Source organism: Salvelinus fontinalis, chromosome 18 (assembly GCF_029448725.1).
Source record: "Salvelinus fontinalis isolate EN_2023a chromosome 18, ASM2944872v1, whole genome shotgun sequence".
Taxonomy (NCBI): Eukaryota; Metazoa; Chordata; class Actinopteri; order Salmoniformes; family Salmonidae; genus Salvelinus; species Salvelinus fontinalis.
Window position 1 is genome coordinate 12,934,942 of NC_074682.1, and position 144,179 is coordinate 13,079,120.

At 41.6% G+C, this 144,179-nt stretch overlaps 1 protein-coding gene across 2 annotated transcripts; it reads right to left on the reverse strand.

The window, feature by feature from the left end:
* Window positions 1-1,239: 1,239 nt before the first annotated feature.
* LOC129815004 (contactin-4-like) lies at window positions 1,240-101,174 on the reverse strand. Of its 2 annotated transcripts, none has more exons than XM_055868239.1 (23): window positions 100,994-101,174; window positions 33,806-33,949; window positions 31,822-31,948; window positions 31,501-31,670; window positions 30,222-30,317; window positions 27,741-27,944; window positions 26,957-27,059; window positions 25,343-25,527; window positions 24,542-24,684; window positions 23,985-24,114; window positions 23,472-23,622; window positions 13,596-13,723; window positions 12,814-12,986; window positions 10,637-10,754; window positions 10,040-10,198; window positions 9,509-9,658; window positions 8,608-8,678; window positions 7,802-8,036; window positions 7,572-7,687; window positions 6,842-7,022; window positions 3,654-3,766; window positions 2,538-2,706; window positions 1,240-2,380 (listed from the first exon to the last, which is right to left on the reverse strand). In XM_055868239.1, the coding sequence occupies exons 2-23, from the start codon at window positions 33,864-33,866 to the stop codon at window positions 2,295-2,297; spliced, it is 3,069 nt and encodes a 1,022-aa protein (XP_055724214.1). In that variant the 5' UTR covers window positions 33,867-33,949; window positions 100,994-101,174; the 3' UTR covers window positions 1,240-2,294. The 2 variants fall into 2 exon arrangements, with proteins under 2 accessions (XP_055724214.1, XP_055724215.1); XM_055868240.1 differs by lacking the exon at window positions 100,994-101,174 and adding an exon at window positions 38,184-38,407.
* Between the last annotated feature and the right edge of the window lie 43,005 nt (window positions 101,175-144,179).

The following is a 144,179-nucleotide window of genomic DNA, read 5'->3' on the forward strand; positions in this document are numbered from 1 at the left end:
GTACATCCCATGCTGATCAATTTGTCTCTTGTCACGTTGACGTGCAATATATCCTCAATAAATAAATACAATATCAGATATCAGCATTCCAATATCATGCATTCAACATGACATTGTTTGTCAGGAGGAAACAACAATTAGACAAATATTTAACTGGATTTAAAAACGGTTCCGTGGATTTCCTTTGCCACCCGCTATTCCGATTACGGAATGTTTACCTCTGAATTTACCATTCTAATTGCTTGTTGCAAGTCAATTTGTTTTCTGAGAAAGTTGTTCTAATTGGATAAAATGATGAGAGCCTTCAATCATATGGTAGCAGTGTACAGTGTTCAACAGAGTTCATACAGGGGACATGACCTCTGAAAACAACATTTTGAAGGTTGATTTCCCTGTATCTGAAAAATAATCAATTGTATTCATGAGAGGTTAATCTTGAGTTATTGATAATTAACGATCACTATGCACAAGACTTTGAATGGATTGTCTCCAGGCAACCATATAGATTGGAAGCAGGATATTTGTTTCATGGGGAAGGTACATCCACACAATACTCATACGTTCAGCAGTATTGAGCTGCTTACAAATACCACCCTGGGTTAGCATGAAGGGAAACATTATTTTCTCTTGACACTTCTCAATGTTTTGATATCAGTGCATCTGATAATAGGGCAATATCAGCAAGAGCATGAAGGTAGCTATTCCCAGGCAATATGTTCTGGTCTAACCCAAGTAAGGTACAGTGATATTCTCGATAGACATAGCACAGTTAACCCTAATCCCAATGTCCTCTAAACCATTATGTAATCATGACGTGTTATGCTCTGGAAAGCACTGGACAACGTTTGTGGGTGCAACTGCCACTTTCATTAGTAGGGTCAGTGTCCACCTCAGGTTGCAGTGCATCAAATCAAAATCAGGTAATTCAATTCTGATTAAAACAATCTAAATTGCATGCATGAACTGACACTACAGGATTTGAATTTGTATAGGTTATGCTAGGCAAGGACCAAGGTATTCAGTTAAATGTTGATTGTGTTCAAAAATAAAACCTTGGCAAGGGAAAGCACAGTAGCCATGCTGTCTGTCAGTGTTGTGAGCTACCTGTTCATGGTAACTGAATGGTAACCATTAATGCAGAAGGGTGTCACACTGACTCCTGTGAATGATGTCTGTCATTCTCCCTGGCACTTTCAAAAGGGCACACACACCTGAAATGAAACCCATTTAAAATAGACATTTCAATTTGAAACATTTTATTCATTTTCAATTACATCTCACAGAGATACGTTTTGTTTGTTAATACAATAGTATTAAAACAGTTATGCAACACCTATCAAGCACAACTCAGCCACAACTTGAAATATCTTGATTACGAACCATGGAGAAAGAGTTGAGTTAATCGAAAATGTTTGAGAAAATCTTCCCCAGGTACTGTATCAATGCACATTAACATGTTTTCTGTGTATTTCTGCATATTGATCCAAGATGTCTGTGATGGTCATATTTTTATTGAAACTTTATTTAACTAGTCAAGTCAGTTAAGAACAAATTCTTATTTACAATGACGGCCAACCCCGGCCAAACCCTCCCCTGACCCGGGCGACGCTGGGCCAATTGTGCGCCGCCCTTTGACACTGTTAAATGTTGACGATAGCACGTGAATTTTCTTTCACTGCTGAATGTTGATGGCCACCAGACATATCATACTGTCACTGTGCTTCATTGAGGAATTAAAGGACAACCTCGGAGTGAACCATGGTCATTTCCACAGTTCTTACAGAACATTTACAAGAACAAACAAACAGGTCACAACAAAACACAGGGATTAGGCACACATAGGCAAGGTACTGTATCTCTACCATTAGAAAAGGACATAATGTCATTCTAAACAGAAGCTTGACACGGCCCTGGGGAACTAAACATTTTGATTTGTAATTACCGAGGGACGTAACAAACATCATTAAGGGGTACGTTTGCGCCTTCGTTTCATTACTTCCATATTTCCGCCATATAAATATCTCATGTAGATTGTTCTAAGGATTGACAATCTTCTCAGATGTAAAAGCCTATCCTTTCGGCATAAAATCTAGACATAAAACACTCAAAAGCTTGGTTGTCAAATTAATTAAAAAAATGCATACAATAAGGCAATGCAGCTGCGTTGAATACTCTAAATAGTTAGCTGTTGATTTCACATTCTTGAGAAGTGAATAGTACACGTAAAACACATCCTTTGCTGAGTACTTGACTCTGAAAGCTAGAGGTCATTAAAGGCATTACATGTTTAAGTCTTATAAAGTCAACTTTGAAAGTATAAAAAACATAACTGCACAAATCTTGCATGGAGCTGAGCTGAAATGGCCCTTTGAGTTAAGACCTGAAAAAGACAAAAACACTCATCAACAAACACATAGTACCTGTGGGATTCATTGCTATGAGACAACATTTTGTTGAAGGCACTCTGGAAACCTTGAATCGATTCTACCAAAAGTGAATCCTGTGAATGGTGAAAGACAAAAACAGTTCTCTCTTACTGGACATCTTTGGTATCCTGATGGGGCCACTGCTGCTGCCATCCCCTCCATCACTCAGGGCTTTGATCTCAATGAGGTAGTCCTCACCAGAGGGGACTTGCAGCGCCATGCTGGTCCTATTGGTCTCCACAACGTTGGTCTTCCCAAGCCAGTTCTGACGGTACAGCACCTAGAGACGGGAGAGGGAATATCATGGTATCTGATATCAATAATACTAATTTAAGTGACACAGTAGTTTGACATAAATGAGAAATGAATCGTTTTTGGATAATGCTACTGTATTGTTTAAAAAAAAATTGGGAAAGAGGAGCTATTTTTTTGAAAAAATACAAAAGTATTTTCTTGTGCAGCCAAATAGTCTTAGGAAATTGTATTTGTATTTTTCTGAAGCACCTTTCTAGAGGATGACATGAATTGCACATTATAGTGTGAGGTGCTGGTGTGACCCCCGTGGCGCACCATGGAGGCTAGTGTCTGAGTGTGGACCTTCACAGGCACTCAGCTGCTTCCTCACCTTCTCTTTCATATCTCTGAGCCATATCAGATCAATCAATTAGCAAAATGTGCTCCGTTGTAAATTAATACTTTAAAAGAAACCAGGACCTTTTCTGAGTCATAATCCTCTGCTGAATGCTCTCAGAGTTCAGATACTCAAAATGACATGAAACGCTTCCTGTTACGCAGGTTCAAACACTTTTTACTACTGAGCATTGAGGGATCAAAAGGCAGGAAAGAATGGATCCTCAGGGCGTTCCACCATTAGGGACGCCATTAGGGAAAGTGTTGCCTCAACAGCTATCCACAAGGACACATTTTGTGTGTTTCCATATCAAAACTTGGCAGACCTTCAATCAAACATACTCAGTGGAAACCCAGAACAATGGAGAAACCGATTTGTTTTGTGTCATAACACCAGGAACAGTCTTTTTAGTTTTGTACGGATTGTCCACAAAATTTTGTATGGACAATCCACATGTGACACTGGAAGTGCTGAGGTTTATACTTCCACTGCGATCAGGGAGACATTAATAGATAAGACAGCTGTTGAGGTAAGCCAACAAACTGCATTTGTTTCCTAGTTTTCAAAGATTCTGCTATTACACTGACAACACTCACCTTGTATCCTGTCACCTCAGACTCATTTCCCATTGCCTTGACATGCTCCCAACTCAAAAAGATCTTGGAGTTTGTCAAGTTCCACTCAATATTCCCTGGAGGTTGACTTGGTGCTGAAAGATATGCAATCATAAAGCCACCCAAATTAATCACGTACAATTCCGTCAATAGCTGAAATTACTTCAAAATTACTTTCTCACTTTAAACATCCCCATAATCACTGCTGTTTGAAGGAACTATCCACTGGACACACACTGGTTGAATCAATGTTGTTTCCATGTAGGGCTGGGCGATATGGCCAAAATATCAAATCAAGGTATCTTTAAAAAAAAAATGGACGCTATTCTATGTTTTGGAATAATAAAATGTCTACGTTTGCTTTATGGGTAGTGCAGGACCCTAGGGTGGCAACACATACATTCTAAGTGATTTCCATGGGTCTTTCTCCATTCTAATTGTTTTATACTATTCGATTAAACTTCAACCCAAAATATTTTTCCGCATTTATCAACTTTTGCATTTCTTGCACTCATTTGAGATGTTGCAATTGTGATTTGACTTGCGATTTAGTGCAAAACACTTGGGTGAACTGTTGTTTTCATGGAAATAGAATGAGTATTCTAATTCTATAGGCACTTTGAATACAGTGTTGTTTGACATGACGCTGAACATAGATGCCAGGGAGGAGTTATTGTAACAGGGTAGGAACCAAACTGTTGATTATATGTTTCCTAGGGGACCCTGTAATCTTCGGATTCAATGCATATTCTCATATTCATGCTTTGTGTATTCCTCTTTGATTTGTAAGATACTGTTGCACAAACAACATGCGGATTTAGGTCTACACCATCACTGGTATTATCAGGCTGTAAAGCTAATTACGTTTGCTCTGACTCAGTACATTTATTAGCTAGCTAGCTGCTAATCGCTAGTTAGCTGTCTAACAAGATGTAGGCCAAACTTGCAAAAAAAATACAAACTAGCTATTTGCAGATGTAAGAAACACAAACTAACAATGTAATTATAGAATGCTAATGTATTTATATTTAGAAGCAAAGTGAAAACGGCGTCGTAATCATCAACATTGTTGCATGTGCTGCATTGACCACGCAGACTGAACGCAAGTTTCTCGTGGTCGAGGAACAACATTTGCGCTCCTTGAGTAACAGTCAGTGTTGCCAACTCCTCAGTAAGGAAAGTAGCGATTGGCTGTCCTAAAAGTCGCAAAATGACGTCATTACCTAATTTGCATAATTGTCCATGTGCATGTAATTGTGATGGACGTCGTAGGAGAGAGGAATAATGTCGTGGGAGAGACAAAAAGTGAGTAAAAAACACCCTAAATATGTTTAGAACTACAAATGAACTTTCTTCTGTCGATTCTTGTTTTTTTAAATGTCACAATTCCAACCAGCCTCCTTTATCCAGGCTTGGGACCGGCAAAAGTAACCCAAAAGAGACACTGGCGGAGTTACTTCGTTTTTTTATTACATTTTTAATGATTTTTGTTTAGTTTTTTTGTTTAGTTTTTTACATTTACATCCTGCTCTGAATGTAAGCCTTCCCACATGCACGATTTATTTGCAGTCTGGACGCGGAGGGGTGAACATCTCCTGCTCTGACTGCTGCCCGAGGACTGGGCCTGTGAGGCCTGTGAGTGCTTTGGGATGGGGGGTGGGGCCCACGGCAGCACCAGCTGCTCGTTTAGAAGAGTAAGAACGTTACGTGCTTTCACGTCAGATTCTCCAAAAGTCTCCAATAACACCAGAAAAAGTCGCTAGATTTGTCGCTAGTCACTTTTTTGAAAATGTGTCGCTAGAGGGGTCTGAATACTCGCTAAATATAGCGACAAAGTTGCTAAGTTGGCAATACTGGTGACGGTGCGGGCTAGGAAAGTGCCATGGAGAAATGACTCAAGTAGTGAAGTAAACTCTAAAAATGGATGTTACACACGGCACATCACATTTAACAAAACAAACATTCAAATCCCGTTATAGAAGGTAAAGTAAAAACCCAAACCAGTCTGTGCATCAATACCGGTATATAGTAAAATATGGTATACTGCCCAGCCCTATTTCCACGTAACCAACGTGGAATAGATGTTGAACTGACGTCTGCACCCAGTGGGTCTCGAATAGAAGATAACACAAGAAGGAGGGAGAGCTGATTGCCTTGTGATAGAGTTAGTAGTTGAATAATTGCATCTTTCTCTGATAAGCTCATAAACACGCCTCCTCTCCCTGAGTTGTCAAGGTAAACAGCATCTTTTTTGATTTATTAAAAAGCCCCAAAAGTGAATCTTCTTATCAACTGTATGCAAGAATGTGCTATGTGTTGCCTTAAAAATGTAGCATTCTCTGTGTTGGTCTTGCCAACACCAATTGTCTCACCTCTGAGAAGCAGAGGTTACATCATGTAGGTCTGATATCTGATTGGAGGTTAACTTTACAGTAATACTATTGGTCAACAACTCAGGTTTTGAATCCAACCAACTCAGATGCTTCTATCTCTTATTTGTTCCTGACCTGCTGTGGTGAGACACTCTTTCTTTCTCTCTCCACACCATGGACTTTTGGGGCATGGCCTTTCAGGCTATGATTTCTGTCTCTCTCACTGACCATGTTTAGAATAATGCCTTGTAATGCTTGTTAATGCCTTGTAACTTAAGCTTTATGCCTTGAATGTGAATCCATTCATTTTACAAAGTAGTTAAATACACTTGTATTTGGAATCCAGTCTCCGACCTTCATTTGCCTATTACTGTAACTCAACTCTTGCATATTGCTAATAATCTTTATGGAGTCAGATAAACATTTAAATAGGCTAGTTGCATAGTCTTATTAGTCGCATGTGATGTATAATATACACATAAAACATTTCTGGCCAGTACACTGCTAATTCACATGTTTGTAGGTATGACATAATCCAATTCCATTCGTTAGTCTTGCAGTTAACATGAAGTCAAAACTTTACCCAGATGATGATGTTTCAGCAGTGCTGTTGATGTAGAGTATTCACAGAGGCTCTAAAGCCATTGAAGTTGTACTGTATACTGCTGCATTCCACCACAATTCCATTCATGTTAACCTCTGCTGGATATACAGGCTTCATTTTCGTGAAAGCAAACTTGTAAAGAGAAAAATGCTCAAATTGCATGTGACAACTGTTCCATATTAGAGAATACTCACGTGGTTTCTTGGTGGTGACGTTGACTGCGGGGCTAGAAGGCCCTGCTCCAGCGCTGTTCTGAGCCCTGACTGAGATCAGATACACAGTACTGCCCTTGAGTCCAGAGAGAAGGGCTGCAGTGTCTGTGACCCTCACCATCTCAGCATCACTATCCTGCATCCCCTCCTCCCAACAAAGGACCTGGAACCAAAGACATGAAGGTTATTCCAGACCTCCTGACAGCATTAAAACAGGATTAGAGACACCTCCAGCACCGTTGTTTGTGGACCTGATAACCAGGTTCACAATGGGGGTCAAGCAACCTGGGCCTTCTCTACAGCAAGACAGTCCTGGGCTATACTAAGGGGAAAATGGGCAAGGATCCTCAGGGTGTTCCGCCATTAGGGACAATGTTGGTTGTGGAGGAAATTGATATATGATGTTCACACTTGTGAGGGGTGATTTATAGAACACTACTCAGGCAGGGAAGCAGCCAGCGTATTAGGCTCCTTGGGAGACTGGAATAGCTGTGGACAGACCTCTTCACTCTAGATTAGATGGTGAGAAATATACCTTTGTATCCCAAGGTATTTTTCGGTGTAGGGGAAATTTCACGTTTTTGCCATTGGCAGTTCTATTTAAATGCATGCCAACCTATTGCTGAGTCAATCATCGTGAGGATAATACTGTATCTATCATGCTGTTTTCTGCTCTCTACCAGCATCATGATTCTTCTGATATTTTTCATACCTCATATCCAATGATCTTCCAACTGCTGGCTGTCTGGGTAATGGGTTCCCAATACACCTCGATTTCAGAGGCTGACAGCGTCCGGGTCCACACTCTGGACGGGGGTTCAGAGGGCTCTAAGCATGACAAATTTAGACCAAGGACATTATCAAGAATGGTAAACATACAAGTCAAACTAACCCAAAGCTTCCATTTCATCAGCATCTTGAGAAATAGTCAAAATAACTAACCTTCCTCTGCGGAATACACTACAACCACATGGCTAGACGGGCCTTCTCCTTTGTTGTTGTAGACTCCAACTTTCACCTCAAATTGTGAGAGGGGTGGGATGCTGTCGTTCCTGAAGGTGTATCTTGATGCATCAGGTGAAGCCAGCACAGTCTGCTTCCATGTGCTTGTACCAAGAGGACGAAAAGCCACAACATATCCAAATTCCTCTCCACTCTGTAGCTCCTCTGGTATTGGCTATGAGACAGAGACAATTTGACTGCATAAATTGTAGCAATTCTTATCCCTTCACATTGGTTGAACTGAATATCAAATTACTACCTGAACTGGAAGTGTCAAATTCTGAACAGTGAAATACCACAACCCCAACATAATACATTATATCCAAAGATATACACAGTATATACACATTCTGCATGATAAGTTAATTCCCTTTAAGAGACCCACAGAAACACGCATTCTGAGACATCGTCCTAGATTTATGCACAAACAATTTCCACCATCTCTGCATCTGCATTTTGATTTACACACCAGGGGAGCCGTTTGGAACAGGCAAATAGCTAGGCAAGACAGCTCTTCTTTTAATTTAAACCCATTTAATTGAAGTCGCATCGCCATAGAGAATTCTGTCAAAACCCCACTCATGTCAGAAGAGTGATTTGAAATGTACATATTTGTAGGTATTGTATCTTGTAATTGTCCTTGACATACAAGGAAAAACAAAGAAATAATTTTTAAAAGTAAATGAAGAACAGTAATCTGTCATAATAAAGATATTCTATAAATCTGTGATGATCAGCAAGCTTACCTCCCATTGGATAACCAGTTCTCCTCGCCTTCCTCCTCCTCCACTCACATTACCTGGTGCTACTTCAGGAACTGGATGGACAAAAACAACAACAGTGTCCAATATAAGTGTGTGTATTCCTTGGAGCAAAGGCATGTATTTGAATCCCTACTACTCCGAAACCATACAGAAGCCTTGATATCACTATCATAGTGCCCCTCATCCCAGTACGGTTTCAAAGCAAAGGCTTAGCTTTTTGATGTAATTAAATTAGGGTTGATACAGGCACGAGCGCCAGTGCACGCTACTGCTGTTACTACAGTGTATCACACTGCAGAAATACTCTTCCCTTGTGATTCAGTGGGCCAGGCGGAAGCACTCTGCTAACCCACTCAGAATAGACACTTTCAAGTCATTGCCTTATGGCATGCGTGGGTATTTCACACGGCTCCTGTTGATGCTGCTGACATGAATTAATAATGGCAGGAATTCCTGAGTGCTGATGTAAACAGCATCTAAATGCTTAAAAGGTATGATGCCTCCTGCTCGGGTAGTTCTAATCTGACAAGCAAAAGTTTCAAGTGTCAATATCCACATGGATAGATAGGCCACGTGGTCTAAACACATGAATAAATTATCTCTCACTTTCTTTTCCTATTAGGTAAATTATTAACATCTGTCTCTGTGTCAGTCAAATTGGAACAGAGCTGATTCTGTCTTCATTACACGTAATTAGCAATGAGAAAGGCACAATATCCAATGGACTGGCGTGAAAAGTGTATGTGGGTTCTACATGGTGAAATTCATCAGAGGCTGAACGGAACACTCAATGCAAAATGAAACTAATCAGACCGTTAAATTACATTTCCACTGTGGGGTTGATAGATTCACCACAAGAGGAAAAAGAGAAATGAGAATGTACCTGCCGCTTTTGTTCGAATCTGCTTGGATTGCATGCTGGGCTCTCCAACACCCACATTGTTGCTAGCCACCACCCTGAATTCGTAATCCACCCAGGGGTTCAAATCTATCACCGTTGCATGAAACATCTGTCCAGGCACAGAATCAGGAACTAGGATTAAAGAATTTAGAATTTAAATACATATTGATTCTCATCCACCAACAAAACACATTCATGTTATCAAAGACTGCCTGTGATACAATTAATGTCAATATAACTTATCCAAGAAAGCCCCCAAGATAACAAATGATTAAAGATAAATACTCCTGTTCACATCATTCATCCCCAAAGCTGACTGTTCCCACAGTATTCTGATAGTACAGACATTTTAAAGGAGAAATTACAAACTTCAGAAGCCTTTTTAAACCACAAATACACTACAAGTTCTACATTTCCTGCATTGTAAGCACGTTCTCCTGCAACAGGGTGATCAAATTAAGATCCTACATCTGTAAACAGTGTCTGTGAGGGATGGGCTGGCATTGTAGCTACCTGTCCTGACGGCCTGCCAGCCTATGGAGAAGGGGGTCCTGGCCTGGATGTTGTATGTGGTGACAGGGCTGTGGTTGTCAGGCCCAGACTCCCAGGAGAGCTGGGCAGTGGAGTCAGTGATTTCCCCCACAATAAGGCCCTCTGGGGCACCGGGAGGCCCTGAAATAACCAGCAGCACAGGGACCGAACAGGAAGACAAGGACAACCACTGTCAAATAGTTCTATTGTGTCAGCCAAAAAAGGATGGCAAGGTTAGAGCAGTCTGCCCACAAAAGAGAGAGACATTTAATATTTCACACAGCAGAGATAAAGATCCTTCAGTTGATGAGGGGAAATACAAAAGGATTCCAAAACGAAGGAGAAGAGGAAAATTTATGCATTGATTTTCAGATGCTCCTGTAGTCATTATTTAACACTGAATGAATGTCACCCAGAATAGTTGGCTGAAGTAAAGGGAATTAATAGAACGGGTGATCATGTCTGAGGTTGTCTAATTCCTCTTTAGATGGGTGCTACCCTAGATATGGTATATCTTTATGGGTGCTACAGCATGCCAGTAAATCAAAGTATCATCACAGGGAGGAAGTGCGTGCGTACCTCTGACAATCAGGTGGGCTGCTGCTGAGACACTGTCCACCACAGTGTGTACCATGCACACATACTTCCCAGAATGCTTTAGCTGAATATTCCTGACCATCAGATCACCAGCTGATCCCTGATGACAATAGAACAGAAAAAGTGTGCAATTTCACAACAATACTAGTGTCTCAAAATACAGTCATTCAATGTATATTTTTTCCAAATGCGTAGCACCGTTCATACCACTTATACAGTATACAATATGCTAGATTTTTTTTATCCCATGTATGCTATTTCAGTAGCAGAAAGGTCAGGCTACATACAACAGTGAGAGAAACAAGCAGGTAGGAACATTGGAGTGACACTGATTTCAACACTCCTTGCGTAAAAAACAAAAAAACACTTCCTGAAGTTTAAGAGCTCTGCCAAATCAGGCTCACAGTGAAAATGTCAGTGTTATACAGGCCGTTTTAGTGCAGGGTCTTTGTGTGCTCAGCAGACCAGAGGATAAATCCTGTAGTCAGACAGATTTGTGTGCCTTTGTTCACTGGAGTGTCAGGTGATTTACTCATAAGATCAGCAACAGACTGGTTGTTTTAATCTTCATGTCCACAGGTTTTACCTGGCCAGGTCTCCATGTTAAATGCCTTAGTCTTGTCTGAGATGAACAGTGCCTTCACAAAGTAATCATACCCCTTGACTTATTCCACATTTTGTTGTGTTACAGTCGGGATTCTAAATGGATTCAATATTTGTTTTTCTCCCCCATCTACACACAATACCCCATAATGGCAAAGTGAAAACATGTTTTTAGAAATGTTTGCAAATTTATTGAAAATAAAACACAGAAATATTCACACCGCTAAGTCAATACATGTTACAATCACCTTTGGCAGCGATTACAACTAAGAGTCTTTCTGGTCTCTAAGAGCTTTGCACACCTGGATTGTGTCATATTTGCACATTACAATTTTGTTTTATTCTTCAAGTTCTGTCAAATTGGTTGTTGATCATTACTAGACAGCAATAGATTTTCAAGCCGATTTAATTCTAAATTGTAACTAGGCCACTTAGGAACAATTCAATGTTGTCTTGGTAAACAACTCCAGTGTATGTTTGGCCTTGTGTTTTAGGTTATTGTCCTGCTGAAAGGTGAATTTGCCTCCCAGTGTCTGTTGGAAAGCAGTCTGAACCAGGTTTTCCTCTAGGATTTTTTCCTGTGCTTACCTCTATTCTGTTTATTTTATCCTAAAAAAACACTAGTTCTAGCCAATGACAAGCATACCCATAACATGATTCCGCCGCCGCCACCACAATGTTTAATGTGTTGTGTTGGATTTGCCCCAAACATAACACTGTGTATTCAGGACATAGTGCATTTCTTTGCCAAATTATTTGCAGTTTTAATTTAGTGCATTATTGCAAACAAGATACATGTGTTGGAATATTTTGTATTCTGTATAGGCTTCCTCCTTTTAATTTTGTCATTAAGGTTAGTATTGTGGAGTAACTACAATGTTGTTGATCCATCTTCAGTTCTCCTATCACAGCCATTAAACTCTTTAACTGTATTAAAGTCACCAATAGCCTCATGGTGAAATCCCTGAGCGGTTTCTTTCCTGGTTATTGTGGTTACATTTCTGTTTAAAATTCACTGCTCGACTGAGATAATAAAGATAATTGTATGTGTGAGGTACAGAGATGAGGTAGTCATTCAAAAATAATATTAAACACTATTATTGCACATATAGTGAGTCCATGCAACTTATTTGACTTGTTAAGCAAATATTTCCTCCTGAATGTATTAAGGCTTGGCATAACATAGAGGTGGAATACTTATTGACTCAAGACATTTCAGCTTTCCTTTTTAATTAATTAGTAAAAATGTGTAAAAACATAATTCCACTTTGACATTATGGGGTATTGTGTGTTGGCCAGTGACACCAAATCTCAATTTAATCCATTTTAAATGTAACACAAGAAAATGTGGAAAAAGTCAAGGGGTGTGAATACTTTCTGAACGCACTGTAGGTGTTGATGTAATGATACTGTACAATTCAGGATGCTTGTGTGCGGAGGTTGTAAATATTCTAACATGTTCATATAAGGTGTAGCTTTACTGTCCAAGCTATGAAGCTTGTGAGAAGAGACAACTGTGCGCTGTCTCCTGTACAGTACAGGTAGCAGGTACATACCACTCCTATCATCTCAAAGTGGTCCTGTCTGTTGAAATCGATGAACTTGCCGTTGAAGAACCACTTAAAGGTGGGATCCAGGGAGGAGTCTCCAGACACTTCACATGGCAACACGATGCTCTCTCCCACAGTGGCATCCACACTCAGCGGTGGAACTGTTATCTTGGTTGGCTCTATTTGAGAACACAGTAAAACAAAACACACAGGGTCATGTTTACCTTGAAAATGAATATAAACCTGCTGCTGGACAAAATGTACTTTAGACAAGATGGTTCAATGCAGAGGCAGCCTTCCCTACTACTAGTGTAACAAATTGATCTTAAATTGCTCCCATTGAGAAGTGTCTTCCTCTCAATCCTATTACATGTTTTTTCATGATGTTTTATTGATATAGTCTTGAGACTGAATAATTCAACTAAATGCAATCATGGTGTCAAATTAAGGAAAAAAATCCATGTATAACCATCAGTTATGAGAACAGCCAAATTGAAATATGCAGCAGCAGTAATTTTAAAATTAACATGCAATGTTTGACTTGGATGGAACAGAACATCTCTCTCCTCACTACTATAGATATAAGGATTTTCTACCCTCCGCTGTGTGACCAATAACTCACAGCTGACAAAACCAAGGATGAGTTATGTTTCTGTCAAACCAGCAGGAACATAAAACAACTATACATTTCATTATCAATTTCATGCTTGGCTTAGTTTTTTTCTTCTCTCTAAACAGGTTTAAACCATCTGCTTAAAAGGTAGTGAAATCTGTGTCCGGAAAAGTACCTTTCACCACCAGAGTAGCAGTACTGCTTGATGTCCCAAAGGGGTTCCTGGCCACACAGGTGTACCTCCCTCCGTCTGATTCGCTGATGTTGCTGATACGGAGAGTTCCATCCTCCATGATGGTCCGTCTGACAAGAATGAAAGAACAGACAACTGTTGTTATCAGGATCAATAATGATTTGATAGCCCTCACTGGGTTATATAGGGATTCTAAATACTATATTAGTGATTTATAAATGAGGATAAGCATACAATTACATCAACACTTTCATATCACATCCATTCCTAAATCCATGCTGTAGTTTGAAAGACAACTATTTCATGAATAAAAACGTAATTATCTGGAAGATTGAATTCTCTACAAGCACATTTGCAGAGAGCAATTATCTTAGTTGAAGCAGAACAGATTTGCTGTAGGGTCACCATGCTATTGACAGCACAAAAGATTAAATGCGTATTTTAATAGGATACACAGCGGGACACTAAGGCCAAAATGAGGACAGGGGAAGGAGAAGAGAGCAGAATAACGGGGAGAGATGATTCACTAATGGGAATCTTTACCTGCAGCCTTAACGTTCTACAACATGTGAGTGATTCCTCACATAATCAGGACAAAAAAAGACCATGGTTTTAGAAATGTTCACAAAACACAATCCATAGAATGGGTCTTTGGAGGGATGTTGGCACACACAGAGTGTACAAAACATTAGGAACACCTTCCTAATATTGAGTTGCACCCACTTTTTCCGTCAGAACAGCCTCAATTCGTTGGGCCATAGATTCTATAAGGTGTCGAAGGAATTCCACAGGGATGCTGGCCTGTGTTGACCCCACAGTTGTGTCAAGTTGGCTAGATGTTGTTTGGGTGGTGGACCATTCATGATACACACAGGAAACTGTTGAGTGTGAAAAACCCAGCAGCCTGGCAGTTTTGGACACACTCAAACCAGGTGCGCCTGGCACCTACTACCATACCCAGTGCAAAGGAACTTAAATATAAGACTCCTGAGTGGCGCATCTCAGTGCTAGAGGTGTCAATACAGATCCTGGTTCGAACCCAAGCTGTATCTCAACCGGCTGTGATTGAGAGTCCCATAGGAAGGCGCACAATTGGCCCAGCGTTGCCCGGGTTAGGGGAGAGTTTGTCCTGGGTAGGCAGTCATTGTAAAATAAGAATTTGTTAATATCTGACTTGCCTAGTTAAATAAAAGGTTATTAAAAAATATATATACACGTTGTCTTGCCCATTCACCCTCTGAATGGCACACATACACAATCCATGTCTCAATTGTCTCAAGGCTTAAAAATAATTTTTTAATCTGTCGACTCCCCTTCATCTACACCAGTGGTTCCCAAACTTTTTATGGTCCCATACCCCTTCAAATATTCAACCTCCAGCTGCGTGCCCCCTCTAGCACCAGGGTCAGCGCACTTTCGAATGTTGTTTTTTGTCATCATTGTAAGCCTGCTACACATACACACTATACGATACATTTATTAAACATAAGAATGAGTGTGAGTTTTTGTCACAACCCTACTCGTGGGAAGTGACAAAGAGCTCCAATAGGACCAGGGCACAAATAATAACATAATAATAATCAATAATATTTCTCTTTATTTAACTATCTTACATATAAACCTTATTTGTTCATCGAAAAATGTGAATCACTCACCACAGGTTAATGAGAAGGGTGTGCTTGAAAGGATGCATATAACTCTGCAATGTTGGGTTGTATTGGAGAGAGTCTCAGTCTTAAATTATTTTCCACACACAGTCTGTGTTTGTATTTAGTTTTTTTATGCTAGTGAAGGCCGAGAATCCACTCTCACATAGGTACGTGGTTGCAAAGGGCATCAGTGTCTTAACAGTGCGATTTACCAAGGCAGGATACTCTGAGCACAGCCCAATCCAGAAATCTGTCAGTGGCTTCTGATTAAATTCCATTTTCACACAAGAGGCTCTCTTGTTCAGATATCGGTAAGTGGACTGGAGGCAGGGCATGAAAGGGATAATGAATCCAGTTGTTTGTGTCATCCGTTTTAGGACCTGCGTAATTGCGCACCCAACTCACTCATGTGCTTCGCTATATCACATTTGACATTGTAGGTAAGCTTGAGTTCATTTGCACACAAAAAATCATACAATGATGGAAAGACCTGTGTGTTGTCCTTGTTAATGCAGACAGAGAAGAGCTCCAACTTCTTAAATCATAGCCTCAATTTTGTCCCGCACATTGAACATAGTGGCGGAGAGTGCCTGTAATCCTAGATTCAGATCATTCAGGCGAGAAAAAACATCACCCAGATAGGCCAGTCATGTGAGAAGCTCGTCATCATGCAAGCGGTCAGAAGAGTGAAAATGATGGTCAGTAAAGAACTTTAAGCTTGTCTCTCAATTTAAAAAAACGTGTTCATACTTTGCCCCTTGATACCCAGCGCCACTTCTGTATGTAAAAGCGTTACATGGTCGCTGCCCATATCATTGCATAGCGCAGAAAATACAGGAGAGTTCAGGGGCCTTGCTTTAACAAAGTTAACCATTTTCACTGTAGTGTCCAAAACGTCTTTCAAGCTGTCAGGCATTTCCTTGGCAGCAAAAGCCTCTCGGTGGATGCTGCAGTGTACCCAAGTGACGTCGGGAGCAACTGCTTGCACGTGCGTTACCACTCAACTATGCTCCCTGTCATGGCTTTTGTGCCATCAGTACAGATACCAACATGAGCAACAGCTACTTTTGACTACATACGGACCGTTAGTGGAATTCCTGCGAGAGAGTAACGGTTAATGTGATTGGTTGTTAATTATTTAACCGCCTGCTACCGACCCCCCTCAGCTCCCAGCTGTGCCCTGGACACCATTTTTGAATTGATCACCCCGTATCTAGCTTCAGAGTTTGTACTGTTAGGTGACCTAAACTGGGATATGCTTAACACCCCGACAGTCCTACAATCTAAGCTAGATGCCCTCAATCTCACACAAATCATCAAGGAACCCACCAGGTACAACCCTAAATCCGTAAACACGGGCACCCTCATAGACATTATCCTGACCAACTTGCCCTCCAAATACACCTCTGCTGTCTTCAATCAAGATCTCAGCGATCACTGCCTCATTGCCTGTATCCGCGGTCAAACGACCACCCCTCATCACTGTCAAACGCTCCCTAAAACACTTCTGCGAGCAGGCCTTTCTAATTGACCTGGCCCGGGTATCCTGGAAGGATATTGATCTCATCCCGTCAGTTGAGGATACCTGGTCATTCTTTAAAAGTAACTTCCTCACCATCTTAGATAAGCATGCCCCGTTCAAAAAATGCAGAACTAAGAACAGATATAGCCCTTGGTTCACTCCAGACCTGACTGCCCCCGACCAGCACAAAAGCATCCTGTGGCGGACTGCAATATCACCGAATAGTCCCAGCGATATGCAACTGTTCAGGGAAGTCAGGAACCAATACACACAGTCAGTCAGGAAAGCAAAGGCTAGCTTTTTCAAGCAGAAATTTGCATCCTGTAGCTCTAACTCCAAAAAGTTCTGGGACACTGTAAAGTCCATGGAGAATAAGAGCACCTCCTCCCAGCTGCCCACTGCACTGAGGCTAGGTAACACGGTCACCACCGATAAATCCATGGTAATCGAAAACTTCAACAAGCATTTCTCAACGGCTGGCCATGCCTTCCACCTGGCTACTCCAACCTCGGCCAACAGCCCCCCCCGCGCAGCTACTCGCCCAAGCGTCCCCAGCTTCTCCTTTACCCAAATCCAGATAGCAGATGTTCTGAAAGAGCTGCAAAACCTGGACCCATACAAATCAGCTGGGCTTGACAATCTAGACCCTCTATTTCTGAAACTATCCGCCGCCATTGTCGCAACCCCTATTACCAGCCTGTTCAACCTCTCTTTCATATCATCTGAGATCCCCAAGGATTGGAAAGCTGCCACGGTCATCCCCCTCTTCAAAGGGGGGGACACCCTGGACCCAAACTGTTACAGACCTATATCCATCCTGCCCTGCCTATCTAAGGTCTTTGAAAGCAAAGTTAATAAACAGATCACTGACCATCTCGAATCCCACCGTACCTTCTCCGCTGTGCAATCCGGTTTCCGAGCCGGTCACAGGTGCACCTCAGCCACGCTCAAGGTACTGAATGATATCATAACCGCCATCGATAAAAGACAGTACTGTGCAGCCGTCTTCATCGACCTGGCCAAGGCTTTCGACTCTGTCAATCACCATATTCTTATCGGAAGACTCAGTAGCCTCGGTTTTTCTGATGACTGCCTTGCCTGGTTCACCAACTACTTTGCAGACAGAGTTCAGTGTGTCAAATCGGAGGGCATGTTGTCCGGTCCTCTGGCAGTCTCTATGGGGGTACCACAGGGTTCAATTCTCGGGCCGACTCTTTTCTCTGTATATATCAATGATGTTGCTCTTGCTGCGGGCAATTCCCTGATCCACCTCTACGCAGATGACACCATTCTGTATACTTACATTTACATTACATTTAAGTCATTTAGCAGACACTCTTATCCAGAGCGACTTACAAATTGGTGCATTCACCTTATGATATCCAGTGGAACAACCACTTTACAATAGTGCATCTAACTCTTTTAAGGGGGGGAGGGGGTTAGAAGGATTACTTTATCCTATCCTAGGTATTCCTTAAAGAGGTGGGGTTTCAGGTGTCTCCGGAAGGTGGTGATTGACTCCGCTGACCTGGCGTCGTGAGGGAGTTTGTTCCACCATTGGGGTGCCAGAGCAGCGAACAGTTTTGACTGGGCTGAGCGGGAACTGTACTTCCTCAGAGGTAGGGAGGCGAGCAGGCCAGAGGTGGATGAACGCAGTGCCCTTGTTTGGGTGTAGGGCCTGATCAGAGCCTGAAGGTACTGAGGTGCCGTTCCCCTCACAGCTCCGTAGGCAAGCACCATGGTCTTGTAGCGGATGCGAGCTTCAACTGGAAGCCACTTCTGGCCCTTCCTTGGACACTGTGCTATCTAACCTCCTAACGAGCTTCAATGCCATACAACACTCCTTCCGTGGCCTCCAACTGCTCTTAAACGCTAGTAAAACCAAATGCATGCTTTTCAACCGTTCGCTGCCTGCACCCGCCCGCCCGACTAGCATCACCACCCTGGACGGTTCCAACCTAGAATATGTGGACATCTATAAATACCTAGGTGTCTGGCTAGACTGTAAACTCTCCTTCCAGACTCATATTAAACATCTCCAATCAAAAATCAAATCAAGAATCGGCTTTCTATTTCGCAACAAAGCCTCCTTCACTCACGCCGCAAAACTTACTATCCTATCGATCCTCGACTTCGGCGATGTCATCTACAAAATAGCTTCCAATACTCTACTCAGCAAACTAGATGCAGTTTATCATAGAGCCATCCATTTTGTTACTAAAACACCTTATGCCACCCACCACTGAGACCTGTATGCTCTAGTCGGCTGGCCCTCGCTGCATATTCCTCGCCAGACCCACTGGCTCCAGGTCATCTATAAGTCCATGCTAGGTAAAGCTCCGCCTTATCTCAGTTCACTGGTCACGATAACAACACCCACCCGTAGCACGCGCTCCAGCAGGTATATCTCACTGATCATCCCAAAAGCCAACACCTCATTTGGCCACCGTTCCTTCCAGTTCTCTGCTGCCTGTGACTGGAACGAATTGCAAAAATGGCTGAAGTTGGAGACTTATTTCCCTCACCAACTTTAAACATCTGCTATCTGAGCAGCTAACCGATCGCTGCAGCTGTACATAGTCCATCTGTAAACAGCCCACCCAATTTACCTACCTCATCCCCTTACTGTTTTTATTTATTTACTTTTCTGCTCTTTTGCACACCAGTATCTCTACTTGCACATTGATCATCTGATGATTTATCACTCCAGTGTTAATCTGCTAAATTGTAATTATTTGCTCCTATGGCCTATTTATTGGCTACCTCCTCATACCTTTTGCACACAATGTATATAGACAAATTTTTCCCCTACTGTGTTATTGTTTATTGTTTACTCCATGTGTAACTCTGTGTTGTTGTCTGTTCACACTGCTATGCTTTATCTTGGCCAGGTCGCAGTTGTAAGTGAGAACTTGTTCTCAACTAGCCTACCTGGTTAAATAAAGGTGAAATAAAATAAAATAAATAAATACAAATTGGACTAGTCTACCTGTATTTGACATTGCGTTGTTATTTCGCTGAACACTAGATGGTTTAATTAAAGGCTACTCAGGCGAGAAAAAACCCTTACCCAAATGTATAGCCCCGTTGGAAAATATAAACTGTTTGACTGTTTGAAAATGTTATAGACTGTTTGAAAATGTGAATAAAAAAGTAATGTGAATCACATTTTTATTTGGCGTACCCCCGACGGCATTGTGCGTACCCCTGAAGTACAGAGCATGCAGTAAAGCTTCGTATGCCACCGATTTTTGCTTTGTAGCACCTACAGATGAAACATTATGGACTTAAAGGCCTGGGTGAGGCCAAAATGTTATAAATATGCCAAATTTGATTAATTATTTCTCAATTATGCTTTTAGATACAAATGTAATGTAAAAATATGTAAAAATTCCTTCCTCCAAAGGACCATTCTATGTATTCAATTTCATGAAAATCCACCATGTGTGAGATCCTATCGAAACACTAAAATACATTTCCAAAAGGTAATGAAAGCAGATAGGACTAGAGAGCCGTCTCTCTTGTAGCTGGGTGTATGGACTCAGTGAGAAACCAAGGAAACTAGAGCAACAATGGTTGAAAGGCACATGACTGAAATACTAATCAGGGACCATTTAGAGCTGGGCAATTTTTTTCTCTCTATTACGATAAATTGACTGAAGTATCACAATAACGATAAATGGAAGGATAAGTTTATAACATAAACGTGTGCACCGGTTAGCCTACACTTTAAAAGGTGCTATCTAGAACCTAAAAGGGTTCTTCCTCTGTCCCCATTAGAGAACCCTTTGAAGAACCATTTTCGGTTCCAGTTAGATCCTTTTTGGTTCCAGGTAGAACCCTATTGGGTTGCATGTAGAACCCCTTCCACAGAGGGTTCTACATGGATCAGCAGGTAGCTTAGTGGTTAGAGCATTGGACTAGTAACCGAAAGGTTGCACGATCGAATCCCCGAGCTGACAAGGTGAAAATCTGTCGCACTGCCCCTGAACAAGGTAGTTAACCCACTGTTCCCCGGTAGGCCGTCATTGAAAATAAGAATTTGTTCTTAACTGACTTGCCTAGTTAAAAAAGGGGTTCTCCTATGGAGACAGCCAAAGACTCCTTTTGGAACCCTTTTTTCTAAGAGTGTACTTTTGGATTATTACCGTACCCTTAGAACTACTACTACTACTTTGAATGTTGTAACTATCCATTGTAGCCGACATAATCAGACTTACAGTATTTCATTGAAAACTTCACATTTCACTAGTATAGGCTACTTATGACAGTAAAATGTCCTCGATAAATGGTTGGTACGGTTGGTGTCGAACATTTTTCTGTTTATCGTCCCAGCTCTAGGACCATTGTTCTCTTTGATAATATTGACTTAGTCTATTTGCGACATAATCCCCAATTATGTAAAGTGTAAACTAGATTAAAAAGTGGTTTATGTCATACATCACAAAAGCAACCTCATAACACAGCAGTGGTTTCTCTTCATTGTTTGCCATATTCCACAAACACCAGAGGCCACGGGTACCTAATGCTTGTACGTTATTTTAGAACGAACACAATGTAAACACATGCATAAATGATGCTGAGAACGCCTAGCTATCGTGCCCTTCTGTTTCAGCAAATCAAACACAAAGGCTGTGAGCTGCAAGCTCAGAAATCAAACAATTTCACTGCAGCTCTTAAAAATAAATACGTATTCACTCCAGCTGAGCTGAGAACCAGAGAGCATATCTGACACAGGGTGCTTTGCGCTGATTTATTGACAAAAATATCAAACATTGAGTGATGGAGGCGCGTTGAGAACATGACCTGAGGGGCAATGAGCTGCAAAACAAATACAAAACGTAAAGAACTATCTGCTTTAAGAAAGAAACGCCGTTCCACGCCGTGCATTTTCTATTCTCGTCCAGATGCACAGCCTGTGTAATCACTTCTTTCTCCTTTTCCCCATGACCGCTCCGTGGAATATGATACAGTAACTAATCAATCGCTCTGCTCACATGTTGAGGCAGGACCACTGAGTTACGGAAATACTATGGAAATGTGGCAGCACATATTGATTCGGGCCACAGCCCTAAAGCAGGAGACTAAGGAGAATAACATAGCAGTATCACCAAGGCTCCTGTTCACAATCCGTCTGACTCAACCACACCACCCAAATTAAAGATGCAGAATTGGAGGGAGTATATGCCGGGGTGCGAGAGGAGCACAATAAACAGAATACTGCTGGTGAGAATAAGCTCTCACCTTTTCCCCCTCTCCTTCTCTCAACCACTCACGCACACATACACACACACAAACGCGCGCACACACACACACACACACACACACACACCAGTATATAGCTGCTGAGTGAGATTAGAGCGTAAATCATAACATGGGTGACTCATAAGGTAGGCAGTAGTATACTGGACATACACTGAGTATACCAAACATTAAGAACACCTTCCCAATATTGCTCGGCATGCCCTTTTGCCCTCAGAACAGCCTCAATTTGTCACGGCATGGACTCTACAAGTTGTCGAAAGCATTCCACAGGGATGCTGGCCCATGCTGACGTTAATGCTTCCCACAGTTGTGTCAAGTTGGCTGGGTGTCCTTTGGGTGGTGGACCACCCTTGATACGTGAAACTGTTGAGCGTGATAAATCCAGCAGCCTTGCAGTTCTTGACACAAACCGGTTTGCCTGGGAACTACTACCATAACACGTTCAAAGGCACTTCAAATCTTTTGTCTTGCCCATTCACCCTCTGAATGGCACCCATGCATAATTCATGTCTCATTTGTCTCAAGGCTTCAAAATCTTTAACCTGTATCCTACCCTTCATCTAAACTGATGGAAGTGGATCAAACAAGTGACATCAATTATGGGATCATAGCTTTCACCTGAATTCACCTAGTCAGTCTGTGTCATGGAAAGAGCAGGTGTTCTTAATGTTTTGTATACTCAGTGTATTATTCTCCCGCCCAGGCCTCTCCAACCCTGTTCCTGGAGAGCTACCCTCCTGTAGGTTTTCACTTCAAACCCAGTTGTAACTAACCTGGTTCAGCTTATCAACCAGCTAATTACTAGAAGCAGGTGCGCTAGATTAGGGTTGGAGCAAAAACCTACAGGATGGTAGCTCTCCAGGAACAGGGTTGGAGAGGCCTGCTCCAGCCATTGGTCCACAGCGTACTCTTGGCCGGAGTCTTTCTTCCAGATGACTGCAGGGCCACATTTAGTACAGTAATTCCCCTGAGGTTAGAGTAGCTTCAGCAGCAGGGCCATGCTGCAGTGACACCATCCACACAACCCTTCTGGGGCTATGACCAGTACCTCAAATAAACTTGTGAGCTGTGAACCCGTGAAGCTGTGAGGCTTACATGAGAGGTTACAAGGAAGCATCTATAGCCACTGCCGAATACAAGATTGAAAGACCAAGGTCAAAATCAACATAAAGCCCCTACCCTAACTGTCACAGAACATCCCTGAATTCAGAGACATACAGAGAGCGATACAGTTCTTTGACATCAGCAAAAAGAGAGCGTGTTAGCACCAAAAAAAAACACTCGTCAACGTCAGTCCTCGTAAGTAGAGACATAGGGTTGAGTCCTATAGAGGCTCGCACGGCCCCAGGAGAAGGGCCCTTTTACACGTGCCATCAATGGCATGAGCAGCGACGCGTACTGTTACTACGGCTGTTACTGTACCTTGTGCTGTCCTTCAGAAACTCTCCCCCTCTCCGCCAGGAGATGGAGGCCCTAGGGGACGCGTGGGGACGGCACTCCATGACCACCTCCCCCCCTCTCTGGATCAGCATGGACTTCTTCACAGGACTGCTGGAGAAGTCGGGTGAAGAGGCTGTATGGGGAACAGAACAAACCCTGTTGCTACCATTCTGTTCTCGTTGACAAGGCACAGCAGCTAGCTATCGCATGTACTGTATGCATTAGCCAAACTGTCAAACGCATCCTAGTCAATTATATAAATTGTATTTCATGAAAAACCACTGGTTGGCTTTCTTTATCAAGTAAATATGCAAATGTACCTAAAAACCATGGCTCTGCTAATATTCACTGTTTTTGTTAATTTTCTTCTGGAGTTGGTTCTGCCTACTGACAGTGATTCTGCACAAATGTCTTGACCTTGCGGTGTCTCTGGCTTCAACTTTCTTAATAAGACAGAACAAACACTCCAGACTAGAGTCCTCCAGACATGCTTACCTACAACTTTGAGTTCAGCGCTGGCATAGATGACGCCATGTTCGTTCTCTGCCAGACACTGGTACATACCAGAGTCCAACAGGTTGATCCTGGATACGGCCAATCGTCCACCTTCTACCAGTATCCTGTCCTGGTGACAAGAGCGATACACCCTCATTAACACACTTTAGCATGGGATGTGTGAAAAAACTACACTTAAATGGATACTTTTAGAAATGCATAACCTAGGAAGATTAGTATCTGAACAATACAAATATTCATACAAACTGTCAACTACAATTTAGATATTTTGGCCATGTAGATTTAGCAACAAAAAAAACCTGTCAATCAGGATTTTTCTGCAGTGTAATATGGATATCATCTATCTTATGATAGTGTGACCTTTGCAGCAAACCTTGTGACGGGTAGACTTTTGAAATAATAACCGGCTTAATGTTTGATCTCATGCCTTTGATCTGAGATGAAAAGGGGTCTTAAGATGGGTAGAGTAGTTCTTAATGGAATATAACAATGACACATACAAATGCTCAGTACAATGTTTAGCAAGTCATTCTCACCTCCAGCACCAAGGGCTCCCCGTTCTTCAGCCATCTGTACACAGGTTCAGGCTTACCGCTCGCCTTGCACTCCCACTGGAGATTAGCCTCGATGGCCATATGAACATCTTTCAACGTCTGGACCCACTGCAGATGTTCAACACCTGGAGAATAAAGAACACGATTTAGTAACAAAATGTCAGGCTTTATATTGACAGTTCCAATAAAAAACTGTTTTGTGTGTGGGGGGGGGGGGGGGGGGGCTTAAGTCGTCCTAAAATAAATAATGGCACAAACAATAGCCCTATGGAAGAGCTGGAAGCTGCCCTAAGCTTGGGATGCCATTTGTATTTTTCTCTAAGGACCAACTGGCTATTGGCAGTATTCAAGTTGGCAAGACAACGGCTTAGCTACTTCAGAATGACTAAACAGAAAGGTTAATTGGTACAAATTAATTCCAGATTATCCTGTCATTATAATGGCCTTTCATACAGCAAAAGGTTTTCCAGGCCTGACTCATTATCCATAATTTATCCATAATTTATGGACTGTAAATTTTAATTAGACTTGTTTAGCTAAACGTTGACAAAAGATAGATAAACCCATAACCATTCAAGGAATTTTTATTAGTTATATTTAGGGATTTAAAGTTGAAAACCACTTATTGGTTTGAATCGTTTCATTATTACATAAATAAGCATTTATAAGCCTGGGAATTTTTTTTGGGGAAATCCTGTACTCTTCTGAACAGTTAAATTAATTATCACCTATCACAAAAGCAACATACAACTGTTAATCTATATACGTTGTGAGTGATCATACTCTGGAATATGAGTTGTCCTTTGGCAACGTTCTTTCCTCTGGAGTTCTCTGCAACACACTCATATACACCAGCATCCTCCGGTCTGAAATATGGTATTTCCAGGACCCCGTTGGAATGGTTGATTTTGATCTTGCCAGGGAGGGGATTCCCATCTGTTCTCCTCCATGTGATGGAAGGCACTGGGCTGGAGAGGTCAGGCAGGAAAGGTCACCACAGCCACATGCTTCATACTGACACTTAGTATTAATACATTAGCTGCCAGACATAGATATCTAACATTGTTGTGTGTCATGGGAGATGTCTGGCCAATAACTAATACAGTACATTCTCAGAATCTGAAATTCCATATGCAAAGACTATGTGATGCTGCTACAGTGTGCTTGCTAATGATCTCAGTTGATTAATGGTTACCCAAACTATCTGCACTGACCCTATCTTGCAATGACTCTATGCACACCTTCCTAATATTGAGTTGCACCCCCACACCCCACCCCCTGTTTTGCCCTCAGAACAGCCTCGATTCGTTGGGGCACGGACTCTACAAGGTGTCGAAAGCATTCAACAGGGATGCTGGCCCATGTTGACTCCAATGCTTCCCACAGTTGTGTCAAGTTGTCTGGATGTCCTTTGGCTGGTGGACCATTTTTGATACACACGGAAAACTGTTGATTGTGAAAAACCCAGCAGCGTTGCAGTTATTGACACAAACCGGTGCGCCTACTACCTACTACCATACCCTGTTCAAAAGAACATACATCTTTTGTCTTGCCCATTCATCCTCTGAATGGCACACATACACAATCCATGTCTTAATTGTCTCAAGGTTTAAAAATCATTCTACATAGAATAAATCAATAAGGGATCATAGATTTCACCTCGATTCACATGGTCAGTCTATGCCATACACACTATATACACACTCACACACAAAACCCGCGCACACATAACACACCCCTTTTTACACTCATCATTTGCTGCTGCTACTCTGTTCTTTATTTTATTATTATCAATCCTGATACCTAGTCACTTTACCCTTCCTTCATGTACATTTCTATCTCAGATTACCTCTGCACATTGATCTGGTACTGGTACTCCCTGTATAGAACTCCACATTGATCTGGTACTGGTACTCTCTGTATATAACTCCACATTGATCTGGTACTGGTACTCCCTGTATAGAACTCCACATTGATCTGGTACTGGTACTCTCTGTATATAACTCCACATTGATCTGGTACTGGTACTCTCTGTATATAGCTCCACATTGATCTGGTACTGGTACTCTCTGTATATAACTCCCCATTGATCTGGTACTGGTACTCTCTGTATATAGCTCCCCATTGATCTGGTACTGGTACTCTCTGTATATAGCTCCACATTGATCTGGTACTGGTACTCCCTGTATATAACTCCACATTGATCTGGTACTCCCTGTATATAGCTCCATTCTTGTGTATTTTATTCCTCGTGTGTTACCGTTTTTCTTTTTAGGTAATTTAAAAACAACTCTGCATTGTTGGGAAGGGCTCGAAAGCAAGCATTTCACGGTTAAGTCCACAGCCGTTGTAAACGCTGCATGTGAGAAATCCAATTTGATTTTATTTGAGACCTACTTTCCTAAGGCGAAACATTCCAGTTTCACTGATGATCCTTTGGTGACATGAAGACTTTCGGGGAACTGAACTTCAATCTTTGGCTCATACTCTCCCATTACAGCTGTGTGAGGTGGAAGAACATCACATTAATTCAAACACAAAATGAACATTGCATTCTATAATTCAAATCAAATGCAACAACTGTGGGACAGAGCAGGTTGGTAAAGGGCAAGCCTGCGTGTTAATATGCTTCACAACATCTCTGCTCCAGCTCAAATCTTAAGTGGCACACACTGTATAATCACCGGTAATGGGGTTGGTGAGGTGAATCTCACTGTGCAGAAATGTGTTTGTGTGCACGTGCACGTGTTTCTATGCACTCTATATTTCCGGATATGTAAATGCATAAACGTGTCTTTTCATGCCGAGGGAGAAATGGCTTTTCATGCCGCGTTCAAAACAACTGGGAACTCTGAAAAAAAAACGAGCTCCGACTGAGAAAAATTGCGTTCAGCGGTCATCCAACTCCGGACTCATTCTAGAGCTCCAGTTTTCCGACCTGAAGATCACTGGCGTCATGATTGAACCGTGTATTCTTCCCAGTTGTTCCCAGTTGTTTTGAACGCGACATCAGACCTACAGCTCTGTAGCGTGAATACTGCACAACCCCGATCCTGAGCAGCAGCTAAACAAACACCGTTGCGCTCAAGACGACTGATTTCTCTCCTTAGCTTTCACTCCCCACAACGGTACAGGCAAGTTCAGCATGCAGGATAAGCAGGAGCCAGTGGAACATGCTCACCGTCCCTGCGCAGCTCCACGGGGGTGGGCGAGCTGTACACGGTGGCGTTGGTCATCATGTTCCTCACCACACACGTGTAGTTCCCCACATCAGAGGCCTCCACCTTGGCGATATACAGGTTGCCGGTCCTCTGGGAGACGAAGCGGCGGGTATCCTGCAGCAGGAAACTTGGGCGTCCGTTGAAAACCCACGAGTATTTGATCTCTGCAGAGGAAGAGCACAGACAGCGACCGCAGAGGATCGTGGGTATTGACAAAGGAAGAGATACTTGTGCCAATGACATTTCAAAATCTGCCAGTGTGGTGAAACTAAGAATAGACAAGAGATCAGGTTAGATTATTGTACCTGTACTGTAGCTATAAAAAGGATGGAGACATGCAGTAGTTGCATCTTGCATCTTATAATATCTATTAACATTGCATTTAGACAGTGTAATGAGACTTTGCCATTTCCAATGCCAGATATGTGCAGGGGGCAGTTCACAAAACAGTTACACTAAACAGATGGTAGCACATCCATGGCAGTCATGGCATTCTAGTCTGTGCCTACTGTTGCCCATCGACATACTCAACAGCAGTATTTCAAACAGTTTAGAATTGAATAATGCATCATTCAATAATGTTATGATTTTTTTTAGCTCAACAGCTTAACATGGCTGAACCTTGCTCTTTTCACATCTCCAAGCATTTCAGAGAGTAAGCAGGGATTTGGATACGCTATTGAATTCCATTTTCAGATAGAGGAGATAGCAGCCTCCTCCCACACGTATTACGGGTCAGTGCCACCGGCTTATGCCGATCACACAGACAGTGGAGTAATTTATAAGTTCAAAAACATTATCGTAATCTAGGCTGGGTCCTTTTTGTCCTGACAGCCTTTAGACTCGGCGTCCCTTTAATGAGAGAGAGAGGGAGTGAAAGAGAGACAGAGAGAGAGAAGAGAGATGGACAGAGCGAGAGAGAGAGAGAGAGGGGGGGGGGGTTGGAACAGCGGGATCTGGAGACATCAATGTCAAATTAAGAGCTTCTTAAGGGACAGGGAGGGTAGGATGGGCTGGGGTATTAGAGCCCCTCTGATCAAGGAACACATTACATCCTGCAGTCAGTCTTTTGACTGGGCAGACAGTAAAAAATCCTATTACTTCCTTCAGGGAAACAGTGAATTAAAATGATCATAGTGAAAGTCAGGGCAGAGTGACAGACCTTTCATGATTAGAGAGTATTATGGAGTGGATCTGCTTAAGGGTTGTGGTCTCACAGCAACAGAGGACTCGCAGAATTGAACACTGAACACAGACCATTTCAGAACACCTACTACTGATGGCTCAAAGTTACTTGAAATAACATGTATCTTCTATTTATATGGCTCTGTATTTCGGTATCAGCAATAACTTGCACTAAATTGGTTTGACATTACTACAAGTTATGACAGAAAACAAACATGTTTGCTTGGATCTAAAATCCACAGCATTGTTCTCCAATTCAAAAATGTATGCCTTTCCTCTGAAATTCACCTGGAGACAGCAGCATTGAGAAACACAATCCCATCAAATGTCTGGAAGAAAAACCAGAAAATATAAAATAAAAAGATGAAGGCATTTTGGGGAAAAGGAAGACAGATTGCAAAAAGGTGCGGTTTGAATCCCTTGTGGCCATTGATTCAGTTGGAAACAGAGAGTGGAGAAATGCTGGTACGCTGGCGTGAAATTGTGGTAGCGGCGCGAGTGGCTTCAGGAGTGCGGGGCACTTTGAGGGCCTGCTAATCAGCAGCACACAGACACGGAACAGACTCGCAGCTGTGCCACGGGATAAACGCCCCCCTCCCCGACACACCAGCCACCAGGAGCGCTGGAAGGAAGTGGAGCGCCGGAGGCTTTACAAATGATAGCACGGTAGCGGGTCACACTGGGAATGAGTGAGCTTGAGGCCATGAAGTGTGAGGGTATGAACTGGGGATGTAACGGCATTTGGAGTTTGGGGAGAGTTCAGGTAGATGAGTGATCCTGCTCCAGTCCAGTAGGACTGATCATAAAAGCCAGTCCCACAGGAGAGGAAGAGAGAGAAAGTAGGATATGAAAGACTAGAAGTGAGAAGAAATAGTAGATATGACAGCAAAGACGTGCAGCAGTGTTGGGGAAAGAAAGTGGGTATGATTGTGAGGAAGCATAAGATAGCTGGGGCGTGTGTGAAAGTGAAGCAGCATAGAATCAGTAAGGGTTGAGGATACAAAGCGTTATACACTCTTAGAAAAAAAAGGGTTCCAAAATGGTTCTTCAGCTGTCCCCATAGGAGCACCCTTTTTGGTTCCAGGTAGAACCCTTTTGGGTTCCATGTAGAACCCTCCGTGGAAAGAGTTCTACATGGAACCTAAAAAGGCTCTACCTGGAACCAAAAAGGTTTCTTCAAAGGGTAATTCTATGGGGACAACCGAAGAACCCTTTAAGGTTCTAGATAGAAAAAAAAGGTACTAAGAGTGTGGTACCTCCATTATGGGGTGGAGGGCCACACAGCAGCACCACAGCCTGGCCTTCTCTCACTGACACTGTGTTCCTGGGCTTTCTGCTGAAGTTCTGCAGATCTGTGGGGAGGCAAAGACAAAGTGGCTCTGATTACTTTCAGATGTCTATAGTTGAACCTCCCCTGCATTGCACTGAGATTCTGGAGAGGGCATTTTAATTTTGAAGACCATGTTCCTTTCTATGCACATTGCTTGTACCTCATTTGCTTTACTTCCCTGCTAATACCACCAGTGACATGTGTGAACAGGGAGAGACATAAATACCTCTCTCTAAACTGGGTTTACGGATCACTTTCACTTTTCATTAAATGCTGCTGCATTACAAGGAAAGATAGACAGCACTAGGGACCCCAAACCTTTGGAAATATCATTCAAATCCCAAGAGGGGGCAGGCAAATATCAACAATAACAAAGTCTCATCTCATCCGAAGGCTTATCACCATTTAAATGAACACATCAAGTAGGAGCACCCTTCCTGCATGAATAATACAAACCCTTACCCCCTGAGATTGGTTATAACTTCCCTAATGTAATGTGGGATTGGTTTGGTTTGTTTAATTAGCTGAGCCTGTCAGTAAACCTGCAGGGTAAAAAGAAACAACAGTGACATATGAACACCCAACCAGGTCTACCAAGGCGTATCACTTAGGTGGACCATTCCAACTGGGCTAGTCTTGGCACTATCTCCAGAGATGTAAATAAACGTGTTGATGGATTCATGGGATAACTTTAGTCTGGAATGATGTTTATCTGTTCACCGGCTACAGAGGGAGTGAATTTCACAGTGCATTTGAGTGAGAGGACGAGAGGTAAAAGTACCCATCTGTTGTTGAAACGCTCCAGATGATGTGATTTAGTCAGGGTGTAACATTAAGCCAGAGTTAAAACCATTCTAAGATTCCGACTTACACTAATCACTAATGGAGCTGCAGGCTTAGTGCATGTCAACACGGCAATTACCCCAAAGTAACAGCTCTTATCAAATTAAAACATGCTTCCAGAGTGAGAAGAAAAACCCTTTTGGGGTTCCTAACCTGAATGATTTGCTTGTGCTGTACTTAATCGTGCCTTAAATCGTAGCAAATCACATCTTCACTTGATGTGTCATGACTAGAAAAACAGAATGTGTCTAAGACATGTCTCTAAAAAACACTTGAAAATGAATGGGGTTTTAGGTAAATGTCTGAAATGGCAGTGTTTTGTTGTTCCTTTGTATTAAAGATAGACTTCCAAATCTACTCACATGCAAACTGAACATTGGCCTCCCTGCTGACAATGGTTCCAAAGACATTGGTAGCAATACACTGGTAAACGCCCCCGTGATGTGTTGCATGGGGGTTATTGATCAACAGGTTTCCTTCAACCAGGTTGTAGTTCAAATCCATGTCAATATATCTCCCATCAACCTTCCATCTGTAGAGCCACACACACAAACACAATGATTATTCCTCACTATCAGACAGTACAAACCAACGTGGCCACAGGACAAAATAGTATTCTAAATGAAAATACTGACATGGGGAAAGGTATGAAAAGCTAAAGAGTTTAAAGGACAAGCACCTACTTATAATGCGGGACTGGGTTTCCTTTTGCTTTACAATTGATGAACACCTTGTTGTCCTCAAACCTCAGGGGGAAAATGCTGTCACTTGGTTCTTGAGTGAAGACAGGTCCATGGCGGGTGTTTCTCTCTGAGTGAAGGAGCACAGACACTTTAGTTTTACCTTTACCTTTAGTTTTACCTTTTACCTTTTACTGACAACTACGTCTGAACGGTGAAAGCCAGGACAGTTACTGAGGACAAATGATACATTGTGTGAACCTATACCCAATTATGTACCAACCTGTTTTATTATACATACGGTAGTCTTAGGCTACAATGATAGCCTAGCCACAGTGTTGACATGAGGGAGAACAAATACTACACTGACAATTAGAGGCCAATTAACTGATCACATTCTCTACACCCTGTAGCTCTGCACGCATACTAGGACGACGCAATTTACAGTGCTCACGGACAAGTCATACAGGAAGTCCAGGGACATCTTCCACAGTATTTTCCTTCTTTCCATTCGAATTCCAACCAACGTGCCGTCTGTTGGCACACCCATGACATGGATGGCAGCTCAGTCAAGTCTGCTGTTTTGGTAAGCTGCTGCCAACTTACCAATACACCAGAGTAATTACCCCATGTTACAGTAATTAACTCCACTGAAATGCAGCTATCATTCCCTTAATGCGTAAACCCCCCTCCGTCAGAACTAATCGTCTTCTCTGTTCCGACACACAGTAGGCTACAGTATCCTGTTGGTGGCTCTCCACAGCTACAGTCCAAGTTCTAATGTCCCCTTTAGAAATCAACAGGTTTTTTTCTTTCATATGAAGGATATGAAATTCTTTTTTTTACAGGTACCTAACCTTGAAGACTAGGACAAAGAGAAGTACTCCCTCCCGCATCATCATCATGCTAATGAGAGTGTGGGGGAGAAGCTTTGCCTGAGGTGAGGACCTCCTTTCCTTTCTCAGCCTCCAAGGGAAGTGCTTCATATCTCTGTCCTTTAAAGGAAATAAATGAATGAACCTTTTATAGCTGGCCTATTCAACCTGGGAAATGCTTGTGCTTCGTGTAATTTGGAGAGATCTCACCCTGGCTAGCAGTCACCCTCCACTTGTCATCAAACTACACATGCACACTGAATATCAATTATATATGTATTTATGTAAATGGGAGCTCAATGATGAGGAAAATACATCAACTTGCACAAAGTTGAAGTCTTTGACATCTCCACATTCTGTTACCCCCCTCTCTCGTCATTGTCGTTTTTCTTTTCCAGGCTGCCTTGATCTGTATGTGTCCCTGAGAAAGTGCTGACTGAAGATAAAATGCTAACTCAATGGAGATGGCAGCATAGATAACACAATAGCCACCTACTCCATACACTGTATACATTTAAATACATTTGTCTGATGGCTTGTAAATATCCAGGCTTGACTTCCATTTAAATCTGTCAACCAGGCCTGTCAACTTTAAATCCCTCTCCATTCTGTAGATAGTTCATAATACCCAGACATAAAGTGTGGGAGATACACTGCTATATTGACACTCCAGATCTCTGCCTCTCCAAGGTCACGCCGGTGTACGGAAACAGAATTCAGGTTAGTAATTGGGACCTTGCAGGTGTTTGTTGAGTGGTATGGCTAAGAAGCTAAGGAAGTGTTATTGCCATGGAGATGGGCATAAAGCGAGACATATGACATGAAGAATGAGAAATACAAAATAGATTAGCACCATGGAAACCATTGTGTTGTGAGTTAATCACAACCTTTCACTCCAAGTTTGGTAGAGTTTGACACATGATCCTTTGTGGTGATATAGATCAAATGACGAGTGATGTCATACCGAAGGTAACCCCCTAACAGCATGCATCCTGGGTGAGAATGGCATGATACTCGTTGAAGAGATAAGGAAATGATAAAACAGACAACGCATAAAGAGGGGTGTATGCAGATCGGGTGTGGTATCAAAGGCAACTTGGGGGACATCTTACCAGCAAGGCAGTCCGTGAGTGACAGAAGGATTAACAGTTCCCATGGCAACAACATTTTCATTTTCCAAGGTCAAAGGCTTTCTTTCTTCCCATCCAATTGCCAGTGAGAGGGGAAATTTCCTGTGTAAACTCTGCTCCTTTTAGCTGCGGAAAGGAGAAAAGACAAAATGGGCAATGTGACAACAATCCTTTAGCAATAGGCTATACACTGAGCCTGTTGAAAAATGGAGCTGGAATTGCGGAAAATCAGTCAACCATTAATAATTAGTTCATCAAAATAAGCAGGGTCAAGATCTCGCGCCTGAGGGGCGAGCTAGTATCTGATCCACAGGAGCTGATATCTAGTGTGTACATTCTGCTGCTACAATATCTCCCAGGAGCAAGTCAAGGGAGTGAGAAAAAAGATTCAAGGCTTACAGCAGCAACAGATGAGTAGCTCAACCGCCCTGCCAAAGGCCCTGTTTAGATTTAGCTAAAACCACTGGTTCAATACATTTACACTGGGAAAATAATGTGATACATACAGCGGTGAAAAGGATGTGACGGAGAGATGTCCAATGTGACTCTTAAAGGGCAGGGAATATGACAGCGCGGTGAGACATTTTCATTTAACCCGGCCTCTATTGAGAGAACTAGAGAGAGCAATCCATCTAGAGGCAAGGCATGCAATCCACTTCAAAACAGAGCAGACACAGACGATATCCTCTATGAAGCATCAGAGGGAACTATTATTGCTGTGAAGAGCAAAGAATTGCTGCTTTACACTTTCACAGGTTTGATCAGCAGCTCCAGACAGAGAGGGTTAGGTATCAATAACATTAGCTCATTATAATGTGCTGGGATTGGTAAATAAATACCTAGACTATTACACAGGCCTGCATGGGAGACATTTGAATAGGTGCAATACATATCTGATATAAATTGAGATGGGAACACAATTTTCCTAGATTGTGATAACCTTCCATGTGAACAGAAATCAATACACTGATGGGAAAGTAAAGTAAAAGCTAAAAGAAAAATAAATAATAATAATTCTCTCTGACACGGTGTTAAAATCATTACCTTTATAAGTTACACAATGTGCCCAGCATGAAAAGCTCAGCATGAACTCCTACTGTACATAGGTAATGTAGGCTACTTCTTGACTCAGGTACTGCCCCTCTAATTGTAGAGTTGAGCTAATGGCACTTTGTACAGTTATACAATGTTCTTTCAGATTACTTTCTAATGTTAAAACCAGATAATTTACGTTCGATGGTCGACAATAATTCGCAAAACTTTTACATCATTTTTTCCCTTTGCAATCAGTGCAGTTTCCTGTGGTGAGAAATAGCCATGTTGGAAACTAAATGGAAGAAAAAGGTGAAAAGTTGTAATCAGGAAAGATAAAATGGCTTAGATCTCAGTAGGGATGAGAAGAGAGATTCAATTAGATCCATTATCTTCTTTATCTTCTACTTTTTTAACCTTCTGCCTTTTTTCTAGTCATTCTGCCCACAGTCTTGCCATGAATCGCAATCAACTACGGAGGAATAAGTCAGTAACAGGAAATGTGGCTGATGCCTTCCCTTATGAGAGTTACATGGATGATGAATCTGTCTCATGTAGGGGAAAACCGATGCTGAAACAGTACCCATATAACAATAGACAGAACTTACATTGAACCTATTTGAACCCTCATGGGAGAGCTAAATGCATGAACTATCCCCCCCTATCCATTGCAATACCATCAGTCTGTAATACCACCAGTCTAATACCATCAATCTACAGTCCTTGGTAGGGGTATACAGTATGTACCATTTTGGTATATTAAGTTTGTGTGCAATTTTCAACTCTGAATCCTTTTGGGAATATTTGCCAGCCAACTACCCAAAACGGCTATTTGCAATCAATAAATTATACATGCCAGCTACTGAGCTGAGTCATTCACAATCAATGTGATCTAAATTCAGGCAAGCTTGCCAAAAAAATCAGAGCACACAATCCTCTGGCAGAGTGTGCGGTGCAAAAACAATTCCCCAACAGTAGAGATGTACATTGACCAAGAGGGGACATTCTTCCTTTTGGTCCAAGTAGATCCTACTGTAACAATGTAGAATCAGGGCTTTGAATACCGATCCCCAATCATCATATTCTGGCCATCCAAATCATTCCAACATTTTCCAACTCCAAGAACTGCTGCTGCATACTGTAGGGATCATCCTGGCACTCTTATCCACCCAGACAGGTGCTACACATTGTTCATGGATGAGTTGATGTCAACTCAAACATACTGTAGACCACCAAACTTGAATATGAATTGTGCAATAGAGGAGTGGAATTAATCAAGCCATACCTGTGGCGACTAGGATCACTGAGGAATTATAGCTATTTATGGGTACTTAGAGGATTGGGAGGGCAGGGGAACCATTGCAGTCCATTGCTGAGGTTGTCTAACAAGGCCCTGAAGCCTAAAGTCATTAGTGTTCCTGCTCTGCCAGATGATCGATGCTAATTTATGTTTGCTCTAGTCAGCTGTCCAGTTTCACTTTCAAGCTGATCAACTTTCTTTTGTCTCCTCACTGTAGCACGTCCTCTCCCCCTGGCGCTCAAAGTCAAACTCATGGAGCTGTTTGCCTTTGCCCCATGGATGGAAGCTATGATTATGCTCAGCGTCAAGATGCAGAGCCTAGATTCCCGGAAGTGTACGGTACGACTGAGAGAGATGGCACTGTTCCTCTGTCAGATAGCACTGCTCTGTTTTTAATGATGCATACGTCCTGGGCATCCTTGGGGAGGATGTGTTTCTTGGTCACAGTCCAGAAATTTAAAGTAGTTGCTCATGATCCCCATGATTAATTTATATACCAGAGAAAAATACAATGGTAATAATTCTTGTGCCCAGCGGACGGTGGTCGCAGGTGTTGGAAACACCAAGTGGGATGAATCTGAGCTAATGGTGCCTGCAAGGGAAAATATCTGTCAGGGATTAATCCCTAATAACACTGTGGTATAGATCATGTGCCTCTTCTCCCTCAATGGCCTCCCAAGATTAAGATAGCTAGCTGGAGAGAAATGATTCAATGGGGTATGGGTATCGACACGGCTGGATTCTGGTCTGACGCATTGGCTGGTTTAATGTTCATTACTGATGAGCAGCATCCCACAGTGGGATATGTAAACTAGGTGGAACTGAGAGGAGGATGCAGTTGAACTCTGTTGAGCAGAGTTCCACTTCATTAGTTCCTGAGTAATTGGCTATAACACGTGACCACGGAAAATTAACATCAGCGGTCTAGCCAGAGGTAATTAAGGCATGTTTTTGGAGCTTACTCCTGTAAATAAGACTAGTACACAAAATCCCACACTCGTGGTTTCAAAGGCCTCATTTTGTTAGGGTTAATCATGGCATAGAGTGCCTGGACCAGGCTGGACTAAACACTTTCTCTGTGAAATTTGCAACGCCAAGGAGAAGGGCGCACTCAGAGATCCAATGTTGCAATGGACAGACCTTAATTATTGCTATGAAATATTATACCGGGGGTACAGAATGAATTAAATCTTGTCCATCCCCTTTCATTTATGGCCTTGATCATATCAAAGCTCGCCTCTCCAAAACACTCCTGTAATCTCCTTGATCTCAGATTACTGTCAAGCCGTTTCCATTCATGGGGGAGCAGGGGCTAGGCAAACACTATGGTGGCTGGATGTCAATCAACATTTACTGGCTAAGGGCTAAACATGTTGCTAGCTAGATGAGGGGAAGAGTAACGTTGACCAGTACCATCCTGTTATTTCCTGTCTTGCTTTTCAACATTCACGCCAACACTAAAGTGATTTCACGGAGTCAACAGGCAACGAAGAGGGAAGGACAAAGTGAAGATACAGTAGCTCAAATTAACCCACAGATTAATCTTTACACTCATACAAATGACTGTTGTCCTTGAGGGGAAGAGAGCTTTTTCAGTCAAAGTGTTATAAGGGGAAGGAAATGGTAAGATAATGGTTCTGGAGGGCAGTCATGCACAGAACTGAAAGTAACCAGTTCATTCTAGTCCTTACAGCTTGAAATCTGTGATAAGACGATACTGTAAGTGCCATCCCCAATAAAGTAGCTAACACCGATCAGCACCAGGGACAGCTGCAGATACTGTATGTTGAATATTCACAGCCCGCTAAATGTAATGTGGGCGTAAAGACATGAATAAGTGGAAATTCACACGCACACACACACAGGCACACACGCACACACACACACACACAAAATGGAAAAATGGGATTACAGTAGCAACAGCAACAGCTCTTGTACCTTAAATAACACCCAGTCGCACTCTTTTACAGTATGAAATAAATCACCAGCTCCACTGACAACCATGCTTCCCACTGATTGAGTACTCACAGAGTAACTGGAGAGAGCCCTCTACTTCCCCAGGAGCTGAGACACAATCAGCCCCTTCCTTTGGTCTGCTAAGAGAGAGAGAGCGAGCTCAGAGACCGTGTGAGCTGAATCTGAAGCCGGACAGGAGCCACTGAAATGGTGGGAGCTCGGGCAGCTCTGTGCCTTGCTGCTGCTATCGGTCTGTAACACAGTGTGTATCCCTGATCACAGGGAACATTTCTTTTGTGCCCTGCCCCTTCATGGCGCCGCACAATTATGGCACCACTGATGCCAGCAATCCACCACGGCAGGACTCAAGGATTGTCCTTGAAATCCTGAAGAAAAGAATGACTGGATGTGAAATAGTGATACAAATGTGACAAACAACACTACAAGTTTAATCCATCTGATCGATCCCAGATCATAATTTGTTTGACAGAGTTTGTGTATTATACAGAGCCGAAAATCAATAAGTTAAATACTGCCCTTTTAACTTTTCTACAATGTTGTGAAGTGGTAAAATTATATAAAGATATTTTGTACAAGTGGTAGCTACTTCATAGGGTATCACCATTTCTAAGAGGCATTGGTGTGATACACAAACACACGCGCACATACACACACACACACACACACCAATCACAATGACCTGAATTCCTGTGCTAGCACCACAGAAGCCATTTACTCATTGTAATTTGGTTTCCAGCATGGCAGACACCAGCAGAGCTATCACAAAAAGACAGATTGTTTCTGCAGGTGGATAGAGCCTCGCTTGCAGTGGCCTTAATAAAAAGCACTCTGCATACATACTCTACAGTGCAACATCTGAAAAAGGGCATTTATTATCCCAAAATAAGCAAACAATATCACAACAGTCTTAAAGAGGACCATTGAGCAAGTTGCTGTGAAATGCCTGAAACAGGCAAAAGGTAATACAACTGGTGAGAATGAATGATTTAATTTCCAACCAAACTAGTGTATGTGTATGTTTGCTAGGCAATTTGACATTCAGCGAAAAAACCTAAGACTCAACAATAATAAGAAAAGATTACTTAACACAAAACTTGTGTTACTTAATCATTATGATGAATGGTTCTTTTTCAGAGAGAGATTCTTGTTTAGTGTTCATTTTTTTATTGTTTATTTCACTTTTGTTTATTATCTATTTCACTTGCTTTGGCAATGTAAACACATGTTTCCCATGCCAATAAAGCCCCTTGACTTGAATTGAGAGAGAAAGAGGGAGAGAGAGAGAGAGAAAGAAAGAGAGAGAAAGAAAGACAGAGAAAGAGAGAGGAGACAGTGAGAGAGTGGAGACCGAGAGCGGGAGAGAGAGACAGAGACAGAGAGACAGACAGAGACATAGAGAGAGAGACAGAGAGAGACAGAAAGAGAGACAGACAGAGACAGAGAGAGAGTAGAGAGAGAGACATAGAGAGAGAGACAGACAGAGACAGAGAGAGAGAGACAGACAGAGACAGAGAGAGGAGAGAGAGAGACATAGAGAGAGAGACAGACAGAGACAGAGAGACAGACAGAGACAGAGAGAGGAGAGAGAGAGAGAGGAGACAGAGAGTGAACAGACCGAGAGCGGGAGACAGAGACAGAGAGAGATAGAAAGGAGAGAGAGACAGAGTCTAAGACCTAGTTTACAGCCCTGCATTATATTTCTATTATGAAAAATCCCAATAAATTTAAGCAGCAGCAGTGATATTCAAGATCTCATTTTACCGGAATGGCTGTATCTCAATAGGAGCGTAATGAGGAGGGGAACAAGGCAAGGCAATTCTTTATTAAATTAACATGATTTACCATAACGTGAGGCTGCTGATTACTATGCATAATCCTGCCTGTGACTGGTGGATATTTAATCCACCTTACATCAATGTCCTCTCTCTAGTTCCAGTAGGGAATGGATATGGTATGCTGTTCCCAGTTGGGTGCTATATAAAACCACCCATAACAAGTCATATCTATATTCCTTCCCTGTTGAGCTAAGAGGACGGGTGTTGGAGTATGGTGTTATGCTGCTCTGGACTAATGGCTTTTATATTTTAAGGGGTGACAGGTAATCAGGTTCATGCCATTGTTTCCAGTGAGTTGCTTTCGACACGCTATTTTTCACAGCTCGTTTTTTTGTTGTAGCCTACTGTATCTTACTCAATAACAAGTAAGTTGATAATGAGCACACATAAGCCTATGTTAAGCACAGTGAAAAGTTTCAAGGAGAATATGATTGCTTAGATTGAACTTTTAACTTGTAGTCTAGACACTGTAATTATCAGCTATATAAAAAGGGAAATGTCAAAGAACTTGGTGAAATGGTACTGGTCTTTATGAACAGTGCTGGTTTTACAGTATGTTAATAATGTGAAATGGTACTGGTCTTTATGAACAGTGCTGGTTTTACAGTATATTAATAATGTGAAATGGTACTGGTCTTTATGAACAGTGCTGGTTTTACAGTATGTTAATAATGTGAAATGGAACACAGTGTTGTCACAGTATCAGATTCTACAATAGCGAATCAGACAAATACACTCAGACATTCATCGTATTGTATTCTTTATCAAAAATCCTCATCCTGAGTACAGAGTTGTTCCTATTTATTCCATAATCCTCAGCCATAGTATCGGTGTTAACATTTGAATCTTTCTCAGCATACACTTAAAATTGCTCTCGTTCCACAACTTCCTTACATGCTCAGCAGCCTTTTGGCAACGCCACTAAGTGCCCGAAGCAAGAGAGTCACATTACTGCAGCCCCGGAGATTATGAATGATAGGGAAACTCTTTTAACATTCATTACAGGACCTCCCATGAATAATTCATTGAATCAAATTACAGGCCCCAGAAATATTCAACTGTGTTGTATCAGGCCTTTCGTCTCCAATTGATCACTTCTTATACAAGTGATGTATTTGCCGACAAGGGAGCTGCAGCCCCATTCACCAGCTAGCCAGATAGGAAATAACTGTTACTGTAGGGCGAAGGGACATTAGGACCAATTCCAAACGGATATAAAAAGGTGAGATCAAGAGAAACCTAACAGCAATGCTTATCTACGTCGGTGGAACCATTTTATTCGTACTGTCAGACAAAATGTACGTTTCTGTAAATACTACTTTGCCCTGAGTCAAATATTACATGCCTTTGAAAATATATGCTGCGAAAAAGTGAGAAAAAATAAACTTCAAATTACAACTGCTCATACTGTAAAACACGCATCATCACTGTGTATAATATTACCAGAACTGTTCCGGGTTCCGGGTTCTGTCAACAGCCTGGTTGTGGGTCCCACCGGGGAATTGCAGCTGTCATTCACCTGAATAATGTGGGAGACAGCAGTGGTATTTCGGAGAAAGAAGAAGGAGTCCATCATCTCTGCTAGGTCACAGAGTGAGTGACTAATTCTGCTAAAGGTTAGGCATGAACTGTGACCGCTTTCCTTGACAGGGGCTCTGACAAAGCACCCACACCCAACAAAACAGGTCAATGCCACTCCGATTATTCCTCCTACATCCATAAGAATAGGAGAGGTGATAAACTAGGTGGTGGGCTCAGAGGTCGGCAGTGAAGGACATAAAACATAAATGCACCTCGAGGGGAAAAAAACCCAACAATGAAGTTACAATCTAAAAAATTCATGGCCTTTTGTTGCATCTGCTGGATGAATCTGTTCAGAGATTCCAAAGGGTGCAATCTGCGTAGTAGAGCTCAGAACAGCTTTGCTCAGGAGAAGCGTCCCTCAGTTCACAGTCTTCAGATTGCAGCCCCTGTAAAAGCTGCAGATACCATTCCATTGGACTGAAAATTAAAAAGCATCTGAAACCCCTATCGACCTATCTACTGTACTCACCTCACCATAGAAATAATCTATGGTAATGCAGAGCTTTTTTTATATAGATAACATTTTCATAATTTATAGATTTTTTATTGCACATTTTATTGTTATGTCCATGGCTCATATATAAAAGGAAAGTGCTGTTTTCATAATCATACAATAATTAAATGTACTTTCGAAATCAAGATATACCCTTGCTTTAGTGTTAACCAGCGAATTATCTACTAGAGAATCTTTAAAGCAAGATCAAAAGGGCACGGCTGCACAACAAGATGGAGTCAAAAGGCAATTTCTCAAGGTCAAGAGTTGAGTGATTAAAGCTAGGTTTGGAAAAAAGATCACACAGATTGAAGTCCAAGAGTTGAGATGGGGGGGGGGGGGGGAATCCTCCAACTCCTCAAGCATGAAATAATAATGCAGATCATTTAAAAGTGGTCTTCCTACAAATGGGTTAGGTCGTTGAAATCACTAGCATTTGAGCAAGTAATACAGCTGCTAAATACTGCATGTCATTTTTCAATATTTTTCTTCCTCAAGGGTAGTCTACTTGTTCCAGTGAAACCATGGCGGTGCCATTGCCTGCCTATGAACCCTAAACTCTCTGCAACCCCAATTTCAGAGGTCTCAATTAGGCTGTGTTTCAGTCTCCTTCAACTAGAGACCTCTAGTAACACACAGCCCCAGAGACATAAAGCCCATTAACACTAGTTCTCCAATTCCATTTGGAATCTAGCTCAGCCAAGAGAGGATTTTTTTCTGACTTACCACCATGTATTTTAACCTCCTGCCTGACACTACTATACACACATCAAATAAGGGTGACAGAGTGCTAAGCAGGAGTGTGATTTAATCAAATTGTGTTAGTGGAGGTGTTTTTAAACCTATTTTGAGATGTGAAACTTTACCAATTTGATGTTATTCACACCATTGCCATAATGATTCAAAATACAGCCTTGCAGTATAGGACGTGGAAGTTATTAAATGATTTACATTCCACCAGTTAAGTTATTACATTTCTTTTGTATTACTAATTCATTTTCGGTATGGAAAAAATGGTATCTATCAGTGTAAACTTAAATTACCTAAACTAGATGTAAATTATGTAGAAAATACACCTACATATATTTTTTAAATAATATTATATTTGAGAACTGACAACCACCATCTATCTACACAGTCAGAGAGAATTTAAAATTCCCAAAACAATACATTTAGCAGTACTGATTTTATTATTATGTTTGCGCATAAGAACACAGAAATAGCCATGGCAAAATGCATAGATTTAGGGAAATAAGCTTTAAAAACAGACAATGTTCTGTCAGCTGCATGGCAGAATATGGACAATCACATTAAATTAGCTTAAGCCCAGGCTAAAATTACATTTTTGCATCTACTTTGGGTTATTTTGGTCCATCAATATTAGTATCAATAATACAAATACAAAATTTCAAAAAGCTGGTGAAAATTTATATTTTGATTAGTTTATAATCATACTATCGCTACCAAATGTAATGAATTGTAACCACTTTTAAATGGACATACATCCATAACTTCAAAGCTCACTACATTGAATCACACATAATTTACAGTTGAAGTCAGAAGTTTACATACACTTAGCAAAATACATTTAAACTCAGTTTCACAATTCCTGACATTTAATCCTAGTAAAAATGTGCCTTGTTTTAGGTAAGTTAGGATCACCACTTTATTTTAAGAATGTGAAATGTCAGAATAATAGTAGAGAGAATGATTTATTTCAGCTTTTATTTCTTTCATCACATTCCCAGTGGGTCAGAAGTTTACAAACACTAGTATTTGGTAACATTGTCTTTACATTGTTTAACTTGGGTGAAACGTTTTGTGTAGCCTTCCACAAGCTTCCCACAATATGTTGGGTGAATTTTAAACCATTCCTCCTGACAGAGTTGGTGTAACTGAGTCAGGTTTCTAGGCCTCCTTGCTCGCACGCGCTTTTTCAGTTCTGCCCACAAATTTTCTATGGGATTGAGGTCAGGGCCACTCCAATACCTTGACTTTGTTGTCCTTAAGCCATTTTGCCACAACTTTGGAAGTTTGCTTGGGGTCATTGTTCATTTGGAAGACCCATTTGCAACCAAGCTTTAACTTCCTCACTGATGTCTTGAGATGTTGCTTCAATATATCCACATCATTTTCCATGCTCATGATGCCATCTATTTTGTGAAGTGCACCAGTCCCTCTTGCAGCAAATCACCCCCACAACATGATGCTGCCACCCCGTGCTTCACGGTTGGGATGATGTTATTTGGCTTGCAAGCCTCCCCCTTTTTACTCCAAACATAACAATGGTCATTATGGCCAAACAGTTCTACTTTTGTATCATCAGCCCAGAGGACATTTCTCCAAAAAGTATGATCTTTGTTCCCATGTGCAGTTGCAAACCATAGTCTGGCTTTTTTATGGTGGTTTTAGAGCAGTGGCTTCTTCCTCGCTGAGCGGCCTTTCAGGTTATGTCGATATAGGACTCGTTTTACTGTGGATATAGATACTTTTGTACCTGTTTCCTCCAACATCTTCACAAGGTCCTTTGCTGTTGTTCTGGGATTGATTTGCACTTTTCGCACCAAAGTACTTTCATCTCTAGGAGACAGAACGCGTCTCCTTCCTGAGCGGTATGTCGGCTGCGTGGTCATATGGTGTTTATACTTGCGTACTATTTTTTGTACAGATGAATGTGGCACCTTCAGGCGTTTGGAAATTGCTCCCAAGGATGAACCAGACTTGTGGAGGTGTACCATTCATTTTCTGAGGTCTTGGCTGATTTCTTTTGATTTTCCCATAATGTCAAGCCAAGAGGCACTGAGTTTGAAGGTAGGCCTTGAAATATATCCACAGGTACACCTCCAATTGACTCAAATTATGTCAATTGGCCAATCAGAAGCTTCTCAAGCCATGACATCATTTTCTGGAATTTTCCAAGCTGTTTAAAAGGCACAGTCAACTTATTGTATGTAAACTTCTAACCCACTGGAATTGTGATACAGTGGGTTGTGATAAGTGAAATAATCTGTCTGTAAACAATTGTTGGAAAACTTGCATGATTGTAACGGTATTCTTCATCCGAAGAGGAGGAGCAGGGATTCGACCAAAACGCAGCGTTGTGAAATGACATAATGATTTATTTAACAAGACGAAACGAAATACACTTGATAAACTACAAAACAAATAAACGATGTAGACAGACCTGAACTAACGAACTTACATATAACGTGAAGAACGCATGAACAGGAAACAGACTACATACATGAACGAACAAACAAACCGAAACAGTCCCGTGTGGCGTAACATACACAGACACTGACACAGGAGACAACCACCCACAACAAACAATGTGAAAACACCTACCTTAATATGGCTCTCAATCAGAGGACATGAAAACCACCTGCCTCTAATTGAGAGCCATATCAGGTCACCCTATTAAACCAACATAGAAACACAAAACATAGACTGCCCACCCAAACTCACGTCCTGGCCAACTAACACATACAAAACTAACATAAAACAGGTCAGGAACGTGACAATGATATTAAATATGCACATATTTTCCTGAGATATCACTTAATTCGCATATTTTCAACACAATATTACCGGAAAATAATTAGACAAAAAATCATTCTATTTGTTTCCACATTCAACAGTTAAAAGTTGACTGTGATATGATTAAGGGGAAACAATTACTGTATTAGGGTGTGGTGGCCTTAAACCTGCAACATTTTCTCTCAGTTCCATGGCAAAATGTGTAGAAATTAGGAAATTAGCTTTAAAACTGTAAAAATGTATCTCAGCTCCATTGTCACGTTCCTGACCTGTTTTCTGTTGTTTTTGTATGTGTTTAGTTGGTCAGGGCGTGAGTTGGGGTGGGTATTCTATGTTATGTGTTTCTATGTTGGGTTAAATGTGTTGCCTGATATGGTTCTCAATTAGAGGCAGGTTGCAATAGTGTAAGCTGTTCTAAGCTCAGAAACCACTGAGGAGACAGAATAGATCGTCTCAGTGACTGAGAGTGCGTGCCAGCCCCTCAAAGCCCAATGTTTACTGCTCCTCTGGACTTCTGCCCTGAACTCCACTGTTACCCAAATCATCATGGCTTTGCCCTTTATCCGCAAGTCCTGTAACTTTGATCTCCTTGCCATCAATTAAGACATGGTTTACTCTGACTAAGTCCATTTGAAGCCTGCAGCAGTGCACAGCACCTCCGCTGAGCCCTTCACACTGGTGGCCTCGAAATATTCCTCAAGTTGTCACCCCATTAGACAGGCCCGCTCCTAATTGCAGTGACACTATCTTGCATGTACAGGGGGATGGTGTTGCTGCAGTCAGCAGTCCACAAGGCTCATTTGCACGTCTCCCTGTGCTTTAGCACCGTGGAACATAGAATTCCTCTGGAGACACAACTCACATCGTCATGTCACTGTAATTGATGGCAAACTTGCTGCCGATGATCATTAACAACATGGAGGGCTTCTGACTGAAGGTGTCTCTATTTTAAAGGGACTCACCTCATTTATCATCCAGAAAGCCTGTGCTACTGTATTGGACTAATCTGGAATCCTTCAGTAAATTATGCCATATACAAAGTAGATGTTCCATATGACATAACTAATTACAGGTCCATTTTCCACCTCAGATTCAACACATTTTCATTTATGAGGACGGGTCACAAATTGACCCCCACAACCTTCAGTACACCTTATTTCTAGTCTGTCTTGTTTGATCATGCCGACAAATTACATCAAGAGCCTCGCTCCTGTGCAGTTCAGCGGGAACATTTATGATGGCAAATAACCTTACATGTCTGACATTTCCTAAGAAAAGGCTGCTTGGATAGAACCCTGGGTTGTGTCTGAAATGGCACCCTATTCCCTACATAGTGCACTGCTCCGGGCAAAGGTAGTGCACTATATCGGGAATAAGGTGCCATTTTGGACACATCCCTGGTTAGGTGCCATGAGGCTCAGGGCTCCTGGGTTTGACCACGCCACATCACACCTGGCTGGGTTGCTGTTGCCTGGTGACTCAATCACTAGGCCTGAGGATTAGTATGCAAAGCATTAGGGCCTTGAACATGGTGTCTGCTGCCTGTGACAAACTGTAATGAACCCAGCGGTAACATATCAACGCTGCAGAAAGCAGCAATGATCACACCGGAACAGTCAGCTGTGACTCAGAACTGAAGTGAAATTGCAGTGCGAGAAAAGGAACTTGGAACAGTGGATTCACTTCTTGCGTTATTTACACAAAACCTCTACTATTTGGTAATATACAATAGGATACTAGTGCACCTTCCTTGCCACTGCACTACTACTATCCTTTTTTGCTACCGCCAAATCCTTACCACATGCTTGGGTGCTCCAGTTGTATCGTTGCTGCCAGAGGCACCACACACCGTAAGCCATTTCTTCAGAGAAAATCTAAGCAAATAGGCAAGCAAGCGATCACTTTGTTGGTAATAGTATTCAATAATAACCATACAGTACACTCAGCACCTTTTTTCCCCCCCTATCTCGAACCTAAAGGGGTTCTTCGGCTGTCCTCATTGGAGAAACCTTTGACAAACCCCTTTTGGGTTCCATGTAGAGCCCTTTCCACTGAGGGTTTTTACATGGAACTCAAAGGGGTTATACTATGGGAACAGTCAAAGAACCCTTTTGGAACCATCAAATGTCCGTTTATTTAGGTAGCGTTGTAATGTGTTTTCTTGGTTATAATCGTCTGAATCTGGTGGGCCTGTTATAAACAGACTTTATTACCACCAGGCAGCATGACATGTGGAATGTCAATGTACCTTTGATACACGTCTTCAATAAAAGATAATAAAAGTGACAATGAGATGAACTCCATTCATTCTAACAGGGCCAAGGTTTGATATAGGCCAAACAATCGTTCTCGATCCAATTATAGTATGCAAAGCTGGACAGTTCCCCTCTCATAGTCTCAATGATAAATGGTAGAGAAAAGTAGAGAAAATCTAGATGCGATCTTCCATTATTATGCTTGTGCTCATACACAGAGCCTATCAAGAGACCTTTTGTGAATATGCCTGATATCATATGTTTTTGAAAAATAACAAAATCCCTATCAGGGAAAATTAAACTGGGCATGTATATTTTTAAATACAGCAATTTCCTGTTCTTTGCAAACATTGAGGGTAATGTACATATATTTTCTAAATGATTGATCTAAATGTTGTTTACTTAGCAAATCTCCAAAAACAATGACTCCCTGATATTGGATCAAGACCACAGGCATGATTCAAGCACAGACTTTGGACAAAAGTGATGTCCCTTAATGGGAGACAGAATGTTTATGAAACCTTTGAATGTGGCAAGTGAAGTGGTTTCATGACAATGAGACCATACTGAGGTGTCACATCAGTCGTACAAGGAAACACAAGGCTGTATCCACTCTAAAATCATATTCTACTAAGACAACTAAGTAGAACGACAGCTGCAAGAAAGAAAGAGAGAAAAACGAAAGAAAGAAAGGACAGTCAGTAATTTACATTCATAACCCAAAAAACAGATAGTAACAAACTCCATATACATTTTTAGAACAGTAGGCATGCAGCTGCACCAATCAGTGGTTTGCCTAGCCTGTCAGAGCCTGCTGAAAAAAAAATGTTTTCACACTAAGGCCAATTAGTTCGGAGGCAGAGCTCATTGGAATGGAACAGCTAAGATGCAGAACATTATCCAAACCGTTCCTGGTAAAAGGGATGCCAATCAAAAGCATGTCCCGCTATGTCTGACAGGAGGAAGTGGAATAAGAACAACGCTCACCACTGAATTTGAGTCCGAAACTCTCTACCGTTGAATAGTAAACCTGTTCACAATGTGCCAGAATAGCAATTAGATAATTCCCCAAGCCTACAATCACAGGAATATGCAATACATATTCAGGAAAGTAACAATTGCCATGTTTACCACAAATTTGAATCTGTCCTAGATGCCACCTAACAATGAGTAGCCTTCAAGTCAGCAAAACCCCCAAAATATGGGTGTATTTCTGTCAGGTGAAATTGTACAGAGCCCCTAAACTTCAGAGCGGTACCATGAAAAGCTGTAATAACTACAGATTATCTCCAACTGTGAGTTAATTTCAATGTGGCTGAGGTGTTTAAAAAAAAGACATGAGTTCAGCTGATTCACAGCTAAACTGTCAACAGTTTGGTAATCTCGTCTGGGCCATGTCTGACTTTGCTCGAAAACCTGAAAACCATAGCCTTCCTTTTCCATGAATCTCAATCTGACACATAATAGAATAGTGCAGTATTTCAAGGATGGAAGGATGTATTTTTCAAGCACTTGAAGAAGGCGTATTATGTTGTCTAACCCAGCCACCCCCAGCCAGTTTAAAACAACGTACCAGAGAGAAAGAAAACCCCTTCAAATAGGTCTTCCATATTCACCAGACTAACATCTTAGTCCTCATTCTCCCAGAGATGATTTTGCGTCTCTATTCTAATGTGTGTTTATCTGTATGAATTGTTTACAAGACGCCATTTGATTACAAGCAAGGGTAGCTGGGTTCTCAAACTCCTTAGCTGCTAGAGCCCTACTGGGTAATTGGTTTTGATAGTGTCGAGGGGTCTTGAATGTTCCTTGACCTTTGCTGTGAGGGCGAGGAGTAGCTTGTTTTAACTGGATAGCTTTTAACCCCTCAACATATTTGAACCTCAAACTGTCAGAGTGATTTCTGGTCCAAAGTGAAGGAATATTCTGTAGATAAACAGCTTGAGCCCACAATGAGGATTTTAAATCAATCCAATGCAGACCCACCATAGCCCAGCCACAAACTACTGATATGCACTGAGTGTACAAAACATTAGAAACACCTTCTTAATATTGAGTGGCATGCCCTTTTGCCCTCAGAACAGCCTCAATTTGTCATGTCATGGACTCTACAAGGTGTCGAAAGCATTCCACAGGGATGATGGCCCATGTTGACTCCAATGCTTCCCACACTTGTGTCAGTTGTGCCTGGATGTCCTTTTGGTGATGGACCATTCTTGATAGACTTGGGAAACAAAACCCAGCAGCGTTGCAGTTCTTGACACACTCAAACCGGTGAGCCTGGCACCTACTACCATACCCCGTTCAAAGCCACTTAAATATTTTCTCTTGCCCATTCACCATCTAAATGGCACACATACTGTACACACTACATGTCTCGATTTTCTCAAGGCTTAAAAGTCCTGTCTCCTCCCCTTCATCTACAGTTTTGAAGTGGATTTAACATCAATAAGGGATCATATATTTTACTTGGATTCACCTTGTCAGTCTGTGTCATGAAAAGAGCAGGTGTCCTTAATGTTTTGTACACTCAGTGTTTTTGGCTGGCTGCCCTTTCTTCATTAGACCACTGAGAAGTGGAGGACACTTTAATTTTCAAATTCTGAATTTACTTGCATTCACATACTGTAGATACTGTATTTAGTAAGTTTGACAAAACAGGTGACTGTTGCAACTACTAATCTACTAGTATTTAAACATCACATTACTAAAAAATACAACACATGGGAAAAGGTGGTTTCATTTTACTGACTTGTTTCCTGCTTTGGGTTTATGCTATTGTCATAACACAATGTCAAAACAAAACAATAGGCAATCTAGATCAAATAGATCATCTAAACCCTAATCAAAATCAAGACATATTCAGTTTCTTTGGAATTGTATTTTAGTATTCCCTTTTAACTGCGCACTCTGTCAAAATAAAATACATATTTTATTCATTATACAAAGTTGGGAATTTTAGAAATCAAACATGTGCATTCTCTGAGGTCTATGTCTGGGTATAAACTTGCTGAATATTTATGCTGGAATAATTGAATGACTATATGAAAATGAATGATTAAAATGTCTGCTCCATAGTCAAGTCAACTCCTTCACTACTTTGAACAAATCTCCAGACCTCCGGAGAATTTAACAGGCTCCTGAGTAAATGGCCGCCACATAAACACCCGCCTCAGGTTTGACTTTTGAGTAGGTTGTGTGCCCTGCGGGGGTGAAAGCTCCACCTCTTAGTTGGGGTCCTACTGCGGCAGCGCTCTAGTTTGTGTGCCCGACTGCAATGAAAGCTTTTTTATTTACCACTTCTATATATTCAATCATCCTGCAGACAACTGCCACTGACACTAAAAATACCCCTGCCCTGGGTTGCCTGCTACTTTGAGCTTTCAGCACAGACCAGCATTCCAGAAATCACATTCAGTCAGTTCAATGGCGGCTTGTGGGGGGCAACCGGAGTGCTCTGATCTCAACTGACTGTGTGGACACTAGCTCAGATCACTTTTCTTTTAGTTTAAATCAAACCAAAGTTTTTCCGAAAGCCCTCTATGATATCTTCCCTCCGCAAGCAGGAGAAGCAAGAGAGCTTCGGAAACTTTTCCTTATGTGCCTGTCCCAAATTGGACCACTGGAATCCTACCACGAGGACAGTATCTACAGTTGAAGTCGGAAGTTTACAGACACTTAGGTTGGAGTCATTAAAACTCGTTTTTCAACCACTCCTCAAATGTATTGTGAACAAACTATAGTTTTGGCAAGTCAGTTAGAACATGTACATTGTAATTTCAACAATTGTTAACCTGTTTGGGCTGCAGGGGCAGTATTGAGTAGCCGGATAAAAGGTGCCCATTTCAAACGACCTCGTACTCAATTCTTGCTCGTACAATACGCATATTATTATTACTATTGGATAGAAAACACTCTCTAGTTTCTAAAACCGTTTGAATTATAACTGTGAGTAAAACAGAACTCCTTTCGCAGCAAACTTCCTGACAGGAAGTGGAAAATCTGAAATCGATGCTCTGTTCTAGGGCCTGCCTATTAATGTCCTTGATATTTATTAGTATAGATGCACTTCATACGTCTTCCACTAGATGTCGACAGGCAGTGAGAGAAGAAATGGAGTGAATAACTTGATCTGGGGTCGAACAAAAGCTCTTTGTATGACGTGTCACCAGTTTCCTGTTTTCTGGAGAGCGCGTGAAGGGACCTGGTTTTGCCTTCTGTACAGCTATCGTTATAGACGACTAATATCTTCGGCTTTGATTTTATTTGATACATGTGACAATATCATCGTAAAGTATGTTTTTTCAATATAGTTTTATTAGATTATTGAAATTTTTTCGGGACGTTAGGCGTGTTGCGTTGTGTGCCTTTGTTCAGGAAGGAGAGCTTCGAGCCACTTTGCTAGCTTTCCGTGCTAATTGACTGGAGAAGAGGACATTCTAAATCCAAACAACGATTGTTCCCGACAAAGGACCCCTTGTACAACATTCTGATGAAAGATCGTCAAACGTAGGACCCATTTGATGATGCTATTTCATATATCTGTCGAACATGTGAAATAGTCGTTTGCGCCCAGATTTTGGGTACTTTCTCACTGTACCTAAGCTGGATGTCGTAATGAAGTTATTTTTAGAATTCTAACACGGCGATTGCATTAAGAACTAGTGTATCTATCATTTCCTATACAACATGTATTTTTTAGTAACGTTTATGTATAGTTATTTGGTCAGAATAGTTGAGTGCCATAAAAATATCCGCACATTCTGGGAAAAAGATGCTACGTTAGCACAATGTATAACCACTGATTTCAGCTCTAAATATGCACATTTTCGAACAAAACATAAGTGTATGTATAACCTGATGTTATAGGACTGTCATCTGATGAAGCTTATCAAGGTTAGTCAAAAATTATATTATTTTGCTGGTTTATTCGCTATCGCTAACGTGCCTATTGCTATCGCTAACGTGCCTTGATGAATGAATGCGGTAGTGTGGTAGGCTATTGTAGTAAGCTAATATAATGCTATATTGTGTTTTCGCTGTAAAACACTTTAAAAAAATCGGAAATATTGCCTGGATTCACAAGATGTTTGTCTTTAATTTGCTATACACCATCAATTTTTCAGAAATGTTTTATGATGAGTATTTCGGTATTTGACGTTGGTGTCTGTAATTACTCTGGCTGCTTCGGTCCTATTTGTGACGGTAGCTGTGATGGTAGCTGCAATGTAAAACTGATTTATACCTTAAATATGCAAATTTTTCGAACAAAACATAGATTTATTGTATAACATGTTATAAGACTGTCATCTGATGAAGTTGTTTCTTGGTTAGTTAGGTTGGCTTTGTGCATGCTACCAGTGCTGTGAAAAATGTCTGTCCTTTTTTGTATTTGGTGGTGAGCTAACATAAATATACGTTGTGTTTTCGCTGTAAAACATTTTAAAAATCGGACATGTTGGCCGGATTCACAAGATGTTTATCTTTCATATGCTGTATTGGACTTGTTAATGTGTGAAAGTTAAATATTTCAAAAAAATATATTTTGAATTTCGCGCCCTGCACTTGAAGTGGCTGTTGTCATATTGTGCCCGGCTTCGGGCTTGCAGCCCAAAGAAGTTAACAGACAGATTATTTCACTTATAATTCCCTGTATCACAATTCCAGTGAGTCAGAAGTTTACATACACTAAGTGCCCTTAAACAGCTTGGAAAATTCCAGAAAATTATGTCATGGCATTAGAAGCTTCTGATAAATTATGTAAATTAGCCTGAGTCAATTGGAGGTGTACCTGTGGATGTATTTCAAGGCCTACCTTCAAACTCAGTGCCTCTTTGCTTGACATCATGGGAAAATCAAAAGAAATTAGCCAAGACCTCAGGAAAAAATTGTAGACCTCCACAAGTCTGGTTCATCCTTGGGAGAATTTTCCAAATGCCTGAAGGTACCACGTTCACCTGTACAAACAATAGTACGCAAGTATAAACACCATGGGACCACGCAGCCGTCATACCGCTCAGAAAGGAAATGCGTTCTGTCTCCGAGAGATGAGCGTACTTGTGCGAAAAGTGCAAATCAATCCCAGAACAACAGCAAGGGACCCTGTGAAGATGCTGGAGGAAACAGGTACAAAGGTATCTATATCCACAGTAAAGCGAGTCCTACATCGAAATATCCTGAAAGGCCGCTCAGCAAGGAAGAAGCCACTGCTCCAAAACCGCCATAAAAAAAACAAACTACGGTTTGCAACTGCACATGGGGACAAAGATCGTACTTTTTGGAGAAATGTCCTCTGGTCTGATAAAACAAAAGTAGAACTGTTTGGCCATAATGACCATCGTTATGTTTGGAGAAAAGGGGGAGGCTTGCTAGCGAAGAACACCATCCCAACCGTGAAGCACGTGGATGGCAGCATCATGTTGTGGGGGTGCTTTGCTGCAGGAGGGACTGGTGCACTTCACAAAATAGATGGCATCATGACGGAGGAAAATTATGTGTATATATTGAAGCAACATCTCAAGACATCAGTCAGGAAGTTAAAGCTTAGTTGCAAATGGGTCTTCCAAATGGACAATGACCCCAAGAATACTTCCAAAGTTGTGGGAAAATGGCTTTAAGGACAACTAAGTCAAGGTATTGGAGTGGCCATCACAAACCACTGACCTCAATCCTATAGAAAATTTGTGGGCAGAACTGAAAGTGTGTGCGAGCAAGGAGGCCTACAAACCTGACTCAAACCTGACTGAGCCAAAATTCATCCAACATATTGTGGGAAGCTTGTGGAAGGCTACCTGAAACGTTTGACCCAATTTAAACAAGTTAAAGGCAATGCTACCACATACTAATTGAGTACCACATACTAATCAACTCTATGCAAAAGAGATGTGTCGCGCTGCATGAAGCAAATGGTGGTCGCCCCAGATACTGACTGGTTTTCTGATTCACGCTCATACCTTTTTTTAAGGTATCTGTGACCAACAGATGCATATCTGTATTTCCAGTCATGTGAAATCCATAGATTGGCTCAGTGAAGTCTGGAAATTTGTCACGCTGGTATGAATGAGTCGGGAGACAGGCGCAGGAATGCGTAATAGTTTTTTTTTATTGCACCCAAATTACGGCGTGCCATTAAAGGCACAGGGACAAAGACCAAACACTACACAAAACGCAGGGTAGAAACCCAAACAAAAGAGCGAGGATTACCTCAAATAAATAACACAAGCACACAATGATTAACACACGGGACGAGACGCGTAATCTGCGCAATCCACAATGGCACGAAAGCCAAAACACACAGCACAGGTACTCACACGCACCAACGGAAAATGTAACAATAAATCGACAGGACAATGGAGAACAAAGGCCACACTTATACAATTACTAAACACTGGGAATAGAGGACAGATGTGCGTAATGAATGTTCCAGAGGGATCCGTGACAAAATTGAAATAACTTAGAAAACTGACCATAAATTACAGCCCAAAAATGGGAGACTGTAAATTATCCATAATTCCTAAATGTATCTCAAAATAAATTGAAAAGATACCCAATTCACTTTCAAAACCAAGTAACAAGTAAACAATATCTCACTTAATGCTCATTGTCGCTTGGAACGAGTATCATTCAAAGAAACATACCGAGTTTTAGCAGAGAAATTCTCATGAGACATGCCAGGCTTTCAAAGCAATTATGACACTCTTATCTATATAAGCATGCACAACTTCCCGTATTCTTTCTGCAAGAAATAAGTGTTAGTTCTACTGTCTGGACATTTGAGATAGTCATATATTTGAGCTAGTCAAATACTTAGCATATTCCCCGCAGGAAATAAGCTATGTAAGAGCACCTGCCAACTTGGAAAGAGTTGACCTATGTGAAATCAAGGTTCACATGAACATAAAGCTGATGTTCAAATAATAAAACATTCATGATCAGTGGTTTGCTTGAGCATATGTTAATATACAACCTATTATCTCACAATTCAATATGACATATTCCAGCCTGTAGCAATAGAATAATTGTTCTTGGTTGAAATGTGATGCATTGTTTGTCAACATACTGATTACACATCTGGTAGTGATGGAAAATAATGGCATAATGAATAGTGAATGATGAAACTATGATTCTAATGGTTTTGGAATATGCAAACAGAACTGTGACTTCATCTGTCCATATTAAGATAAGCATGAGTGAGGAGTGAGGAGCTTAGGGAAGGGGAGCCTTTCAGTGGGATGCTGCTGATTTGAATATGATTAATGGAGGTCCATCTCCTGGAGTTCCATCCAGCACACACAGCCAGTCAGCCGCTGATAGAGTATAACCCAACATTTTCTCTGCCATTACCAGATACACTGCTTCTATTTACCCAGCACTCAGGACCGTATACGCCTGTGCTCAGTCTTAAGCCCATAATAAGACAGTGAGGAGTCTGTACAGCTGGAAGACGAGCTGAAGACCACTGGCACCAACGCCACATCCAGGGCTCAGTCCATGGGAGGCCAGGCCATCTCTACCACACAGAGGACAGGACAGTGTTGTGACAACAGCAGTCCCTTTCCCTCTGTGTCACTTCAAAGTGCTGGAATCGAAAGCCATGTCAGAGGCATGCATGTCATCATCACCATCAGGACAGGAAGCACTACAGGCATCAAGGTCAGCCCTGACAAAGTCACCATTCTTCAGGCACTGAAGTGACGCACAACATGAGCTCAGTCAGTGACCTGCGTGGAACTGGGTTATAAATTGCCCTCACAAAAAATATGCAAAGACAGAGCATCACTTACAGAAACTGAATTTAATGCCTTATAGGCCTGTAGGCTATATCTAAGATTGAGAAAGCTGTTGTGCTAAGAGGTGTTCAAACAAGTAGAGTACTGTAAAAAAAAAAGTTTTGCCATCACATACTAGGACTTACTGTCATTCAACCCTTTATGTATCGTACTATGCATACGTATGAGAAACACAATTTGGTGCACTGATACAAAACCAGCTTTCAAAGTCAGGTTATATAAATGAAATATTATTACTGTACTTTCACTTTTATCTTCATCCTGCAAAAAAAAAAAATCCCTGTCGTCTCATACATCATTCCAGCCTTGCCATGTCTACGGCACCATGTGGACAAGGTCTCAAAGAGCTCTGACCTTCCGTGTGTTGATTTCACTTAACCATCTGGCTGCTTGAGACCAACAAGGTCACTTCTCATTCCCATTCACCGGCTCAGCTTGGCCTCCTCTCTTTCAGGCTGCACTACAGTACCTGGAATAATCATGGAAGTTGTGCTTGCTCCCAAACTCCACAAAGTTATTACAGTAGGAAAAGGTGTAGCACAACTATAAGGTTGAATTGTAATACAATTTCTTGCATTAAATGCTGGGTACTACTCTGCCTATATGATCATAAAGTGTGTCTGTTTGACCACATGATGTGCTAAAGCAATATCCTACACTGGAAATGCTGAAGCCAAACTTGAACCAGGAATGTTAAATTAAGGTTGCAAATGTTATGGATACAAGAGCCCCTTGGTGCAGAAGCCGGATGAGTAAAGACGATTCAGATACAGCACTTAAAGGGCCAATCTGCAGTTGCTACAGTTGAAGTCGGAAGTTTACATACACTTAGGTTGGAGTCATTAAAACTTGTTTTTCAACCACTCCACAAATTTCTTGCTAACAAACTATAGTTTTGACAAGTCGGTTAGGACATCTACTTTGTGCATGACACAAGTACATTTTCCAACAATTGTTTACAGACAGATTATTTCACTGTATCACAATTCAGTTGGTCAGAAGTTCACATACACTAAGTTGACTGTGCCTTTAAACAGCTTGGAAAATTCCAGAAAATTATGTCATGGCTTTAGAAGCTTCTGTAACGCTAATTGACATAATTTGAGTCATTTGGAGGTGTACCTGTGGATGTATTTCAAGGCCTACCTTCAAACTCAGTGCCTCTTTGCTTGACATCATGGGAAAATCAAAAGAAATCAGCCAAGACCTCAGAAAGAATTTCTGGTTCATCCTTGGGAGCAATTTCCAAACGCCTGAAGGTACCACGTTCATTTGTACAAACAATTGTACGCAAGTATAAACATGGGAACACGCAGTCGACATACTGCTCAGGAAGGAGACGCGTTCTGTCTCCGAGAGATGTTAGTACGTTGGTGCGAAAAGTGCAAATCAATCCCAGAACAACAGACAAGGACCTTGTGAAGATGCTGGAGGAAACGGGTACAAAACTATCTATATCCACAGTAAAACGAGTCCTATATCGCCAAAACCTGAAAGGCCGCTCAGCAAGGAAGAAGCCACTGCTCCAAAACCGCCATAAAAAAGCCAGACTACAGTTTGCAACTGCACATGGGGACAAAGATCGTAATCTTTGGAGAAATGTCCTCTGGTCTGATGAAACAAAAATAGAACTGTTTGGCCATAATGACCATTGTTATGTTTGGAGGAAAAAGGGGGAGGCTTGCAAGCCGAAGAACACCATCCCAACCGTGAAGCACGGGGTGGCGCATCATGTTGTGGGGGTGCTTTGCTGCAGGAGGGACTGGTGCTTTTCACAAAATAAATGGCACCATGAGACAGGACAATTATGTCGATATATTGAAGCAACATCTCAAGACATCAGTCAGGAAGTTAAAGCTTAGTCGCACATGTGTTTTCCAAATGGACAACGACCCCAAGCACACTTCCAAAGTTGTGGCAAAATGGCTTAAGGACAACCAAGTCAAGGTATTGGAGTGGCCATCACAAAGCCCTGACCTCAATCCCATAGAAAATTTGTGGGCAGAACTGAAAAAGCGTGTGCAAGCAAGGAGGCCTACAAACCTGACTCAGTTACACCAGCTCTGTCTGGAGGAATGGGCCAACATTTACCCAACCTATTGTGGGAAGCTTGTGGAAGGCTACCCGAAACATTTGACCCAAGTTAAACAATTTAAAGGCAATGCTACCAAATACTAATTGAGTGTATGTAAACTTCTGACCCACTGGGAATGTGATGAAAGAAATAAAAGCTGAAATAAATCATTCTCTACTGTTATTCTGACATTTCACATTCTTAAAATAAAGTGGTGATCCTAACTGACATAAGACAGGGAATTTTTACTAGGATTAAATGTCAGGAATTGTGAAAAACTGAGTTTGAATGTATTTGGCTAAGGTGAATGTAAACTTCCGACTTCAACTGTACCTCCATTGTTGGACTTACACATGAATGATTGATTCTTGAAGAATATAAGTTCTACATGCGTCATGAGCTTAGTTTAACTCTTGTACCCCATCAGAACCCCAAATAGAAGCTTTTTTAATTTCAATGTTTGTAAACAAAGTACATGTAAACAAACACTGTATAGCCTCAAAACATGGTTAAAACTATAATTTCTTGCATCCATAACTCTGTCTATGAATTTGAAATTGGTTACATTTTGCCAGATCCATCCCTTTCTACAGAAACCATGCCAGGGAGGCCACTTTGTCATTGCATTCAACTGTGGATTGCCCCTTTAAGCACTATCTCCCTTATTAATCTGGACCACCCATCCCGGATCCGGGATAACTGTCATCAGAAACGCTGACTAGCATAGCCTAGCCTAGTGCCACAGGGATATAATATAATATAATTTCATGAAATCACAAGTCCAATAGAGCAAATGAAAGATAAACATCTTGTGAATCCAGCCAACATGTCCGATTTTTAAAATGTTTTACAGCGAAAACACAACATATATTTTATGTTAGCTCACCACAATATCCAAAAACACACCGCCATTTTTTCACAGAAAAGATAGCTTTCACAAAACCCACAAATAGAGATAAAATGAATCACTAAACCTTTGAACAACTTCATCAGATGACAGTCATATGACATCATGTTATACAATACATTTATGTTTTGTTTGATTATGTGCATATTTATAGTCAAATTGTGGTTTTACATTGGCGCCATGTTCAGAAATGGCTCCAAAATAGCGAAAGTAATTACAGATAGCAACGTGAAATACAGAAATACTCATCATAAACTTTGATGAAAGATACATGTTTAAAATATAATTAAAGATACACTGGTTCTTAATGCAACCGCTGAGTTAGATTTAAAAAAATAACTTTAGTAAAAAGCACAGCATGCAATAATCTGAGACAGCGCTCAGCCATTCTCCGCCATGTTGGAGTCAACAGAAATACGAAATTACATCAAATATTCCCTTACCTTTGATGATCTTTCATCAGAATGCAGTGCCAGGAATCCTAGTTCCACAATAAATCGTTTTTTTGTTTTATAATGTCCATTACTTCTGTCGAATTAGCAACTTTGGCTAACATGTGTAGTTCACGTGTCCATCGAACTTTACGCTAATGAACGAACACTTCAAAAAGTGATATTACAAATCGAATAAACTGGTCAAACTCAGTTGAGAATCAATCTTCAGGATGTTTTTCTCATATATATCCAATAACGTCCCAAACGGAGCATTTCTTCATGTCTATCTAACGCATTGCAGACAAAGACATCACATGCCCTCTGTGCATGGCCAAGAACTGGCAATCTGCCTGACCTGTCACTCCAAAGGCTCTCATCCGGTCCCACATGAAGCTATATGCTCCATTCCACATTCTACTGCCTGTTGACATCTAGTGGAAGGTGTATGAAGTGCATACAGATCCATAAATATAAGGCAATTGAATAGGCGATGTCTTTCACAGCGACCCATTTCAGAATTTTCACTTCCTGTTTGGAAGTTTGCCTGCCATATGAGTTCTGTTTTACTCACATATATAATTCAAACAGTTTTAGAAACTTCAGTGTTTTCTATCTAATAGTAATAATAATATGCATATCATATGATCTAGGACAGAGTACGAGGCCGTTTAATTTGGACACAATTTCATCCAAAAGTGAAAATGTCGCCCCCTATCCCTAAAAAGTTTTAAGCAGTGCAAATGTTGAGATGTGGTGTGGGCTATTTAAGGCTACTCAGAAATCCATAACTGTTTACTGTATGTTGCATGCCAGAAATTAGGGACTAAGCAATTTAAAGTTGTCTTACCAATGACTTTGAGGTTAATAGCTGCAATCGTGGTTAAGTTCACATTCTTTTTATATGAGAAATGTATTGGAGTGTGTCTGAGGACAGAGGAGTCCTCATAAAAAAATCTTATACTGTAGGCCAGCTGAGGGTGACAGGTGAGTATCTTTAATTTTGTATATCTTGCTGCCCACTCAAATAGCCTCCCCGTCTTCATATTTTACATCATAAAAAATGACAAGCAGTCACAGGTGGGTCAAGTGTGAATGATAAACGGAAATAAACATTCCAATCTCTTAATATGCAAAATATCCCAATTTATAATACATCATACTGTATGTCATTCACACCAAGGAGTAACATATGATAGCATACCATATGAGTTATGAATATGTCAATCATTCATATTTTAATTCAACTGTTTGATTATTTAAGAAAAGGTGTGTACAATTGATTGGTAGGCTATCAAACTGTCCTATCACACTATGATCATAAACACTAGCTTTGAACCATACTAGAGGAGAAAGGTTATCTAATGGCTTTATAAGCACCAGCATTATGAAAGGCAGCAGTATTATGTAAATAATAGCAGGGAGAGAAGCATAGTTTTTTTATAGACAACTATTGATGCACAGTAAGAGGCAAACCTTTTAGCTCATAAGCATTATATGTGCATCATAAAATACATAATGCATGTTTAGACAAAATGTGGGGATATGAAACAGAATAAATAAGTAAATAACAAGACCAATGAAACTAAATCAGTGTAATTGTGCATATAAAAGTGACATAGTATGGATTATTATTGAGATCCCTGAACCCATGGTGTTGTAAAACGATACATCTTTCAGTGGACAGGGGAGATGAGGGAGACATTGCGTCAAAGGCTGCTTGCTACAGGCTCTGCATAAACGACCCTCATTCAACATCCACCCAGGAGGCATTTTCTATTCATCCTAACAAAAACAACACCTGTATACTGGCATGGGAAGTGAATGTAGGACAAGAATGTGTGTTTTTATACAGTATTTTCTATACACTCTTACTGCATACCATAAATACCCAAGGAATATATGAAATATTTGTTCACCAGGGAAGAAATATATGAATATCTGGGTGGAAAAAAATGTGTCATTGGAAGCTATCTATCTTGGGAATGGATACACTAATGGATTCTACAGCCCCCATCGAACCGCTGAGAGGATACAGTGAGCATATGCAATATGTCCTTCAAGACATCTAGGTACTGTAGGTTGGGCGTTGGACCAACAAACATCAGAGGAGCATGTAATGTCTCTCATCATCATAGGACACGTCTGTCAGGGTAGTGGCATGGAGCCAGAGAGTGCTCTCTCATCTCTGGAACTGACCACTAGCACAAAGTAATGAGATCATCCTGGGCAAAGTGATGCTGAGAATCATCTCCTCTCCATCCCTCAATGGCACGGTGTCCACATTTCTCCAGGCCCTTCTGCTGATAGTCCATCCATTCTCTAACAGAGGCCAGTGGCACCGAAGTGATCACTGCCTGGAATAGCCCAGCCCCCAACACAACATCTGACTAGTCAAATCATAGCAGAAACATAGGAAGGATGGAGTTCAATCATATTGACAAAATGAGACATCTGAAGCCCCCTTTAGAGGAGCATTTTTCTTTTCTCACTCCCCACTGTCATCTAAATGACCATTGTCCGACCTAAGTAAGGCCAGGTAATGATATTCGCTGGTTGAGATAGGTATGGCCGGATTGTAGATCTACAGTATTGCCAGTGCATCTCCGGGAAATGTTTTCTATTAAGAGGGCAAAGAAAGGAAATGGCTATTCCAGTTAAAATCTATTTTGCTTTTGGAAAAAAAGTATGAGACTATTTGTGGGTAAATCACAATGCAGAATCAGTGGTGAAGCTGAGGGATGGCAGTGGTCTTAATCCATTAGGCCTGGCAGCCATTGAGAGACTGACTAAAGCCTTCTTTATGCTGCCCCTATATTTGGGGACACATTATTGATAAATCCCTGCAAAGAGCGGCTTTTCAAGACAGACACAAACAAGAGAAAGTAAAAAGGGCCACAATGTGGCCCTGAAGATAAAGCTAAATGTATCACAGACCAGTAAGTGTAACGGGAAAAGACAGTTTAACGGTTTAGAATAATCACAGATGTCAGGAGTTATTTTTCACCGTGTGAGGATGTAAGTTGTCTTAGAAATATAGAGTCAACTAACGGTGAGGTGCTGTGATGTCTGGGAGTGTTCTGATGATGGATGGGCTGGGGCAGCGCCCACAGTAGCCTCACAAAGCCAGAGTGAAATGGCACAGGGCATAGGGCAGAATGACAGACCATGACACAAGCAGACAAAATCAGTAGAACCAAGCTATAGGGACAGACAGACAGCACACACAGCCACAGACAAATAGGCCTTTGACCCACTCTGTCTGCCCCAGAGAGTTGTAGCCACACAGTGGACTGAGCCAGTCACAGTCACATGCTTCACAGAGGAGAATCACATGCCAAAGCCATTACCTCTCTGACTGATGACTTATTCTCCTCACGTTCACACTCATGGACCTAGTTGTTTGGTTTGCAAATTCCAAGATAAAAAAGACTGGGAGGGAGGCCCTAAACTGGAGGCAGGCATGTGCTGGTTTATTGCAAGTGTAAGCAGCTCATCAGAAGATTGGTTCATTGCAAATCCATTTAGTGTGCAGTGCATTAATCATGCTGCAGCCTGCACTGCCTCAGTATTTATGTCGTGGTGTAGTTTCTAGCGAACAGGAGGAGTGGTGAAAATGCTGCCCAACAGCAAGGAAACTCTCATTATGTTTGTCACATCATTCATTGTCCCAATATCGTTAATTTTGTTACACATACTGATTTACTTGTGTTTGAAAGCGCATATTAATAGACTTCAAAATATATGAAATATGGGATGCACCCACACTGCTCGGCAATCTGTTACAGTAGAGGTTATTCACAAACAGTACCTTCGGAAAGTATTCAGACCCCTTGACTTTAAAAAAAAATGTTTTATTTTTTATTTAACTAGGCAAGTCAGTTAAGAACAAATTCTTATTGTCACGACTTCCGCCGAAGTATCCTTGTTCGGGCGGCGTTGTCACCGGCTTTCTAGCCATCGCCGCTCCATTTATCCATTTGTTTTGTCTTGTTCCCTGCACACCTGGTTTTCATTCCCCAATCACACTGCATGTATTTATTCAACTGATCCCCCTCATGCCTTTGTGTGAGATTGTTTTGTGTTACGTGTCTATTTTGACGCGCTATACTGGTATGCATTTATTACGTGTTTTATTTCACGAGGTACGTTTATTTGTTTGTACATAATTATTGTGACTGTTTGCAAATTGGCTGGACGACGCAGTGGCGTCCGTCTGTTGGTTTCTCCTGCCTAAATAAAGCCCCTGTTTACAACTCTCTGCTCTCCTGCACCTGACTCCGCTCCCAGTACGCACACCATTGACACTTATTTTCAATGACGACCTATGAACAGTGGGCTAACTGCCTTGTTCAGGGGCAGAAGGACAGATTTTTCCTTGCCAGCTCATGGATTTGATCTTGCAACCTTTCAGTTGTTAGTCCAACGCTCTAACCACTAGGTTACCTGCCGCCTTATTCTAAAATGTATTAAATAGCTTGTTTCCCTCATCAAATCGACACACAACAAAAAACTGTTCTTTTTTTGTGCTAATTTATACAAAAATATATAAAAACATATAATATTTACATTATTTTTCAGACCCTTTTCTCGGTACTTTGTTGGAGCACCTTTGGCAGCAGTTACAGCCTTGAGTCTTCTTGGGTATGACGCTACAAGCTTGGAAAATCTGTATTTGGGGAGATTTTCCTAATCTTCTCTGCAGATCCTTTCAAGCTTTGTCAAGTTGGATGCGTTGCTGCACAACTTTTTTCAGGTCTCTCCAGCGAGGTTCGATCAGGTTCAAGTCCTGGCTCTGACTGGGCCATACAAGGACATTCAGAGACTTGAATGAAAAACACTGAAAAACACCCCCACAGCATGATGCTGCCACCACCATGCTTCACTGTAGGGATGGTGCAAGGGTTCCTCCAGACGTGACGCTTGGCATTCAGGCCAAAGAGTTCAATCTTGGTTTCATCAGACCAGAGAATCTTGTTTCTCATGGTCAGAGTCCTTTAGGTGCCTTTTGGCAAACTCCAAGCAGGTTGTCATGTGCCTTTTACTGAGGAGCGGCTTCCGTCTGGCCGCTCTAGCATAAAGTCTTAATTGGTGGAGTGCTGCAGAGATGGTTGTCCTTCTGGAAGGTTTTCCCATCTCCACAGAGCAACTCTAGAGCTATCAGAGTGACCACCGGGTTCTTGGTCACCTCCCTGACCAAGGCTCTCTCCCCTTATTGCTCAGTTTGGCCAGGCGGCCAGCTCTAGGAACAGTCTTGGTGGTTACAGACTTCTTCCATTTAAGAATGATGGAGGCCACTGTGTTCTTGGGGGCTTTCAATGCTGCCAAAATGTTTTGTTACCTTTCCCCAGCTCTGTGCCTAGACAAAATCCTTTCTCAGAGCTCTACGGACAATTCCTTCGACCTCCTGGATTGGTTTTTGCTCTGACATGCACTGTCAACTGTAGGACCTTATATAGACAGGTGTGTGCTTTTCCAAATCATGTCCAATCAATTGAAATTACCACAGGTGGACTCCAATCAAGTTGTAGAAACATCAAGGATGATCAATGGAAACAGGATGTACCTGAACTCAATTTTGAGTCTCATAGCAAAGTGTTTAATTAATAATAAATGTGCAAACATTTCTAAAAATCTGTTTTCGCTTTGTCATTATCGGGTATTGCATGTAGATTGCTGAGGCATTTTTTTATACATGTAATACATTTTTAGATTTAAGGCTGTAACGTAACAAAACGTGGAACAAGTCAAGGGTCTGAATACTTTCCAAAGGTTCAGAAAGTTATCATAACCATTGACTTATTCCACATTTTGTTGTATTACAGCCTTAATTTAAAATGTATTAATTATTTTTTTTAAATCTCACTCAATATCCCATAACGACAAAGCACACATTTATTGAAAATTAAATACAAAAATATCTAATTTACAGTACTAGTCAAAAGTTTGGACTACTCATTCCAGGGTTTTTCTTTATCTTTACTCCTTTCTATATTGCAGAATAATAGTGAAGACATCAACACTATGAAATAACACATACAGAATCATGTAGTAACCAATAAAGTAGTAAACAAATCAATATATATTTCATATTTGAGATTCTTCAAAGTAGATACCCTTCGCCTTAAAGACAGCTTTGCACACTCTTGGCATTCTCTCAACCAGCTTCCTGAGATAGTCACCTGGAATGCATTTCAATTAGCAGGTGCCTTGTTAAAAGTTATTTTGTGGAATTACTTTCCATCTTAATGCATTTGAGCCAATCAGTTGTGTTGTGACAAGGTAGGGGTGGTATATAGAAGATAGCCCTATTTGGTAAAAGACCAAGTCCATATTATGGCAAGAACAGCTCAAATAAGCTATAAGAGAAACAACAGTCCATTCTTACTTTAAGACCTTAAGGTCAGTCAATCTGGAAAATTTCAAGAACTTTGAAAGTTTCTTCAAGTGCAGTCAGATGAAACTGGCTATGATGAAACTGGCTCTCATGAGAACCGCCACCGGAAAGGAAGACCCAGAGTTACATCTGCTGCAGAGGATAAATTCATTAGAGTTAACTGCACCTCAGAATGCAGCCCAAATAAATGCTTCACAGAGTTCATGTAACAGACATCTTAACAGAGACTGCTTGAATCAGACCTTCATGGCCGAATTGCTGCAAAGAAACCACTACTAATGGACACCAATAATAAGAAGAGACTAATTTGGGCCAAGAAACACGAGCAATGGATATTAGACATTAAATCGGTTGTTTTTGTCTGTTTAGTCCAAATTTGAGATATTCGGTTCCAACCGCCTTGTCTTTGAAGGATGCATAGTAGGTGATCTCTGATGATCTCTGCATGTGTGGTTCCCACCGTGAAGCATGGAGAACGAGGTGTGATGGTGTGGGGGTGCTTTGCTGTCACTGGTTTATTTAGAATTCAAGGCACACTTAACCAGCATGGCTACCACAGCATTCTGCAGTGATATACCATCCCATCTGGTTTGCGCTAAGTGGGACAATTTAGTTTTTCAACAGGACAATGACCGAAAACACATCTCCAGGCTGAGTAATGGCTATTTGACCAGGGAGTGTGATGGAGTGCTGCATCACCCGACCTCAACCCAAGTGAGATGGTTTGGGATGAGTTGGACCGCAAAGTAAAGGAAAAGCAGCCAACAAGTGCTCATCATATGTGGGAACTCCTTCAAGACTGTTGAAAAAGCATTCCTTATGAAGCTGGTTGAGAGAATGCCAAGAGTGTGCAAAGCTGTCATTCTACTTTTGAAGAATCTAAAATATATTTTGATTTGTTTAACACTTTTTTGTTTACTACACGATTCCATGTGTCCAAACTTTTTACTGGTACTGTACATAAGTATTCACACCCCTGAGTCAATAAATTGTAGAAACACCTTTGGCAGCGATTATAGCTGTCTGTCTGGGTAAGTCTAAGAGCTTTTCACACCTGGATTGTGCAACATTTGCCCATTATTCTTTTCAAAATTCTTCAAGCTCTTTCAAATTGGTTGATTGTTTGTTGATCCTTGGTGGACAACTATTTTCACATCTTTCCATAGATTTTCAAGTAGATTTAAGTCAAAACTGTAACTCGGCCACACAGAAACATTCAATGTCTTCTTGGTAAACAACTCCAGTGTAGATTTGGCCTTGTGTTTTAGGTTATTATCCTGCTGAAAGGTGAACTCATCTCTCAGTGTCTGTTGGAAAGCCGACTGAACCAGGTTTTCCTGTGAGATTTAGCTTGTGCTTAGTTCTATTCCATTTCTTTTTTATCCTGAAAAACTCACCAGTCCTTAACGATTACAAGCAGACCCATAACATGATGCAGCCACTACTATGCTTGAAAATATGGAGTGTGGTACTTATTAAAGTCTTGTATTGGATTTGCCCCAAACATAAAGCTTTGTTTTCTGGATCAAATTGAAATGCTTTGCCACATTTTCTGCAGAATTACTTTAGTACCTTATTGCAAACAGGATGCATGTTTTGGAATATTTGTATTATGTACAGGCTTCCCTCTGTCAAGTAGGTTAATATTGTGGAGTAACTACAATGTTGTTGATCCATCCTCAGTTCTCCTATCACAGCCATTAAACTCTGTAAACTGTTTTAAAGTTACCATTAGCCTCATGGTGAAATCCCTGAGTGGTTTCCTTCCTCTCCGGCAACTGAGTTAGGAAGGACGCCTGTATCTTTGTAGTGATTGGGTGTATCGATACACCATTCAAAGTGTAATTAATAGCTTTGCCATGCTCAAAGGGATATTCAATGTCAGATTTTTTTTCTTCTCCAATCTACCAATAGGTGCCCTTCTTCGCAAGGCATTGAAAAACCTCCCTGGTCTGTGTGGTTGAATCTGTCTTTGAAATTCAGTACTCGACTGAGGGACCTCAAAGATAATTGTATGTGTGGAGTACAGAGATGAGGTAGTCATTAAAAAATCATGTTAAACATTATTATTGCAAACACAGTGAGTCCATGTAACTTATGTGACTTGTTAAGCACATTTTCACTCCTCTACTTGCCACAACAAAGGGGCTGAATACTTATTGACTCAAGACATTTTAGCATTTCATTTTTTATTAATTTGTAAACATAATTACACTTTGACATTATGGGGTATTGTGTGTAGGCCAGTGACAAAAACGAAATGTAATCCATTTTAAAATAAGGCTTTAACACAACAAAACAGTCAAGGGGTGTGAATACATTCTGAAGGCAATGTACGAGTTGATATCTGAGTTGTATTGAAATAAGTTGGGTACAAATGGCAGTGGTGTGTATGGAATCAATATACAGTATATTCCACCCCATTCAAATGCAGTGTCAGAAATGAATCACCCACTCAGAGAGAGGTGCTATGTTTTAAGGCTGTAATTCTAAACCATTTGTGGAGGTAGATGGAGATATTACTGTGTTAATATGAGACTTGCAATTTCCCGTCCTATGGGATCTCAATTACATCCTTGCGGAACTGCATAGAGTGTGGCACTGACATTACTTTCCCAGTTAATGTGATGTTAATACATCCACAGAATACGATTGCACTACAAAAAGGTTACGCGAATTAACCCGGACATAAAAATAACATGCATAAATTGCCGCCCCTCTCCATGTCTTTCATTGTCAAGATTAATAGGTTCCTAGGTGCGAGTCAAATTTTTTATTGGTAGCATCGGTACAAGCTGCACATTCTACGTGGTCACCTCACTCCAAACTTCCTCGTCTTTTAGGAGGCTAAAACAATGATTTGGTCAAACAGTAATGTGCATTATGCTCATGATTCCTTTAATGAAAGTCTCTGCCCTGCCCCTGTGCCTGTTTCACTTGGGCTTGCTGCTGAGATGAGTGAGACACTCACCATTCCTTTCCCCCCTAGCCCTTGCTGTCCAAAGGGAATATGCCTTTCTCTCGTTTCCAGGGCAGGGACATCTGTTTTTTGGGAGATTCTGGGAAATCTGGTCTAAGGCTTACGGTCTAATTGAGTTCTCACTGCTTCCATTATACAGAATTGATGTCATGTTGCTAGCTAGCCAGCTAGCTTCACTAATGTTGCTAGCTAGCAAGCCAGAAATTGAAGAAAGTCTTTTGCCTACAACTAGCTAGATAATTTGCAAGCTAGCGATATGTAGGCTGTTGTCACGCGGAACTAGGTTGGCGAAAGAACCAGACGCAGAGAGAGAGAGAGCCGCTTTGGAAAAAAATATTCCTTATATTTTTTCTTAATTCAAAACTGAATAAGCCCGAACATCAAGGGCGCAGAGAGAACACTTGCAAAAACCCAAACATACACACACGTAACCAAAAACAATCCCGCACAAAACAAGGGCGGGTCAAACTCCTAATTATAGGGATACTCATTACGAAACAAAAAACAGGTGCAACTAATAAGACAAAACAAACAGACAAACGAAAAAGGGATCGGTGGCGGCTAGTAGGACGGTGACGACGACCGCCGAGCACCGCCCGAACAGGCAGGGGAGTCAACTTCGGCGGAAGTCATGACAGCTGTCCACCCACTCTGCCTAGAGTGATGAAATTTAAAAAATATACATATTATCAATATGAATATAAATTTTCTGAATCACTCAGTGGGGTCTTTCTCAAACACACTGTATCATTAAAATGATATCCCAAAAGTCTGATTTTGTATCCTAATACATCTGATAATAAGCACCAAGCTCTGTTGACATAACTTTTGAGGAATTTAAATGTTGTGGTTTTGTGGACTTCACAGTTAATAACCTGTTGGGGATGGGGGCGCTGTTTAGACTATTTATGCTAATGTGGCTAATTTTTTAAACGGCTTCCCACAAAATCCTTGATCGTACAATATGCATATTATTATTATTATTGGATAGAAAACAGTCTATAGTTTCTATAGGAGTTGAAATTTTGTCTCTAAGTGGAACAGAGCCCATTCTACAGCAATTTCCCTGACATGGAGTCAGATTTGAGAAATGTTGGCCACTTTTCTGAAGTCAGTTAAAAGGGCACTGTCGTTGCTATGACTATACGGACACTTCTTACGTCTTCCCCTGGATGCCTTTACGTGATGACGATTCCAACGGGGTCGATTGCTCGTTCACAGGCCCTACAAATGAAAAAAAACTTTAGCTAGCAAGTCTTTTCTTGCTGCGTAACGCGCGTGGAAGACACCGACCCTCTCCTGTTCCAAGCGTTAGTTTAGCCTGTTATATTTCTCCGGTCATCTTTTCACTCGTTATAGGAGTTACAAACATCATGAAGTAGTTAATTTAAAGCGTTTTATAGCAATTTATATCCGTTTAGTGCGATTTTGGGACATTTATTTTTGCAACGATGTGAAAAGTTGGGCACGCTTTTCAGTTCATCCCGAACGCAGTTGACATTTCCACATGGCAAGAGGACAGCTTTCCACCAAAAGACGATTTCTCCCAAGAAAGGATCCTTTGCCCAAGATACTGATGGAAGAACAGCTCAAGGTAGGACATTTTTATTATGATAAATCGTGTTTCTGTCGAAACATTTTAGTGGCTTAGGACGCCATGTTTTTTGACGTAGCTTCGCTTGGCGCAAACTGTATTGAAAAGTAAGGATAAATTAAAAAATGTAATAACGCAATTGTATTAAGAATTAAATTGTCTATCAATCCCTGTCCACCCTATATTTTTTAGTCACGTTTATGAGTATTTATGTATAAGAGTAGATCACTGTCTAAGTGGCGCAAGGACAAATTCTGACCAGCTGAGTTACATTTCACATTGTCTAACCATGATTTTGGTGGCTAAATATAAACATTTTCGATCAAACTGTATATGCATGTTGTAATGTGATGTTACAGGAGTGTCATCGGAAGAATTCTGAGAAGGTTAGTGAAAAAATTAATATCTTTTGGCGATGTTGACTTTTATCGCTCACTTTGGCTAGAATCAATGCTGGGCTGCTAATTGCTATGTGCTAAGCTAATATAACGATTTATTGTGTTTTCGCTGTAAGACACTTAGAAAATCTGAAATATTGTCTGTATTCACAGGATCTGTGTCTTTCGATTCGTGTATGCTGTGTATTTTTACGAAATGTTTGATGATTAGTAGTTAGGTAAACACGTTGCTCATTGTAATTATTCTAGTCCATTTGTGATGGTGGGTGCAATTGTAAACTATGAAGTCTACCTGAAATATGCACTTTTTTCTAACAAAACCTATCCCATACCATAAATATGTTATCAGACTGTCATCTAATGAGTTTTTTTGTTGGTTAGGGGCTATAAATATCTTAGTTTAGCCGAATTGGTGATGGCTACTGGTGTTGGTGGACAAATAAAAGATGGTGGATTATGCTAATGTGTTTTTAGGTAATAGATGTACATCTTTACATATTGTGTCTTCCCTGTAAAACATTTTAAAAATCGGAAATGTTGACTGGATTCACAAGATCTGTGTCTTTCATTAGCTGTATTGGACTTTAATGTGTGAAAGTTAAATATTTTAAAAATATTTTTTTTTGGAATTTCGCGGCACTGGTTTTTCAGTGGGGGGGGGGGGGGGTGCCGCTAGCGCCACGCTGATCCTAGACAGGTTAATGGGTTGCATAAAGCTAAATTAGCATGACATTAACTGAATTAAATGTAAAAGGCTTTGCTAAATAAAAAGCTTGGTAAACCCTCAGTGCGCCATTGACAATTCACAGAGAAACACTTGTTTTGTGAGAAAACTTTGAAAAATAACAGAAATGTTCCATCCTACAAGGGTGAACTCCAATAACTTTTACACGGATTATGATAGCGACTTGAGGTTAGGACCATTGGTTTAATTAGAGGATAATCTACAGAATGACATATTATTTAACCAATTGGTCAAAATATGCTTTTTTGATTGGACACCCTAAAATATGTTGAACAAAGAATTGAATTCACCTTCACCATGCTGTAACGCACGTTGTTCCCGATGCCAAGTAACCAAAAGTTTAGCTTGCAAGCTAGCTAAACGGTTAGCGTAGTCACTAACATAAAAGGCTTTAATTTTTTTATTAACATTTATTTAACTAGGCAAGTCAGTTAAGAACAAATTCTTACTTAAAATGACGGCCAACAGAAGGCAAAAGGCCTCCTGCAGAGCCGGGGATAAAAATAAAAAATAAAAAAAAATATATATATATATATATATATATATATATATATATATATATATAGGACAAAACACACATCACAACAAGAGAGACACCACAATACTACATAAAGAGAGACCTAAGACAACAACATAGCACGGCAGCAACATATGAAAACACATGGCGATTAATTAGGGACGATTTCAAGTTTTCATAACAATCAGTTATCTGCATTTTTGGACGCCGATTATGACCAATTACATTGCACTCCACGAGGAGACTGCGTGGCAGGCGGACCACCTGTCACGAGAGTGCAGCAAGGAGCCAAGGTAAGTTTCTAGCTAGCATTAAACTTATCTTATAAAAAACAATCAATCTTAACATAATCACTAGTTAACTACACATGGTTGATGATATTACTAGTTTATCTAGCTTGTCCTGCGTTGCATATAATCCATGCGGTGCCTATTAATTTATCATCGAATCACAGCCTACTTCCTCAAACGGGTGATGATTTAAGCTCATTCGCGAAAAAAAGCACTGTCGTTGCACCAATGTGTACATAACCATAAACATCAATGCCTTTCTTAAAATCAATACAGAATTAAAAAAACTTTAAACCTGCATATTTAGTTAATATTGCCTGCTAACATGAATTTCTTTTAACTAGGGAAATTGTGTCACTTCTCTTGTGTTCTGTGCAAGCAGAGTCAGGGTACATGCAGCAGTTTCTGGCTCGTTGCGAACTGTGTGAAGACCATTTCTTCCTAACAAAGACCGTAATTAATTTGCCCAAACTTTACATAACTATGACATAACATTGAAGGTTGTGCAATGTAACAGCAATATTTAGACTTAGGGTTGCCGCCCTTTCGACAAAATATGGAACAATTCTGTATTTCACTGAAAGAATAAACGTTTTGTTTTCGAAATGATAGTTTCCGGATTTGACCATATTAATGACCTTAGGCTCGTATTTGTGTGTGTTTATTATATTATAATGAAGTCTATGATTTGATATTTGATAGAGCAGTCTGACTGAGCGGTGGTAGGCAGCAGCACGCTCGTAAGCATTCATTCAAACTTTCCTGCATTTGCCAGCAGCTCTTCACTGTGCTTCAAGCATTGCGCTGTTTATGACTTCAAGCCTATCAACTCCCGAGATTAGGCTGGCATTACTATAGTGCCTATAAGAACATTCAATAGTCAAAGGTATATGAAATACAAATGGTACAGAGATAATTAGTCCTATAATTCCTATAATAACTACAACCTAAAACTTCTTAACTGGGAATATTGAAAACTCATGTTAAAAGGAACCACCAGCTTTCATATGTTCTCATGTTCTGAGCAAGGAATTTAAACGTTAGCTTTTTTACATGGCACATATTGCACTTTTACTTTCTTCTTCAACACTGTGTGTTTGCATTATTTAAACCAAATGAACATATTTCATTATTTATTTGAGACTAAATAGATTTTATTTAAGTATTATATTAAGTTAAAATAAAAGTGTTCATTCAGTATTGTTGTAATTGTCATCATTACAAATATGTATGTGGAGGTTGAGGGCTGCAGTAGGTGTCTCAGATAGGGGAAGTGAGGCCTAAGAGGGTTTTATAAATAACCATCAACCAGTGGATATTGCGACAGGTATACTGAGATGACCAGTTTACAGAGGAGTATAGAGTGCAGTGATTTGTGCTATAAGGAGCATTGGTGGCAAATCTGATGGCCGAATGGTAAAGAACATCTAGCCGCTCGAGAGCACCCTTACCTGCCGATCTATAAATTACGTCACCATAATTGAGCATGGGTAGGATGGTCATCTGAATCAGGGTTAGTTTTGCAAGGAGGAGCAATTGCGATTGAGGAACAAGTCTAGATTTAACCTTAGCCTGAAGCTTTGATATGTGCTGAGAGAAAGACAGAGTACCGTCTAGCCATACTTCCAAGTACTTGTATGAGGTGACTACCTCAAGCTCTAAACCCGCAGAGGTAGCGATCACACCGGTGGGGAGAGGGGCATTCTTCTTACCAAACCACATGACCTTTGTTTTGGAGGTGTTCAGGACAAGGTTAAAGGCAGAGAAAGATTGTTGGACAGGAAGAAAGATTTGTTGTAGAGCATTTAACACAAAATCCAGGGAGGGGCCATCTGAGTATAAGACTATCATCTGCATATAAATGGATGAGAGAGCTCCCTACTGCTTGAACTATATTGTTGATGTAAATTTAACTTCTACTTCATCACAATCCCAGATCCGGGAGCACCCCCATCAGTAAAAAAAGCTGACTAGCATAGCCTAGCATAGCGTCACAAGTAAATACTAGCATCTAAATATCATTAAATCACAAGTCCAAGACACCAGATGAAAGATACACATCTTGTGAATCCAGCCATCATTTCTGATTTTTAAAATGTTTTACAGGGAAGACACAATTGTAAATCTATTAGCTAACCACGATAGCAAAAGACACAACTTTTTTTCCCACCATTTTTTTCCTGCATAGGTAGCTATCACAATTTCGACCAAATAAAGATATAAATAGCCACTAACCAAGAAACAACTTCATCAGATGACAGTCTGATAACATATTTATTGTATAGCACATGTTGTTAGAAAAATGTGCATATTTCAGGTATAAATCATAGTTTACCATTGCAGCCACCATCACAACTCTCACCAAAGCAACTAGAATAACTACAGAGACCATCGTGTATTACCTAAATACTCATCATAAAACATTTCTGAAAAATACACAGTGTACAGCAAATGAAAGACAAAGATCTTGTGAATCCAGCCAATATTTCAGAAGTGTTTTACAGCGAAAACACAATATAGCATTATATTAGCTTACTACAATAGCCAACCACACAACAGCATTGATTCAGGCCAACAATAGCGATAACGAATAAACCAGCAAAAGATATACATTTTTTCACTAACCTTCTCAAACTTATTCAGATGACAGTCCTATAACATCATATTACACAAAACATATAGAGTTTGTTCGAAAATGTGCATATTTAGTGGCACAAATCGTGGTTATACATTGAGAAAAGTAGCCAACAATATGTCGGGAGAAATCTTGGGAGAGGCACCTAATCTAATCAGTAACTAATCCTAAACTTGAATAAAAAATACAGGTTGGACAGCAAATGAAAGAGACATTAGTTCTTAATGCAATCGCTGTGTTAGATTTTTTAAATTAACGTTACTACAACATACAGCGTGCGTTAACCTGTTGGGGATGGGGGCGCTGTTTAGACTATTTATGCTAATTTGGCTAATTTTTGAAACGGCTTCCCACAAAATCCTTGATCGTACAATATGCATATTATTATTATTATTGGATAGAAAACAGTCTATAGTTTCTATAGGAGTTGAAATTTTGTCTCTAAGTGGAACAGAGCCCATTCTACAGCAATTTCCCTGACATGGAGTCAGATTTGAGAAATGTTGGCCACTCTTCTGAAGTCAGTTAAAAGGGCACTGTCGTTGCTATGACTATACGGACACTTCTTACGTCTTCCCCTGGATGCCTTTACGTGATGACGATTCCAATGGGGTTGATTGCGCGTTCACAGGCCCTACAAATGAAAAAACCCTGAAGCTAGTCATTCTTTTGGAGCTGCGTCATGCGCCTAGAGGACATCGGCGCGCACCTGTTCCAAGCGTTAGTTTAGCCTGTTATATTTCTCCGGTCATCTTTTCACTCGTTATAGGAGTTAAAAACATCATAAGGTAGTTAATTTAAAGCGTTTTATAGCAATTTATATCCGTTTAGTGCGATTTTGGGACATTTATTTTTGCAACGATGTGAAAAGTTGGGCATGCTTTTCAGTTCATCCCGAACGCAGTTGACATTTCCACATGGCAAGAGGACAGCTTTCCACCAAAAGACGATTTCTCCCAAGAAAGGATCCTTTGCCCAAGATACTGATGGAAGAACAGCTCAAGGTAGGACATTTTTATTATGATAAATCGTGTTTCTGTCGAAACATTTTAGTGGCTTAGGACGCCATGTTTTTTGACGTAGCTTCGCTTGGCGCAAACTGTATTGAAAAGTAAGGATAAATTAAAAAATGTAATAACGCAATTGTATTAAGAATTAAATTGTCTATCAATCCCTGTCCACCCTATATTTTTTAGTCACGTTTATGAGTATTTATGTATAAGAGTAGATCACTGTCTAAGTGGCGCAAGGACAAATTCTGACCAGCTGAGTTACATTTCACATTGTCTAACCATGATTTTGGTGGCTAAATATAAACATTTTCGATCAAACTGTATATGCATGTTGTAATGTGATGTTACAGGAGTGTCATCGGAAGAATTCTGAGAAGGTTAGTGAAAAAATTAATATCTTTTGGCGATGTTGACTTTTATCGCTCACTTTGGCTAGAATCAATGCTGGGCTGCTAATTGCTATGTGCTAAGCTAATATAACGATTTATTGTGTTTTCGCTGTAAGACACTTAGAAAATCTGAAATATTGTCTGTATTCACAGGATCTGTGTCTTTCGATTCGTGTATGCTGTGTATTTTTACGAAATGTTTGATGATTAGTAGTTAGGTAAACACGTTGCTCATTGTAATTATTCTAGTCCATTTGTGACGGTGGGTGCAATTGTAAACTATGCCATATACCTGAAATATGCACTTTTTTCTAACAAAACCTATCCCATACCATAAATATGTTATCAGACTGTCATCTAATGAGTTTTTTTGTTGGTTAGGGGCTATAAATATCTTAGTTTAGCCGAATTGGTGATGGCTACTGGTGTTGGTGGACAAATAAAAGATGGTGGATTATGCTAATGTGTTTTTAGGTAATAGATGTACATCTTTACATATTGTGTCTTCCCTGTAAAACATTTTAAAAATCGGAAATGTTGACTGGATTCACAAGATCTGTGTCTTTCATTAGCTGTATTGGACTTTAATGTGTGAAAGTTAAATATTTTAAAAATATATTTTTTTTGAATTTCGCGGCACTGGTTTTTCAGTGGGGGGGGGGGGGGTGTGCCGCTAGCGCCACGCTGATCCTAGACAGGTTAAAGCGAGACCGCACCGAAATTAATGGCGGATTATGAGTTTAACCTGTTGAGGAAAGAGGGCGCTGTTTTCACTTTGGGGGAAAATCGTGCCCAATTTAAACGGCCTCGTACTCAATTCTTGCTCGTACAATATGCATATTATTATTACTGTTGGATAGAAAACACTCTCTAGTTTCTAAAACCGTTTGAACTATATCTGTGAGTAAAACAGAACTCATTTGGCACAAACTTCCTGACCAGGAAGTGGAAAGTCTGAAATCGAGGCTCTGTTCTAGGTCCTGCCTATAAATGGGCATGATACGTATTAGTATACATGCACGTCATACACCTTCCCCTCCCTGGATGTCAAGAGGTGGTGAGAGAAGAAATGGAGTGTTTATCTTGGTCTGAAGTGGAATAAATCCTCTTGGAATGACGTATCACCCATTTCCTGTTTTCAGGAAGGCGCGAGAAGGAACCGGGGATTGCCTTATGAAAAGCTTTCGTTATAGGCGACTACTATCTCCGGCTTTGATTTTATTTGATACATGTGACCATATCATCGTAAAGTATGTTTTTTCAATATAGTTTAATCAGATTATTGAAATTTTTTTGGGAGTTTTGCCGTGTTCCGTTCTCTTCCGTTTGTTGACATGGAGAGATTCGTGCCACTTGGCTAGTGTGCTTGCTAAATCGAGAGGGAAAGAGGCCGTTCTAAATCCAAACAACGATTGTTCTTGACAAAGGACCCCTTGTCCAACATTCTGATGAAAGATCAGCAAAAGTAGGAAACATTTTATGATGCTATTTCATATATCTGTCGTACATGTGAACTAGTCGTTGGCGCCAAGAGTTTGGGTACTCTCTAGCTATACCGAAGCTGTATGTCGTAATGAAGTTATTTTTAGAATTCTAACACGGCGATTTCATTAAGAACTAATGTATCTATCATTTCCTATACAACATGTATTTTTTAGTTATGTTTATGAATAGCTATTTGGTCAGAATATGTGTGTCAGAAAAAGTGTCAGAAAAATATCCGGACATTGTGGGAAAAAGTAGCTACGTTAGCACAATGTATAACCACTGATTTCAGCTCTAAATATGCACATTTTCGAACAAAACATAAGTGTATGTATAACCTGATGTTATAGGACTGTCATCTGATGAAGCATATCAAGGTTAGTCAAAAATTATATATCTTTTGCTTGTTTGTTACGATCGCTAACTTTTGCTACTGGGAAATGGCTTGTGTTTTTGGCTATTGTTGTAAACTAATATAACGCTATATTGTGTTTGCTGTAAAACACTTAATAAATCGGAAATATTGTCTGGAATCACAAGATGCCTGTCTTTCATTTGCTGTACACTATGTATTTTTCAGAAATGTTTTATGAGTAATTAGGTATTTGACGTTGGTGTCTGTAATTATTATGGCTGCTTTCGGTGCAATTTCTGATTGTAGCTGCAATGTAAACTATGATTTATACCTGAAATATGCAAATTTTTCAAACAAAACATAGATTTATTGTATAACATGTTATAAGACTGTGATCTGATGAAGTTGTTTCTTGGTTAGTTAGGTTGGTTCTTGGTTAGTTAGGTTGGCTTTGTGCATGCTACCTGTGCTGTGAAAAATGTCTGTCCTTTTTTGTATTTGGTGGTGAGCTAACATAAATATATGTGGTGTTTTCGCTGTAAAATATTAAAAAAAATCGAACATGTTGGCTGGATTCACAAGATGTGTACCTTTCATTTGCTGTATTGGACGTGTTAATGTGTACAGGTTAATGTGTACAGTACAGGTTAAACTGGCAGGTTGACTTAATTCCTAACCTTGCTTGCCATGGCATTGGCTACTAGCTAGCATACTAACTTAATGTTTTGAATTAACATTATATATTTATTTAATTGTATATACTGTACATGATCATAGTTTTTGCAAACTCCTAAGCATTTTTTTTATTTAGGTACCTAGCTAGCTAGCTTTGCAAACGTTAGCTTAGCAAGCTAGCTACCTGTCTCAGACTACTGGGTTCCTAAGTGACAGTGGCTGAAAAATCAAGAGTAGGCAATAGAGAAATGGCTGTGAAATCAGTTCTAGCTTAGTTTAGAAGAAAGTCTGATGTTAATTTTCTACTGGAGAGTTACTTATTATTAACTCGTAGTGTACAGCAGCTGCCATTACTGCAGCAGCGAAAAAACGGAAGGTCACCTGCAATTTGTGCCCACCTCGCGCAAGAAAGGCCTATGTATGCATTCGGCTACACACTCGTATTCCCCGTGGACCGGTTCATACATAAAATTCTCCATTCAGGCTACAAAGGGGTCAATTTCTTCCTCAACTCTCCGAGACTAACATTAGCTATTCTAGCATGGTGTTGGAAAATGGGGTTTCATAAAGAAAGTAAGCATATTTTCCCCATTTTCCCCCGCCTTCCCACCATTTCAATGAGTTAACTTTTACTGCCTCAGAAACCCGGATCCGGGATCACCCCCCACCCCCCCCCCACACTGATTAGCATCACTAGCATAGCGTCACATTTAAATAGTAGCATCTAAATATGATTAAATCACAAGTCCAAGACACCAAATGAAAGATACAGATCTTGTGAATAAAGTCACCATTTCAGATTTTTAAAATGTTTTACAGGGAAGACAAAATATGTAAATCTATTAGCTAACCATGTTAGCAAAAGACACCCTTTTTATTTGTCCACCATTTTTTCTCAACACCAGTAGCTATCACCAATTCGGCTAACTAAGATATTGATAGCCACTAACCAAGAAAAAACCTCATCAGATGACAGTCTGATAACATATTTATGGTATAGGATAGGTTTTGTTCGAAAAATGTGCATATTTCAGGTATAAATCATAGTTTGCCATTGCAGCCAGCATCACAAATCTCACCAAAGCTCCTAGAATTACTACAGACAGCAACGTGTATTACCAATTTACTCATCATAAAACATTTCTTAAAAATACACAGCACATAGCAATGGAAAGACACAGATCTTGTGAATTCAGACAACATTTCAGATTTTCTAAGTGTTTTACGGCGAAAACACAATGAATCGTTATATTAGCATACCACATATGCAAACGTTACCAGAGCATTGATTCTAGCCAAAGAGAGCGATAACTCAACATCGCCAAAAAATATTAATTTTTTCACTAACCTTCTCAGAATTCTTCAGATGACACTCCTGTAACATCATATTACACAATCCATATAGACTTTGATCGAAAATGTGCATATTTAGCGGCACAAATCGTGCTTACACAATGGAAATAGTGTTCAACTACTCAAGCAATCTGGCCGGCGCCATTTTGAAAATACAAATATTTTTATCAAAAACTATTCATAAACTTGACTAAAAAAATACAGGTTGGACATGAAATGAAAGATGTATTAGTTATTAATGCAACCGCAGAGTTAGATTTTTAAAATTAACGTTACTAGACATACAGTGTGCGTTACAGCCAGACTAGTGACGCAATAACGGCGTCACTATTCACCATTATTGAGTTTACATTTTTCCACATAAAAACGGAATAACATCATAAATAGCTCTTACTTTTCGACGAGCTTCCATCAGAATCTTGCCATGGTGGTTCTTTGTCCAAAAGAATCGTTGCTTGGTTGTAAAACGTTGCATTCAACTTCTGATATAGCAGCTAACACTAGCTAGCAATAGCTATTTTGCACCAACGTGTCCAAATCCTCAAGGCGCAATACTGTTGAAATTCCGAAAAATAGCAATATACTCGCATAATCTGATATAACTCGGTTTAAAATAGCTTCGTTATGATGCTTCTAACACCTATGTCTAATTAAATTACAGATGGATACATCTAACGTTTAAAATTGAGCGTTTGAAAATGGCATCCTGAGGTCCACTTCGCGCAATGTTCAGCTTCGAAAGGAAGGCTCCTCTCGCTCCTTGGCCTTTTATAACCTCTGAGAGCTACGCAGCAAGCCCATTCCACTTCTCATTGGTTACTGACATCCAGGGGAAGGCGGGTGCAGTTCATGTCGTTCCATAGGATATTCACAGACTTTCAAAACTGATCTGAAATCAGAGCTTCGCTCTCAGACCATCGCAGTACCTGTCATGGATTTCGCTGTAGAAAGAGTTCTGGGTCACCCACAGACAAAATTCCAACGGCTATAGAAACTAGAAAGTGTTTTCTATCCAATAGAATTAATAATATGCATATTGTACGATCAAGAATTGAGCACAAGGCAGTTTCATTTGGTGACACCCAGAAATAAAAAATGCTAATTGCGCCACCTGTTGGCAAAAGGTTAAGGAGGAAATCAAAGATTTGCAGCCTGAATGGAGAATGTTTTATATACAAACCAGTCCATGAGGGATTCAAGTGTATTGCCAGCTGCAAACTGTCACATGTGCTCCCTCTCCGGCGTCTAGGTCTCCAGGCGGCTCGTCACGGCGCATACCTGTCAGCATCGTTACGCACACTTGCACGTCAGACTCACCTGGACTCCATCACCTCCCTGATTACCTTCTCTACATACGTCACTCCCTTTGGTTCCTTCCCCAGGCGTTATTGTTTCTGTTCCTGTGTCAGTTCTGTGCGTTGTTCGAGTTTCTTCGTTTTTGTATTATGATTTCCTTATTTATTAAAACACTCACTCTCTGAACTTGCATCCTGACTCTCAGCACACATCGTTACAGAATGACACCTCACCTAAGGGAAGCATCAGGGAGTGTTTTTTTGTGTCAGGTGGAATGACGTCGGGTCCGGGAGCTGCTATAGGCTTTCATGCTTCAGCCAGATCGCCAGGCTCCCCTGCCTCAGCCGGCTTGTTGGGCTTTCATGCCTTCGCCGGATCGCCAGGCTTCCCTGCTTCCACTGGCTCATCAGGCTTTTGTGCCTCAGCCGGATAGCCAGGCTCTCCTGCCTCAGCCGGTCTGTCAGGTTCCTGCGTCCCAGCTGCCGACAGGTTTTCGCGCATCAGCAGGGGTGACCGGTCCGCTCCTGAACCCCGGGATCGTATTTTTGGTTGGCGTCCTGCGGCTGGAGCAACACGTCAGGGAGGAGGTACTGTCACGTGAGCTCCCTCTCCGGCCTTTTGGTCTCCAGGCTGCTCGTTATAGCCTTTGCCTAGCCTTTTCCTACCTGGCAGAATGATATGATGATCATTTGGCGCACACCTGTCACCATCATTTCGCGCACTTGCTCATCATCAGACTCACCTGGACTCCATCACCTCCCTGATTACCTTCCTTACATGTCACTTCCTTTGGTTCCTTCCCCAGGCGTTATTGTTTTTGTTCCTGTGTCAGTTCTGTGCATTTTTCATGTTTCTTAGTTTTGTACTATGTTGTGTTCATTTATTAAAACACTCACTCCCTGAACTTGCATCCCGATTCTCAGAGCACATTATATAGAAATATTCCCATTGGACGGTAAGATGAAACGACTCGATAGCGCCATCTGCCGGTCTTTGAGCTATCTCCCCTCGTGCTCTGGGAGAAAATGTGTTCTGGTTGTAGGCTATAACATTCCCAAATCCAATTGCAGGAAAAACACAGCTTTGGAAGCTACTGCTTAAAAATCTGCACTGCTGAGAATGTGCACAGAATCACGGAATCCATACATTAAAAAGGAATTCAACAATATTCTAAATGTACTGAACAGAATGCATCAGTGATTTGTATTTCCTGCAACTTTCTGAAGAGGCAACTGCACGGGAATGCCCCCGTCTGTGTGTGTGCGGTGTGCCCGTCTACAACTTTGTGTAGCCATTAGCGACGATGTTAATAACTGTCTACTGGTAGATAGAAAGGCATCCCCAAAAACCTTCTCAAATAAATGTTAACTAGCCTTTGCCTACCTGGCATAATGATAAGATGATTATTTGCAATTAAAGGGTAACTACACTCTAAAATCAAAATGTTTTATATTATTCCCAGACCTTAAAAAGGTGGTCTCCTGATATGGTTTAGACAATATTAGACAAAAAATATAAGATTTTATAGGGCCATACTACAACTGCAAAAAAAAAAAAAATCTGTATATTGAATTTACTGTTGGATTATTGCATTGCTACTAGTAGTGGATTTATGTTTAGAGTTAGTGATCCAGGCTGTATCACAACCGGCCGTGATTGGGAGTCCCATAGAGCGGTGCAATTGGCCCAGCATCGTCCGGGTTTTGCCGGTGTAGGCCGTCATTGTAAATAAGAATTTGTTCTTAACTGACTTGCCAGGTTAAATTAAAGAAAGGTTAAATAAAACAATATATAATAATTAAAGTGACCTAGGTCAGGGGTCCTCAAAGTGGGGAGGTACTGCTTTAAAAAAAAAATATATATATATATATATTACTAACAACAACATTTTAAACACATTTTGGCTAAGGGATCCGTGGAATAAGTTTAGAGTGTGTAATACAATACAATACTATTAATCTTTTATGTTCTCAACCCTGGCCAACATGGGCCTGGGGATACTGGTATCCTCAGCACTCCACTATTTTTACATAAATGCATTGTAATTTAAGCTTTAAAACTGCAATGTTTTCTGTCTGCCTCCTAGAAAACGTGTAGAATTGCAGGATACTAGCTTTAAAGCTGTACCAACAAAACATTTCTCTGCTCCATGACAAAATGTGTACAATTACAGGAAATTTGCTTGGAAACAACTTAATTATCTCTGATGCGGGCCAAGAAACAGGCCTTTAAAATGTTCCTTCCCAGGGCCCGAGCCCTATGTCCGAGACTTGGTTCGTCCGGCCATGAACTGCAGAAGTCATAGTAAAACTATTTTTTTATCTCACTCGAGTTGTGTTCTGATTATGAGGAGGTCCCTGATGAATTTGCTATCATAAAAGGGTTATCCAGACCCCAAAATGTTGAGAACCCCTGATCTAGCTAATTTGTTTTGAGTTTCCACTTACTCATGTGGTGAATTAGCCCCAAATAAATTAGCCTATGATACGTGACTCATTTCAGAAAACTAGGCGTATGTCGCGTGTCACTACTTCACAGAAGAGACATTTGAACATAAACTATTTTTTTAAAATCTAAACGCGTTTTTTGGCAGAAAGGCCTTCTTGAACATGTGAACTGTCATGTGCCGTAATAACAAACTTGTATGCCATCTGTAAAGCAGAATAAAATTGTTAAATTACGAGCCTAGTTGGTTTAGCCATAGAAAAAGTCAGAAACCTTCCCGCTAGCCATGAGTGGCTGAGATAAGTGGGCTGGACATGCCGAGAGATGAGTTCGGATTGGTCTGCCATGTAGTATGCTTCTGTCTACTTGAGCTGGTCAGTATGTGTAGGTAATCCTGTCTAACGCTGTTTAAAAATATATATTGCCTAGTAGAACTGCATAAGTGTTGCTCTCCACTTTCTGGAGGACTGAGTTTTGAAATCAGTGGAATTAGAATATGATAGCTAAGGAGATGGAGAAAACACCTGTCTCCAGATTACATCTGGAACCTGTCTCCAGATTACATCTGGAATCTGAATATCTGGACTAGTCCAGTGACTGCTGAGAAAGATCAGCTGACAACAGGGGAAAGTCCTTGTGGCGGCACGGAGAGACGGCTGACAGGAGGGAATAGACCCCACTGGGGCAGTCATGGGGTAGCTTCCCATTTCTGTAGTTTCCCATACTTCGCAGTATGTTGGAAACACCCGCTTTTAGCTACAGAAAGTCAACATACGAGAATACCCCTAGAGTCTGCGAGAGCGGGGGCGGAAGATGACTCATCGGCTGACAACATGGTAACGACTGGACCGGAAACGACTACGAGTAATGAGAGCACAGCACAAGAGATCACCACAGCAACTGTCACAAGTTCCGCTGCAACAGCAGGCCACAAACAGATGCAGGTATGTGTCTGTGGTTGGAGGAAAGTTACATCACACCATGGGTTGAGGATCCACCAGGGGAAGAAGGGGTGTCTGGGTAAAGAGAGACAGAGGCCTCGCATTGATCACTTTCTGCGAAAGCGATCAAATCAGTCGAATGAAGCACAGCAACTGGACGCAAACCATAGTTTGCAGTGCATCAGTACCACTGTCATGGAGGACATAAACTCAAGCACCGAAGTAACAACTGAGGTGGAACCAACAACAGGAGTGGAACTCACCCAGCCTCCCAGACCTGCAGTCGAGAGGAGACTACCAGGGCACAGACCGTATGTGAAGTGGCCTGGCGCCAGTGACAAGAAGTTGTGGGAAGCAGTGAATACTGACCTTACCTTGACCCTCGAGAAACTTCGAGGCACAGTGGAGAAGAAGTTGGAGAGGATGGGGGACATCATCTATGAGTACGGGGCAGAAAGCTTTGGAGTGCAAGAGGCAAAAGGCGGGACAAAGGTTCCAACCCCACCAGTTTCCAGGAGGCAACAAGAAATCAAGCGCCTCGTTCAAGAAAGGAGACAGCTTAAGAAACAGTGGAAGAAGGCCTCGGAAGTGGAAAAGGAGGGCATAGAGGCACTTCAGGCTGACATTAAAACCCGGTTGGCATCCCTCCGTAGAGCAGAGAACCTACGGAAACGCAGAAGGAAGAAAGAACAAACTAGAACTCGATTCTATAAAGATCCCTTCAAGTTCCTTAAAAGTCTCTTCACGAAGGAAAAAAGTGGAGCTCTAAAAACAACAAAGAAAGACCTAGAGGAGCACCTGATAACAACAAACTTTGACTCAAAGCGACATGAACATCTGGCCATCCCATCAGATATCCCACCCATTGAACCCCCGGAACATCATATTGAGACCAGCCCTCCGACATGGAAAGAGGTGGAAAACACAGTTCGACGGGCAAGAACAGCATCAGCCCCGGGGCCAAATGGAGTCCCGTACAAAGTGTATAAGAACGCACCAGACGTCCTGAGGGTCCTCTGGAGGCTTATGAGAACAGCTTGGCAGAAGAAGATAATACCCAAAGTGTGGCGTAGGGCAGGCGGGGTCCTGATCCCTAAGGAGAAGGATGCAGTGAACATCAGCCAATTCCGCCCAATCTCCTTACTGAATGTCGAGGGTAAAATCTTCTTTAGGGTCATTGCCCAGAGGATGTCCGAGTACCTGCAAAGGAATGCGTACGTCGATACATCTGTACAGAAGGCAGGAATATCAGGGTTCTCTGGCTGCTTGGAACACTCCAGCATGATCTGGCACCAGATCCAAATGGCCAAGGTGGAGAAAAGGGACCTCCACGTAGTCTTCCTCGACCTCGCCAATGCATTTGGCTCTGTGCCCCATGAACTCCTGTGGTCTGCCTTCAGATTTTTCCACATACCGGACACCATCACAACGCTGGTGAAGTCGTACTTCAAGGATCTGCAGTTCTGCTTCACCACCTCAGAGTTCACCACCTCATGGCAGTGCCTGAATGTAGGTATAATGGCGGGATGTACCATTTCTCCGTTGGCATTCATAATGGCAATGGAGGTTATCATCAGATCCTCAAAATGGGTTGCTGGTGGACAGCGAGTCGACTCTGGTTTCCGCCTCCCTCCACTCAGAGCCTACATGGACGACATTACAACATTGACCACCACTGTCCCATGCACCAGGAGACTGCTCAGAAAACTTGAGGAGAACATCAGCTGGGCCCGTATGAAGATTAAACCATCCAAGTCACGCAGCATCTCGATTGTGAAGGGAGTACTCTCTGACCTGAAATTCTTCATCGGAGATGACCAAATCCCAACAGTGTCTGAGCAGCCGGTAAAAAGCCTTGGAAGGTGGTATGATGCAAGCCTGAAGGACAAAGACCAGGTGCAACAGCTGCGCAAAGACATCAGTAGTAGCCTACAGTCCATCGACAACACCCAGCTACCTGGAAAGTTAAAGGCCTGGTGTCTGCAGTTTGGTCTCCTACCCCGGGTGTTGTGGCCCCTAGCAGTGTATGAGGTTCCAATCTCAACAGTGGAGAAGATGGAAAGAGGAGCCACAGGCTACTTAAAGAAGTGGCTCGGAGTTCCACGATGCCTTACCACCATAGGCCTCTATGGAGATGGTGTCCTCAAGCTGCCCCTCACCAGTCTAACAGAGGAATTCAAGTGTGCAAAAACCAGGCTCCAGATGACACTGAATGAATCTCGAGACCCAGTGGTGAGCAACAACGCGCCGACCTTGGCAACTGGGCGCAAATGGAGGCCAGGAAAAGCAGTCCAGGAGGCAACAGCAGCCCTCAGACATGCTGACATTGTGGGTCATGTTCAGCAAGGGAGAGGAGGCCTTGGGCTAACTAGCCGTGCTGCTTGGAGTAAGGCCACTGCACCAGAGCGGCGGAAGATGGTAGTGCAGGAAGTACGCCATCAGGAGGAGGCTGCAAGGTGGGCCAAGGCAGTCTCTCTTGCCAAACAGGGACAGTGGACTCGATGGGACAGTGTGGAGAAGAGGAAGATCAGCTGGAAGGATCTGTGGGCCATGGAAGCGAGGCGGTTGAGCTTTTCCATCAGAGCAACATATGACGTCCTTCCAACACCAGTTAATCTTCACCAATGGTATGGTGAAGATCCGGACTGTGCCCTCTGTTCCATGCCAGCCAACCTCAGGCACATTCTCACAGGGTGTAAAACAAGCCTCACCCAAGGACGCTACACTTGGCGTCACAACCAAGTCCTTAAAAACCTTGCGTCCGCCCTGGAGGACAAGCGAGCTGCCACCAACTCCCTACCACCCCCAGCAGCATCACACCCCTTACGGACGACCTTTGTCCGCGAAGGGGCTAAACCACCGAAGAGCGGCTCTACACCATTAGAGCGAGACCAGCTGCGCTTGGCCCGCGACTGGAAAATGCTAGCTGACATTGGCCGGCAACTTGTGTTTCCTCCGGAGATCGCAACCACCACCCTAAGACCTGACATGGTGCTCTGGTCCCATTCGCTCAAGAAGGTCTTCATCATTGAGCTCACAGTACCCTGGGAGGACTCAGTAGATGAGGCTTATGAGCGGAAACATCTGCGCTATGCCAATCTAGCTGCCGAAGCACGGCATCATGGCTGGAACACAGAAGTCCGACCAGTGGAGGTGGGCTGCAGAGGTTTTGTGGCGACATCTACAACCAGACTGCTTAGAGACCTGGGAATTAAGGGCCAGAGCCAGCGTTCGGCAACCAAAGCTGTATCCGAGGCGGCAGAAGGCAGCAGTCAATGGCTCTGGATGAAGAGGAAAGACCCCAGCTGGGCCCCGAAGTGAGAGGGCCAGGAGGTATGCGGTCAACAATGCTTGACTCAGGGAGGAAGACGCCCCTGCCATGCATAGTCGCATGGGATGTTGGCTATCAACAACAACGCAACTCCTATGACTAATTGGGAATGGGACGCAAGCGTAGGATTGATCACCCTGTCGCTGGCCGCCTTTGGGGAGGGTGTATAGTGTGAAAGGCCGAAACACCCTAGGAACCAAAGGTACACTACTGACGATGCGCTCCCCAAATTTCACCAGTCTCACTGTTCATGAACTCTTGGAAGTGCTTGCACAAAGGATAGTAACATCTCATCCTGTGTTCTTGGAATCTTCAAACTAAGGGCAACCATGGCATCAGAGAGAGAGAGTTATATATCTTTCAGATATTACATGTCTATAATTTTGTCACAAAGTAATTTTCATTTCAAGTTAAAGTGTACTGTTAGTTGCTAGCTAAAGTTAGCTGGCTGGCTCGCTAGCTAACGTTACATGTATGATCTGTGTAGTAATATTATTCGTACTTCAGAGCCATTTGCTTGGCTAGTTATAGACTAATGTTAGCTAGCTAACATTGAACCTGGTTGGGTAGCTACCTGCAGATTCATGCAAGGTATTAACGTCATGAGTTGGGATTATGGTTAATTGTTTAGCTAGCTAGCTACATGTCTTAACAAAAGACTCCACTTTGCAAGTAACCATTTCAAAATAATTTGAATGATGTCACTGTGACAACTGTTGATAGACGTAGCTGGTAAAGGGCAAAGAAAAACTGACAGATTTACGAACGCTCAACACCTGTTGAATATGGCTGGTGTCAGTAAACGTTGGCAAAAAAAGTGTAAATTGTTGCAAGCAGCACAGTTGCAGTCACCAACGCTCTGGATAAAATAAACATAGCCTAAACAGCTCTGCTAGAGCGAGTAAAATGGTCAGCGAGCTATTTGTGTATGGAAATAGCTAGCAAGCTAGCCAATGTTAGCCAGTTAGCTTGGGTGCTTGACTGCTGTTGTTAGGACAGAATGCTCTGATCAATCCTCAAAAAGATGGGTGGGGCTAAAGCTTAAGAGGGTGTGAACAATGCTGAATGGGTGTAGACAAAGAAGAGGTATCTCTATTTAACTAAATACAATTCTGAAGCCCTATTTTAACAGTAAAACATAACAATAGCCTAATTGTCAACCCAACATTCCTGACAATCACTGGATTAGGTTGCACATCAAAATATTTTGAATCATGCATTCCTGCATTGACATGTTACCTGCTTAGAAAAAAAGGTGCTATCTAAATGGGTTCTTCGGCTGTCCCCATAGGAGAACCCTTTGAATAACTAGTTTTGGTTCCAGGTAAAACCTTTTTCAGTTCCAGGTAGAACCCTTTGCACAAGGGTTCTTCTATTAGGACAGCTGAAGAACCCTTTTGGAACACTTTTTTCTAAGAGTGTAAATGAAACAATGTTCCTCTTGAATACTATCTCATTGGTCTGTTACACCTTTTCATAAAGCACTGTGAATGACTTTATAAAACAGTTCCACATTTTTTCTATTGCGACCAAATTATGGGCTGTTGCCAACAACTGAAAAAGTTGAAAATGTTAGTCTGGTGCCCTGGTCTGAAGCATCTTCAATTATGCGTGGTGATTAACTCAATTATTTATCACCTTAAAGCTTTAATTAGTATACAGTACTAACTGTTCATTATAACCCCACACATTTCCATTAAACTGTGAACCAAGCAACATAGAGTACACACTCTTTTCTTACTGAGAGGACACTGAAAGCCTGCACATGTTTTACAAAGAATAGAACATACAGTTCAATAAAAAATGGAGACTGAAAGACACATACTTTTATCAACCATCACCCCCCCATTCATTATTATGAGATATGGCACCATTCATTATTATGAGATCTTGCTTAATCTAAATATAATGTTCAGTTCTATGATCTTAACCTTCCTATTGCGAGTGTGTATGGTTGAGAATGGGGGACATTGATAATGCAGTAAAAACATAAGTGGAAAAGAGGTGCTTGTAACGTGTAAGCTAGCAGCGCAGTGTACAGTATGCAGAGGTCAGGGCCTGTCAGATACTATCTTCACAAACACAACTGCATAAGAAATTCACATAACGGTAAATGTAACCTTCTAGCAACTGGAGGCACACTGACAGAAATAGTGTACTGAAACCATAGACATTAAAACCCAGTAGACAGTGATAGCGCTGACGTCATCAACATATCCCTATGGAAAACTCCTGATGGCGGATGGAGCCAGAAGTATTTGAATTTGAAGTGCGCCATATTGCTGAATGGGTCTGAATGGCACCAAACAATCGCTATGGATCATGGTGAAAGTGGCCCTAACTAGCAAAGGATCATGGTCAATGTAGTCATTTTCATCCTGCCTGAGAGAGTCAGCCTTAATGACTCCTTGTAGCCTGCCTGCCCATGATTGGTCTGTGTCAGCAAGCGGTCCTGTGTGATGACACATGTAGTAATCAGAATGGATCACTATTTAATCATTTATCTTAATTTGTAGCGAAGTTAAAAGAATCCACTGTGGGGATGAAACTTATTTTAGAGGCCAAAAACGGCTGTCTAAAGAAAATGATGTTGTTTGGCAGAACGATCGTAATTTAGATAAGCTTTCTAGGGCAGACCAGGCCTTTTGCATTGCTAGGTTTCTACGCAGTAGCCGACCAGCACAGCTCATGACTTCAAGCTCCAGACCGAAAACTGGGGGCCTGATTGAAAAAAGTATGAGGCAATGGTGTGACACTGGCATGTATTACAATGCAGCAATACAGAGAGTAAAGCAACGCTGCCATGCAACCGCTACTGCTACTGGGCTATACTTGGGACAATGCAAGTGGCAAACCCCGAGACATACCAGAAAATAAAGATTTCTGGGGAGTTTTGAATTCTGCACGTCACACTGAAATAGAAACTCTCACACAGTGCTCAAAGAAGCACCTGTGAAATTCCTCTCCTGCAGGTGGATGTTTAAATTACTGACAGGAGGTAGGATTTCAAAGATGAAGGAGTGGAATATGCAAAACCGCAGAAGATCATGGAAAGAGAAAGTTTAGAAGTGTGAATCTGAAATATGGAATAGATTATGCATACAGGAAGATTCAGAGCTATGGGAGTTGAGGTTATTTGAGATTTGACATATGTTTTTATATATTTAAAAAACGTAACTTTATTTGCACACTAAAAATGTGTACACTCAAGTTAGACATGTACATATGTACAGTATTTGTAAACATTACCCATAATATGTTTCTGAATGTGTTAGGTCTATGAAATTGCTTTGTCAACAATTAAGAGAGCAGAAAATAGAGACAAAAATGTGCTCTGTATTTGCTACTAGAAGAAGCAATCACAAAACGCAATGGCTTGTATGTACAAGCTCCAAAGATTATTCAGCCCCGATCTGACTGCCTTGGGAGCCTTGACCAAAACTCAATTTCCAGAATACATATTGAATCCTCTGAGACATTCCTCTGAAAGGAAGTCTCCAAGTCTCAAAAACTGTACTTCAGCCCAAGTCACTACCCCAGTGTACCTCAAACTTATACTTCACACTTTTTGAAGACATAAATTCTACATGACATGTTTTAGATTTCTGTTTAAATGGAAATTGCTACTGTTATAATATAATTTGCGAGGGTTTGTGCAGTATCTGTCTTGCGTGACAGGCCAACACGCTTGTCCTCTTTTAGGCTGATGCAGGTGGCCCTGGACTCAGTCGAGTCTCTACTACAGTATATAAAGTGCCTTCCCAAAGTATTCATACCCCTTGACTTATTCCACATCTTGTTATGTTACAGGATTAATTCAAAATGGATTACATTTATTTTTTCCCTCACCCATCTACACACAATATCCCACAATGACTAAGTGAAAACATGTTTTTAGAAATTGTTGCAAATTTTTTGAAAATTAAATTCAGAAATATATCATTTACATAAGTATTCACACCCCTGAGCCAATAAATGGTATAATCACCTTTAGCAGTAACTCTCTTCGAGCTTTGGATACCCGGATTGTACAATGTTTCGTTTGCACATTATTATTTAAAAAAATGTTCAAGCTCTGTCAAGTTGGTTGTTGATCATTGCTAGACAGATATTTTCAAGTTAAGTCATAGATTTTCAATCCGATTTAAGTCAAAACTGTAACTAGACCATTCAGGAACATTCAATATCATCTTGGTAAGCAACTCCGGTGTATATTTGGCCTTGTGTTTTAGGTTATTGTCCAGCTGAAATGTGAATTTGTCTCCTAGTGTCTGTTGGAAAGCAGACTGAACCTAAAGATGGCGCCGGAGAGTAGGGCTGCCGTCTTATCGGCTCTTAATCAACCATGCTATTTGTATGTTTTTTCGTGTTGTTCGTAAATTGTTTTGTACGTCATGTTGCTGCTACCGTCTCTTATGACCCGAAAAGAGCTTCTGGACATCAGAACTGGGATTACTCACCTCAAATTGGACGAGGAGTTCTTCTTCAATGAGTCGGACGCGAGGGATATACTACAGACACCCGACCATGCCTAGATCCCTGTGATTCGCTGGAAAAGGAAACGTAGGTTTCGTGGAAAGAGATGACAAGTGGCTAACCTGCCCTTGCCTTCCATTCTGCTAGTTAACGTTCAATCGCTGGAAAATAAATGGAACGAACTGAAAGCAGGTATATCCTACCAATGGGACATTAAAAACTATAAAATCTTATGTTTCACTGAGTCGTGGCTGAACGACGACATTAAGAACATACAACTGGTGGGTTATACACTCTATTGGCAGGACAGAACAGCATCCTCTGGTAAGACACGGGACGGGGGCTTATGCATATTTGTTAACGATAGCTGGTGCACGAAATGTAAGGAGGTCTCTGGGTTTTTCTCGCCTGAGGTAAAGAATCTCATGATAAGCTGTAGACCACACTATCTACCTAGAGAGTTTATCTGTATTTTTCATAGCTGTCTGCATACCACTACAGACAGAGGCTGGCACTAAAACCGCACTCAATGAGCTGTATTCCGCCATAAGCAAACAGGAAAACGCTCATCCAGAGGCTGCGCTGCTAGTGGCCGGGGACTTTAATGCAGGGAAACTTAAATCAGTTTTACCTCATTTCTATCAGCATGTTAAATGTGCAACCAGAAGGAAACAAATTCTAGACCACCTTTACTCCACACACAGAGACGCGTAACTGTATCCTCCTGATTCCTGCTTACAAGCAAAAATTAAAGTAGGAAGAACCAGTGACTCGGTCTATAGAAAAATGATCAGATGAAGCAGATGCTAAACTACAGGACTGTTTTGCTAGCGCAGACTGGAATATGTTAAGGGATTTTTCCGATAACATTAAGGAGTACACTACACCAGTCATTGGCTTTATCAATAAGTGCATTGAGGACGTCGTACCCAAAGTGACCGTAAGTACACACTCCAACCAGAAGCCATGGATTACAGGCAAAATTCGCACTGAGCTAAAGGGTAGAGCTGCCGCTTTCAAGGAGTCTAACACAGAAGCTTATAAGAAATCCCGCTATGCCCTCCAACGAACCATCAAACAGGCAAAGCGTCAATACAGAACTAAGATTGAATCGTATTACACCGGCTCCGACGCTCGTCAGATGTGGCAGAGCTTGCAAACTATTACAGACTACAAAGGGAAGCACAGCCGAGAGCTGCCCAGTGACACGAGCCTACCAGACGAGCTGAATAACTTCTATGCTCGCTTTGAGGCAAGTAACACGGAAACATGCAAGAGAGCATCAGCTGTTCCAAATGACTGTGTGATCACGCTCTCCAAAGATGATGTGAGTAAGACCTTTAAACAGGTCAACATTCACAAGGCCGCTGGGCCAGACGGATTACCAGGACGTGTACTCCGAGCATGCACTGACCAACTGGCAAGTGTCATCACTGACATTTTCAACCTCTCCCTTTCTGAGTCTGCAATACCAACATGTTTCAAGCAGACCACCATAGTCTCTGTGCCCATGAACACTAAGGTAACCTGCCTACATGACTACCGACCCATAGCACTCACGTCTGCAGCCATGAAATGCTGTGAAAGGCTGAACATGGCTCACATCAACAACATTATCCCAGAAACCCTAGACCCACTCCAATTTGCATACCGCACCAAGAGATCCACAGATGATGTAATCTCTATTGCACTCCACACTGCCCTTTCTCACCTGGACAAAAGGAACACCATAGTGCCCTCAAAGCTCATCACTAAGCTAAGGACCCTGGGACTAAACACCTCCCTCTGCAACTGGATCCTGGACTTCCTGATGGGCCGCCCCAGGTGGTAAGGGTAGGTAACAACACATCTGCCACGCTGATCCTCAACACGGGGACTCCTCAGGGGAGACTCCCCTCAGGAGACTGAAAAGATTTGGCATGGGTCCTCAGATCCTCAAAAGGTTTTACAGATGCACCATCAAGAGCATCCTGACGGGTTGCAACACTGCCTGGTATGGCAACTGCTCTGCCTACGACTGCAAGGCATGACACGGTAGTGCGTATGGCCCAGTACATCACTGGTGCCAAGCTTCCTGCCATCCAGGATCTCTATACCAGGCGGTGTCAGAGGAAGGCCCTAAAAATTGTCAAAGACCCCAGCCACCCTAGTCATAAGACTGTTCTCTCTGCTACCGCATGACAAGTGGTACCGGAGCGTCAAGTCTAGGTCCAAGAGGCTTCTAATCAGCTTCTACCCCCAAGCCATAAGACTCTTGGACAGCTAATCAAATGCCTACCCAGACTATTTGCATTGCCCCCCCCCCCAACACCCTACGCTGCTGCTACTCTGTTATTATCTATGCATAGCCACTTTAATAACTCTACCTACATGTACATAATTACCGCAATTACCTCAACACCGGTGCCCCCCGCACATTGATACATTGACTGTACTGGTACCCCCTGTATATAGCCCTGCCATTGTTATTTACTGCTGCTCTTAATTATTTGTTATTCTTATCTCTTACTTTTGGGGGGGATTTTCTTAAAACTGCATTGTTGGTTAAGGAATTGTAAGTAAGCATTTCACTGTAAAGTCTAATACGATTTTATTTTATTTTGAATCAGGTTTTTAGCTAGGATTTTGCCTGTGTTTAGCTTTATTCTGTTTCTTTTTATCGCAAAAAAACTCCCTAGTCCTTGCCGATGACAAGCATACCCATAAAATGACGCAGCCACCACCATGCTTGAAAATATGAAGAGTGGTACTCAGTGATGTGTTGTCTTGGATTTGCCCCAAACAAAAAGCTTTGTATTCGGGACATAAAGTAAATTTCTTAGCCACATTTTTTGCTGTATCACTTTAGTGCCTTATAGCAAACAGGATGGTTTGGATTATTTGTATTCTATTTAAGCTTCCTTATTTTCACTCTGTCATTTAGGTTAGGACAGTGGAGTAACTACAATGTTGTTGATCCATCCTCAGTTATCCTATCACAGTCATTAAACTCTGTAACTGTTTTAAAGTCACCATTGGTCTCATGGTGAAATCCCTAAGCCGTTTCCTTCCTCTTTGGCAACTGAGTTAGAAAGGACACCTGTATCTTTGTAATGACCGGGTGTAATGATACGCCATCCAAAGTGTAATTAATAACTTCACCATGCTCAAATGGACATTCAATGTCTGTTTTTTGTTTTTTTACTCATCTACTAATACGTGCTCTTCTTTGCAAGGCATTGGAAAAACTCCCTGGTCTTTGTGGTTAAATATATGTTTGAAATTCACTGCTCGACTGAGGGACCTTACAGATACTTGTATGTGTGGGGTACTGAGATGGTATACTATGATTGCACACAGTGAGTCCATGCAACTTATTATGCGACTTAAGCACATTTTTACTCCTGAATGTATTTAGAATTGCCATAACAAAGAGGTTGAACACGTATTGACTCAAGACATTTTCAGTCATTTGTAAACATTTCTAAAAACATCATTCCACTTTGACATTATGGGGTATTGTGTGTAGGTCAGTGACACACAATCTCAATCTCAATTGAATCCATTCTAAATTCGGGCTGTAACACAACAAAATGTGGAATAAGTCAAGGGGTGTGAATACATTCTGAAGGCACTGTAGCTAGCGTATCCTCAGTATGCTTTCTGCACCACCTCCTCCTCTACCACCAACGTGTTACTGATGCCTGTGAGTCAGAGGATTTGTTAGATGTAGCTAAGCTCAGCTCCCACCTTATTCCTAGGGTATTATCCTCAGGCATCTTTCTCTTAAATCCCAGAGTCTGCTACAACTTCTCCACTGCATACCGCCGGATTGAGCAGATGCTGGATTAATACTCTGTCTGTACTTTGGCGTTAAAATTTGAGGTAATTTATTTCCAAGTACTGTGTCCTGTTTGAGAATGGTTTGAGTTAAACCTTGTTCCGTATTCTAATATTTCTACACTGCTATTAGGGTTGATGACATACAACTTCCTAAGTATTTTCCCGAGAATCTAGAGCTGGATATTTCATACAAATATTAGTGTGGTGACAGTACCCTGCACCTACATAACCATTACACCCAACAACAACAAACACTAATCCAAATGAATCTCATGAGAGCATAATCTATCTATCTATCTCTTTGGAAATATATGACGACAAGGTAATGTGCAGCATGGCATGATGAATAATGTCTATTGCTAAGAAGATTACAACCAGGAGTGACCACAGTGGAGCCAGCCATCTTACATAAGTAATTGAGGAATATGTGTTCAAACCCCCTACACAAAGGCGTATGGCTTCACAGTCAGGTTCTGATAAATAATTGATAGTGACAGTATTATTATGGAAAACAGAAAAAACAAGGACAGAAATGATTCATGAATTCCACATAAAAACGAAATCCCAATGATAATGTATAGACAGTACTTTAAATGGTCTGGGGTGGGTATTTTTAGTAAAGGAGGAGCAGGAAATGGATGAAAGTACTTCCCAGTTCAGAATGGTACAGTACATGATAAGTCCATTCCCTCTCCCTCAAAGCACTGACAGTGAGGGCTCTGATTAATTCATGAGCCTCTGCTGCCAAGGAGTATTAAATGAAAGAGGTTGACTGAAAGGTAAAGATTCTGCTGAGAAAAGCAAATTACAAATCAAAACAAATCAAACATAGGTGCACCCACCCATTGACTTTACAGGAATAGCTGTTTGCCTCGACATCAACAATTAATGCTGCGCTGCCCCAACCTCTGCATCACTCCGGGTGTCAGGGGAGAATGACAATCTTTCTTCTGTTTCAGATAAAGGACTGAAATGGAGACCGCTTATCATGTTCTTTCATCACCCGAAAGGTTATTCAGTAAGTTCTAATAACTTGGTGTGAAATGTTGAGGGCAGTTAAGGATTGTAGCAGCACCAGAAATAAATCACGGCGGTTCCTGTCACATAGATCAGCCTCCACCCACACTCCAATCAGTCTCCATCAGCAGGTGAAGGTCACCAGTCTGTCCTCTTTACTGTACCTGGCCTCCTGCAGACCTACCACATGTCCTCTCCCTGCTCCTTCAAATATCCTCGCAAGATATTTTGGCATTCTGCAATCCATTGGAGATGGATTCTTAAAGTGAAAATATGTATTGATGATGTCTATATTTGATAAATCAGAAATAAACCCTTTTGAAGAATTGTGCAGATCAGGAAAAATCTGAGTTTTTCTTTTACAATTTTCAAGGACATTTTAGCTGTATGTGTTCTTGATCAGAAGGCTACTCCATGCAACCTTACTTTTTGAAAATGGTATTAAATTGTAATTTTGCTAAATTCTTTGTGGCATTGTATTCATTAAGGATGCATCAAGGCACCTTTGTTGATAGCTTCGGGTAGTCTAAAAAGGGTGTTATTATCCTTCTATGCCACACTTCCACCACAAGGGTGACATAAAGCATGATTCAGTTGGCAATGAGCCATCATTAACTAATTGCAAGAACATTTCCTTCCATTCCAATCACCAAACAGGGCCATATAAGTAAGCATCATTGCTCACTTTCCTCCCTATTTTCTAGTACTGAACTTTCCAAAAATGCACTTCCTGAAGACATCACTGAGAATGTAGCCCACACGTCACAATAACATCCTGGCTGCCTGCTGGCTAGCTGGCGGATGGCCAGGGAAGCATTTCACTTGAAGTGTGCGAGGGACTGACAGGCGCCTGAGCAGCAACACAGCATTCATTAAAACATCTGTGGCCATGAATACAGAACCAGTCTAGCTCATATACACACCTGCAGCTATTAACAATGCCAAGATCCCGGGCATGAGGACGGGTGGAGGGAGAGTGGAGCTGGCTGAACTGGCGGTCTGATATCACAGGCCTGACCCCGGCAGACAACACTGAGCTCAGGATGTTAAACCTCACCAGCCGCTCCATCTATCAGTGTTATCTCTCTCTATCGCCCAAGTGAAGATTAGGCCTCAGCTAGATACTTGCCCTGGCCTGCTGGCCTGCACTGAACTCACTGCCATGCAGCTTCATATCCCAACATGGGGAACATGCATAATGCATGATACCTCAGAGAAATGTCATGTATACTCAAGTTATAATACAAGTCAGTGATAGTAGCATTGGTGAGATAGTTATAGACACAGACAATTACACCCCGTATATATGAATATATATGAAAAACATTGAGGCTGTCTGTTGGTCAGTGCAACACACCATGTTGTCATTCGGATCATGTGTCTGTAATATGCATACATTTGTCAGCGAGAAGCAGCCTGGCCAATATTTTCCTCTCTAGAACAATGACCAAATGGATCACTTATTTTATGTTCTAATTCATTTCCTGTGGATGGTGGAAGATGGAGTGATTTCACATCTGTTGCAATTTGGTGAGAGCCGGCTGAATGGTCAGGCCGTAGTGGGCCACTGCCAGTCTGTCTGCTGGGCATGAGCAACTGAGGAGGCCCATATGTATTCTCTCAATGGCCCTCCTGAGACTAATCGACAGGGCTGCAGAGACGTGGCAGATTTATTAAGTCACTGCTTTAGAAATGAAGCCACAAAGTGGTATATTAATCATTGTTTTGCCAGACTAAGTGACTGAAGAGCGTGATCATGGAATAAATATTTTGAGTTACATTTGAAAGAAAAACAGCTAATGATACATTATGGTTTACCTTCCTGTAAGGGGTTGAACTTTATGGTAATCATGTCAGAAGAGAGGATGGTATATATTTCCTGCCAATCATGACAGCAGACTTGGGTGTAGATAAGAACTGCTCCTGTTGACCAAAGTCCCACCGTACCATTATCGAAGTTGAAAGCAGTACATATGCATAACAGATCTGACACACACATGCACACACGTGAACATACACACACTGCCTGTCACAGAGAGAGAGAGAGAGAATCAGCACTCAGGAAGACTCGGCGAACTATGTTTTTATTTTTTTCAACTTGCATCACATAACGGGGTAGCTTGGTGAATCACGTTACTGAATTTCACCCAGCTTTTGAACCTATTTCGTATTCTCTTTCTGGGTTTTCTGAAGTTGTTCAGGTAGGCTATAGTCTAATTGGTGAATATGTCATACTCCAGTGGGTAGCTCCAATACCCTCCTAAAGCGGTACAATGTATTTATGTTTGAAACAACCAGTGCTTGAGCGAGTCTTCCAACAGGAACGTTGGAAAGCATTAGTGCACCAACTGTGAAGGTATGAGGCGGGGAGATCAATTAAAACGCTTGCTATACTGACAAAACTACAACGGATAACCTTCCATTTTGAATGTACTGACAATATGCTTCGAAATGCAATTCCGAGTGGCAAATGCTGCTTGTGCCGAAGTGTAGATCCGAATGTAGCGCGCGAAATGCCACCGACTGTTTTTTTTTTGGTGGGGGGGGGGGGGGGTGAAAATGAACTTTATCTTCATGTACCCGGGAGATAAAGCATTCATTTGTGTTCAATGCACTGGCAATATAAGGTTTTTCATGAAAATGCACAAATCAACCAGCTGTGGTGCGGCTAGGTAGCCTAGCCTAGGCTACTAGTTATACCTGCTGCTATGCGTTCACTCAAATTATAAGTGGAGTGAACGCATTCACCACCGAAGTAGCCTAACATTCTTCATTCACATAATAACTTTCATGCAACCTTACCTTCAACAGAAAAGACAGGACAGGTTGCTTCAGGCGAATGGAAAGGTTCTTAAAAACCAGGAGGATGCTGGAGACGATGACAGTGGAGACGTCCGGGACACAGGGATCTCAAGCCGCTTTTGATACAGAACCGCTTGATGTCCGAACTGTTTCTCAAGTGAGTCTGGCTTTTTACGGCAGAAAAACGCCACACCATAAACCCCTCCCCCGTATAAATCACAATCTGTATCAAATAATGGTTGTTCTCATGAATAGGCTATACTAATTATCTCAACACAATTTGAATATAACATCAGACTATTGAATATGAAGGTGAATTTGTGGTGTAGACTTCATAATAGCCCATCTATTTAAAGTGTAGGCTAATCCTTCATAAATTGGGACAAATTGTTGCCCTTTTTTAGTGAATGACAAATTACAGGAGGCTATAGCCTACACCTATCCTAGCCTACCACCAACATTTATCAATCAGCAATGTTCTATTCCGCACCTTTGTTATGTCCATTTACAGCAATGTGCCCATACAACCTGGTCTCATAGATTAGACGTAACATATTAAGTCAGGGACACATTAGTATGATATGTTACATTTGGTATGGTTACATACACTACCAGTCAAACGTGTGGACACACTTACTCATTCCAGGGGTTTTCTTTATTTTTACTATTTTCTACATTGTATAATAATATCCCAGGTGACTACCTCATGAAGCTGGTTGATAAAATTCCATGAGTGTGCTAAGCTGTCATCAAGGCAAAGAGTGGCTACTTTGAAGAATCTAACACTTTTTTTGGTTTCTACGTGATTCCATATGTGTTATTTCATAGTTTTAAAGTCTTCACTATTATTCTACAATGTAGAAATTAGTTTTAAAAATAAAGAAAAACCCTTGAACGAGTAGATGTATCCAAACTTTTTACTGGTACTGTAAGACAGAAGGTTACTTAAGGCAAAAACAAAAGTAGGGTGGTTGGTCAGGGTGGATGGCTAGGCGTATAACGTTAACATCTAGCAACCCTTAGGTTGCGTGTTCGAATCTCAACTTTAACATACTTTGCAACTACAGTACTTACTGTTTTTTAGTTCATTTTTCAACTACTTAGCATGTTAGCTAACGCTTCCCCTAACCTTGACCCTGAACCCTTACCTCTAGACTAGCTAACTTTAGCCACCTAGCTAACGTTAGCGACCTAGCCACAACAAATTGGAATTCATAACATATAGTTGAAGTCGGAAGTTTGCATGCACCTTAGCCAAATACATTTAAGCTCAGTATTTCACAAACATAATGATGGTCATTATTACCAGTTCTATTTTTGTTTCATCAGACAAGAGGACATTTCTCCCAAAGTACGATGCAGTGCAGTTGCAAACCATAGTCTGGCTTTTTTATGGCGGTTTTGGAGCAGTGGCTTCTTCCTCACTGAGCGGCTTTTCAGATTATGTTGATATAGGACTTGCTTTACTGTGGATATAGATACTTTTGTGCCTGTTTCCTCCAGCATCTTCACAAGGTTTTTACTGTTGGTCTGGGATTGATTTGCACTTTTCGCACCAAAGTACGTTCATCTCTAGGAGACGGAACGTGTCTCCTTCCTGAGCGGTATGATGGCTGCGTGGTCCCATGGTGTTTATACTTGCATACTATTGTTTGTACAGATGAACTTGGTACCTTCAGGCATTTGGAAATTGCTCCCAATGATGAACCAGACTTGTGGAGGTCTACAATTTTTTTATTGAGGTCTTGGCTGATTTCTTTTGATTTTCCCATGATGTCATACAAGGAGGCACTGAGTTTGAAGGTAGGCTTTGAAATACATCCACCGGTACACCTCCAATTGACTCAAATTATGTCAATTAGCCTGTCAGAAGCTTCTAAAGCCATGACATATTTTTCTGGAATTTTCCAAGATGTTTAAAAGCACAGTCATGTAGTGTATGTAAACTTCTGACCCACTGGAATTGTGATACAGTGAATTACAAGTGAAATCATCTGTCTGTAAACAATTGTTGGGAAAATGACTTGTATCATGCCCAAAGTAGATGTCCTAACCGACTTGCGAAAACTATAGTTTGTTAACAAGAAATTTGTGGAGTGGTTGAAAAACGAGTTAATGACTCCAACCTAAGTGCATGTAAACTTCCGACTTCAACTGTATCAGAACTTGGGATAAGACCCAGATGCCGACAGTGAGAGTCACAGATGTTTATTTACCCAAACAGGGGGCAGGCAAAAGACAGATGAGTGACACATGGAGGGGGGTGTAGACAAGCACAAAGACAGGTGAAACATATCAGGGTGTGAAATTATCATATGTTTAGCAAATTCATAACATATTTTACGAATTGCAATTCGTAACATATCATACGAATTGTAATTCGAACATATGATACAAATTGGATGATGGACATGCACAAATTAATACATACAATAAGAAATGTAACATATCATACTAATTGGAGTGTCCCCCGGTTTACATTTATTATGTTACGTCTACCCCTGAGTCTATGTTGGTCCATCTAAAACTAGGTCTATTTAAATGGAATTTGCTACTGAATATCTGTACATCATGCACTATCAAGATAATTGAAGGTTGACAATTCACACAGCGGAAATCTAAATTATAGCATACCATATTAAAAGTGAAATAATGGGTGAAATATCTCTCATAAGCATAACATATTGCATAATGTAGCCTAACATACAGTGCCTTCAGAAAGTATCCGTGCCCCTTGACTTTTTCCACATTTTGTTGTGTTACAGCCTGAATTTAACATTTATTAAATTGAGATTTAGTGTCACTGGCCTACACACAATAACCCATAATGTCAAAGTGGAACTATGTTTTTCAAAATATGTACATATTAATTCAAAATGAAAAGCTGAAATGTCTTGAGCTGAAATGTCTTGAGTATTCAACCCCTTTGTTATGGAAAGTCTAAATAAGTTCAGGAGTAAAAAATGTGCTTAACAAGTCACATAATAAGTTGCAAGGACTCAACACAATAATAGTGTTTAACATGATTTTTGAATGACTACATAATCTCTGTACCCCACACATACAATTATCTGTATGGTCCCTCAGTCGAGCAGTGAATTTCAGACACAGATTCGGCCACAGAGACCAGGGAGATTTTCCAATGCCTCACAAAGAAAGGCACCTATTGGTAGATAGGTAAAAAAAGCAAACATTAAATATCCCTTTAAGCATGGTGAAGTTATTAATTACACTTTGGATGGTGTATCAATACACCCAGTCACTGTAAAGATACAGGCATCCTTCCTAACTCAGTTGCCGGAGAGGAAGGAAACCTCTCAGGGATTTCACCATGAGGCCAATGGTGACTTTAAAATAGGAGATCTGAGGATGGCTCAACAATATTGTAGTTACTCCATAATACTAACCTAACCGACAGAGTGAAAAGTAAGAAGCCTTTACAGAATACAAATATTACAAAACATGCATCCTGTTTGCAACAAGGCACTATAGTGATACAGCAAAAAATGTGGCAAAGCAATTACATTTTTTTCTGAATACAAAGTGTTGTGTTTGGAGTGAATACAATACAACACATTACTGAGTACCACCCTCCATATTTTCAAGCATAGTGGTCCCAAGCAAAAAAAAATGTTTATTTTACTATATTACAAGTACTGTGCATTCGGGAAGTATTCAGACCCATTGCATTTTTACAAATCTTGTTACTTTACAGCCTTTTTTGTCATCAATCTACATACAGTACCCCATAATGACAAAGTGAAAACAAGTTTTTAGAAAAAAACAGAACTACCTTATTTATATAAGTATTCAGACTCTTTGCTATGAGTCTCGAAATTAAGCTCAGGTGCATCCTGTTTGCATTGATCATCCTTGAGATGTTTCTACAACTTGGAGTCCACCTGTGGTAAATTCAATTAATTGGACATGATTTGGAAAGGCACACACCTATCTATATAAGGTCCCACAGTTGACAGTGCTTGTCAGAGCAAAAATCAAGCCATGAGGTCGAAGGAATTGTCCGTAGAGCTCCGAGACAGGATTGTGTTGAGGCACAGATCTGGGGAAGGGTACCAAAACATTTCTGTAGCGTTGAAGGACCCCTGGAATACAGAGCCCTCCATCATTCTTCAATGAAAGAAATTTGGAACCACCAAGACTCTTCCTAGAGCAGGCCATTTGGTCAAACTGAGCAATCGGGGGAGAAGAGCCTTGGTCAGGGAGGTGACAAGGAACCCGATGGTCACTCTGACAGAGCTCCAGAGTGCCTCTGTGGAGATGGGAGAACCTTGCAGAAGGACAACCATCTCTGCTGTACTCCACCAATCAGGTCTTTATGGTAGAGTGGCCAGATGGATGTCAATCCTCAGTTAAAGGCACATGAAAGCTCACTTGGAGTTTGCCAAAAAGGCACCTAAAGACTCTCAGACCATGAGAAAATAGATTCTCTGGTCTGATGAAACCAAGATTGAATTCTTTGGCCTGAATGCCAGGCATCACGTCTGGAGGAAACCTGGCACCATCCCTACGGTGAAGCATGTTGGTGGCAGCATCATGCCTTGGGGATATCTTTCAGCAGCAGGGACTGGGAGAGTAGTCAGGATCAAGGGAAAGATGAACAGAGCAAAGTACAGAGAAATCCTTGATGAAAACCTGCTCCAGAGCGCTCAGGACCTCAGACTGGGGCGAATGTACATCTTCCAACACGACAATGACCCTAAGCACACAACCAAGACAATGCAGGGGTGGCTTCGGGACAAGTCTCTGAATGTGTCAATATTAGGTAAAACTTAAACATAACATTTTCTAACTGTTCTTGTAATATTCTGAGGCCCTCCAAGAGAAGGTCCAAGAGAAGTTCAAATGTATATTGCGTGATTATCAACGGAATATTACATCCCCCCCAATTTTGTGATATCCAATTGGTAGTTACAGTCTTGTCCCATCACTGCAACTCTCGTACGGACTCGGGAGAGGCGAAGGTCGGGAGCCATGCATCTTCAGAAACACGACCCCGCCAAGCAGCACTGCTTCTTGACACACTGTTCGCTTAACCTGGAAGCCAGCCACACCAATGTGTCTGAAGAAACACCATACAGCTGGCGACCGAAGTCCACATGCATGCGCCCGGCCCACTACAAGGAGTTGCTAGAGCGCAATGAGACAAGGAAATCCCAGCCGGCCAAACCCTCCCCTAACCCGAACAACACTGGGCCAATTGTGCGCCGTCTAATGAGTCTCCCGGTCGCGGCCGGCTGCGACACAGTCCGGGATCGAACCCGGAAAAAAGAGAATGATGCCAGAGGAGACAACTGCCGTTTTACAAACTCCTAACCAATTGTGCTATGGTTAGTGTTTTTTTGCATTATTTGTAACTTATTTTGTACATAATGTTTCTGCCACCATCTCTTATGACCGAAAATAACTTCTGAATACCAGGACAGCGATTACTCACCTCGTACTGGACAGAGGTTTTTTCTTTAATGAGTCGAACATGAAGGATTTACTTCAGACACCCGACAAGGCCCAAATCCCCATCATTCGCATGAGAAAGAGACGGAGATATCGGGGACCTACAGTAGGTCGGGGTACCTTGTAAGGATCCGACGGCGAGTGGGCAATCTCCTTCTAGCATCAGTCCTATTAGCCAACGTACAATCATTGGATAACAAAATAGATGAGCTGCAATCATTAATATCCTACCAATGGGACATTAAAAGCTGTAATATCTTATGTTTCACCGAGTCGTGGCTGAACGACGACACGGATAGCATACAGTACAACTGCCGGGGTTTACACTGCATCGGCAAGACAGAACACCTCCGGTAAGATAAGGGGTGGCAGTCTATGTATATTTGTAAACAACAGCTGGTACACGAAATCTAATATTAAAGAAGTCTCAAGGTTTTGCTCGCCTTAGGTAGAGTAGCTCATAATTCTATTTACAAATAGAGATTCATCTATATTTTTCATAGCTGTCTATTTACCACCACAAACCGATGCTGGCACTAAGACCGCACTCAATGAACTGTATAAGGCCATCAGCAAACAGGAAAACACTCATCCAGAGGTGGCGCTGCTAGTGGCCGGGGACTTTAATGCAGGTAAACTTAAATCCGTTTTACCTCATTTCTATCAGCATGTTAAATGTGCAACCAGAAGGAAACAAATTCTAGACCACCTTTACTCCACACACAGAGACGTGTACAAAGTTCTCCCTCGCCCTCCATTTGGCAAATCTGACCATAATTCTATCCTCCTGATTCCCGCTTACAAGCAAAAACTAAAGCAGGAAGCACCAGTGACTCGGTCAATAAAGAAGTGGTCAGATGAAACAGATGCTAAGCTACAGGACTGTTTTGCTAGCACAGACTAGAATATGTTCCGGGATTCTTCTGATGGCACCACATCAGTCACTGGTTTCATCAATAAGTGCATCGATGACGTCGTCCCCAAAGTGACCGTAAGTATATACCCCCACCAGAAGCCATGGATTACAGGCAACATTCGCACTGAGCTAAAGGGTAGAGCTGCGGCTTTCAAGTAGTGGGACTATCACCCGGTCGCTTGTAAGAAATCCCGCTATGCCCTCTGACGAACCATCAAACAGGCAAAGCGTTAATACAGGACTAAAATTGAATCGTACTACACTGGCTCCAACACCTATCAGATGTGGCAGGGCTTGCAAACTATTACAGCCTATAAAGGGAAGCACAGCCGCGAGCTGCCCAGTGACACGAGCCTACCAGACAAGCTAAATTACTATTACTAATTACTTTTCTCGCTTCGAGGCAAGCAACACTGAAGCATGCATTTCAGCACCAGCTGTTCTGGACGACTGTGTGATCACGCTCTCCGTAGCCGATGTGAGCAAGACCTTTAAATAGGTCAACATTCACAACGCCGCAGGGCCAGACGGATTACCAGGACGTGTACTCCGAGCATGCGCTGACCAATTGGCAAGTCTCTTTGCTGACATTTTCAACCTGTCCCTGACTGAGTCTGTAATACCAACATGTTTCAAGCATACCACCATAGTCCCCTGTGCCCAAGAACACTAAGGTAACCTGCCTACCGACCCGTAGCACTCGCGTCTGTAGCCATGACGTGCTTTGAAAGGCTGGTCATGGCTCACATCAACACCATTATCCCAGAAGCCCTAAACCCACTCCAATTTGCATACCACCCCAACAGATCCACAGATGATTCAATCTCTATTGCACTCCACACTGCCCTTTACCACCTGGACAAAAGGAACACATATGTATGAATGCTATTCATTGACTACAGCTCAGCATTCAACACCATAGTGCCCTCAAAGCTCATCACTAAGCTAAGGACCCTGGGACTAAACACCTCCCTCTGCAACTGGATCATGGACTTCCTGATGGGCCGCCGCCAGGTTGTAAGTGTAGGTAACAACACATCTGCCACGCTGATCCACAACACGGGCCCCTCAGGGGTGAATGCTCAGTCCCTTCCTGTACTCCGGTTCACACCATGACTGCATTGCCAGGCACGACTCCAACACCATCATTACGTTTGTCGATGACAACAGTGGTAGGCCTGATCACCGACAACGATGAGATAGCCTATAGGGAGGAGGTCAGAGACCTGGCAGTGTGGTGCCAGGATAACAACCTTTCTCTCAAAGTGATCAAGACAAAGGATATGATTGCACCTGCCCATTCTCGTCAACAGGGCTGTAGTGGACCAGGTTGAGAGCTTCAAGTTCCTTGGTGTCCACATCACCAACAAATTATCATGGTCCAAACATACCAAGACAGTTGTGAAGAGGGCACGACAAAGCCTATTCCCCCTCAGGAGGCTGAAAAGATTTGGCAATGGTCCTCAGATCCTAAAAAGTTCTACAGCTGCACCATCAAAAGCATCCTCACTGGTTGCCTCACTGCCTGGTATAGCAACTGCTCTGCCTACGACTGCAAGGCACTACAGAGGGTCGTGCGTACTGCCCAGTACAGCACTGGGGCCAAGCTTCCTGCCATCCAGGACCTCTATACCAGGCGGTGTCAGAGGAAGGCCCTAAAAGTTGTCAAAGACCAGCCACCCTAGTCATAAGACTGTTCTCTGCAACCGCACGGCAAGCGGTACCGGAGCGCCAAGTCTAGGTTCAATAGGCTTCTTAACAGCTTCTACCCGCCAAGCCGTAAGACTCCTGAACAGCTAATCAAATGGCTACCCAGACAATTTCCATTGTCCCTCCCCCTCTTTACGCTGCTGCTACTCTGTTTATTATCTATGCATAGTCACTTTAACCATATCTACATGTGCATATTACCTCAATTACCTCGACTAACCTGACCACATTGACTGTACCGGTTCCTACTGTATACATTTATTTTACTGCTGCGCTTTAATTATTAGTTATTTTTATTGAATTTTTTACGTATCTATTTTTACTTGACACTTATTTGTCTTAAAACTGGATTGTTGCTTAAGGGCTTGTAAGTAAGCATTTCACTGTAAGGTCTACTGTTGTATTCTGCTCATGTGACAAATACAATTTGATTTGATCTGTAGTGACGCCTCTAGCACTGCAATTCAGTGCCTCAGACCGCTGCGCCTCTTGGGAGGCCTGCCAACTGTGTTTCTAGCATGTATTGTGAATAGTTATGTAAATGAAGTGTTTCTGTATTTCATTTTCAATACATTTGCAAAAGTTTCTAAAAACATGTTTGCACTTCGTCATTTGGGGTATTGTGTGTAGATGGGTGATATAAAATAATATTTAATCTATTTTGAATTCAGGCTCTAACACAGCAAAAAGTGGAATAAGTGTGTGCCCCCCCCCCCCCCCCCCCAAACCCCTCTTTTACGCTGCTGCTGCTCTCTGTTTATCATATATGCATAGTCACTTTAACTATACATTCATGCACATATGTACATACTACCTCAATTGGCCAACCAGTGCTCCCGCACATTGGCTAACCGGGCTATCTGCATTGTGTCCCGCCACCCACCACCCGCCAACCCCTCTTTACGCTACTGCTACTCTTTGTTCATCATATATGCATAGTCACTTTAACCATATCTACATGTACATACTACCTCAATCAGCCTGACTAACCGGTGTCTGTATGTAGCCTCGCTACTTTTATAGCCTCACTACTGTATATAGACTCGCCACTGTTTTTCACTGTTGTTTTTATTTCTTTACTTCCCTATTGTTCACCTAATACCTTTTTTGCACTATTAGTTAGAGCCTGTAAGTAAACATTTCACTGTAAGGTCTACACCTGTTGTATTTGGCGCACGTGACAAATACACTTTGATTTGATTTGAAGTCAAGGGGTATAAATACTTTATGAAGGCGCTGTAAGTAGGTGTTTCTTATCTCCAAGTCAAATGTCAATTTCGCAACACTGGAGAATATTGGCCACAAGAGTCAAAACATAAAGCTATTTTACTTCAGGACTACTCAAGTGCAGAGAATCAGTCTGCATGAATTGTAACTCATTCTATTACAGTAACATAATATGCAACTTTAGTTTCAACATATTGTATGTAGGTAGGCTCACATTACAAGCACCTCACATTACATTGGCTGTCAAGAAGCAAGTGTAATAGACTTTTTGGACAGACCATGGAAGGGCATTAGTTCGCAGAAGAAATATATAGTTTAACTTGTATGGGCAATTTAATACATGACACAGTTAGAATCACATAACTTTACTTCAAAATCAATGTAAGGCTGTACACAAAAGGACTAATGTGGCTTGTCAATATTAACTTCACTGTTTAAAGACTTTAAACCTCTACAGGATTGTTGGGTCCCCCTCGGTACAGTTGAGCTAACGTAGGGTAATGCGATTAGCATGAGGTTGTAAGTAACAAGAACATTTCCCAGGACATAGACATATCTGATATTGGCAGAAAGCTTAAATTCTCTAACTGCACTGTCAAATTTACAGTAGCTATTACAGTGAAAGAATACCATGCTTTTGTTTGAGGAGAGTGCACAGTTATGAATTTGAAAAGTTATTAATATACCAATTAGACACATTTGGGCAGTCTTGACACAAACATTTGAACAGAAATGCAATGGTGCATTGGATCAGTCTAAAACTTTGCACATACACTGCTGCCACCCAGTGGCCGAAATCTAAATTGAACCTGGGCTGGAATAATACATTACGGCTTTTCTCTTGCATTTCAAAGATAGTGGGAATAAGGTGTAAGGCTAAGGATCAGACGCTTTTTTTCAAATTTTGTCTAAAATGACATGCACAAGTCAAACTGCCTGTAGCTCAGAACCTGAAGCAGGGATATGCATATTCTTGATACCATTTGAAAGGAAACAAGTTTGTGGAAATGTGAAATGAATGTAGGATAATATAACACATTAGATCTGGTAAATCTTTTATTCTCCTACATTCATTTCACATTTCCACAAACTTGTTTCCTTTCAAATGGCAATGCAACATTTTTGGCCCGCAGCTCAAATTGACTGTAAATATCACAGTAGCCGCTAACCAGTAAGCACAAACTATTCAATGACAGAAGCTTTTGTTCTAAAACATATTACACTATTGAATAATGCAACCAAACCATATTACACACTTGAATAACGCAACAATTCACAAGCATGTATGTGTAGACAATTAAAGGGTTTATCTTCTCATCTGTAAGCTACTCATTACATTTTAGCATCAAGACAAAAGCACAGAGTTGCTAACACCATGTGCTCATCAAGTAATGTTAGCCTATCAAAAATGATAGGGTAAGTGGGTCAGTGCAGCCAGCAGCTACTGCGTCATTTTCAGAATGTACAGTAACAAGCTGATACTGCACATTCAAGTAAAAACAAGTCTCAAATAGGAAAATGGCTATACATTTCAGCTGTTTCAAAAACATTGCTCTGCTATTACCAGTAGGAGTGTTGAGCCAATTCTGTTTACACTCCCCTTCTTCAAGGGGGGCAACTGTCAGGCAAGTTTTGTGCACTACCTAATAGTCGAGACGTAGCAAGTACGTAAGTTTACATTTTAGTGATATGTGTAGCCCACATTATTTTTACAAAAAGAGTGGAAAGTGTGAAGAGACTAAGTGAACTATCATTTGACACCTTTCTCATGCAAGTGTGCCACAACAGCCAAGTATTCTTCAGTAATCAAGTAAGTTGTTCAACTAAAGCAAACAGAGGAAAAACTGTAAAGACCCATCATCTTTCTGTGCTATTTTAGATGGTATGACTACCTGAATATCTCTAATGCTAATATCTGCCCGTGGAGGACAATGGACTAAATTACGCTAAGCCTGATAGAAAGTCAAGTAGCCTCTGGAATACAGTATATTATCTTAAAGGGTAAACACAAAACTTGGCTACCATCAGGAAGGCTAAGAACAATTGTCTTTGATCAATTGCAATCATGTTCCTTTATTTGTGTGTAATATACCTGTATGTCAAGAGGAAAACTGCTGGATAGTGTTTTGTGACTATCAAGCCTAAAACAGGCTTCTCATGTACATGTCTAAATATCACAAGTATTTCTTGAAGCCTTTTTGCACATGATCAAATCTGAAATGCCTCTCTGCTACAAGATAGGATCAACAAGGCATTTACATATCATCTTGAATCACTTGACACCAGGTATTCTAACAGACATAGAATGAGAGCTAGCTGTTCCTTACTGTCATCTAGCCTATAGGTGAGATTTCCTCAGCTTATATCCAAAGGTGCTTTACTTCTTCATGCAATTATTTTCTTCCTATTGAGGTAGAGGTAGAGATATGAGGTATTGAGATGGAAAATAAAATCCCTAGACATTTGACTTATACTAAACCATTATCTTTCTCTTTCTCTTTCATGCAATCTTACTATAACAAGCAATGGGTTACCATCTGATTTCAGCCCAAGGTCTTTTGCCAACAAGGTAGTGGGAAAAGACAGTGTAGTCATTAGCATAATGGATAATAACTCTGGGGGCATTCATGTAAAGAGAAGTCCCCTTGAAGCTATCGCTTGTGCCGTCCTGTTAGCATATCAATACTCCCAGCTCCCTAGTGAAAATCCACTCACCAGAATAGAAAGGATGTGGCAAGGGTAGATCACAGTTTCATCATCAGGAAATAATAAACTACACCACAGCTATCAGAAGCGTTTATATAATTAAGGTATACATTTCATGTAATTACTGCAAAAATACAGAGTGACACGAAGTGTTACATTATGAACAGTGCATTTGGAAAGTACTCAGACCCCTTCCCTTTTTACACATTTCAAATAAAATCTAAATGTATTTGTCACATGCGCCGAATACAACAGGTTTAGACCTTACCATGAAATATTTACTTACAAGCCCTTAACCAACAATGCAGTTGTAAGAGCTGTCGCTTTCCTCTTCCTCGGAAGAGGTGAGGAGAGAAGGATCTTCAGACCAATATGCGGAGTCAGGGAAATATGCCATCTTTTTTATTAATACGAAAACTGATGACACGAAAACAAACACTTTAACAAACTACAAAATAAGAAAACGACGTACACGCAACCTGAACATAAACTTACATGGACAAACGTAAACTCACGAACAGGAACGGACATCGAAACATACGAACAGCCAAACAGCTCCAAAAGTGAATACATCGAACACAACGAAGACATCACAGGAGACAATCACCCACAAACAAACAGTGAGAATGCCCTACCTAAATATGACTCTTGATTAGAGGAAAATGCAAACCACCTGCCTCTAATCAAGAGCCATACCAGGCAAACCGAAACCAACATAGAAACAGATAACATAGACTGCCCACCCAAAACACATGCCCTGACCATAAACACATAAAAACTAACATAAATAGGTCAGGACTGTTACAGTACCCCCCCCCCCAAGGTGCGAACGCCGGGCGCACCAGCACAAAGTCCAGGGGAGGGTCCGGGTGGGCAGTTGACCACGGTGGTGGTTCCGGTTCAGGACGCTGTCCCCATACCACCATAGTCACTCCCCTCTTCTTTCTACCCCTTCTAATGCCCACCCAAACACTACCTTCCCCTAAATAAACAGCTAGCACCAGGACAAGGGGCAGCACCGGGACAAGGGGTAGCACCGGGACAAGGGGCAGCACCAGAACAAGGGGCAGCACCAGGATAAGGACCATCACTGGAATAAGGGGCAGCACCGGGACAAGGGGCAGCACCGGGACAAGGGGCAGCACCGGGACAAGGGGCAGCACCGGGACAAGGGGCAGCACCGGGACAAGGGGCAACACCGGGACAAGGGGCAACACCAGGACAAGGGGCAACACCGGGACAAGGGGCAACACCGGGACAAGGGGCAGATCCCGGCTGAAGGACTCTGGCAGGTCCTGTTTGGACGGCTCTGGCAGGTCCATGCAGGCTGACGGCTCTCGACGCTCATGGCAGACTGACGGCTCTCGACGCTCATGGCAGGCTGACGGCTCTCTACGCTCATGGCAGGCTGACGGCTCTCTACGCTCATGGCAGGCTGACGGCTCTCGACGCTCATGGCAGGCTGACGGCTCTCGACGCTCATGGCGCTCTGACGGCTCTGGCTGCTCATGGCTCACTGACGGCTCTGGCTGCTCATGGCTCTCTGACGGCTCTGGCTGCTCATGGCTCTCTGACGGCTCTGGCTGCTCATGGCTCGCTGACGGCTCTGGCAGATCCTGTCTGATTGGCGGCTCTGGCAGATCCTGTCTGGTTGGCGGCTCTGGCAGATCCTGTCTGGTTGGCGGCTCTGGCAGATCCTGTCTGGTTGGCGGCTCTGGCAGATCCTGTCTGGCGGGCGGCTCTAGCGGCTCCTGTCTGGCTGACGGCTCTAGCGGCTCCTGTCTGGCGGATGGCTCTGTAGGCTCATGGCAGACGGGCGGCTTTGCAGGCTCATGGCAGACGGGCGGCTTTGCAGGCTCCTGGCAGACGGATGGCTCAGATGGCGCTGGGGAGACGGATGGCTCAGATGGCGCTGGGGAGACGGATGGCTCAGATGGCGCTGGGGAGACGGATGGCTCAGATGGCGCTGGGGAGACGGATGGCTCTGGCCGCATACGGCGCACTGTAGACCTGGTGCGTGGTGCCGGAACTGGAGGCACCGGGCTAATGATAAGCACCTTCCTACTAGTGCGTGGAGCAGGGACAGGGCACACTGAACTCTCAAAGCGTACTCTATACCTGGTGCGTGGTACCGGCACCCGTGGCACCTGGCTGAGGGCACGCACCTCAGGACTAGTACGGGGAGAAGTGACAGTGTGTACAGAACTTAGGAGACGCACAGGTGGCTTAGTGCGTGGGGCCGGAACTGGAGGCACCGAACTGGATACACGCACTATAGGGAGAGTGCGTGGAGGAGGAACAGGGCTCTGGAAATGCACTGGTAGCCTAGTGCGTAATGTAGGCACTGTAGGTACTAGGCTGGGGCGGGGAGGTGGCGCCGGAAATACCGGACCGTGCAGGCGTACTGGCTCTCTTGAGCATTGAGCCTGCCCAACCTTACCTGGTTGAATGCTCCCGGTCGCCCTGCCAGTGCGGCGAGGTGGAATAGCCCGCACTGGGCTATGCAGGCGAACCGGGGAAACCATGCGTAAGGCAGGTGCCATGTATGCCGGCCCGAGGAGACGCACTGGAGACCAGACGCGTTGAGCCGGCCTCATGACACCTGGCTCAATGCCCAATCTAGCCCTCCCAGTGCGGGGAGGTGGAATAACCCGCACTGGGCTATGCACTCGTACAGGAGACACCGTGCGCTCTACTGCGTAACACGGTGTCTGCCCGTACTCCCGCTCTCCACGGTTAGCCTGGGAAGTGGGCGCAGGTCTCCTACCTGCCCTTGGCCCACTACCCTTTAGCCCCCCCCCCAAGAAATTTTTGGGAGTTACTCACGGGCTTTTCGGGCTTCCGTGCAAAACGTGTCCCCTCATAATTCCGGTTTCGAGCTTGATTCTCCGGCTTCCATCCACGTCTCCTAGCTGCCTCCTTAAACCACCGCTCTTGGGCTGTGGCTGCCTCACTCTTCTCACGAGAGCAGCGATGTTCTCCAGTTTGCGCCCAGGGTCCTCTACCAGACAGGATCTCCTCCCAAGTCCAAAAGTCCTTGTTGCTCCGTCGAGCATTCCCATACCGCTTGGTCTCTGTATTTTGGTGGGTGATTCTGTAAGAGCTGTCGCTTTCCTCTTCCTCGGAAGAGGTGAGGAGAGAAGGATCTTCAGACCAATATGCGGAGTCAGGGAAATATGCCATCTTTTTTATTAATACGAAAACTGATGACACGAAAACAAACACTTTAACAAACTACAAAATAAGAAAACGACGTACACGCAACCTGAACATAAACTTACATGGACAAACGTAAACTCACGAACAGGAACGGACATCGAAACATACGAACAGCCAAACAGCTCCAAAAGTGAATACATCGAACACAACGAAGACATCACAGGAGACAATCACCCACAAACAAACAGTGAGAATGCCCTACCTAAATATGACTCTTGATTAGAGGAAAATGCAAACCACCTGCCTCTAATCAAGAGCCATACCAGGCAAACCGAAACCAACATAGAAACAGATAACATAGACTGCCCACCCAAAACACATGCCCTGACCATAAACACATAAAAACTAACATAAATAGGTCAGGACTGTTACAGCAGTTCAAGAAATATAGTTAAGAAAATATTTACTAAATAAACTAAAATCAAAAATCAAAAAGTAACACAAGAAAATTACAAAGCAATAACGGGTCTATATACAGGGGGTACCGGTACCGAGTCAATGTGCGGGGGTACAGGTTAGTTGAGGTAATTTGAAAATGTCAGTGCATAGATAATAGACAGCGAGTAGCAGCAGTGTAAAAACAAGGGGGGGGTGACGAGTCTTTGAACATTTTTTGTTGGGCCTTCCTCTGACACCACCTAGTATATAGGTCCTGGATGTCATGAAGCTTGGCCCCAGTGATGTACTGGGCCGTACGCACTACCCTCTGTAGCGCCTTACAGTCAGATGCAGAGCAGTTGCCATACCAGGCGGTGACACAACCAGTCAGAATGCTCTCGATGGTGCAGCTGTAGAACTTTTTGAGGATCTGGGGACCCATGCCAAATCTTTTCAGTCTCCTGAGGGGAAAGGGTGTTGTCATGCCCTCTTCACAACTGTCTTGGTGTATTTGGACCATGATATTTTGTTGGTGATGTGGACACCAAGGAACTTAAAACTCTCGACAAGCTCCACTTCAGCCCCGTCGATGTTAATCTTCGAGATCGGTTTCCCTTCTATGGGACGGTTGAGCTAACGTAGGCTAATGCGATGAGCACGAGGTTGTAAGAAAAAAGTACATTTCCCAGGACATAGACATATCTGATATTGACAGGAAGCTTGAATTCTTGTTAATCTAACTGCACTGTCCAATTTACAGTAGCTATTACAGTGAAGGAATACCATGCTATTGTTTGAGGAGAGTGCACAGTTTTGAACATGAAAACGGCTACGAATAATATAGATGGGAACTCTCTCGGTAGTGTGATCTGCAGCAATACCTCGATACTTCTTTAATATTAGACATCGTGCATCAACAGTTATTAACAAATAGACACCCACCCCGCCCCTCGTCTTACCAGACGTAGCTGCTCAGTCCTGCCGATGCATGGAGAAGCCAGCCAACTTCTCAGTCCATTGGAGAAGCTTGTAAAAATTGATTAAATAAAACATTTTCCTCATCAATCTACACACACACCCTTTGCTATGAGACTTGAAATTGAGCTCAGGTGCATCCTGTTTCTATTGATCATCTTTCAGATGTTTCTACAACTTGATTGGAGTCCACCTGTGGTAAAAATAAATTGATTGGACATGATTTGGAAAGGCACACACCTGTCCTTATGAGATCCTACAGTTGACAGTGCATGTCAGAGCAAAAACCAAGCCATGAGGTCGAAGGAATTGTCCGTAGAGCTCCGAGACAGGATTGTGTCGAGGCACAGATCTGGGAAAGATCTGTGCCTCGACAGAGCCCCAACTGTTTTGAGTCCCACTTGTTTAGCTAAAAGAAATGTGCACCGTGATTGGCTCAGTGTTCTGTCACTCATGGGGACATTATGTCACAGCAAAATCTCTTGGGAAAAATCTAAAGTTAAGCCCCCTTTGGTGCTGCCATAGATTTACATTAGAAGTGCCTGTTCAAGAAGGCTCAAGGTCATTGGCCACAAATGAAATTATGTCAAATCACGTTATATCTGCCATAGCTTTGATTGGACTGATCATGTTAACATCATACTTTCAAAATCTTAGCCAGCAAGCTAGACAAGCAGTCATCATCATTAATCATGTTGACAATCCACTGGCAAATACTTTTCAATCCTTGTCATATGAAGAGAAATAATGAAGAGAAATTATAGATGAAACGTATTGGTGCTCATTGGACATTGGACATAAACATTACACAACAAGTTGGAATTTGCAAATTCAGTGGTTTGGAAGGAATCAGTGGCTAACTGCAAGCATTGCAAAGCAATCACAATTTAGCTTCCCCTGCCTGCTATTTGGTGGAGTGGGTGTGTGGTCCAAGTCTGGGTTTAAGGGTCCCTTTTCCAAGCCTTAAACAATAAACATTCACACGCAGCATCATGGACCAGAAAAGGTTGAATACATTGGCTGTGCTGTCAATCCAGCATGGCTTCTGCCATGTTCAAAACAACTGGAAACTCGATACTGGCAAATCTCAGAGTTCAGTGAGTTCAAAACAACTGCGAACTTGGAAAATAAATGTTTTAATCGTCATCCAACTCGGAATTCCAAGTCGGGAACTCAAGCCTCTTTCTAGAGCTCCAACCTGAAGATCACTGACGCCATGATTCAACCTTGTTTTTTTGCAGAGTTCCTAGTTGTCTTGAAAGAACCATAAATCCAGAGAATGCTCAACTTTGATGACAAAGTTTCATGACAAAGTTTTCCCACAAGAAGGTCCGCCGCTCCACCTTCCTTTTCAAGTGAGCATAGCACAACGGTAAGTCATAAAATGTCTTGTATGCTGCTGCATAAATGATCTAGTAGGCCAGCGAGGTATGTAAACTGTAGCTAAGAAAGTAATACTAAGTGTATGTTGTGTAGTAAGCTGTTAGTAGCCCATGTTCCTCACCCTAATAATTTGGTCCCTTTTCCCCCCTCCTAATTTAGCCTACTGTTCTTACTTGGTGTATCTTATGGACTGTTTTAGAGAAACGTCATCATCAAATATTGTAAGAGCTTTCATTGTCTGCTCATATGGCCCCTTTATTTATCCTACAGTTCTGACTTGGTTTACATGGAGAAAACTGTAAGAACGGCCCATGTTCTGAATTCTTACGCTGTACATTTAAAAATTGCTGAACAAATAGTTATATTAACTACATCTGTCTTAGCTCGCTCATTAATGTCTTAATCAAAATTATGGATTGCCTCTTATCCGCTTGTCGTCCCCTTATGCCATAGTTGGCTCATCTCAATTGTCAGTAGAAATCACATTTGTTTAAGAAAGTCAACCATATCAGCTATGTGTTTTTTAAGGCTAAATAACTGTTTTGCTGCCAGACAAAGCTCCGTTGATAGCCAGGTGTTGCAGTGGTAAGGTGTTGGGACTCTGCTGTTGGGACAGCTTTATGTAGTCCCTAACAGTTTGGGGGCACCGTTTGTCACCGTTATAGTGCAATTAATGTATTATTTAGTGTTGTGTTGTGTAGTGGCTTTGCTGGCATGCATTAAAACATTTTGGGGGGGAGATTGCCCCACCAAGATTTACATGCTAAAATCTCCACTGTATGTAATATTAGATTTTTCCAGTAGTTTGAATGAGAAAGTGACTTTTAAACACTCAGTCAGGCCAGTGTCTCCTCATTGTGGTTCTTCGGCCATGTCTACTGTTTTACTCCCCTGCCCATGTATGATTTTGGCAAAGAAAATGAAAGAGGAATAGAACCTGATGTGCAATTTGACATCTGCATAATCATGTTTGCTTCAACAAGGGCTAAATTGAAAAGATGAAAAATAAACACACAATTGTACTGAGTCATTACACTTGACTGCAGATGAAAATTAAACCCAAGACTGATTGCATCATACTGGCCGTGGACCGTCCTTAGTCTCACATTCATGCTCTTATTTACAACTCAAAGGACTCTGCCGTATTTCTATTTTAAAATGTCTGAAGAGCAGTATCTGTGCTTTTGCCTTTACGAGACTGTCCCAAACTACATACAACTTCATGTGTTAGAGTAATACATGTTTTTATATTGTGACCCAGTCTTATTTCCAGAGGAAATTTTAAAGAATCCCAGTACAGAATCCTCACTCTCTGGCCTGGTTTCCTTGTTGATCCATTTGCTCTGCACATTTCAACACACACAGAGACACAGACACACACTCTGGTGAAGAACTCAGAATATATTTGTGTGACTAATACATACTGTATATCATATCAAGATAGCTAGAAGGGTATTACAAATGCTATTACTCTCCTCACATTTAGACATTTCCAAGAATGCAAAGAAGGATTCTCAGTAATGGAGGACAAGGCATTATTATTCATTCATTATTTTATAATCAATTAGAGTTTTCATTATTGTGTTGTGTTCACCTGTGGCAACTGGCTACCATCCGGGCAGATATTGGATATTGAGTCAACATGCCTTGTTTTTTACTTTATCAAAGTAATTTACTTTATCAAAGTAATTCCATTGCTTCACAATGGCTAGTAGGTTTGGTGTATTTCAATTTGAATTTCACTTTGGTTGACAACCCATATGTCAACCAAAACTGGATGTTGACCTGACTACTTTGCCCGGTGGGTAGACTATTGGACCCACATCTCCCACTGAGAGATTTATAAAGTGCACTCAGTAATGATATTAATCTTGTGTACCTGAAAGGGCAATCTCTTACTAACTTGTCAAAGAGAATATCCTTCATATCTACTGTGATCATGTCGTGCTTTAAACACATTCACAACTCACAAACCTTGCTGTCGTCACTTTGCATGTCCCTATCATGGCTGGTTCAGCTCACTGGCAACATGACCTTATCAACCTAGCAGATGACATAGAGAAGAGTGGAAGGAAAATACGAATACTGTTAAAGAGGGAATTAGGTATTGTTTCATTATTTAAGCCTAACTTCAGAGTCGTTTTATGCTACTAAGCTACAAACTCCATGGCACTAGTAAGCTGATGTTCATTTCTTCTTTAGTCACCTTTAGTCACCTTACCTCTGATAAGCAATTTAAAAGATTACTTTCCAATTATCAACCCACAGAACATTGTCTAGATAATATACAACACTTTCTTTTTCATTTCAAGCATAATATTAAATGTACCAATGCCATATTAGCTGTATTCATCATCAGATAGAGTTAACAATTCCTCACTGATGTTAAGATTCATCTGCTATTTCAAAGTTAATTATTTTCAAAGTTATTTTATAGATGATATGCTTTTACTGGACTGTCTTCTCCATTCTCAAGAGGTAAACACTTTTCAAACACTACTCAAAGTTTCTCTGTTTAAGGTGGCTGTGAATAATGAATAATGGGAATTCTACACTGTGCGAGTGCAGACACTGTTCAGCAGAAAGAGACAAATCAGAGAGGTGCTTTTTATATGTAGACCTTTCAATCAGAACCTGACCCACCTCTAATAAGTGACATCCCAGGCTGGATGTGTAATTTATGAGCTGCCTCAGCAAATTGCTTCACAAGGGACCAGAGGAGCACCTCTCAGGCAGATGAAACCCATGGAGACTGAGCCTCACACACAGGGACACAATGCTCTGCCTCGCTTTCACACAGAGCTGCCCCTATCTCTGCCACCACCTCATGCCAATTTGACAAACTGTGTAATGAGATAATCATATTTATACCCAATCCCTAAACAGCTATGGTAACCTCAAAAGCTGCTTAACGAGGTCTAATTATTCGTATTCATATGGATTTGCTTCAGTTTCTCTTCTTGTAATGGCTGTTGTTGATTTCACATGATTGAGAAAGAAAACCTGTAAATGTGGTTTGCTAGGGCTTCTATTGTTGCCTGAAGCCGTAGTGGTGTGTTATTACGTTTCTGCAACGTTATTTGCTCTCGGAAATTAGTCTCATTTTTCCATCTAATTGTCTCTTTAGGGAGCGGAGCATCATCCGAGAGGTATTAAAGTCTGGTCCTTGACCCAGTTTTCTTCCTGACCTCAAGACCTTCTGACCTAGCGTCACCCTTTCAGCTAGACTAGCCAGCCCTGGCATCATTTACCCACAAATAAAAACCATTGGGTTGAAGATGACAAATGGGTTGTTTTTGTTTTGTCTGAAAACTGGCGTCTTAAAACAAAATAGGTCTGTAGTTCATGTTGCTATGATTTTTCTATTTGGTTCTCTCTGCATGATGTCCCAGTTAAAGGATGGCATGTCAATAAGAAAAGGTGTCTGTTCATTACATTACACTCAAATCCAAATGGAAAAGCATTTTGGAACTCCAGCACCAAGACCTAATTTCCAAACACTCAGTGCACCTGGAATAATGGGGTGTAACCACGACTCAGAGCTCTCTCAATATATGGCAATGAAATTACTAAAAGTATTTCAGAATTCAAAGAGCAATGTTTCCGAGCACGTAGTTGGGAAGATTAATTGCTGTTTATACCCTGAGAAGTGCATCCAAGCTGTTGCTCTCAAAGAACATATCTCTGAGGCTTACTTAGCCACAGCTTCTCATCAACACAATGAGAAACTGGAGAGTAACTGTGAGAAACTCAACCCTCTGCTGCGTACATGCTGGAGACTGTTCATGCTGAAAACCAAAAGGCCAAATGCGATCAAACCTGCCATAACAAATATTATGTAGTAAATTCCTTCACACAGCTATGTCGGAAATTGTTAGTAATGATGGATTAACTGCATTGTGAATTTATGAAATTGTGCTTCATTTGTCTAATTGAAGTCCTTTCAGAATGACAAGAACAAATCAACAGCACTGTAGGTCATTCTCAACTAAATCACAACCAAGTTATCTCTAAAGAGTTGTTTCGTTTTTTATATGAAATGTTTTACATATATGGCTTTAAATGAACATGCCTATTTCAGCATCATTCTGAAGACTGAGCTGAGGGAGCCAATGTCAACAGGAACACAATCTCAGGTCCTCACCTTTCTGAGAATGTGCAGCGTGTGCTCTAGTTTTAAAAGTGGTGAATGATGCATAATTTGTCATGAAACGCTATCCTTGTAAGAGTGTCTAGTGTTGTGCTTTCGGCACCCCCTGAGTCTCCAAGAGGCGTCGGTCCCTGGCCAAAGACAGATCACTGGAGTAGGTTGATTTCCTCAGAGTTTGCTTCCTGCCTGCCTCCACTCTATTTTAGGGAGCCACTTGAAGGTTGCACTGAGAAGATAACAAAGTCCACTTTGAACTCCATTAAAGTGTTCATTCCCGTGCTGGTAATGATGGTTGGATAACAGGTTCTGGCTCTAAGTAATTAATGGTGGTAGTTCCCTTCAAAGTGAGTTGTTAGTGGATAAAAGCATTTTTGCTTTGACCATGGTGGTACAGTACATTGAGTGTTCCGTGTGTAGTGGGAATATAGACAGTCATCCTCTTTGACATAGAAAACAACAACACAAATGAACACATTCAAACAGAAAAATGTTTTCGTAACTGTAACATAGTCAACCTACTATCCCACTGGGTTCCTTCAAAATGCTGATGAGTTGTACTGCAATGTGGATTGGATCGAGTAGCGAGTAGCTACGAGCATTTGCATAAGAATTACTCATGTTGGGTATTGATTTAACATATACCATAGTCATCTACAAAATAAAGGCATTTGGAAATAATGGATATTAAATGAATTAAACATGGTTTCTGCTCTACACACAAAATGGTCCATAGTTCCTTATTTTAATTAGAAACAGGCTGCACTAAAATACTTGCTTTAAATTAACCGTAATCTTTCCCCATGTTGCTTAGCACTTTGCTGGAGGCAAAATTGGGTTACCGTGTCAACAGCTCTGTGGCATGCCTTTGAGAGGACGAGGCTGCTCGCTTCAGGGGGAGGCTAGCTTCCCACTTCCCTTGTCTGATCCTGTGATGAAACGTGGAAGAATAAAGGGAAGAGAGGTAGACACACAACCAGAAATCCCAGCATGACAGAAGGGGAAGACCGAAGCTCATTAATAGCTTCAGCCTGGAATGATCCCACACTGAGTCAAGGGAATAAGGGGTGGCAGGTAGCCTAGTGGTTAGAGCGTTGGACTAGTAACCGAAAGGTTGCAAGATTGAATCCCTGAGCTGACAAGGTAAAAATCTGTAATTCTGAACATGGCAGTTAACCCACTGTTCCTAGGCCGTCGTTGTAAATAAGAATTTGTTCTTAACTGAATTGCCTAGTAAAATAAGAGCCAACTTGCTCCATTACTGAATAGAGGCAGACTTCAAAAGGGCATGAACATCTGGAATGATCCTTAGTTTGAGTGGCTGAGAAGAACTCTCTGTTTTACTAGTGCATGCTCATGGAGCACATCTGGTTTGGCCCATGTTCGATATCTGATGGATCACATTAGTGCCATGACCTGGATCACACAGTTCATGTTTATCAGTTACTGGTGCAGAGAGCAGAGAGAAGGTCAAAGTGAGAGAAGGTCAAGTGTGGTTTGGTGAACTACACCCGCACAAAGAGTTGCCTTGCCAGAAGACTTCCAAAGCTAATCAATAGAGTAACCATAGTCTTGAGGTGGGGGACTACCCAGTTTCGATACCCAGTTGGTCACATTGGTGCTGTGACCTAGATCACAAAGAAATATCACCGCTTACTGAACAGAACTAAATAATAAATTTTTTGAAAAATGTACTTTCTGTTGGTAAAACAATACATTTTTGTGTAGTAAAAGTGCATAACATCATTATAAAGGCACACAATTATTGATCACTAATCAGAAGCATGCATGTGTCACTGTGCAGTAAGTTAGAGAAGACTCTGAAGTATTGGTCTAACAGTACAGTTTCCAGGAACCCTCAGGTGAAAGATATGGAGAAAGCTAGGTGAGAACTCTGATGGTCAAGGAGATTTGTATCCAGTCTTGAGATGACATTTGTTCCCCAAGGACAAATGGCTTCATATGAAAAATTGATACAGGGCAGAAAATAGACTTCCAGTCAGATATAGAGGGAGTCTGACTGAGAGATCAGCAGGATTCCAAGTTACAGCGGCCCAATTTACCTGAATCAATTATTCACTGAGCAGCAGCCTGATATCAGCACCTAAAAGCACAACTACAAAGACCATAGGTTGTTTAAGGATATATCCAGAAGAAAACTAATGAAGACTGACATATTGATTGATGGCAACATCTTAAAGCCATTTGTTTGCCTTCCAGAGGGCTCCACATTGGCTGGACTACTACTTTCCTTTGGCAAAGGAATGGGTGTCTTGTTGTAACCTGCAGCCTACCTTTTAAGCCCGTTACTAGCACGTCATATAAAAAAATGGACATAGCCTCTTTAGATGTGCTAAAAGTATTTGTATTCAGTAGGGTTGTCAGAGTTAATCAATTAACTTGAGTTCACACATTTTTATTATCGTGTTCAATGGTGTTGAAAATATAATGAAAACGTCCAAAATAGTAAGTACTGCGCTTAACTTGATTACATTTTTCAATCATTTGACAGCCCTAGTTTTCAGACAATGCTTCATAAGTAGTAGCTAGGTTTCCATTGGCGATGGATTTTCATACGAATATTCTAAAATCTGCATAAATAAAATATGCGCATTTTCCCACCAGTGGTGTCTTTCCACCAAATTGACTTTTTGTGGATAAATATCAGTGTGTGATGATGCACTATAGTGCACACAAAAGTACTTTATCGCTTATCGCTTTCATGTACTGAATAAAAATCAAAAGTTCAATGTGTTTCCATCGCATTTTCAACTCTACCAATAGTTTTGTCACAAAAACTGTTGAGTTAAATAGCAAATGTGCCTCCTCTGGTCCTGGCAGGTGTGCTCTGGCCAACAACACCTCACAGATATAGTGAAGGTAGGTTGTATGGATAGGCTAGTCTACAAGATGAGATTATTAGGGAAAAGAACACAATTTTTTTTTATTTTTCAAAGAGCAGTCAAGCATCGCTCGTCATGTCACCAGAGTAAGACTCTTGATATTTACATTTACATTTTAGTCATTTAGCAGACGCTCTTATCCAGAGCGACTTACAGTAGAGTGCAAACATTTTATTACATTTTACATACTGAGACAAGGATATCCCTACCGGCCAAACCCTCCCTAACCCGGACGACGCTATGCCAATTGTGCATCGCCCCACGGACCTCCCGGTTGCGGCCGGCTGCGACAGAGCCTGGGCGCGAACCCAGCCCAGCCTGGGCGCGAACCCAGAGACTCTGGTGGCGCAGCTAGCACTGCGATACAGTGCCCTAGACCACTGCGCCACCCGGGAGGACGGGTTCCAATATTTATTGGAAAGGAGCATCAAGCTCATGACCGTGCACTTTCACCACCCTGTGAAGTTCATCGTAACTTATTTCATCTGACTGTTGCCTAATAAATTCCACGGTTTCCCGAGTCATAGTGGGAGGACCACACACCATATCATCATGTGACTCCAAGTTTACTTCGATATGATGGCTATGTCGTGACGTTGTATTAGTTCATGTGACGACTGCAGCTCATCGAATGATTAAAGGTTTATAATTGCGTGATTAAATGAATCAGGCAATTATTAAATCATTAACCTGGGGCACCATGGCAAAATTAGTTTTAATTGAGTTTCTATTTCCCAAATTAACTCAAAGAATATCAGAATATTGATTTTACAACAGTCGCTAATTAATCAATTTCCTCTACAGTCTCATGAACGTCGCATAATCCGGGAATCTGCACAAACCCGAGTCCCACCAATGAGTTCGTACCACACCAATTTTAGTTGATTGTTTATTTACTAGAAGGCTAAAATGATAATAAAATATACACATACACAAAAACACAGTCTAGGCTATTGATTATAACTTAGTATAACAGGCCAACACACTATGTGTTACCCAAAATGGGGATTTAAAAGAGAGAGAAAAAGAGAAAGTACACGAGAGAAATATACATTTGGGTGCATTTATCAGCTATGCTTATTTTAACCCTAGCCTTGACCCGAACTGCCGCTCGTATGGGTCAGAATATAACGATGTAATTACGTGTTGAAGGTCTCCGCTGTGGGTCCTCACGATGTCAGTGTCCCTTTGACTTAATAGTCTGAATCCTCGCCCTCGTTCTGAAAGGGGTCTTCTGAGGACAGCCAGCGTAGCAATGAAACAGTGTAGATACGATTCGATGGGGATCGGAGGCCAGGTGGTCCGGCTTGAATTCACACGCTTAGACGCAGCTACTCCTCCGTAGCATGGATAGAATAATGTTCCTTTGTCTTCAACCTCGTGTTGCGTTTTGGGTTCGTTGACTACTCAGACCTTGGCTGCAGCTCAGGTCACTTAGTCTGATAGGTTCATTCTTAACTCACATGTTTTATACCCTCGGGTCAGAAGTGGGTGTAACCGCATTTAGGGCAATTCTCTGGGCGTACCAAGTTAAGAGGCAAGGACTAGATTTGACTCAAATCCAATTTTAGATAACTAACTTCACATTTCATCTTTACCAAAACATTCTCTTTGATTTGGACATTTTACACACAACTTACAATGTATAAACATCAAGCATATACTAGGAAAACTCTTAAAGTTACAATGTTTTCGTAATAACGTCATCCTTTAACCTTTAATAACAAAACAAAAATGACATTAATTTTCATATTCCATCTATCGTTATTATCACCATTGTGGCTGACGGAAACCATTGTTCCGAAGTCCATTTATTGCATGTTTAATGTTCTGAGGCTGGTTCTCCATAGTGAGAGGACAAAGGAATTTTGTCTGTTGCCTAAGATTTACAATGGGCGTGAGGGGTCATAAAAACCCCACATCTTCATACCCGTAGATATCTCCTCCTCTTTTGGGGGTGAGAGATAATCTGTAGGGTTGTGGACTCCTGTAACCTGACCTGATCTGGTCAGGACAGTCATGACAGCTATTATATCAATATTTGTGCATGAAGGCATCTCCACCGCCATTTCTCGCATAATACATTTTACCAACACAAAAAGATCCCACCATTATCTGTAGGCATTTATAAAATTATACCGAAACTTACTGTTTCCATTACAGCTGTTGTGATTTTTTATTATACAGTATGACCACAGATGAGCCAGATACGGTATTTCACCGGATGTATAAGTGTGAAGCATCCAGTTGGCGTTTCCACTCACTACCAAATATGGTGATGAGAGGACGCCCAGTGGAAGGCAGTGGGAGAAGATGGAGTGAGATGGATTTTGGCCGACATTCTGCTTATTTTCTTATAGATTATATTTTTGATCTCTAAACAGTTTTCTGCTTCCCAAACTAGAATCTGTAACGAATAGAGTGGATTGCATTTTGTAGACTTTACCCTTTGCCAAAGTTTTAAAAAATGGCATTGTTTATGAGTGCAAGAATGAAATTCAGAGTAGGCATTCCCTAACGGAAATATGCGAGTAAATGCTAGAACGGGCCAATAGGATCTCACTAGCTCGTGCTTGGCTCTGCCCACCTCCTTGATTGTTCTTCCCACTATGATTAATGTACTCCAATTGGAAACGACAGGCTCTGGTCTATCTTAGGTTAGTTATTAAAATCTTTGATATGACTTTACTCACATTAAAAACTGTGGATGGAAATGTGGTTAGTGACCCTTACATATAGCCTTTTCTTTGCAGTGGTAGCTACATGTATGGAGCCCTATAAGAAACAGTCACTGCTAATGATAAATAATCCATGATGTATGTCCATCTTGTGTGACATTTGTAGAGAGAAAGACAGCCAGAACAAAACCCATTTTCTCCTGAGACATCTACCAGACAGTGCTGCCTAGATGGAATCAATTCTAGAGTCAGACAAATAATCACTGCATCAGAATTACATAATATTTTGTGTGTACTTTATCCTGCACATAATAATAATCATGCTCCCTGACTCTAGGGAACTGGACTAAATGTTTCATAAGTGACAGTCAATTTAATAAGTCAGTGACCAGATTGCAGATAATAGTGATCTGGGCTCAAGGCAACTAGGCCTACATCACAGGAGGTTGGTGGCATCTCAATTAGGGAGGACAGGATCGTGGTAATGGCTAGAGCGGAATGAGTGGAATGGTATCAATACATGCAGTGGCGACCCGTCATTCAGGGCAGGTGGGGCAGAGACTCACCTGTTTTGAGCCCCACGTTTTCAGTAACAATTTTTATTTACTTTTTGGGGCTTGCCTGTTTTGGATGTTATTTTGGTGTTAATACGTGTTGAATATCAGTTTGCAAACAATGAGTTAATAAAGCAGCATACAGCTGCATGCAAACATGGTCTCTTTTTTGTTTTCTTGAGTAAGGCAGCTCCAAAATGCAGGTGTTTCAGCCTAGCTCAGTGCTTTCTGTGGTGGTGGGGAAAGCCAGCAGAAAATATGGAGCTTTGCGCCGTGGTTGGCTCAGTGTTCTGTCACTCATGGGGTCACTACTGTCCCCATGAGGGACTTCTGTCACTCATGGGGTCATCACCGCCAAGTCTAAGGGTAGACCTCGAAGATTCAAGCTCCTTGGGTGTTGCCATAGAGTTACATTAGAAGTGCCCATCCAAGAAAGATCATTGGCGACAGATAAAATTATGTCAAATCGCGTTATATCTACAGTAGCTTTGATTGGACTGTCAAGATCATACTTTCAAAATCTTAGTTAGCAGTCATCATCATGAATGAAGTCGACAATCTACTGGCAAATCATTTTTAATCCTTGTCATATGAAGAGAAATAATTAAGAGAAATTATAGATAAAATGTATCGGTGCTCATCGGACATTGGACATAAACATTAAACAACAAGTTGGAAATTGCAAATTCAACAATGAGTGGTTTGGAAGGAATCAGTGGCTAACGTCAAGCAATGCAAAGCAATCATTAGCCTGCTATTCAGTGGAGTGGCTGTGTGGTCCCAAGTTTAAGATTAAGGGTCTCTTTTCCTAGTTTAAAATTATAAACATTCAACATTGGCCATGCTGTCAATGAGTCATGAGTTGTGCCGCACACAAAACAACTGTTAACTCGGAATTGCAAAATATGAAAAACGACTGGGCTACGACTGGGAAAATCAATCAATCAATCAATCAATTTTATTTTATATAGCCCTTCGTACATCAGATAATATCTCGAAGTGCTGTACAGAAACCCAGCCTAAAACCCCAAACAGCTAGAATGCAGGTGTAGAAGCACGGTGGCTAGGAAAAACTCCCTAGAAAGGCCAAAACCTAGGAAGAAACCTAGAGAGGAACCAGGCTATGAGGGGTGGCCAGTCCTCTTCTGGCTGTGCCGGGTGGAGATTATAACAGAACTATGCCAAGATGTTCAAAAATGTTCATAAGTGACAAGCATGGTCAAATAATAATCATGAATAATTTTCAGTTGGCTTTTCATAGCTGATCATTAAGAGTTGAAAAACAACAGGTCTGGGACAGGTGGCGGTTCCATAACCGCAGACAGAACAGCTGAAACTGGAATAGCAGCAAGGCCAGGCGGACTGGGGACAGCAAGGAGTCACCACGGGCGGCAGTCCCGACGCATGGTCCTAGGGCCCAGGTCCTCCGAGAGAAAGAAAGAGAGAAGGAGAAAATTAGAGAGAGCCAAGATTTTCAAAATGTTCATAAATGACAAGCATGGTCAAATAATAATCAGGAATAAATCTCAGTTGGCTTTTCATAGCCGATCATTAAGAGTTGAAAACAGCAGGTCTGGGACAGGTAGGGGTTCCATAACCGCAGGCAGAAGAGTTGAAACTGGAATAGCAGCAAGGCCAGGCGGACTGGGGGCAGCAAGGAGTCACCACGGCCGGTAGTCCCGACGTATGGTCGTAGGGCTCAGGTCCTCCGAGAGAAAGAGAGAAGGAGAAAATTAGAGAGAGCCAAGATTTTCAAAATGTTCATAAATGACAAGCATGGTCAAATAATAATCAGGAATAAATCTCAGTTGGCTTTTCATAGCCGATCATTAAGAGTTGAAAACAGCAGGTCTGGGACAGGTAGGGGTTTCGTAACCGCAGGCAGAAACAGTTGAAACTGGAATAGCAGCAAGGCCGGGCGGACTGGGGACAGCAAGGTGTCAGCATGCCCGGTAGTCCTGACGTATGGTCCTAGGGCTCAGGTTCTCAGAGAGAAAGAGAGAACGAGAGAATTAGAGAGAGCATACTTAAATTCACACAGGACACTGGATAAGACAGGAGAAGTACTCCAGGTATAACCAACTGACCCTAGCCCCCCGACACATAAACTACTGCAGCATAAATACTGGAGGCTGAGACAGGAGCGGTCAGGAGACACTGTGGCCCCATCCGAAGAAACCCCCGGACAGGGCCAAACAGGAAGGATATAACCCCACCCACTCTGCCACTCTGAAAATAAGTTTTGAACTTTCATCCAACTGTAAATTGGGAACTCGGGCCTCTTTCTAGAGCTACAACCTGAAGATTACTGAGTGTAATACTAAGTCTATGTTGTGTAGTAAGCTGTTAGTAGCCCATGTGCCTCACCCTAATCATTTGGTCTATTTTCACCTATTAATTTCACCTACTGTTCTTACTTGGTGGTGCACATGTGGCCTATAACCTGTTTTTGAGAAATGTAATCATTGAATATTATAAGAGCTTTCATTGTCTACTTATATGCCCCCTTTATTTATCCTATGGTTCTGAGTTGGTGTACAGGGAGAACACTGTAAGACAGGCCTATATTCTGAATTCTGTCGCTGTACATTTCAAAAGTGCTGAACAAATAGTTATATTAACTACGTCCGTCTTAGCTCGCTCATTAATGTCTTAATCAAAATGACGGATTGCCTCTTATCCGCTTGTCGTCCCCTTATGCCATAGTTTGTACATCTCAATTGTCAGTAGAAATCCCATTTGTTTAAGCAAGACAGCCATATCAGCTATTTTTTTTAAAGGCAGTAAATGAGGCTGAATTAACTGTTTCGCTGCCAGACAAAGCTCTGCTGATAGCCAGGTGTTGCAGTGGTAAGCTGTTGGGACTCTGCTGTTGGGACAGCTTTATGTAGGCCCTAACAGTTTGTGGGCACCGTTTGTCATCGTTATAGTGCAATTAATGTATTGTTTAGTGTTGTGTTGTGTAGTGACTTTGCTGGCATGCATCCCACTTTATTTATTTTTTGCCCCACCAAGATTTACATGCTAAAATCGCCACTGGTTTGACACCATTCCATGTTCCTCTGTTCCAGCCCTCAGCAGCCTCCTGTGGCCTACATACTGTAGATAATCAAAGCATGACAGCAGATTTTCCATTTCAAATAACCCACAGTGCATTACCAGCAGTTATTTACAATGTAAGCACTGCTCACTAATTTTTAACAAGCCCTTAAGGTCCCGGTCACAGACAAAGCTGACAAGCAAAGCAGGAGAATGCAGTTCTTGTTTTACCCTTCAGAATATAAAACATAGTAATGGCTCTGAGTATTGGTAAAGTAGGACACCTAGCAAAGTGGGATACTTAAGCTTTGCAATGGATTTTATTAAATGTGTACAATAACATAACCACCAGTCAATGCCTGTGTGTTAGTTAGGAGGTATGTGATGATAAACAATGGGTTCAGTGAGTATGACGTCATCATTGTGTGCGTGACACATGTAATGACACACGACGCCAGAGGCATTATGGTAAGTAAATGTACGGAATCCCTGAAGCCCCTCAAAAATACAAAAACTTGCAGAATTATCTTGTCTGAACGACATTTCCAAGCACTCCGTGTTGCATCATGCGGAGAACAGCACTAAGCCATGGTATATTGGCCGAATACCACGCCCACTCGGGCCTTATTGCTTAAATACGTAGGCCTACATCTGGCCACCTCTGTATTTCTTTTATCAAATTACTCACTCATCTTACTTAAATAATAGTACATGAGTTTCATATCTCTGATTTTTGGTGACATTTTGAAACAATGTCACCAAAACAAATGAAAAAAGCGCACATTTGATGACTTATGACATTAACAAAAATATAGTTCATTTTTTGTCATTTAATTCCTGAAGTAAGATTGATTGTCATCCATTCCTAGACTTTCCTTGTGCTTCCCATGACAAGCCCGTGGAGATATTAAAACAGCTGCGACAAATGTCGTTCCCTGCCACAAACATGATGCGTCAGGGAGCACCACAGACTTGAGCACCACAAATGAGTTCACACACCTGCCATGTCTCCACCATCCACACTTGGCACTGTATTGAGTGTTAGCTGAGGCACACAGGTGTGTCTCTGCTCTCCGCAGTGGAGGTGAGGCTGTGACAGCATGTACCTGGTGGTCTTCCTTTCTGGCTCCTCTGCTACAGCTTTGTAATCTCATTACCGATGCATGTCTCATTAATTTCCGTCATGGCCGAATGGCCCACCATTCTTGCTGTCACTGCCTGGGACCAGTCTCCTGCCACCACTGCTAGGAATCCAAGGACGTGGATCCAAAGCAGATGAAGGGGAAAACGATGGCTTGTTAAAATGGTCATCTATGCTGAATCATCAATGATGATCTGTCCAAGTGGAATTTTAAATGTTAGCAAGGGTTCATGAAGATGACAAATCCAGCTGCCAAATTTGTCAAAAACATGTTTGCTTGGGGGTTAGCTTTTGAGAGAAAAAGTACAATTTGAATGACTTAAACAAACAACCAAGTCAAGGGAGAGAGGCAGCACAGTATGAATACATTCATTTGGCAGATGGATGTTGCATTGATGCTGTGCTATTCATATTTGTTCTGTAAAAATAAATACATAAATAATAATACAAAATAAAATATGTGAAAGACACATTCAACTAATTTCATGCAGCACTTCATGGCAAATGTGCAAATGTGCTTCTCATCGAAGGGGCTGTAATGGAGCAGGTTGAGAGCTTCAAGTTCCTTGGCATCTACATCACCAACAAACTAACATGGTACAAGCACACCAAGGCAGTTGTGAAGAAGGCACAACAAAACCTATTCCCCCTCAGATTTGGCATGGGTCCTCAGATCCTAAAAACGTTCTACAGCTGCACCATCAAGAGCATCCTCACTGGTTGCCTCACTGCCTGGAATGGCAACTGCTCAGCCTCCGACCGCAAGGCACTACAGAGTGTAATGCGTACAGCCCAGTACATCACTGGGGCCAAGCTTCCTGCCATCCAGGACCTCTATACCAGGCAGTGTCAGAGGCCCTAAAAAGGCCCTAAAAATTGTCAAAGACTCCAGCCACCCTGGTCATAGACTGTTCTGTCTGCTACCGCACCGTAAGCAGGACCGGAACGCCAAGTCTAGGTCCAAGAGGCTTCTAAACAGCTTCTACCCCCAAGCCATAAGACTTCTGATCGTCTAATCAAATGGCTACCCATACTATTTGCATAGCCCCCCCCCTCCCCCTCTTTCACGCTGCTGCCACTCTCTGTTATACCTACATGTACATACAGTATTACCTCAATTATCTCGACTAACTGGTGCCCCCGCACATTGACTCTGTACCTGTACGTCCTGTATATAGCTTCGTTATTGTTATTTTACTGCTGCTCTTTAATTATTTGCTTCTGTTACTTATTTTTTTGTGGGCCTTTTTCTAAAAACTGCATTGTTGGTTAAGGGCTTGTACGTAAGCATTTCACTGTAAGGTCTATAACTGTTGTATTTGGCGCATCTGACAAATAACATTTGATTTCATTTGATGTAAAGCTGATGTGGGCATAAAAAAGTTTGTCCATTGTAAAACCCAAGGGGCTATGGCTTGCAATATTTTGATGTAAGTTTTGTAGGCCCACAATAATGAGGATGCTAATGATGCTTTAAATGTGTTTGTTGAGATTTTAACTGCTTAGTGTTTCTGTTCAGTTGTTTTCTTGCATGGAATGATGACCGAATCCAATATCACTTTAAGTGGTCATATTTGTTATCCTGCTGGTCATAGGTATCAGTTATGAGGCTGTGTTTGTGAAGTACATTTATTCTGTATATAAGGGAGGCTTTATTTCAATCTAAACATACTTTTTCTCAGAAAACTTGCAGAGTGGTTATTGAATTTGAATGTTCAGTGATAACTACAAAAAACAGAATGTGAATCTCACACACAATTCAACCATTCTAGCATATTTAATTTTTAACTTCCATACCAAGTATAAATGATAATCGTGGTAGAAAAGACTATTAATGTAAAAGTGGCTATTTGATCATACTTGTTTTGTTGTTGTGCTGATTGTAAACATAATCTGGCCTCCCTTATTGTACTTCTCTGTTCTGTTATAAGACAAGTTCCTGATGCCTGCTCAAGGTTGGCATTAAATGAAACATACACAGATTGTCCTTGCCTGAGGCCTTTTCACATTATTTGAAATGCAATGTTCAAATTCCCCTTTGTCAGTTGGTGGTCTTGTTTGTTCTTCAAAAGGTTGTTGTTTGATGTTTTCCCTTTGCCACTTACTCATTTACATTGTCCGAATTGCAAAGATTGCTTAAATTCTCAAAATCGCTAAAATTGACATGCCTTTAGGCATGCTAGCAAGTGCTTAGGGTTTGGGTAAGTGTTTGGGAAAGGTTAAAACCTTTTCAATTTTCACCTAAAATGACATACCCAAATCTAACTGCTTGTAGCTCAGGACCTGAAGCCAGGATATGAATATTCTTGATTACCATTTGAAAGGAAACACTTTGAAGTTTGTGGAAATGTGAAATTAATTAGATCTGGTAAAAGATAATACAAAGAAAAAAACATGCTTTTTTATGTTTTTTGTACCATCATCTTTGAAATGCAAGAGACAGGCCATAGTGTGTTATTCTAGGCCAGGCGCAATTTAGATTTGGCCACTAAATGGCAGCAGTGTATGTGCAAAGTTTTACACTGATCCAATGAACCATTGCACATCTGTTCAAAATGTCATATCAAGACTGCCCAAATGTGCCTAATTGATTTATTAATACATTTTCAAGTTCATAATTGTGCATGGTATTCAGCATGACAATGATTCCAAACACACCGGAGTGGCTTCGTAAGAAGCATTTCAAGGTCCTGGAGTGGCCTAGCCTGTCTCCAGATCTCAACCCCATAGAAAATCTTTGGAGGGAGTTGAAAGTCCGTGTTGCCCAGCAACAGCCCCAAAACATCACTGCTCTGGAGGAGATCTGCATGGAGGAATGGGCCAAAATATCAGCAACAGTGTGTGAAAACCTTGTGAAGACTTACAGAAAGCGTTTGACCTCTGTCATTGCCAACAAAGGGTATATAACAAAGTATTGAGATAAACTTTTGTTATTGACCAAATACTTATTTTCCACCATAATTTGCAAATAAATTCATAAAAAATCCTACAATGTGATTTTCTGGAATTTTTTTCTCTCATTTTGTCTGTCGTGGTTGAAGTGTACCTATGATGAAAATTACAGGCCTCTCTCGTCTTTTTAAGAGGGAGAACTTGCACAATTGGTGGCTGACTAAATACTTTTTTGCCCCACTGTATATCTATGTCCTGGGATTTTTTGTATTACTTACAACCTCATGCTAATCGCATTAGCCTACGTTAGCTCAACCATTCCTCGGGTGGGACACCGATCCCGTAGAGGTGATGCTCCAGAGCTTTTGAATCATTTCAGACAGTAGTTTTGAAAGTAGTGCTCACGAGCAAAAATGGGCCCCCAAAAACGGTGCACAAATGTGTGCTATGTAAGGTTCCTCTGTCGAGCAGTGAATTTCAAACACAGATTCAACCACAAATACCAGGGAGGTTTTCCAATGCCTTGTAAAGAAGGGCACCTATTGGTAGATCGGTAAAAATAAAAATAAAGCCGACATTATTACAGGGGCTGAGTCACTGGCTTACTGGTGCTCTTCCATGCCGTCCCTAGGAGGGGTGCGTCACTTGAGTGGGTTGAGTCACTGACGTGATCTTCCTGTCTGGGTTGTGCCGTGGCGGAGATCTTTGTGGGCTATACTCAGCCTTGTCTCAGGATGGTAAGTTGGTGGATGAAGATATCCCTCTAGTGGTGTGGGGGCTGTGCTTTGGCAAAGTGGGTGGGGTTATATCCTGCCTGTTTGGCCCTGTCCGGGGGTATCATCGGATGGGGCCACAGTGTCTCCTGACCCCTCCTGTCTCAGCCTCCAGTATTTATGCTGCAGTAGTTTATGTGTCGGGGGGCTAGGGTCAGTCTGTTATATCTGGAGTACTTCTCCTGTCTTATCCGGTGTCCTGTGTGAATTTATGTATGCTCTCTCTAATTCTCTCTCTGTTTCTTTCTTTCTCTCTCTCGGAGGACCTGAGCCCTAGGACCATGCCTCAGGACTACCTGGCATGATGACTTCTTGCTGTCCCCAGCCCACCTGGCCGTGCTGCTGCTCCAGTTTCAACTGTTCTGCCAGCGGCTATGGAACCCTGACCTGTTCACCGGACGTGCTACCTGTCCCAGACCTGCTGTTTTCAACTCTCTAGAGACAGAAGGAGCGGTAGAGATACGCTTAATCGGCTATGAAAAGCCAACTGACATTTACTCTTGAGGTGCTGCACCCTCGACAACTACTGTGATTATTATTATTTGACCATGCTGGTAATTTATGAACATTTGAACATCTTGGCCATGTTCTGTTATAATCTCCACCTGGCACAGCCAGAAGACTGGCCACCCCCATAGCGTGGTTCCTCTCTAGGTTTCTTCCTAGGTTTTGGCTTTTCTAGGGAGTTTTTCCTAGCCACCGTGCTTCTACACCTGCATTGCTTGCTGTTTGGGGTTTTAGGCTGGGTTTCTGTACAGCACTTTGAGATATCAGCTCATGTAAGAAGGGCTATATAAATACATTTGATACCCTTTTTTATTATTTTTTTTAACCTTTATTTAACCAGGCAAGTCAGTTAAGAACAAATTCTTATTTTCAATGACGGCCTAGGAACAGTGGGTTAACTGCCTTGTTCAGGGGCAGAACGACAGTTTTGTACCATGTCAGCTCGGGGATTTGAACTTGCAACCTTTCGGTTACTAGTTTAACGCTCTAAACACTAGGTTACCCTGCTGCCCCAAGAGCATGATGAAATTACACTTTGGATGCTGTATTTTATCAATACACCCAGTCACTAACGATACAGGCGTCCTTCCTAACTCAGTTGCCGGAGACGAAGGAAACCATTCAGGGATCTCACCATGAGAAAAATGTTGACTTTTAAACAGTTACAGGCTGTGATAGGAGAACAGTGAGGATGGATCAACAACATTGTAGTTACTCCACAATACTAACTTATTTGACAGAGTGAAAAGAAGGAAACCTGTACCAAATACAAAAATTCCAAAACATGCATCCTGTTTGCAACAAGCCACTAAAGTAATACTGCAAAATAATTGGCAAAGAAATTACATTTTTGTCCAGAATGCAAAGTGTTATGTTTGGGACAAATCCAATCCAATATATTATATAGTACCACTCTCCATATTTTCAAGCATAGTGGTGGCTGCATCACATTATGGGGTATGCTTGTAATCGTTAAGGACTGTGGAGTTTTTCAGGATAAAAAATGGAGCAAAGCAGAGGCAAAATCCTCGAGGAAAACCTGCTTCAGTCTGTATTCCACCAGACACTGGGAGATGAATTCACCTTTCAGCAGTACAGTCGTGGCCAAAAGTTTTGAGAATGACAAATATTACATTTTACAAAGTCTGCTGCCTCAGTATGATGGCAGTTTGCATATACTCCAAAATGTTATGAAGAGTGATCAGATGAATTGCAATTAATTGCAAAGTCCCTCTCTGCCTTGTAATTGAACTGAATCCCCAAAAAACATTTCCACTGCATTTCAGCCCTGCCACAAAAGGACCAGCTGACATCATGTCAGTGATTCTCTCTTTAACACAGGTGTGAGTGTTGACGAGGACAAGACTGGAGATCACTCTGTCATGCTGATTGAGTTCGAATAACAGACTGGAAGCTTCACAAGGAGGGTGGTGCTTGGAATCATTGTTCTTCCTCTGTCAACCATGGTTACCTGCAAGGAAACACGTGCCATCATCATTGCTTTGCACAAAAGGGCTTCACAGGCAAGGATATTGCTGCCAGTAAGATTGCACCTAAATCAACCATTTATCGGATCATCAAGATCTTCAAGGAGAGCAGTTCAATTGTTGTGAAGAAGGCTTCAGGTTGCCCAAGAAAGACCGTCTCCTAAAGTTGATTCAGCTGCGGGATCGGGGCACCACCAGTACAGAGCTTGCTCAGGAATGGCAGCAGGCAGGTGTGAGTGCATCTGTGTGGCGAAGACTTTTGGAGGATGGCCTGGTGTCAATAAGGGCAGCATAGAAGCCACTTCTCTCCAGGAAAAACATCAGGGACAGACTGATATTCTGCAAACGGTACAGGGATTGGACGGCTGAGGACTGGGGTAAAGTCATTTTCTCGGATGAATCCCCTTTCCAATTGTTTTGGGCATCCGGAAAAAAGCTTGTCCGGAGAAGACAAGGTGAGCGCTACCATCAGTCCTGTGTCATGCCAACAGTAAAGCATCCTGAGACCATTCATGTATGGGGTCGATTCTCAGCCAAGGGAGTGGGCTCACTCACAATTTTGCCTAAGAACACAGCCCAGAATAAAGAATGGTACCAACATGTCCTCCGAGAGCAACTTCTCCCAACCATCCAGGAACAGTTTGGTGATGAACAATGCATGTTCCAGCATGATGGAGCACCTTGCCATAAGGCAAAAGTGATAACTAATTGGCTCGGGGAACAAAACATCAATATTTTGGGTCCATGGCCAGGAATCTTTCCAGACCTAAATCCCATTGAGAACTTGTGGTCAATCCTCAAGAGGCGGGGGGACAAACAAAAACCCACAAATTCTGACAAACTCCAAGCATTGATTATGCAAGAATAGCCTAGTGGTTAGAGTGTTGGACTAGTAACAGAAAAGCTGCAAGTTCAAATCCCCGAGCTGACAAGGTACAAATCTGTCGTTGTCACGACTTCCGCCGAAGTCGGCTCCTCTCCACGTTCGGGCTTGACGTCACCGGTTTTCTAGCCATCGCCGCTCCATTTTTCATATATCCATTTGTCTTGTCTTGTTCCATACACACCTGGTTTTCATTTCTCTAATCAATCTACTTGTTTGTATTTAACCCTCTGTTTCCCATCATGTTTTGTGTGTAATTGTTTCATGTTATTGTGGTGTTTTATTACGCGCTTTTTGTTATGTTCCGTGTTTTTGAGCGCATTTGATTTAATGAGTGCTCTCGTTTTTGGAACTAAAATAAAAGTGCGCCTGTTTACATCACTCTACTCTCCTGCACCTGACTTCGCCTCTAATACACCCATTGACAGTCGTTCTGCCCCTGAACAGGCAGTTAACCCACTGTTCCTAGGCCATCATTGAAAATAAGAATTTGTTCTTAACGGATTTGCCTAGTTAAATAAAGGTAAAATAAATAAAAATGGGCTGCCATCAGTCGGGATGTGGCCCAGAAGTTAATTGACCGCATGCCAGGGTGGATTGCAGAGGTCTTGAAAAAGAAGGGTCAGCACTACAAATATTAACTCTTTGCATCAACTTCATGTAATTGTCAATAGAAGCCTTTGACACTTATGAAAGGCTTGTAATTATACTGCAGTATGCCATAGTAACATCTGACAAAAATATCTAAAGACACTAAAGCAGCAAACTTTGTGAAAATTTATATTTGTGTCATTCTCAAAACTTTTGGCCACGACTGTACAATACCTTAAAACACAAGACCAAATATACACTGGAGTTGCTTACCAAGAAGACAATGTATGTTCCTGAGTGGCAGAGTTACAGTTTTGACTTAAATCTACTTACAATATCTATGGCAAGACCTGAAAATGGTTATCTAGCAGTGATCAACACCCTATTTGAACGAGCTTGAAGAATTTTGAAATTAATAAGAGGAATATTGTACATTCCAGGTGTGAAGCTCTTAGAGACTTACCCAGAAAGACTCACAGCTGTAAGTCTCTAGCACTTCTATTTCCATTGAAATGCATTTGAAGCTCATTTAAATATTGTTTTAGAACAAAAAGTATAAATGCTTTCAAAAGTATTTTCTCAAGCAATCTATGTTGGGCCAGCCTGAACATTTGAAAGTTGGTTTTGTTTTAATACCTTAAATCGTTTAAGCTCCAGAGCTGGTTAAATGAAACAAGTAATAATAATACAAGTATGCAAGAAATCTAGAGTTGTGCTTTGCCTTCAATAATTAGGGTACCCAGTGTTTGATATGTTACGAATTCCAATTCGTACAATATGTTACAAATTTGTAACTGCTTAGGTTGTAACTGCTTTCCTGCAGTCAAATGACCCAGTGGCCTCATGGGTGGAATGTTCTTAATATCTTTCATCATTTTCATAAAGCATAAACATGTTTTTTTTAAATGCTGAAAATCTGGTGTTTCTATGTCAGTATATAAAGTGCAATATTGAGATGCAAACTCAAAATGTGATACATTTCAACTCTATGTCTGACATGGTACAGGTGTACTACCAAGAATCACTCTTTGTGACCCTGATTTAGCCCACTGCAGTAAAAGGTTATTAAGATTAGGCATGCTAGCTTAAGTTTAGGCCAGGGTTAGGGTTAGGGAACAGTTTGAAAACAAAAAATGCCTGGATTCAAACCTCTGCCACTTTTGGAGTCCTTCACTTTACACTCAGAATTCAGAATTGTGTTACAACTTGGTGACTGACAGGGGTCAAACATTACTCTCTGTAAATTGAAAAATAATATTGTTGCTTCTCACTGAATAAAGTGTGTTGATGCACATCATCTTACAAATCAAATGATGTATTGCATTGTCGAGGTTGTTCTTGAAACAGTCAAATCAAAACCTGTCACATGCAGATAAAGTGCATCGCTGTGGGAAATCATTACCGGTCTTGGAGTTCCTTAGTTCCCACCTCTGGAACAAAACAGACCCATATTCACCCATTAGCCTTCACATTTACGAAAGTCTCGGCTAAGAAGTTCTCAAAACTCAAATACATTTCAAGATAATGTAGTAAGCTGGATATAGTTTATGCCTAGGCCTAGCAGTCGACCCTTTACTAGTAGTTCAATAGATAGCTAAGAGCGACGCTGTTGTTGCTACTCTTTGACTAGCAAGTGAGTAAAATTACACACTGCTCCTGGGGTCACATTGTACCAAAAATCTAACAGAATGACAAAAGCTTGGTGCCACCTCGTGTAAGTACATTTTCCTGACAGAAATCAGCCCTTCAGAGAGGGACATTTTAAAGAGCCTCAGAACAGCTTGATCACACTTTTTTGATGGGGGGTGGGGGGGAGTTCTTTGTTGTTGATGTTAGTAGATTAAAAAAAACATTAGGCTATTTTTCACTTTACTGATGACGATAACAGTGCTCCAGCCATGACATACACTTAATGTGATTTAATGTGCAACTTATGAAAGCTGAGGGAATCGGGAGCGGGGAAACATTTATGTGATTGTTAGCACATGAAGATAACTGCATAGATACGAGTTTCTAGTTTCCTTTCTCTCCTTTTTCAGTTGCAAGAAAGCATCAACTAACACAGCCTTGTTCTTCCCTTTTCTTCGTAACCCCCCCATCCAAAGGTCCCCAGAGAGATTCAATTTTCAGACGAAAATTTGGTAAAGCAATTCTTGTGCACCACAAAGAACTGACACTTACTATTGCAGGAGAGTTGCATTTATATCCATCGAGATGTTGGGGGGAAACTGCTATAGCTCATCTAAAGTGAAACCTTACAATATAAAGCATTTTAAATTAGAGAATGGCCTCAGACACAACTCGAAGTTGTGGTTACTGGATTGTTCAATAAGCAAGAATTTCACCTCAGGAGACTGAGTGAATACCAAATCCATCCTTGAGAGTGGGGCTGTTCTCCAGTGACAGCCTTCAAAGTGCATAGATATGAACATGGACACTATTTTGAAAATTAAGTACTGTGGTTTTTCAAGGCATTTGTTTAGTTTTCTTTTCATGAGACTTCGTTCAATAGTTGTGTCAGTTATGGTAATGACGCTATCGTTGAACATTGTGCAATTGATTCAAGTCTCTTTTTTTAAACTCTCGCTGTAAACTGCCAATTAAGTTCATTGTAAAGAATCTATTTGTCTGTAATCATGACTAAACTAAGTGAGAAATAATGAGCTCTTCCTACAGTAATAGCTCCTTGGTAAACATGAAATTGCATGAACAAAACTTTAAAACAATTACATTATTATATTATAAAATGTTCTGTAATTTGCACACGCCATATTGATAATCATACACTACAGAGCCAGACATTTTTTGTATTGTACTGTATATCAAACAGCATACTTGTTGAGAGGTTTCTTATTTAAATCATATCTTGTGACTGAGACTGCTCAGACTACTCACATGTAAGTTGTTTTTGTCATGAATCTTGTTCTGAAGGCAGCTCTGCAGATTGGTCAGTAGCTGGTACAGCCACAAAGTCATAAAATCATTAACCCTAACCTTAAAACTTCTTGTCAATAAGGGGGCGCTGTTTTCACTTTGGAAAAAATCGTGCCCAAATTAAACTGCCTCGTACTCTATTCTAGATCGTACAATATGCATATTATTATTACTATTGGATAGAAAACACTCTCAAGTTTCTAAAACTGTTAACTGTTAAAACTGAATTATATCTGTGAGTAAAACAGAACTCATTTTGCAGCAAACTTCCATACAGGAAGTGAAAAATCTGAAAACGATGCTCTGTTCCAGGGCCTGCCTATTCAATTGCCTTATATTTATCGATATGCATGCACTTCATACGCCTTCCACTAGATGTCAACAGGCAGTGGAAGGTGGAATGGGGTGTCTAGCTTGATCTGAGGCCGAACAAGAGCTTTTGGAGTGACAGGTCTGGAAATGTCTTTGTCTTCTCTGGCGCGCGAAGTACGTCGACATTGGCGTCTGAAAAGCGTTTGGTATACACGGCGGATATCTCCGGCTCTGATTTTATTTGATACATGTGATAATAACATCATAAAGTAGTTTTTTTCAACCGAGTTGTATCAGTTTATTCAACGTTTATTGGGACTTTTGGATTTTTCCATTCTTTGCGTCAAGAGAAGATGGGC

Bases quoted from the DNA above. Each gene is read 5' to 3' on its own strand.
- LOC129815004 (XM_055868239.1), bottom strand. From the start codon at position 33,866: ATGAAAATGTTGTTGCCATGGGAACTGTTAATCCTTCTGTCACTCACG. The intron at 10,755-12,813 runs GTATGTACCTGC...TATTGTCATCAG, and splicing joins ACTTTGAGATGATAGGAGTG to GGATCAGCTGGTGATCTGAT. The intron at 2,707-3,653 runs GTGAGTGTTGTC...TCCCGTCTCTAG, and splicing joins CTGAGGTGACAGGATACAAG to GTGCTGTACCGTCAGAACTG.